This window comes from Chrysemys picta, chromosome 2, assembly GCF_011386835.1.
Source record: "Chrysemys picta bellii isolate R12L10 chromosome 2, ASM1138683v2, whole genome shotgun sequence".
In the NCBI taxonomy this organism is placed as follows: Eukaryota; Metazoa; Chordata; order Testudines; family Emydidae; genus Chrysemys; species Chrysemys picta.
This window is the reverse complement of record NC_088792.1, coordinates 95,008,730-95,152,908: the sequence shown is the minus strand read 5'-3', so window position 1 is coordinate 95,152,908 and position 144,179 is coordinate 95,008,730. Positions and strand designations below refer to the sequence as shown.

Genomic DNA, 144,179 nt, shown 5'->3' with positions numbered 1-144,179 from the left:
TATTAGATCAGAATTAGTTTCTACAGATGAAGGCTTTGATAGCGAAAAGTTTAAAGCTGATAATTATGTTTCTGCGTCCACCTCAAAGCTCACAGTGCACCGACTAACCAGTGAGGATGCTGCTATCTATTATTGTGCCACCTGGGTTCGCACAGTACTAGAAAGCCATAGACAGCCTGTCCAAAAACCCGCTCTGCATTCTGAGCCAAGTGTATGAAACCAGAAACATCCTTTATCCTTCCTCTCTACTTGGAACCAACAGCAGAAACTCCTGACTGGTTTCTTCAATATGAAAGGAAGAACAGCAGCACAGAACTGCAGTTTTGAATTACATTTTGTTACAAATCACCACGACACCTTTTAGAGCTGGCCAGAGTTGTTTTGACATATAGTTTATGTGATGGGTTGGATCACAGAAACCCCCTTGGGAGCTGCCACCTAATGTACCAAGACTACTTTTATTCCTGTTTTCCCTGCCAGCTCAGGACTCCAGCACCCTGTCTTGCTGAGCCAGACACTCCCGTCTGCTCCAGCACAGACCCAGGGTCTGAATCACTTGTCCCAAAGCTGCAAGTTTACCTGAAAACAGTTCACAAATGTGTACTTGTCATTAGCACTCAGATGCCCAACTCCCAATGGGGTCTAAACTCAAATAAATCCGTTTTACCCTGCATAAAGCTTATGCAGGGCAAACTCATAAATTGTTCGCCCTCTATAACACTGATAGAGAGATATGCACAGTTGTTTGCTCCCCCAAGTATTAATACATACTTTGAGTTAATTAATAAGGAAAAAAGTGATTTTATTAAATACAGAAAATAGTATTTAAGTGGTTCCAAGTAGTAACAGACAGAACAAAGTAAGTCACCAAATAAAATAAAATAAAATGCGCAAATCTATGTCTAATCAAACTAAATACAGTTACATTCCTCACCAGTTCCAGAATGCTCCCTTTTACAGGCTAATCTCCTTTTAGCCTGGGTCCAGCAATCACTCACACCCCCTGTAGTTACTGTCCTTTGTTCCAGTTTCCTTCAAGTATCCTGGGGGGGGGGGTGGAGAGGCTCCTTCCTCAGCCAGCTGAAGTCCCAAATGGAGGGGTCTCCCATGGGTTTAAACAGACTTTCTCTTGTGGGTGGAGACCCCCCTCCTCACTCCTATGCAAAGTCCAGCTCCAAGATGGAGTTCTGGAGTCACCTGGGCAAGTCACATGTCCCTGCATGACTCAGTCTTTACAGGCCGAAGCCATTGTCCACGTGGTATCTTGTATGTCTCCAGGAAGACTTCTTATGTGGATTGGAGCATTCCACGGTGCACTGTTCCGCAAGTGTTTCCTGATCAGGTACTTAACCTTGCAAATTCCTTCCTAAAGAAGCTGACCAAATGCCTCACAAAGCTTACTTAGAAACCAAGCAAGCATACAGCCCATATTCTTAACCTCAAGTAGAAAATGATATATATGTACAAATAGGATGAATAGATATAGTAAACCATAATCTTTACAGAGATATGTTACATGGCACAGGCAGCACAAAACATATTCCAGCTATGTCATACATACATTTATAAGCACACACACACCCATAAAGCCTTATGGGGTACACTGTCACAGTTTATTCCCCCCAAAAAATGCAATTTCAATTTGACCGGAACTATTTTCAAATTTGGGTTGAATTTACAAATAGTTTAGCTGGGAAAAAAATGATTTTTTTAAAGTTGAAATTTCATTTCAACATTTTCAAAATGAAACATTTTGACTTTTCATTTTGAAACATTTCATTTTGAAATTTCGTCAAATTTATTTAAAAAAACAAACACACATTGAAAAGGTACAAACCTCCCCAAAATAAAACATAATGAAACACAAAAACAAAAAGTGCTTTGGCAAGAACAAAATGTTTAATTCAATCTGACATGAAAATATTTCAGTTTTTCATTTTGCTGAGAAAAATAAAAATAGATTTTATTTTGGGTTGAGCCAAAACAAATTTTGGAGGGGATTTTTCAGACACTTAAACACATGCTTAACTTTAAGCATCTGAATAGTCGATCATCTCTGGAGAGCAGACAGTCACCTATGGCAGCAAAACGTTACCTACGTATAATTGTTTGTGCAAATGAGTATTGGCTGGTAGAATGGCATATTTGTTTATAAAAGCCCTAGACTGAGGCTAAGCTGTCTGAGGGCTAGTCTACACTGAAAGCACTATATCAGTGCAGATGCTCTGATGCACCTGTGCCACTAGTGTGTGTCTGGTGAAGACGTTCTATGCCGATGGGAGAGAGCTCTCCCGTTGGCATAATTATTCCACCTCTGCGAGAGGCGAAAGTGAGGTTGGTGGTAGAGCGTCTCCTGCTGACACAGCACTGGTGTGGACAGCGTTTAGGTTGCTGTAACTTGCGTCGCTCTGGGGCTGGCTTTCTCTCAACTCAAGCGACATAACTTAGAACGTCTTAAGCAGTAGTGTAGACCTGCCCCCAGTCTTGACAATATTCACCCCAAAACAGGAAGGACGTGAAAGTAAAACTAGGTTGCAGAAGCCAACATGCTGGTGATATGAAATAGATGCTTGCCTCTTCTTGGTATTATGATAGTCTTTACTTACATGATCACATGATATTTTTGCATAGGACTCCTCCCTCATTCAGTGAATCAGTAGTTATTCAGTATTTATTTTTATTCTCCACATCCATTATGTGGCCCCAAGTCTTATTTAACGCAGACCATCCAAACATGGGCATTTCTATGGCAGTCACAGTAGTTTTTGGGTACTTAAACATTAATGAATTTCTTTCCACAACAGCCCTATTAAATAAAATGGTGTTGTTATTAACCCCATTTTACAGTGGGGGAACTCAGGCACAGAAGAATTATGGCCAAAATTGTCAAAAGTGTCCACTAATTTTGGGTGCTCAACCTGAGACATCTACTGCCTGATTTTCCACTGTACTTCACATTTTTATAGCACTTTATATGTTCAAAGCACTGCTCCAACAAACTTCAGTTGCAGTCATGAGCGCTCAGAGCTTCTGCAAATCAGGACCCAGGAGGACACCCAGAAAAGGAGGCGCACATAATGTGTGGCCAGCTGTGAATATTTTGATTTAAGTGACTTGCCCAGCATCACACAGGAACTCTGAGGCAAAGGCAGGGATAGAATCTAGTTATCCCTGTTGGCAACCAACTGCCTTTACCATGAGACCAGCCTTTCCTTTCCTGCAACCCCTCCCTCATCCACTAGAAACCTTCCAAATTCTAAAGCAAATGAGTCCAGGGTCCTACATACAACAGCATCCTTCATTACACACCCGTGATTCAACCCCAAAACACCAACCACCCTGTGCACAAAATGAAACAGGAGTCCTGCGGGAGAAAAAGTTTGTGATCATGTAACTAAAGACTGTATCATAACACATATACATATACATATACATAAGTGGGCCAAATTAAGGTTACCTGGGCAACATTAAGTCTGGCATTTGCTAACTTCTGAGTGCTTGATTTTGTTAATATTCTATTAAAGTAGTCTTTTTTTATACAGTGTCCTAATTTAAAAAACAAAACAAAGGTTCCATTCATAGACCTCTGTCTCTTCAACTAACAGAGTAACTGGTATCACTACTAGGCTGTTATCCTCCATGTGGATCCGGCACTAAAGGGGGATGATACACACATTTTGCCAATGGGTTTCACAGGTATTTGGTGAAAGAAAAGAAATACTGAAACTCAGGATTCCTGGGTTTAATTCTAGGAACTGCAAGGGGGGATTAGGGTTTTTGGTTTCCACTATAATAGTAACATGATTATGTTCATGATTTAGGGCCTACAGGCCCCAATTGAAAGAGAGGAGTCCCACTGTGCTAGATGCTCTAGATCACAGTGAGAGATGGTCCCCGCCTCAAAGAGGTTACAGTCTAAATAGACAAGATATAAAAAGAAACAATAATCGCCCGTCCTCCAGCTGTAAAATTAGAACTATGGGCCAGATTATCAAGAAGAGCTGAGCACTTCTCCATCCAGCAGAACTCGCCAGAAGCAGCGGGTACTCTGCACCTCTGAAAATCAAGCTCTTGGTAACTTGCCGATGGTCATGCATGGCATTTGTGGCATTGCTGTGAATTGAGTTCAGAACTCCGGAGTCCTAGTTTAGTGCCTTAACATGGGGCATTAATGGTAGGAGAGTGCACTACAATTCGCTACATGGATCATTCTTTCTATGGAAGGAGGATGCACTAAGGCCGAAATTCTCAGAGGTATTTAGTCTCCTAACTTCCATTGAAATCATCCTAATCTATGAATTAGGATGTGGGCCTAAGAACCTAAAGTGGTTTGTGGCGCTCTCTCTCTCTCTCTCACACACACACATACGCACACACTCCCTCTTCCTCCCCACCCCAACCCAACAGAAAATCAGCCAGTACAGTAAGAACAGCAGCAATATCCTCATTTCTTGCTTTCTTCAGTCAGGACTGGGTAACAATATTTTTTATTTATTTATTTATTTATTTTTGACAAAATTGAGCACCATTAACTTCAATAACTTTCCTTCCTGAAAAGGTGCAGCAAGTTAAGAAGATATGGTGGGATGTCTGGAAGCCCTCTTTGCTCTCTTCTTCCCTGGTAAGTTTACTGGACACTTTAACTGTAGTTAGTGACTGTCATAACTATAAAGGGAAGGGTAACAGCCCTCCTGTGTACAATACTATAAAATCCCTCCTGGCCAGAGACTCCTAAATCCTTTTACCTGTAAAGGGTTAAGAAGCTCAGGTAACCTGGCTGACACCTGACCCAAAGGACCAATAAGGGGACAAGATACTTTCAAATCTTGGTGGGGGGAAGGTTTTTGTTTGTGCTTTTTGTTTTGGGGGGAGTTCGCTCTTGGGACTGAGAGGGACCATACATCAATCCATGCTCTCCAAATCTTTCTGAACAAGTCTCTCATATTTCAGACTTGTAAGTAAACAGCCAGGCAAGGCGTGTTAGTTTTATCTTTGTTTTCTCAACTTGTAAATGTACCTTTTACTAAGATGTTTACCTCTGTTTGCTGTAACTTTGAACCTAAGGCTAGAGGGGGGTTCCTCTGGGCTCTTTAAGTTTGATTACCCTGTAAAGTTATTTTCCATCCTGATTTTACAGAGATGATTGTTACCTTTTTCTTTAATTAAAGGCCTTCTTTTTAAGAATCTGATTGATTTTTCCTTGTTTTTAGATCCAAGGGGGTTGGATCTTGATCCACCAGGAGTTGGTGGGAGAAAGGAGGGGAGATGGTTAATTTCTCCTGGTTTTAAGATCCAAGGGGTTTGAATCTGTATTCATCAGGGAATTGGTGAAGAGTCTCTCAAGGCTACCCAGGGAAGGGAATTAGCACACTGGGAGTGGTGGCAGCGGACCAGATCTATGCTGGTAGTTAAGCTTAGAAGTTTTCATGCAGGCCCCCAAATCTGTACCATAAAGTTCAGAGTGGGGAAGGAGCCTTGACAGTGACTTTATTCTGTAATTATTGTTAACAAAAAAAATACAACATGGGCCTGAATCTCGAGTCCAATGTAACCACTTGATGCTGGTGCAATCCCAATGAAGCCAATGGCATTGCACTGAAATCAAACTGGTGTATAGAAATGGGGAAATCAGGATCCATAATCCTGGATGGTTCCTCACAGATAAAGGGTCTGATTCTCCACTGCCCTGTACCTTGAGTAATTGTTCACACCATCTTTGCCCATGTACCTTCCTCAAGAACTTACAGGTTGCAAGGCCATGTACATGTTACTGCTCTCTGAAGAGGGAAATGTGTCTAGGTGCTGTCTCCTCATGGCTGCTTTCTCTCTTTTTGCCTTCCAGCTGCTCTGTGGGCCATTCACCTGGAGCAGGAGCAGATCTCTGTCACAAAGCAGCCACTTCAAGGCAGCTCTGCCACATTCACTTGCAAGGTGTTTGATGGATCGGACTCTACCTACATCCACTGGTACTGAGCCCCAGCTGGAGAGGCCCTACAGAGGCTGCTGTACCTCACTCTCTCTGGGTCGGAGTTAAAGTGAAAGGCAGGCTTCTCCATTGAAGTTCTCAGCCTATGGGACACAAAGCACCTCTAACTTGTTGGTGCACAAGCTGGAAAAGACAGACAGCGGCCGCTATTACTGTGCCACATGGGATTTTACACAGTGCCACAAGCTTCCTACAACCCTGCACAAAAACCACCACAGCTCTGTGTGTTGGGCTCAACTCTCATATTACCGCTGCAGCAGAGCAGGGAGCCCTGCCCCCGGCCCAGGCACACCAGCCTACAGAACAGGCATAGCCTCAGTCCTACAAACCACGGCCAGTGTGAACTCCCGTTCGGCCAGCCTAAGTCGTGTAGGGATTTGCCTGAGCAAGGGAAGTGGGAGTTTACCTAGTGGGTGGCACAAAGCTGACATCCAGTGACTGGCTACCAGTGCTGGCTCCATCTCTAAAGGCAGAACAAGTGATTGCACAGTCACTTCCCATTTGACTTCACAAAGCAATGGGTGACCAGAGACACTGGGGAGTGAGAGAATGAGGGAGAATGGGGTGGGGACAATAAGTAACTGGGGATGGCGGGCGGGGCCTAAAGTGAATAGGGAAGGTGAGGGGAAGACATTTTCTAGGTGGGAACAAACAGCAGTTTCCATCTCCACTGGGAATTTTCAGCACATGTCCATGTCTGGAGCTGTCATGTACACAGAATAGAGGCGTTTTCTACTCAGTTTCAGTGGCTGTATGTAAAATAATGACCTTGGTTCCTCTGAGTGCATGTGTGCCATGCTCAAGGAGTTAAGACAACAACAGCAGCAAAATGTATAGCTTACAAGCTCTTCATTCTAAATTTGAGAAGGGCACAAGGAAATCTTGAGGGGATTCATCTGCACTGCACTTGGTGCAAGACTGAGCTTGTTGACAAAGGTGACTGGCTGCCATCTCTGTGCCTCCATAATGCTGGGGTCAGCTAGTGGCTTGTTTTGCTCCCACTACACCTTAGCACATTTAGTTGTGCCCTGCTAGGTATGGCCCTAAGGAGATCACAGTAATGCAGTACCTCCCTCTAGCCATGTCCGTTACAGCAGAGTGGAAATGGAATACCTTATCCTAGGTTCTAGGAATTCCAGCCTCTCCTGAGAATGGATAGGTTTTGGTTCACACTTATGTCCTCTGATTGATGGTGAAATGAGCTATCAGCTTGACTGAGAACTTTTAATCATCATTACAAATAAACAAATGAAACTGGTATTGTATTATTGATAGACATGTGGGGCTCCTGTTAATGTCAATGGATTATATATGGTACTCACTCACATATAATTTAGAGTCATACATGTGCATGTCACTTACAGACACTGTTCAGAATGTCCAATATAGATTAATATCCATTCAAGCTCTTGGCATGTATGTTAAGGAAACCATTTGGTCCACAACAAATTATGAAGATGGGTCATTTACAGAAGTGTGGTACTTACACATAAATTTCCAAAGAATTCATTAACATATAGTTAAGGTTCATAAAATCATAGAGGTTCAAAATGGAAAAGGCCTATTACACCATCCAGTCCATCTTCCTGCCAATGCAGAACTATTCCCTACAAAGTATTTTATAGTGTTTTGTCAAGTCTAGTTTTAAAGATCTCCAAAATGGGGCTTCCATCATCTTCTTTGGGAGATGATTCCATGCCTGATTGAGATCAATGTCAGTAAGTTTTCTTGATATTCTAAGTTTTCCATATTTTCTCTTTCCTCGCTGGTGTGTGCAACTCAACCCAATTTTGAATCCTATGCAAGTTTTGTAAGTGTATTGTTCATGCCATCCTCTGCATCAATAAGGAAGATATTTGGCCTTTCTATTTTCCTGCATTAAAGATTGATTAAAGCACTTTGAAATCTCCAAAGGAAAGGTTCTCTATCCTGCAAGATACTGAGCTATTTCCAAAAGGTAGTGGGTGTTCTCATCATCATCATCTGTAGGCACTAATGAGAGGTGAGAGATCTCAGCACTTCCAGGGTTAGTTAGCTCTTTACATGGATAAACTGTCTGAGCAAAGTGCTCAGTTTATTTTTAGTAGTTCTTAGACTTAGGTACAGAATTCAGTCAAGTCATAATAAGATTTCATACTTGAGTTGGGTGACTGTTTTCCTTTTAGTCTCTTGATCATTGTGCCGGCAATTCTATAATGTATATTTTAAAAAGTTATGACCCAGTCCTCAATGCAAAGTTATCCCATTGTGTTCCTCAAAAAAACCTAAAAAACCAAACAAAAAAACCCCCTGAATTTTCAAAGGGCTATAGCAAGATCTGGAACATAGACCTGGGCATTAGCAGCTGAAATTTCTCAAGTCTACCTTTTTCAGAATGTGTTCCTTTCTTTAACATGGAGCAAATGGTGAAGGGAGAAAACGATATAGTGACACAAAAAAATTAACTGAATTAATATTGAACCATTAACACCTTATTTTGTGAAGCTATATGATGTCTCGAGAATAAGAAGTTTATACAGCAAACCCCCTCCACCCCCATACCACAAACATCCTTTTAACATCAAGACAGGAAACCAACAAATTGCTGTTTAAACATCTAGCAGGTTTGGATTCCAATTACTTCACCATTATTGTAATGAGTTTTTCTGTAAACAACAACAATAACAAAACCAAAACAAACAAAAAATCCCAAGTACACTCAGAAGAATCTCTTCCCACATTTTAGTATTAGCAATGGGATTTTCATTTTACTTTTGGTGGGATTTAAAGCCATAAGGCCCTGGCCTTGTGAGTTCCTGTTGCCTGTAATGGGAGCTGAAGATAGGCCTTTTCAAGTTTCATCCAGAGCCCAGTGAAGTCAGTGGAAGAACTCCCAGCCACTTCAGTGAGCTTTGCATCAGGCCCCCAGCCATCCACAACACCAACACCCCCCCACCCCCGCCCCGGAGACTTTCACTCACCCTTTTGCAGTGGAACTACTGAACTACAACTTCTGTAAAGGGGCTCTCTCCAGATGCCAAGAAAAGGGCTGATGTTGATTCTTCAGAGGCAAGATTGTTTGAGCAGGAATATTGTATATTTACAGCATTTCCATCTTAGGACTGCATGTTTCTATATAAACTAATCAGTAAAATTAAAATCAGAGATCCCTATAGATTTTTATCACAAAAGCCATTTAACAGGATATAAATGTGTATGGAAATATTTCTTATAATTGAATTTTCTTGTTTCAATATAACTGAGCTAGAGGAAGATGGAGTACTATCAGACTACCTGAGGAGTCAATTTTGAAAACAACCGTCTATCCTGAATAAACCCACTTCAGTCAATGAGACTGTTAATGTGAGTCAACTTACTCAAAACCTTCCTCTCCCTTGTACATCCCCATAACAGTCACAGATGCGTCTGATAAAGTGGGCATTCACCCACGAAAGCTTATGCTCCAATACTTCTGTTAGTCTTAAAGGTGCCACAGGACCCTCTGTTGATTTTTACAGATTCAGACTAACACGGCTACCCCTCTGATACTTGACAGATTTTAAGGAGTTCTCAGAATAGTTTATCATAAAGTTTAATGGGTTAAATTCACCCCTTTCTGGAGGGCCAATGATGAGGCTTATATTACAGTTACTTCTTTCTCACTTAAACTCTCAAAATAGGACTTAAGTGGAGTTAAAACAGTGTTCTGTTTGGCTCTGCACAGAGATGAATGTCACCCAATAAAAGTTGCATACTCTTGTGGAGTGGCGGGGATTAGACACCAACAGATACCCAAAGTGAATCTCACAGACAGGGTGTAGATAGCAACAGAATTCACAAACAGCATATGAAACCTCTTGTGAAACATTGGGAATCTATTGATTTAGGTGAAAATACAGAGTTAATTCTTGAGGCAACTCTGAGTTTGCATGACACAAGAGCCAGATTTTAGTGCAAGGAAAATGAGTTTTCGGAGATTAATTTGTTTTCCTTGACAACAATTCTTTCATATCTATAAACTTGGTTGGACTCTGAGTTAAAACAGGATAAAAAATTCCTGAGGAAATTCTCCCTAGGATTTGGGGCCTATTCCAAAACTCATTGAAATCAATTGAAGAACTTCCCATTGACTTCAATGGACTTTGCATCAGATCCTTAGTGATCTATTTTCATCACTGCGTGGAAGAGTTATATTAGTTGGCTTTTTCATGCTGAGAACATTATTCCTTGATCAAATTTGCTGATATTTATGTTAAAAAAAAGAAGGGAGTGCTGAGAACCTCAGTACCTGTAATCATTGTTATAAAAATCTCATACTCTTTTTGAAAAAGTTCTAAACAAGGCAGCAGTCAGAAGAGTTGCTGGATAGCATGAGGGAAGGTTAGTAGATGTTCATATCTCAAAGTGTAGCCTTATGAACTTTTATAGAAGGCAAACGCAAATCTGTATTGCCTTGTAATAGCTTATCTGCAGATGAGAAATATCCAGTCACGATTTGTCTATCAGTCACTTCCTCTACTCAAGTGACCCCACCCTGTTCCTGAGATCACATTCATATTCCTTTGTTTTTAAGCAGCAGGTTCATCATAACCTAGTGAGAATGTTACTATTGCAGGTTTTTCTTGTTGCTTCAGTAGTTTGGTCTTTTAAGTTGCTTTTTCCACCCTAGGCTTCTACATGCAGGCACATTACTGAGTAATAATTGGAGGTCCTCCATGGTCATTCAATTTCAGATTAAATGGTATTTGTCTGTTTTCTCTGTAGATAGAGAAACCCAAGTACTGGTACAATCTCAACTATCCATCACTAGGCCAGAAGATATGACAGTCAATTCGTGCAGTTCTGTTACGGGTATAAACTCTAATAGTGCTTATATACACTGGTATCTACAGAGACCTGATGCAGCTCTGGAACGGATTCTCTATTTTTTCATCAGGAAAACTGGTCTTTGACCAGGATTCTGAGAAGGGAAAGTTTGAGGCAGAGAAGCAGCTCTCCAAGTCGATCTGAGTCCTGACAGTAAAGAAAATAACGAAGAGTGATGCGGCTGCCTATTACTGTGCTGCTTGGGATCACACAGTATTACAAAATCATTCACATTCTGTACAAAAATCTACTTTGTATTCTCAGCAGCAGCCTTTCTAATGCAATAAACAACAGCTACCTCATAATCCTACCCCCATGAGGGAACCAGATGTAGAAAGACCTTACCTTTTAGCTCGTGTTGCAGAAACCAGTAACTGAACTGTTGCTCTCACAAGTTTTGCAGACAGTAAGATCCCACCTGTCTCTGCCAAACAACAAGACAAAGTAGTTGCACAGGGCAGCTAAATAGTCAGGGCAGCTAAATTTTCAGTTGCTCTCTGTGGGTGACCAAGGTTTGATACGGGTGCACATTTACCAGTTTGCAAAAAGAAGCTGACACTACGATTGAATTAGATCAAGATTGGACAGTCCTTGAAACAGCAAGGACAGGAAAGTCAATCCAGGGCGTTCAATCCAATATGCAGATCTAATGAAAAACCTGCTGGTTACTCACAGTATGAAGAATTAGATAGCCTATCACCTGGTCCATAAACTCATTTTAATACTGTCTATATAGTCCAGTAATCTTTATGCAGTTCGTTACTCAAGTGCACTGGAAACTAGACTGCTAATGTAAAATAAGTTGTAACATTGCTAGAGTAGAAACAGAAAAAAGATTCAAGCTATTTAATTAACATTTTACCTGTGAAGAGCTCGTTAGTCCAGCAGATGCCTGCTCATAAAATCACAAAATTCAGTTCTAAAGAAAGGTTTCATATTTAGTCTGCGATACCAGTTTGTTAGATGAGATGTCATATAAAAGTTACACTCTCCTGGAGCAGATATTTCTATCTAGCCATACACGTGAATGCACCTTACGAGAAAATAGATGATCAAAGTCCCTGCCCCACAGAGCTGATACCCTAAACTGAGAGGAGTTACTAGAGAAATGTGGCTTAATGCTTGGATGGATAATGAAGGAAGGAAAACAAGGACTGCAGTGATGTGACATCCCCTTCAAAAAAAAAAAAAAAAAAAAGCACCAAGAGGAATTAGGTTTTGAAGGCCCATGGGAAGGGTGCATTTGGACAGAAATTTGAAGGAGGGGAGATGGTGAAAACATGACAGACTGGATTAGTGTATAATGGTATAAATGTAAACTAGTAGTGCTATAGTGTAGAATGTTAAAAGCAATTGTCATATGCTTTAATGAACTGGAGGGTGTGGAGGTGTGTGTGTGTGTGTGTGCATGCATACTACCCTCTAGTGGAGGGTTCCAGATTTGCTCACCTATGTGACAGGCCTTCTACAGAAATACAAATTCCTTTGTGGGGGATCGTGCTGTTTTAGTCTGTGTTTAATAGAGAAATTAATTCTCTGTTCACAAAAATGGCTCTTGAAATATACAGAACATCACCTTCTTGGTGGCCCTTTGATCACTAAATGAGAGCTGAACAGAGTTCTTCTCTAGTTCAAGTAGAGTTCTCTGCAGTGGATTAGTCCTCATTGCAAGACAAGAAAAGCTAATATTGAAAAAAAGAAAGAGGTTGCTTGTAAACTAATTGTATACGACACTTTCAGATATAAATTGTCGCTTTTTCGGAGCTGGAATGAAACTAAGTGTCCATGAACAGGACCATCCTAATTCAGTAGAGGACATTAGCACACAGATGTATTAGCACTGTTACAAGTAGCGAGATGTAAAATGGCCAATTATCACAATTAACTAGGAGAAAAACTAAAGAATTTAAGACTGAAAAATACACTACAGCTCAATTCTGCCAGATGCTCAGTGTCTCCGGAAATGTTGTGAACACCATCAACTTCCACTGGTATCCATGCGATCTCAGGGCACGGACTCATTCTCTCCATCAGGAAAGGGTCAGCAGCTTCCTTGGGCAAGTGATAAGTGAATGAAGGAGAGAGACAACTACAGTTTTAATTGCATTGTCAGCAGCTCTTGTCCTCCCCCCTCTTGTCCACCACCTGCCTATTCAATTCTCCAACAAATTCATTCATTCTTTCTTCCATACTGTCACATACACATGGAACAGGCCCCTCGTCTCATGGGCACATCACTATCTTCTCCTCTGCAAGATTTCTAATCCACAGGATGTACAATAAATGTGCTAACACACGACCGAGCTTTAGAGTGAGCAAGGAGAAAACAAAAACTAGTTTGTTTGTGCATAAATAATGAAATGGTAAAAAAATATACAGAAAAAATAAAAATGAAGGGATTTTGATGTTTCCCTTTCCCACAAGCTTGAGAGGTCGCTCCTTTTTTTAGTCTGTCAGCAGCGTGAGGCAGGACTTTGCCTCTTTGTTTTCACCCCGCGGCCCAGATCCAGCACAGTATCTCAGGTGGCTACTGTAATATAAGTAATACACAACAGTAATAATAATCAACGCTGATCCTGAAACACACCCCAGGAATCTATTTGACCCCAGTGCTCGGGTTGACACTCACCCAAGGTCAAAGTTGTCATACTGAGTAGCAGTAACTATCTCACCTTACAATAAATCTTCTACAGCCAGTACCACTTAGTTGGAGGTTACCTAAATGAGTCATTTCCTCTCCCCATCTACACGTCTCTCTCCATTCAAGACCATCATTTACATTCCTTGGCTGGAGTTTAACAAGAGCAGCAAGAATGTTGTTGTTAGAGACTTTTGTTCTGGCTATGGTTTGCTCCTGTAAGAGTGTTCCTTGCACTTAGGGTGACAAGAGAGCAAGTGAGAAAAATTGAGACAGGGTTGGGGGGGGATAATAGGCACCTATATAAGACAAAGCCCTGAATATCAAGGCTGTCCCTATAAAAAAATCAGGAAATCTGGTCACTCTACTCACACTGCTCTCCATATACATTGCCGCATGACAGCAGCAGCTGGAGAGCCTTAACATTATTTCAGTTTTATGTTGATATTTTTTCATTGTTTCTCCACAGATGGTTCCTCACAATTGCGTCTGACCCAACCAGAACTGCCCATCACCAGGGAAGGAAGTAAAACCATACAAATTGGCTGTCATGTTTCTCTATCAGAGGATTTTGGCAAGGCTCCTATATACTGATATAGACAGAGACCTGGTGCAGCTCCAGAGCAGATTCTGTTCATCTCAACGCAATCTGTCTTGGACAGAGACTCGGATAAAGGAAAGTTTAATGCTGAAAAGAAGATTATGGTCAGGGTATTGGTAGACTGGCCAAACAAAATAACGTCCAGTGACGTTGCTACTTACTATTGTGCCTATTGGGATCGCACAGTGTTGGAAAACTGTAGACAGCCTGTACAAAAACCTACTCTGTATTCTGAGCCACAGCCTCTTGAGTGTAGGAGGCCACTGTCACCTCTCTCAAAATTTCTCTCAGCCTGGAGCCAGCTGCAGAAACTCTTTATTGGCTTCTGCAACTAGATATGAACAGCAACTGCTGATTTAGTGTGTAATTTCCACATAAATTACTAAGACCAGGTCAGGTCTAGCAGAACAGGAGGTCACCTAGGGCACAAAAGGGAGTTAGGCACCCAATCCTGTTACAGGTCAATGGGAGTTGTGTGATTAACTGCCCCATGCCCTTTAAAAAAAATCTTCCTCATGTTAGTGTTTAGAGATTCCAGTTGTGGATCTCAGTTGGCATTGGGTGAAGCCCTAAGTGTCTTTCCATTGACTTCAATGGGCTTTGGATCAGACCCCAGGTCATCTAATGGCATTGCAAACCAGCCTGGCCAATTTACATTTTCATATTACTCCCATGGAAACAGGAGTACATTTATTTTGGTTGTTTTTCTGCTGTTTAATTAGCCCTGAACCACAAAGAGTTTATTGTTCACTTTATAAAAACCACAGAGTTCTGTTCTGAAGGACCAGCCTATCTTTAGTCTCTGATGCCAGTTCAGCAGAAAACACATGGTGTGACAGCAGGTTACACTCTGCTTGAACTGATATTATGCTGTATAATTTCAATCTTAGCATGAATGTTCAGGGAACTTTACAGAATAAGAGTCCCAGCCGCAATGGTTTTATAGTTCAAGGTGGGTTACTAGAGCAATGAAGATAAATGGAGTCAGGTTCTTCAGAACCTGTGGGAAAAGCCTGTGATTGCAAATGATACTTGAAAGAAGGGCAGAAGTGGAAGCATAGCTTATTGAATGATGCTAGAAAAACACAAGAACAGTAATGGAGCTACAATATTGAAAAGACATCATGGATTGGATTAGCTGTCATCACAAGGAAACAAAGAAGTGTTTAAGAAAAAATGAGGTTACTCGTAAATTAATTCGACAAAAACATCATTGTAGAGTGGGCCCTTTTTCAGAAGTAGGACAAGATTGACTGCAAATATACAATTGCAGATCCATCCTATATCAGTAGAGGGCATTAGCACACAGATATAATATCCACTGTACAACACTATTTATAGAACAGAGGGTTAGTCTCACACTGAAGTAGGAAGCAATATTCCAATACTTCATATCTGGGGAACTCAGCGAGAGCAGGATCCTGGAAAGTGCTTAATATCTTTAGAAGGGTTCTGAGTGCTCTACTGGCAACAGCACCTCTCAGGGCAGCACCTCCCATGTTCAATAGGTAAAGAAAATAACCCCCAAGAAAATTAGTCTTCACTGTGCCATCAACATGGCTCTGACTATCCCTTCATCTTTGTATTAGTTACAGACATAGCTAGGAATCTCAGTCCCAGATCTGGTCCACACTGCACAGGGCACTGTACAAACAAACAAGCAAAGTTTGCATCCCTGCCCACAAACATCTTGGTGCTTTCTTCCACCACTTGTGTGGAGAATGCCCCACCCCCTCCACACACACAAATCCCTAAACCATAGCCTCGTCTCCTTCAAATCCCACTTAAGACCTACTCCTGCTGCGACTCCAACAAGAAATCTGCTGGCAAATAATGACTCTGGTTGGGGAGGGCAGGGGATATGGTATATATAAACGTGAAGTACCAAAAATTCTCTGTTGGTGCAAATACCCTTGTAGACTGAAGATCTTTGGGACAGTCACTCCATATACTGCTATGTATAGTACCTCACACAATGGGAACACCATCCACACAGAGGCCTCCGGAAACCGCTGTAATATAAATAATTAAAAGACCAATCCTTCATTACCCAGACTTCCATGATGCAATCTACACCAGTCTAAAGAGAGTGGAAGAATTCCCTTCATGCCAGATAATGCTCTTTGATAAAAGTAACATTGGATGAGATTCAGCCATAACTCTAACTTATCATAAATTAGCATATGCAGCCCGCAAAACTCATCCCGTGTTAACTAAATGAGTCACTTCCTGTCCCCAAATGTATCTCTCTGTCCAACCCAACACAACAGTCACATTTCTCATAGATGCAGGATCAAGCAAAACCTGTAAAATGTTCCTACTTCAGGTTGTTATTCTGGCTTTGGTTTTGTCTTGTAAGTTTCTTTTTTACCCTTTTTCTACACATTACTGAGTCATAACTCACCATGCCCCAGATTCATGTTAATTTCTGGTTTTCTTTTCTTGCTCTTTTTCTAGACGGATATGCACAAATACACCTGAGACAATCTCAGTTGTCCATTACCAGGGCAAAAGATAAAACTGCACGTATAGACTGTGAAGCTTCGGGCATTCAGAACTTCGAGAGTGCTGTTATACACTGGTATCGACACAGAGCTGGTGAAGCTCCGGAGTGGATACTCTACTTTAAGACACAAAGCGATCAATCAAGTATTGACAGGAAAAAGTTTAGGGTTGAGAAGACAACTGAGAAGTCCACCTGTACCCTAAGAGTAGACAAACTAACCTACAATGACATGGCTACCTATTACTGTGCCTGTTGGGATCGCACAATGTTAGAAAGCCATAGACAGGCTGTACAAAAACCTCACTTTGTATTTTGAGCCACAGACTTTCAAAAGTGTACAAAAAAAACAGAACACCATACACATAGTTGCCTTCTTAATCTTAATCATCTGAAAGCATGAGTAGATACTCATTTACTCTGAGCTAGATATAAGACCATCACATACAACGTTTTTTAAGTATGGCAGGTATAGATTTAAAAGGGTATAATAAAAGATAACTTTTATAGGTACACCATAGCAGGTCATTGACCATATCCTCCAGATAGTTATAGTAGAAGTCAGATATCCAGTTCCTCCTTCATTTCTGGTTAATAATCTTTAGAAAGTCATTCTTATCAAGTCCCTCCTTGAATGTTCCATATGATTTTGCTACCATTTTTTGGGCTCGATACATGGGTCGGGACATGCAGACCAGGGGGCTGTTAGCAATATTGGTTTAAACACTATTACAGGCAGGGACAACCTTTGCAGGATGTTAGTCTGCTGAAGATCCCTGATTGGAAGAGAAAGCAAGTTTTCCAGACCTGTGACAGACATTTATGAAGACAACGACATTTTGCCCCCTGCTGACTGAACAGCAAATCAATGAATGGAGAGGGCTAGTAAGCTAGTGGAGTGGTCATAGGTGCTGGAACTAGGGATGCTGCTGCACCCCTTGGCTTGAAATGGTTTCCATTATATGCAGGCTTTACAGTTTGGTTCAGTGGCTCTCAGCACCCCCACTATATACAAATTATCAGAGGGGTATCCGTGTTAGTCTGTATCCACAAAAACAACGAGGAGTCTGGTGACTAACAGGTTTATTTGGGCATAAGCTTTCGAGGGTAAAAAAACCCACTTCTTCATATGCATGGAGTGAAAATTACAATACAGGCATAAATATATATATTGGCATATGAAGAGAAGGGAGTTACCTTACAAGTGTCAAGTATCAGGGGGTAGCCGTGTTAGTCTGTATCTATAAAAACAACAAGGAGTCTGGTGGCACCTTAAAGACTAACAGATTTATTTGGGCATAAACTTTCGTGGGTAAAAACCTCACTTCTTCGTTGCATCCGAAGAAGTGAGGTTTTTACCCACGAAAGCTTATGCCCAAATAAATCTGTTAGTCTTTAAGGTGCCACCAGACTCTTTGTTGACCTTACAAGTGGAGAGCCAAGGTAGAAGGCCAATTCAGTCAGGGTGGATGTGGTCCACTCCCAATAACTGATGAGGAGGTGTCAATATCAAGAGAGGGAAAATTGCTTTTGTAGTGAGCCAGCCACTCCTAGTCCCTATTCAAGCCCGAAGTTTCTTTTTGAAGTCTGTTTTTGAAGTTTTTTTGCTGAAGAATAGTTACTTTTAAATCTCTTATAGAATGTCCAGGGATATTGAAGTATTCTCCTACCGGCTTTTGTATGTTACCATTCCTGATGTCATTTATCCTTTTATGTAGAGACTGTCAGGTTTAGCCAATGTACATGGCAGAGGGGCATTGCTGGCACATGATGGCATATATCACATTAGTAGATTTGCAGGTGAATGAGCTTCTGATGGTGTGGCTGGGTCCTATGATGGTGTCGCTAGAGTAGATACGAGGACAGAGAACGCAATGAGGTTTGCTACAGGGATTGGTTCGTGGGTAAGTGTTTCTCTGATGTGGTGTGTAGTTGCTAGTGAGTATTTGCTTCAGGTTGGGGGCTGTCTGTAAGCAAGGACTGGCCTGCCTCCCAAGGTCTGTGAGAGTCAAGGATCATTTTCCAGGATAGGTTGTAGATCATTGATAATGCGCTGGAGAGGTTTTAGCTGGGGGCTGTACGTGATGGCCAGTGGTGTTCTGTTATTTTCCTTGTTGGGTCTGTCCTGTAGTAGGGAACTTCCTCTGTCAATCTGTTTCCTCACTTCCCCAGGTGGGTACTGTAGTTTTAAGAATGCTTGATAAAGATCTTGTAGGTGTTTGTCTTGGTCTGAGGGATTGGAGCAAATGCGGTTTTATCTTAGGGCTTGGATGTAGACAATGGATCGTGTGATGTGTCCTGGAGGGAAGCTGGAGGCATGTAGGTAAGTATTGCGGTCCGTAGGTTTCCAGTATAGGGTGATGTTTAGGTGACCATCACTTATTTGCACTGTAGTGTCCAGGAAGTGGATTTCTTGTGTGGACTGGTCCAGGCTGAAGTTGATGGGGGTGGTGGAAATTGTTGAAATCCAGGTGGAATTCTTCAAGGGCTTCCTTCCCGTTGGTCTATATGATGAAGATGTCATCAACGTAGCGTAAGTAGAGGAGGCGCACTAGGGGACGAGAGCTGAGGAAGCGTTGTTCTAAGTCAGCCATAAAAGTGTTGGCACACTGTGGGGCCATGTGGGTACCCATAGCAGTGCCACTGACTTGAAGGTATATGTTGTCCCCAAATCTGAAATGGTTGTGGGTGAGGATAAAGTCACAAAGCTCAGCCACCAGGTGTGCTGTGGCTTCATCAGCGATACTGTTCCCGACAGCTCGCATTCCATCCTCATGTGGAATACTGGTGTAAAGAGCTTCTATATCCATGGTGGCCAGGATGGTGTTTTCAGGAAGATCACCAATACATTGTAGTTTACTCAGGAAGTCAATGGTGTCTCGAAGATACAAGGAGTGTTGGTAGCATAAGGTCTGTGGAGAGAGTCCATATAGCCAGATAATCCTGCTGTAAGAGTGCCAATGCCTGAGATGATGGGGAATCCAGGATTTCAAGGTTAATGGATCTTGGGTAGCAGATAGAATACCCCTGGTTGGGCCTCTAGGTGTGTATCTGTGTAGATTTATTCTCGTGCTGTAGCATGGAGTTTCTTGAGCAGATGATTTAGTTTCTTTTGGTACTCCTCAGTGGGATTGGAGGATAGCGGCCAGTAGAATGTGGTGTTGGAGAGTTGCCTGGCAGCCCTGTTCATAATCCAACCTGTTCACAATGACTACAGCACCTCCTTTGTCAGCCCCTTTGATTATAATGTCAGAGTTGTTTCTGAGGCTGTGGATGGCATTGCATTCTGTACGGCTGAAGTTATGGGGCAAGTGATGCTGTTTGTTCACAATTTCAGCCTGTGCACGTCTGCAGAAGCACTCTATGTAGAGGTCCAGTCTGTCATTTCGACCGTCAGGAGGAGTCCACGCAGAATTCTTCTTCTTGTAGTGTTTGTAGGAGAGTTCCTGTAGGTCAGTGCTCTGTTCAGTGGTGTGTTGAAAATATTCCTTGAGTCAGAGACAGCGAAAGTAGGCTTCCAGATCACTGCAGAACTGTATCGTGCCTGGAGGTGGTGGGGCAGAAAGAGTCCCCACGCTAAGTGAGTAGTTGGATAGATTAACAATATTGTGGGGTGAGTTAAGGGTACCACTGTTGTAGCCCCCGTGGCATGTAGGAGTTTAGAGAGTTTACTGTCCTTTTTCCTCTGTAGAGAAGTAAAGTGTGCATTGTAAATGGCTTGTTTTTGTAAAGTCCAGCCACGTGGAAGTTTGTGTGGAAGGTTGGTTTTGTATGAGTGTCTCTAGTTTTGAGAGATCATTTTTGATCTTCTCCTGTTTGCTGTACAGGAAGTTGATCAGGTGGCTCCTCAGTTTCTTTGAGAGTGTGTGGCACAATCTCTCACCATAGTCAGTGTAGTATGTCGATTGCAATGAATTTTTTACTTTTGGGTTTTTTACCACGAAAGCTTATGCCCAAATAAATCTGTTAGTCTTTAACTGACTCCTCGTTATATACAAATTGTTCCAGCCCCCTGGGGGTGATTGCTGGAAGTTTGCACTGCCCAGGAATAGCCCTGACCGTCTTGATGCTTAAGAATTTTTTATAGAGGAGAAAAATCACTAACCAGGAGTGGGGAAAAATTCAGACAAATATTACCAGACTTCTGAACTAGGGTGCAGAAACTTGCTGACAATTGAACTGCCTCCACCCCCTCTCCAACCCCACAGACATTGTCCCACACATGCACAACACCAAGATGCCATTGTCACCAGGAGACGTTGTCTTCCTGCAATAGCACTGTAATACTAGTATTTGAATAACTGTACTACAGTGTGACACTATAGAAAGAAGAATATGTGGAAATACGTACTTAAGCTTGCTAAGCCTGTAGTCCCAGATCAGATTCCCTCCCACCATCAATGCAACAGTAGCTAGAACAAATCAATAGTTGCACATTTAAATTGCTCCCACCCCCCGCTTGGATCATAAATGGTGGGGAGGTTGGAGGAAGGGGAACCAGAGGACTGGCATGGCTTCCACATGCAACTGAAGTTAAGGCCACCCTATAGCACATAAATATCCTCCATAACAATAGTTTTATTGATTGTAACCCAGAAATCTCTCCCACTTATGCTGCAATTTTCCCCCTTAGTAACAACAAAGGTGGCAGCAGTGGCCTCTTCCCAGCTGCAGCTCTGGCTCCATTGGTGCTTCCTCTCCAGCAAATTCCCTGGCCCAAACAGATCCTCAGAACATGGACCTAGGACATTCCCCAGCCCAGCTGGCCACAGAGTCTGTCCAGGATCTAGTCCAGGACTAGGCTCTTTTCCTGCTCCTCTGCCACCAGAGAACCCTGTGGTGCTACCATCATCCCCTCTACACAAGTCTAGAACTCAGACTGTCCCAGCTCAAAAAGCCTGTCATGCAAGAAGGGAGGGATCCATACTCATGGTGGTGGTGAACACCCAGTTAATCTCCTTGGAGTAAGGGCAGGTAGATGGGCAACTGCTGGAATTTTGCTCAGCACCCTTTGCCTTTTGATAGGCACCCTGAAGGGTTTTGATTCCCTCCCAACATTGGAGAGCCATCTGCTGGATCCCTTCCTCTTCCAGCCTCTTGGAGATGCTCCCACAGATGCTGGTTTCAGGTGCACCTCCCGGCAGCATTCCCATACTTACTTCCACCAGTGGAACTGACCCAGGGGTAGCAACTGAGACAAATTTTAGGGAAAAAGGTTTAGTGTAGACAGATAAGGCTAATTGTTATTTGGAAAGTGTCCCGGGCAGAGCCGAGTGGAGGTTCCATTCCATTATTTCATGAAAAGAAAGAAATCCATGACCACTGAAATTGTTGCTATCCTACTCACTGTGGCCTTGGAACTCCCCGGCACCCGCAGGGATACATTTCAGATCCTTCTACTCCCAAAAAGCAATGCCCCTGCTCCAAAAAGCATAGTCCCCTTCACTTGGACTGAGGAAGAGTTTTCTTTAGCTGCTAACAGGACTGGGTTTATGCCACATAGCTGAGGATTTGTGGTACCATCCTTGTTCTTTGCACATATACACTAATCAGGTTATCACAATATCTATCAAGGGCTTTTAAGATCATTTGGAGGAATACAGAGAAGGAAAATACTGACTCTCATACCACAGTCTGGTGGCCCAGTAGCACCAGTCAATAATTTGTGCAAGTGCAATCAAGCAGAATTAAAGGTCACGGGGATCCAGAGATGACACTTTCCAAAACAGGCTGTTTAAATACAGAAACTGTTACCCAGTCCCTGCGCAGTTTCTTTGTAACTCATTAGTAGATAAAGGAGTTTCTTGGGGTAAGCTATTTTGCATTTGGAGGCTCATAAGAGAGGGTGTAAGGATTAGAGGGTGGGTTTGAGTTGGTTAGGAGAATACTGAGAGATTAAAGTAATTCAGTGTATATTAGCCACCCTACCTAGGAGGAATAGCTCCAAACCTATCCCCACAGTCTCCTCCACTACCACCCCTGATCAGTTCTATACTCAATCTCCAGAACCCCCTTCCTAACACCTCTTTGTTGGATAGGGAAAGGAGTTCATATTGGTTTTTCAGCTACAAAGGCTGAAAAGAGTACAGTGATTCTTCAGATGATCCCTGGCCATTGTTCAGGGCCGGCTCCAGGCACCAGCCAACCAAGCACGTGCTTGGGGTGGCACCTTGTAAGGGGCGGCCAATCTTGGTTCGGCGGGGCAGCGCTCATTTTTTTTGTTTGTTTGGTTTTTGGTTTGGCAAGGTGGCGCTCTGGGTTTTTTTGTTGTTGTTGTTTTTGGGTCAGCGGGGTGGCGCTCGGGGTGGGGGGTTGTTTTTGGTTCGGCGGGGCTGCGGTTTTTTTTTTGCTTGGGGCAGCAGAAAAGTTAGAGTCGGCCCTACCACTGTTTTACAATAATTTACACAATCTCCAAAGTGCAATGTATACATATGTCTTAACATTAATAACAATTAAAAATGCTGTTAAAATGCCCCCATGTGGCTGGCAAAGTCTTCTCCTCTGTTTCCTCCTGCCAACAGCCACTCCAGCCCTGATATGGTCTACTCCTTGTGCCTCAGCCCTCCACCAGGTCACATTCACTCCCGCCCCTTCCAGGGTTACAGAGAGTCACACAAAACAACAATCCTATGACTATATGACAGATCTTCAGCCCACCTTGGGGCTCAGTAACCCTTATACCCCTTATCTCAGGGGGATTTTATGCCACCTTCCCTGGCAGCCAGTAGGGGATCATGGGCAAGCAGGAAGGCCTGCCCGCTAATCTGCGTTTCAATACAAGAACCCTGTAGCAAGCAACTACAAACAGCCTGTTCCTCCCAGCTAGCATTCATCCTTAATTCACCCACCCAGGCCTACCCAGATGAGCATAATTCTAAGTTAGGCCTGGCCCACCCTCCAGATGCAACTGCATGCACTAATTGCTGTCTGGCAGTGGCTCAGGTTAACTTTTTCTTTGCCAGTGTGTGGTATACACTCCATCACATATGCTATTTAATATCTCATAGGTATGTGCTTATATTATATCTTTAAAATGAAAACTGTGGCAACATTTTACCTACACATTTGAAGCAAAATTATATACCAGTAATTAAGTGTATAAATGGCCTTTTTTGGAAGACAAGGTAAGGTCAGCTATTAATGTACACAAGCATGTGATATATCTCATAGAGGGCAGCAATAGCACACAGTTCCACTGACAATGACGGGTTTGCATCCTAGTGACTATGTGTACAACTGAGAGAAGACGGCAGACTCAGATTTGTAATGGGAGGGAGAGTGCTCCCGCACAGCCACCATGGACATCGGTGCTGGCCCACATGAGCAACTGAGCACAGATACAGGCACCACTAGCAGCAATGAAGCGTGCTAATAACCAAATTACATATTCTCCTAATATGCCTGTGCTCAAGGGCATGCACAAGCAGGGCATGCTCCCCTTCTCCCCCACCCTTAAGTATTCTTCTAAAACAATATGCATTTCTGCTCTAGCTCTGGCCCCTACTCCTGCCGCTACTCCAGCCCTGGTGACTAACCACTGTTCACTGTCCCAGCCCTGGCCATGCACTGCTCCAGCCCCAGCCCCTGCTCTAATGTGCCATCCAAAAGCGGCCAAATTTAAATTCCTGTGCATGCCCCTGCTTGCTGTGCCTGTAAAATAAACCAAAAATAAAGCACCTGACACATGGAAATCAGAGGGGATTCTATTCAAACTACTACACAAGATTTACTGTACTTGTGTTCACTTCTGCTTTAGTATATGTGGCTGCATTATCTGGAGGACACAATCCTTGATTTGCAAACATTTTTAGCCCTCCAGTTAGTTTATGAAAACAGATGAGACTTCAGCCCCCTCCCCTCTCCTGGGATTTTAGCTTCTGACCACCTGACAACATACATAGTTTGACTCTTCTGAAAACTTACCCCACACATCTGCAGGCAGGAGACCTATCATTGGATCCTGCTTAAACAACACATTTCCTCTCCCCAGCTGCACCTCTCTCCCTGTCTCTCCATCTGAGGGGTTATTTCAGAGTCCTCTGTTTCAAGGTCAACCCAAACAGTGAGAATGTTACTGCTGCAGGCTCTTATTGTGACTTCAACATGGTCTTGTAAGTCATATTTATATTCTGTTCTTTTTAATATGTACACATTCCTTCAGCAACAAGACATGTTCCAAATTCCTTTGGCTTCAGTTTTATAGTATAATTAATCCTTTTTTCTTTTTAGGTGGATATTCGCAAATAACTCTGACACAAACTCCATTGTCTGTCACCAGAGCGGTATCTAAAAGTGCATATATGTGGTGTAGAATTTCTGGCGAAAATTTTAATTTTAACAGTGCTTATATACACTGGTATCGACAGAGCCCCGGGGCAGCTCCAAAGAGGATTCTGTATATTCAATCACAATCAGTTACTACGGATCCAGGCTTTGATGGAAAAAAGTTTATAGCTGAAAATTATGTTTCTGCATCCACCTGTAAGTTCACAGTACACCAACTAACCAGTGAGGATGCTGCTACCTATTATTGTGCCACCTGGGATATCACAGTACTAGAAAGCCATAGTCAACCCGTACAAAAACCCACTCTGCATTCTGAGCCAAGTGTATGAAACAAGACAAATCCCTTATCCTTCCTCTCTACTTGGTACCAGCTGCAAAAACTCATGACTGGGTTCGGCAATATGACAGGAAGAACAGTATAGAATTGCAGTATTGAACTACATTTTGTTACAAATCACCACGACAGCTTTTAGAGCTGGCCAGAGTTGTTTTGACATATTGTTTATTCCCCCCCAAAAATGCAATTTCAGTTTGACCAAAACTATTTGCAAATTTGGGTTGAATTTACAAATAGTTTCACTGAAAAAAAAATGATGTTTTTAAAGTTGAAATTTCATTTCAACATTTTCAAAATGAAACATTTTGACTTTTCATTTTGAAACAGTTTAAAAAAAACACCAAAAAGGTACATCCCTCCCCAAAATAAAACCTAATGAAACACAAACAAAAAATGCTTTGCCGAGTACAAAATGTTTCATTCAATCTGAAATGAAAATATTTCAGTTTTTCATTTTGGTGAGAAAAATTAAAATAGGTTTTATTTTGGGTTGAGCCAAAACAAATTTTGGATGGGATTTTTCAGACACTTACACACACGCTTAACTTTGAGCACCCGGATAGTCTATGATCTCTGGACAGCAGACAATCACCTATGGCAGCAAAAAGTTGTATATGTATAACTGTTTGTGCAAATGAGTATTGGCTGGTAGAACAGCATATTTGTTTATAAAAGCCCTAGACTGAGGCTAAGCTCTCTGAGGGCTAGTCTACACTAGAAGCACATCAGCGCAGATGCTCCGATGCACCTGTGCCACTAGCGTGTGTCTGGTGAAGACGCTCTATGCCGATGGGAGAGAGCTCTCCCGTGGGCATAATTACTCCACCTCTGCAAGAGGCGAAAGTGATGTCGGCAGTAGAGCGTCTCCTGCTGACATAGCGCTAGTGTGGACAGCGTGGATGTTGATGTAACTTGCATTGCTCGGGGGGTGGCTTTTTCTAACTTATGGCGCTCGGGGTGTGATGGACTTAAGCGGTACTGTAGACCTGCCCCCAGTCTTGACAATATTCACCCCAAAACAGGAAGGACGTGAAAGTAAAACTAGGTTGCAGAAGCCAACATGCTGGTGATATGAAATAGATGCTTGCCTCTTCTTGGTATTATGATAGGCTTTACTTACATGATCACATGATATTTTTGCATAGGACCCCTCCCTCATTCAGTGAATCAGTAGTTATTCAGTATTTATTTTTATTCTCCACATCGATTATGTGGCCCCAAGCCTTATTTAACGCAGACCATCCAAACATGGGCATTTCTATGGTGCAGTCACAGTAGTTTTTGGGTACTTAAACATTAATGAATTTCTTTTCACAACAGCCCTATTAAATTAAATGGTGTTATTAACCCCATTTTACAGTGGGGGAACTGAGGCACAGAAGGATTATGGACAAAATTGTCAAAAATGTCCACTAATTTTGGGTGCTCAACCTGAGACATCTACTGCCTGATTTTCCACTGTACTTCACATTTTTATAGCACTTTATATGTTCAAAGCACTGCTCCAACAAACTTCAGTTGCAGTCATGAGCGCTCAGAGCTTCTGCAAATCAGAACCCAGGAGGACACCCAGAAAAGGAGGCGCACATAATGTGTGGCCAGTTGTGAATATTTTGATTTAAGTGACTTGCCCAGCATCACACAGGAACTCTTGAGGCACAGGCAGGGATATAATCCAATTATCCCTGTTGGCACCCAACTGCCTTTACCATGAGACCAGCCTTTCCTTTCCTGTAACTCCCTCCCTCATCCACTAGACACCTTCCAAATTCTAAAGCAAATGAGTCCAGGGTCCTACATACAACAGCCTCCTTCATTACACACCCATGATTCAACCCCAGAGCACCAACCACCCTGTACACAAAATGAAACAGGAGTCCTGCGGGAGAAAAAGTGTGTGATCATGTAACTAAAGACTGTATCATAACACATATACATAAGGGGACCAAATTAAGGTTACCTGGGCAACATTAAGTCTGGCATTTGCTAACTTCTGAGTTCTTGATTTTGCAACCTTAATATTCTATTAAAGTAGTCTTTTTTATACAGTGTCCTAATTTAAAAAACAAAAACAAAGGTTCCATTCATAGACCTCGGTCTCTTCAACTAACAGAGTAACTGGTATCACTACTAGGCTGTTATCCTCCATGTGGATCCGGCACTAAAGGGGGATGATACACACATTTTGCCAATGGGTTTCACAGGTATTTGGTGAAAGAAGAGAAATACTGAAACTCAGGATTCCTGGGTTTAATTCTAGGAACTGCAAGGGGGGATTAGGGCCTTTGGTTTCCACTATAATAGTAACATGATTATGTTCATGATTTAGGGCCTACAGGCCCCAATTGAAAGAGAGGAGTCCCACTGTGCTAGATGCTCTAGATCACAGTGAGAGATGGTCCCCGCCTCAAAGAGGTTACAGTCTAAATAGACAAGATATAAAAAGAAACAATAATCTCCCGTCCTCCAGCTGTAAAATTAGAACTATGGGCCAGATTATCAAGAAGAGCTGAGCACTTCTCCATCCAGCAGAACTCGCCAGAAGCAGCGGGTACTCTGCACCTCTGAAAATCAGGCTCTTGGTAACTTGCCGATGGTCATGCATGGCATTTGTGGCATTGCTGTGAATTGAGTTCAGACCTCCCGAGTCCTAGTTTAGTGCCTTAACATGGGGCATTAATGGTAGGAGAGTGCACTACAATTCGCTACATGGATCATTCTTTCCATGGAAGGAGGATGCACTAAGGCCGAAATTCTCAGAGGTATTTATTCTCCTAACTTCCACTGAAATCATCCTAATCACTGAATTAGGATGTGGACTTAAGAACCTAAAATGGTTATTGTCTCTCTCTCTCTCACACACACACACACACACACGCTCCCTCTTCCTCCCCACCCCCAACCCAACAGAAAATCAGCCAGTACAGTAAGAACAGCAGCAATATCCTCATTTCTTGCTTTCTTTAGTCAGAACTGGGTAACCGATTTTTGTTTTGTTTTGTTTTTGACAAAATTGAGCACCACTAACTTCAATAACTTTCCTTCCTGAAAAGGTGCAGCAAGTTCAGGAGACATGATGGGATGTCTGGAAGCCCTCTTTGCTTGCTTCTTCCCTGGTAAGTTTACTGGACACATTAACTGCAGTTAGTGATTTTATTCTGTATTTACTGTTAACCAAAAAATCCCCAACATGGGTCTGAATCTCGAGTCCAATGTAACAATTTGATGTTGGTGCAATCCCAATGAAGCCAATGGCATTGCTCTGAAATCAAACTGGTGTACAGAAATGGGGAAATCAGGATCCATAATCCTGGATGGTTCCTCACAGATAAAGGGTCTAATTCTTCACTGCCCTGTACCTTGAGTAATTGTTCACACCATCTTTGCCCAGGTGTAAACAGAAATGGATCGTTCCCTCACACTGGAGATAGGGGCTTTACCCATTTTGCCCTCACATTTACAGAGACAAAAATGACTATACAAGCTGCAAGGCAATGGATAATTAAACCCATGTACCTTCCTCAAGAACTTACAGGTTGCAAGGCCATGTCCATGTTACTGCTCTCTGAAGAGGGAAATGTGTCTAGGTGCTGTCTCCTCATGGCTGCTTTCTCTCTTTTTGCCTTCCAGCTGTTCTGTGGGCCATTCACCTGGAGCAGGAGCAGATCTCTGTCACAAAGCAGCCACTTCAAGGCAGCCCTGCCACATTCACTTGCAAGGTGTTTGGTGGATTGGACTCTACCTACATTCACTGGTACCAAGCCCCAGCTGGAGAGGGAATTTTCTGGGATGGGAAGTGGTACCTGGGGGGGGGGGGGGGTGTTAGGATTGGCTGGTGCATCCTGCTTAGCCTTTGCTACTTCCAGTTCATGCTTCCTTTCTTTTTCTCTCTCCTCCATCTCTTTTTCTTTCAGCTCCATCTCTCTCTTGTGGGCCTCCTCTTTGGCTTTTTCTTCTCTTGCTCTCTGCTCTGTCTCGAGTTTTGTTAATTGAAGCAGTCTCTGATGTTTTCTTTCATTTTCTTCTGCTTCTAGTTTGGCCAGTTCTATTTTTTTAGCTACTTCTTTGGTAGTCATTTTCCTGTTTTCTTGTGCTGGGTCACCCCCTCTGCAGTTGACTGAAACTAGGAAGCTCTCAGCTCTGGCTGCTGCTACTCCCGAGGATGTAAAAAGAAAAAAAACAATTCAACTTGTAAATTCCTTTTACCAGTCATTTGCTAATTGAACCCTTCTCTTAACAAAGGACCTTGTTAAAAAAACTTAACACCTCTGCCTTCAGGCAAGGAGAGATAAGATATGCATCTATCTACCTCCAGCTCGGCTTTTCAAGCAGCTAGAAGGAAAAAAAAAATCTCACTGGCTTTTGGGTTTAAAATGATCCCACCGCTCTGCCACCATGTCAAGGCTGTATCCCCACTTTGAACTTTAGGGTACAAATGTAGGGGCCTGCATGAAAACTTCTAAGCTTAACTACCAGCTTAGCTCTGGTCCCGCTGCCACCATTTCCCAATTGGATTCCCTCCCTGGGAAGCCTTGGGAAACCTTTCACCAATTCCCTGGTGAATACAGATCCAAACCCCTTGGATCTTAAAACAAGGAGAAATTAACCATTCCCCTCCTTCCTTTCACCAACTCCTGGTGAATACAGATCCAACCCCCTTGGATCTAAAACAAGGAGAGATTAACCATTCCCGCTCCTTCCTTTCACCAACTCCTGGTGAATACAGATCCAACCCCCTTGGATCTAAAAACAAGGAAAAATCAATCAGGTTCTTAAAAAGAAGGCTTTTAATTAAAGAAAAAGGTAAAAATCATCTCTGTAAAATCAGTATGGAAATTAACCTTACAGGGTAATCAAACTTAAAGAGCTCAGAGGACTCCCCTCTAGTCTTAGGTTCAAAGTACAGCAAACAAAGAAACACTCTAGTAAAAGGTACATTTACAAGTTGAGAAAACAAAGGAAAACTAACACGCCTTGCCTGGCTATTTACTTACAAGTTTGAAATAGGAGAGACTTGTTTAGGAAGATGTGGAGAACCTGGATTGATGTCTGGTCCCTCTCAGTCCAGAGAGCGAACACACTCCCAAACAAAGAACACAAACAAAAGCCTGCCCCCACCCCAAGATTTGAAAGTATCTTGTCCCCTTATTGGTCCTTTAGGTCAGATGCCAGCCAGGTTACCTGAGCTTCTTAACCCTTTGCAGGGAAAAGGATTTTGGAGTCTCTGGCCAGGAGGGATTTTATAGTACTGTACACAGGACAGCTGTTACCCTTCCCTTTATAGTTATGACAACACCTTAGCACATTTAGTTGTGCCCTGCTAGGTATGGCCCTAAGGAGATCACAGTAATGCAGTACCTCCCTCTAGCTATGTCCGTTACAGCAGAGTGGAAATGGAATACCTTATCCTAGGTTCTAGGAATTCCAGCCTCTCCTGAGAATGGATAGGTTTTGGTTCACACTTATGTCCTCTGATTGATGGTGAAATGAGCTATCAGCTTGACTGAGAACTTTTAATCATCATTACAAATAAACAAATGAAACTGGTATTGTATTATTGATAGACATGTGGGGCTCCTGTTAATGTCAATGGATTATATATGGTACTCACTCACATATAATTTAGAGTCATACATGTGCATGTCACTTACAGACACTGTTCAGAATGTCCAATATAGATTAATATCCATTCAAGTTCTTGGCATGTATGTTAAGGAAACCATTTGGTCCACAACAAATTATGAAGATGGGTCATTTACAGAAGTGTGGTACTTACACATACATTTCCAAATAATTCATTAACATATAGTTACCTCCTAATCCTGCTTCTACTGGTTTCTGCAACAAGAGAGAAATGTAACAGAACTGTTGCTCGCACAAGTTTTGCGAACAGTAAGATCCCACCTATCTCTGGCAAACAACAAGACCAAGTAGTTGCATAGGGCAGCTAAATTTTCAGTTGCTCTCAGTGGGTGACTAAGGTTTGATACAGGTGCACATTTACCAATTTGCAAAAGGAACCTGACACTACGATTGAATTAGGTCAAGATTGGACAGTCCTTGAAACTGGAAGGACAGGAAAGTCAGTCCAGGGTGTTCAATCCAATATGCAGATCTAATGAAAAATCACTCACAGTACTCACAGTATGAAGAATTAGTTAGCCTATCACCTGGTCCATAAACTCATTTTATTACTGCCTATATATTCCAGTAATCTTTATGCAGTTCGTTACTCAAGTGCACTGGAAACTAAACTGCTAATGTAAAATAAGTTGTAACATTGCTAGAGTAGAAACAGAAAAAAGATTCAAGCTATTTAATTAACCTGTGACGAGCTTGTTAGTCCAGTAAATGCCTGCTCATAAAACCACAAAATTCAGTTCTAAAGAACGGTTTCATATTTAGTTTGCAATACCAGTTTGTTAGATGAGATGTCATATAAAAGTTACACTCTCCTGGAGCAGATATTTCTATCTAGCCATACATGTGAATGCACCTTACGAGCAAATAGATGATCAAAGACCCTGCCCCACAGAGCGGATATCCTAAACTGAGAGGAGTTACTAGAGAAATGTGGTTTAATGCTTGGATGGATAATGAAGGAAGGAAAGCAAGGACTGCAGTGATGTGACATCCCCTTAAAAAAAAAAAAAAAGCACCAAGAGGAATTAGGTTTTGAAGGCCCATGGGAAGGGTGCATTTGGACAGAAATTTGAAGGAGGGGAGATGGTGAAAACATGACAGACTGGATTAGTGTATAATGGTATAAATGTAAACTAGTAGTGCTATAGTGTAGAATGCTAAAAGCAATTGTCATATGCTTTAATGAACTGGAGGGTGTGGAGGTGCAGGGCCGGCTCCAGGCACCAGGCACCCAAGCACATGCTTGGGGCGGCACCTGGTAAGGGGCGGCGGGGGGAGCGCGGCATGGCATTCTGCGGGGGGGGGGGGGCGCTCTGGCGGCGCAGCCCGGCGCTCGGCGGGGGGGGGCGGGCTCCGGGGGCCCGGCGCTCAGTGGGGGGGGGGCACGGGGGCGGCGCTCCGGGGGGGGTTCCGGCGGCGCTCGGTGGGGGGCGGGGGCAGGCTCCGGCGGAGCGGAGCTCGGCGGGGGGGGCAGCACGGGGCTCGGCGCTCGGAGGGGGGTTCCAGCGGCGCGGCGCTCGGCGGGGGGGGCGGCGCGGGGCTCGGCGTTCGGGGGGGGGGGCCTCGGGGGGTGGCGCTTTTTTTGCTGCTTGGGGCAGCAAAAAAGCTAGAGCCGGCCCTGTGGAGGTGTGTGTGTGCGCAGGCACACTACCTTCTAGTGGAGGGTTCCAGATTTGCTCACCTATGTGACAGGCATTATACAGATTTTAAACAAATTCCTTTGTGGGGGATCATGCTGTTTTAGTCTGCGTTTAATAGAGAAATGAATTGTCTGTTCACAAAAATGGCTCTTGAAATATACAGAACATCACCTTCTTGGTGGCCCTTTGATCACTAAATGAGAGCTGAACAGAGTTCTTCTCTAGTTCAAGTAGAGTTCTCTGCAGTGGATTAGTCCTCATTGCAAGACAAGAAAAGCTAATATTGAAAAAAAGAAAGAGGTTGCTTGTAAACTAATTGTATACGACACCTTCAGGTATAAATTGTCCCTTTTTCGGAGCATGGACACTAAGTGTCCATGAACAGGACCATCCTAATTCAGTAGAAGACATTAGCACACAGATGTATTAGCACTGTTACAAGTAGCGAGATGTAAAATGGCCAAGTATCACAATTAAGTAGGAGAAAAACTAAAGAATTTAAGACTGAAAAATACACTACAGCTCAATTCTGCCAGATGCTCGGTGTCTACAGAAATGTTGTGAACACCATCAACTTCCACTGGTATCCATGCGATCTGAGGGCACTGACTCATTCTCTCCATTAGGAAAGGCTCAGCAGCTTCCCTGGGCAAGAGATAAGTGAATGACAGAAATACAACTACAGTTTTAACTGCACAGTCAGCAGCTCTTGTCCTCCCCCCTCTTGTCCTCCACCTGCCCATTCAAATTCATTCATTCTCCAACAAATCCGTTCATGGTTTCTTCCATATTGTCACATACACATGGAACAGGCCCCTCGTCTCATGGGCAGAGCACTATCCTCTCTTCTGCAAGATTTCTATTCCACAGGATGTACAAGAAATCTGCTAACACACAATGACTGAGCTTTAGGGTGAGCGAGGAGAAAACAAAAACTAGTGTCTTTGTGCATAAACAATGACATGGTAAAAAAATATATAGAAAAAATAAAAATGAAGGGGTTCTGACGTTTCCCTTTCCCACAGGCTTGAGAATATCACTCCTTTCTTTAGGCTGTCAGCAGCATGAGGCAGGACTTTGCCTCTTCGTTTTCACCCTGGGGCCCAGATCCAGCACAGTATCTCAGGTTGCTGCTGTAATATAAGTAATACACAACAGTAATAATCATCAATGCTGATCCTGAAACACACCCAAGGAATCTATTTGACCCTAGTGCTAGGATTGACACTCACTCAAGGTCAAAGTTGTCATACTGAGCAGCAGTAACTATCTCACCTGGCAATAAGTCTTCTACAGCCAGTACCACTTAACTGGAGGTTACCTAAATGAGTCACTTCCTCTCCCCATCTACACGTCTCTCTCCATTCAATACCATCATTTACATTCCTTGGCTGGGGTCTAACAAGAGCAGCAAGAATGTTGCTGTTAGAGACTTTTGTTCTGGCTCTGGTTTGCTCCTGTAAGTGTGTTGCTCACACTTAGGGTGACAAGACAGCAATTTTAAAAATATATATATAAATAGGCACCTATATAAGACAAAGTCCTGAATATCAGAACTGTCCCTGTAAAAATAATAATAATAATAAAAAAAAACCCACAGTAAATCTGGTCACTCTACTCACACTGCTCTCCGCATACATTGGCACATGACAGCAGCAGCTGGAGAGCCTTCACATCATTTCAGTTTTATGTTGATATTTTTTCTTTGTTTCTCCACAGATGGCTCCTCACAAGTGCGTCTGACCCAGCCTCAACTGTCCATCACCAGGGAAGAAAATAAAACCTTACGAATTGACTGTCATGTTTCTCTATCAGAGGATTTTGGCAAGACTCCTATACACTGGTATAGACAGAGACCCGGTGCAGCTCCAGAGCGGATTCTGCCCATCTCAACGCAGTTGGTCTTTGACGGAGTCTCAGATAAAGGAAAGTTTAATGCTGAAAAGAAGATTGGCCAGTCTATGTGTACACTGACCATAAACAAAATAACCTCCAGTGACATTGCTACTTACTATTGTGCCTATTGGGATCACACAGTGTTAAAAAAACTGTAGACAGCCTGTACAAAAACCCATTCTGCATTCTGAGACACAGCCTAAAAATTCCTCTCAGCCTAGAGCCAGCTGCAGAAACTCTTCATTGGCTTCTGAAACTAGATAGAAACAGCAATTGCTGATTTAGTGTGTATTTTCCACGTAAATCACTAAGACTAGGTCAGGTCTAGCAGAACAGGAGGTCACCTAGGGCACAAAGGGGAGTTAGGCATCCAATCCCGTTGCAAGTCAATGGGAGTTGTGTGTTTAGCTGCCCCTTGGTCTTTACATTAAAAAAAAAATCTTCCTGCTGAATATTAGGTGAAGCCAATAGTCAGTAGTTGTCTGTATGGGTTATCATGGGCTGACTGGGTGGAGATTTGTCATCAGTCTAGAGGAGCATAACACTTGGGGTGAAAAATCTGGCTCTAGAGAAGGAAATGGGGCCAGGCTCTCACCCCCATAACTGCCTGACATGACAATCTCCCAATCCAGACATCATTTATCTGCTCAAACAGGAAGCAAGTGAAAGTAAAACAGGAGCATTGGACCCAGTGTGCAGGTGCAATAATGTACCTCCTTATAACTCCCTAGTCACTGGGGCTCATCCTGCATAGTATCCTCCTCAGGGACAGAGCCTCGTGTTAGTGTCTAGAGATTCCAGTTGTGGATCTCAGTGGGCATTGGGTCAAGGCCTAAGTGTCTTTCCATTGACTTCAATGGGCTTTGGATCCGACCACAGGTCACCTAATGGCACTGCAAACCAGCCTGGCCACTTTACATTTTGATATAACTGTGATGGAAACAGGAGTACGTTTAATGTGGTTGCTTTTCTGCTGTTTAATTAGCCCTGACCTACAAAGAGCTTATTGTTCACTTTATAAAAAACACAGAGTTCTGTTCTGATGGACCAGCCTATCTTTAGTCTCCGAAGCCGGTGTGACGGGTTGGATCACAGAAACCCCCTTGGGAGCTGCCACCCGATGTGCAAAGACTACCCCTGCTCCTGTTTTCCCTGCCAGCTCAGGACTCCAGCACCCTGTCTTGCTGAGCCAGACACTCCCGTCTGGCTCCAGACACAGATCCAGGGTCTGAATCTCCTGTCCCAAAGCTGCAAGTTACCTGAAAACAGCGTACAGAAGTGCGCTTGTCTTTAGCACTCAGATGCTCAACTCCCAATGGGGTCTAAACCCAAATAAATCTGTTTTACCCTGTATAAAGCTTATGCAGGGCAAACTCATAAATTGTTCGCCCTCTATAACACTGATAGAGAGATATGCACAGTTGTTTGCTCCCCCAAGTATTAATACATACTCTGAGTGAATTACTAAATAGAAAGTGATTTTATTAAATACAGACAGTAGGATTTAAGTGGTTCAAAGTAGTAACAGACAGAACAAAGTAAGTCACCAAGCAAAATAAAATAAAATGCGCAAATCTATGCCTAATCAAACTGAATACAGATAATTTCCTCACCAGTTCCAGAGTGCTCCCTTTTACAGGCTAATCTCCTTTTAGCCTGGGTCCAGCAATCACTCACACCCCCTGCAGTTACTGTCCTTTGTTTCAGTCTCCTTCAAGTATCCTGGGGGGGGGGGGTGGAGAGGCTCCTTCTTTAGCCAGCTGAAGACCCAAATGGAGGGGTCTCCCCTGGGTTTAAATAGACTCTCTCTTGTGGGTGGAGACCCCCCTCCTCCCTCCTCTGCAAAGTCCAGCTCCAAGATGGAGTTTTGGAGTCACCTGGGCAAGTCACATGCCCCTGCATGACTCAGTCTTTGCAGGCCGACGCCATTGTCCACATGGCATCTTGCATGTCTCCAGGAAGACTTCTCATGTGGATTGGAGCATTCCAAGATGCATTGTTCCCCAAGTGTTTCCTGATCAGGTACTTAACCTGGTGAATTCCTTCCTAAAGAAGCTGACCAAATGCCTCACAGAGCTTACTTAGAAATCAAGCAAGCATACAGCCAGTTATATCATACATACATTTATAAACGTCCCCCCATAAAGCCTTATGGGGTACGCTGTCACAGCCGGTTCAGCAGAAAACACATGGTGTGACAGCAGGTAACACTCTGCTTGAACTGATATTATCCTGTATAATTTCAATCTTAACATGAATGTTCAGGGAACGTCACAGAATAAGAGTCCCTGCCCCAGTTATTTGATAGTCTAAGGTGGGTTACTAGAGCAATGAGGTTAAATGGAGTTGGGTTCTGAAGAACCCGTGGGGAAAGCATGTGATTGCAGATGATACTTGAAAGAAGGGCAGAAATGGAAGTATAGCTTATTGAATAATGCTATGCAGACACAAGAACTCTAATGGAGCTACAGTATAGAAAAGACATCATGGATTGGATTAGCTCTTATCACAAGGAAACAAAAGTATTTAAGAAAAAATGAGTCGTAACTTCAGAATTAGGACAAAATTGACTGCAAATATACAATTGCAGATGCATCCTATCTCAGTAGAGGGCATTAGCACACAGATAGAATAGCCAGTGTACACCACTCTACTTAAAGAGCAGAGAGCTAGTGTCATACTGAAGCAGGAACCGATATTTCACTACTTCACATCTGGGAAACTCAGCGAGAGCAGGATCCTGGGAAGTGCTTAATATCTTCAGAAGGGTTCCGAATGCTGTACTGGCAACAGCACCCTTCAGGGCAACATCTCCCATGTTCAACAGGTAAACAAAATAACCCCCAAGAAAATTAGTTTTCACTGTTTCATCAACATGACTCTCCCTGTCTCTTCATCTTTGTATTAGTTACACTCATAGCTAGGAACCCCAGTCACAGATCTGGTCCACACTGCACAGGGCACTGTACAAACAAGCAACAAAGTTTGCATCCCTGACCACAAACATCTTGGGGCTTTCTTCTGCCACTTGTGTGGAATGCCCACTCCCCCTCCCCCCACACACACACAAATCCCTAAACCACTAGCCTCTTCTCCTTCAAATCCCTCTTAAGACCCACTCCTGCTGAGACTCCTACAATAAATCTGCTGGCTAATAATGAATCTGGTTGGGACGGGCAGGGGATATGGTATATTTAAACATTAAGTACCAAAAATTATCTGCTGGTGCAAATACCCTTTTAGACTGAAGATCTTTGGGACAGTCACTCCATGTATTGCTATGTATAGTACCTCACACAATGGGGACACCATCCGGACAGAGGCTTCTTGGAACCACTGTAATATAAAGAATTATGAGACCACTCCTTCATTACCCAGACTTCCATGATACAATCTACACTGGTCTAAAGATAGTGGAAGAATTTGCTTCATACCAGATAATGCTCTTTGATAAAAGTAACTTTGGATGAGTTTCAGCCATAACGCTACCTTATCTTAAATTAGCATATGCAGCCAGCAAAACCTCATCCCGTGTTAACTAAATGAGTCACTTCCGATCCCCAAATGTATTTCTCTGTCCATTCCAAGAGTCACATTTCTCATAGATGCAGGTCCAAGCAAAACCTATAAAATGTTACTACTTCAGGTCATTATTCTATCTTTGTTTTTGTCTTGTAAGTTTCTTTTTTACCCTTTTCTACATAGTTGTACATTACTGAGTCACAACTCACCATGCTCCAGATTCATGTTAATTTTTGGTTTTCTTTTCTTGTTCTCTTTCTAGATGGATGTGCACAAATACATCTGAAACAAGCTCAGTTGTCCATTACCAGGGCACAAGATAAAACTGCACGTATAGACTGTGAGGCTTCTGGCATTGAGAACTTCGGGAGTGCTATTATACACTGGTATCGACACAGACCTGGTGAAGCTCCAGAGCGGATTCTGTACATCTCATCCGCACAACCTGTCTTTGACAAAGACTCCGATAAGAAAAAGTTTAATTGTGATAAGAAGCTTAACCAGCTCATCTCTACCCTAACAGTAAATGGAATAGCACCTAACGATGGAGCTACCTACTATTGTGCCTATTGGGATGGCACAGTGTTAGAAAGCCATAGACAGCCTGTACAAAAACCTCACTCTGACTACTGAGCCATATCCCATCAAATGTATGAACCTACAGCTACCTGCCTGATTTTGCCATCAGCAGTAGAAACCCCTCACTAGCTTACTTTAAAAGGGTTTTTTTGTTAGTTTTTAAATAAATAGATGCAGGTCCAAGCAAAACCTGTAAAATGTTACTACTTTAGGTCATTATTCTGGCTTTGGTTTTGTCTTGTACGTTTCTTTTTTTACCCTTTTTCTACACAGTTGTACATTACTGAGTCAGAACTCACCATGCTCCAGATTCATGTTAATTTTTGGTTTTCTTTTCTTGTTCTCTTTCAAGACGGATGTGCACAAACACATCTGAGACAAGCTCAGTTGTCTGTTACCAGGGTAGAAAATAAAACTGCATGTATAGACTTAAAAAAAAAAAGCAACATGATTAATAAAAATCTTTATTGTGAAGTAGTTAAGGTCACCATACATATAACATACCTGATTCAATGCCAGAAAAACCAAGTACCCTGACCACAGCTCCTGTAATACCACTGGTAGGGGGTGGAGGTAAGTGTTCAGTGATCACTCAGAGTTAAGGAGCTTGCAGAAGATCTGCTTTTCTCTGTATCAGATTCCAACTGGCTATTCCTAGCAGCAAACACTTCAATGCCCCACCCAGATTGTGTCTGGGAATCTCAGCCCTTACAGGCACAGTCCCCTTTACCACACAGGGAATACTGCTGAAAGCTTTTATTCTAGGAAAAGAATAATCATTAACATAGAAACAGGCAGTGATTTGTCTTCAATGGGAAGGCAGCAAAGCACTTAAGATTAAGCCTGGGCTTAAGGCAGATGCTTTCCTGACTAAAGGCTTAAATAAGAAAGTTGGGAGTTTACTGCACCAATCAACATGAACCCTTCATTGTCCATCCTCTTAAGAAACAATGGTGTGTTCGTTCCTGAGTTCACTGGAGCATCTGCTTCATACTAGACTTATTGCTGAAACTCATGATGGCTCACTTTTGTCTTAATGACTATCAGTCAAATTAACCTCACATGGAACTGACATACCTACAACCCACAGAACTCTTCTCAGCTGCTACTTAACTGAGTCACTTCCTCTCCCCAGAGGCACTCGGCTCTCCATCCAAGATCCTAACTTACAGCCTTCTGTTTCTGAGACGCAGGCTCAACTGAAGCCAGTGAGAATGTTACTGGTGCAGGTTCTTATTGTGGCTTCAATTTGGTCGTGTAAGTTGGTTTTCACTCAAGTTTTCTACAAATATCCAGATTACTGAGCAACAACCAGAGAGCCTCCAAATTAATGCTTATGGTATTTTTTTCTTCCTTTCTTTATAGATGGAGCTGCACAAGTACAACTGACACAAGATCAGTTATCCATCACAAGGAATCTGATGAAAACAGTAAGATTGACTGTAAAGTTTCTGGCATCAATGTTGGGGATGCTTATATACACTGGTATCGACAGAGACCTGGAGAAGCTCCGGAGTGGATACTCTACTTTAAGTCACACGCACAAAATGAACAATCAAATTTTGACAAGGACAAATTTAGCGTTGACAAGACAACTGAAAAATCCACCTGTACCCTAAGAGTAGACAAACTAACCTACAATGACATGGCTACCTATTACTGTGCCTACTGGGATCGCACAGAGTAGAACGCCATAGACAGGCTGTACAAAACCTCACTCTGTATTCTGAGCCACAGACTTTCAAAAGTGTACAAACAGATGAAAAAAAACCCAAAACCCACACGCATAGTTGCCTTTTTAATCTTAATCAGCTGAAAGCACAAGTAGATACTCATTTTCTCTGAGCTAGATATAAGACTATCACATACAACTGATGTTTTTAAGTATGGCAGGTATAGATTTAAAAGGGGGTAATAAAAGCTAACTTTTATAGGTACAGCATAGCATGTCATTGACCACATCTTGCAGATACTTATATTACAAGTCAGATATCCAGTTCCTCCTTCATTTCTGGTTAATCATCTTCAGAAAGCCATTCCTATCAAGTCCCTCCTAGAACGTTCTATATGCTTTCTACCATTTTTGGGGCCTGATACAGGGGTCGGGACACTCAGACCAGGGGGCTGTAAGCTTGCCAAGTCTGTAGTCTCAGATCGGATTCCCTCCCACCATCAATTCAACAGTTGCTAGAACAAATCAATAACTGCACAATCCCCCCCCACACACACACACACACCCTCCCACTTGGATCACACATGTTGGGGAGGGTGGAGGAAGGAGGATCAGGGAACTGGCATGGCTTCCACCCACAACTGAAGATAAGGCCACCCTATAGCACATAAATATCCTCCATATCAATAGTTCTATTGGTTTTAACCCAGAAATCTCTCCCACTTATGCTGCAATTTCCCCCCATAGTAACAACAAAGGTGGCAGCAGTGGCCACTTCCCATCTGCAGCTCTGGCTCCACTGTTGTGCTTCTTCTCCAGCACGTTCCCTGGGCTCAAACAGATCCTCAGAACGTGGACCTAGGACATTCCCCAGCCCAGCTGGCCACAAAGTCTGTTCCAGGATCTAGTCCAGACCTGGGCTCTGTTCCTGCTCCTCTGCTCCCTCTGCCAGCAGAGTATCCTGTGGTTCTGCCCTCAGCCCTTCTACACCAGTCTAGAACTTGGACTGTCCCAGCTCAAAAAGCCTGTCATGTAAGAAGGGAGGGATCCATACTCAGGGTGGTGGTTAACACCCAGTTAATCTCCTTGGAGTAAGGGCAGGTAGATGCGCCACTGCTGGACTTTTGCTTGTGATAGGCACCCAGAAGGGTTCTGATTCCCTCCCAACATTGGAGAGCCATCTGCTGGATCACCTCCTCTGCCAGCCTCTTGGAGATGCTCTTGCACAGATGCTGGTTTCAGGTGCACCTCCCAAAAATCATGCTCTCTGGTGTGAGCATGGCAAAGAACAACGAGACCCCGGATGCTTTGACCAGCTAGGACATGCTGGGACAGAATCTTCTCAAGCTGTTCCACTGAGGTGAGCAGAGCAGAGGTGGAGCAGGCTGGATGAAATGAGCAGTTAAATGCTGACTGGGTATATAAGCCAGTAGAGGTGAATGGGTAGTACTGTAGGTAGAAGGCCAGAAAATACAGCCCCAGGGAATTGTGGGATGGCATTAGAGGACTATCAAAACCTGAGCTCCACAACCTGGGATTCAGCTGCAACCCCACTGCAAAGTAGGCAGCTTTGGTCCTACTTTAGAGCAAAATCCAGGCTGTAAACGTACACTCCCAGCCAGACAAGCAAGCCCAGGTTCAAAACACATATAAGCCTGGGCATAAGGGTTTTGTGTGAGGAGGAGAGAAGGGTTTTGACGAAAACCAGGGTAAGAGCCAAGGTAAATCTAGAGAGACAACACACCCTGAAAGACGTAAATCTGCTGGCAGCCCCAGGCACCTTTCTACAGCAGCGTTCCCATACTTCCACCAGTGGAACTGACCCAGGGGTAGCAACTGAGAGAAATTTAAGGGAAAAAGTCTAGTGTAGACAGATAAGGCTAATTAACATTTGGAAAGTGACCCGGGCAGAGTTGAGTTCCATTCCATCATTTCATGAAAGGTAAGAAATCCATGACCACTGAAGTTGTCACTATGCTACTCACTGTGGCCTTGGAACTCCCTGGCTGCAGCAGGGATACACTTCAGATCCTTCTACTGCCAAGAAGCACAGCCCCCACTCCAAAAAGCACAGTCCCCTTCACCTGGGCTGAAGAAGAGTCTTTTTTAGCTGCTAGCAGGACTGGGTTTATGCCACATAGCTGAGCATTTGTGTTACCATCCTTGTTCTTTGCACATATACACTAATCACGTTATCACAGTATCTATCAAGGGCTCTTAAGATCATTTGGAGGAACACAGAGAAGAAAAATCCTGACTCTCATACCACAGTCTGGTGGCCCAGTAGCACCAGTCAATAATTTGTGCAAGTGCAATCAAGCAGAATTAAAGGTCACGGGGATCCAGAGATGACACTTTCCAAGACAGGCTGTTTAAATACTGAAACTGCTACCCAGTCCCTGCACAGGTTTTTTGTAACTCATTAGTAGATAAAGGAGTTTCTTGGGGTAAAGCTATTGTGCATTTGGAGTTTTATAAGAGAGGGTGTAAGGATTTGAAGGTGGGTTTGAGTTGCTTAGGACAATACTGAGAGATTAAAGTAATTCACTATATATTAGCCAGCCTAACCAGGAGTAATACGTTCCCTTACCAGCTTCCCCTCCACTACCAAGCCTGATTAGTTCTATACTCAGTCTCCGGAACTCCCTTCCCAACACCTCTTTGTGGGGTAGGGAAAGAAGTTCTTATTGGTTTTCAGCCACAAAGGCTGAAAAGAGTACAGTGACTCTTCAGATGATCTGTGGCCACTGTATGACAATAATTTACACATTCTCCAAAGTGCAACATATACATATGTCTTAACATTAATAACAATTAAATATGCTGTCAAAGGGTAGCACCAAAATGCCCCCATGTGGCTGGCAAAGTCTTTTCCTCTGGTGCCTCCTGCCAACAGCCACTCCAGCCCTGCTGTGGTCTCCTCCTTGTGCCTCAGCCCTCCACCAGGTCACATTCAGTCCCACCCCTTCCAGGGTTACAGAGAATCACACAAAACAACAGTCCAATGACGTTATGACAGATCTTCAACCCAACTCGGGACTCAGTTACCCTTATACCCCTTATCTCAGGGGGATTTTATGGCACCTTCTTTGGCAGCCAGTAGGGGAAGATGGGCAGCCTGGCTGGCCTACCCTCTACTCTGGGTTTCAATACAAGAACCCTGTAACAAGTAGCTACAAACAGCCGACTCCTCCCAGCCAGCATTCATCCTTAATTCACCCACCCAGTCCTACCCAGCTAAGCATAATTCTAAGTTAGGCCTGGCCCCGCTCCAGATGCAACTGGATGCACTAATTGCTGTCTGGCAAATCAGGTTAACTCTTTCTTTGCCAATGTGTGGTATACACTCCATCACATACGCTATTTAATATCTCATAGGTATGTGCTTATATTATAGCTTTAAAGTGAAACCTTGTGGTGACTTTTTACCTGCACATTTGAAGCAAAATTTAAATTCCTGTGCATGCCCCTGCTTGCTGTGCCTGTAAAACAAACCAAAAATAAAGCACCTGACAGATGGAAATCACATGGGATTCTGTGCAAACAATTACACAAGTTTTACTGTACTTGAGTTCACTTCTGTTTTAGTATATGTGGTTGCATTATCTGGAGGACACAATCCTTGATTTGTGAACATTTTTACCCCTCCAGTTTGTTTATGGAAACAGATGAGACTTCAGCTCCCTCCCCACTCCTGGGATTTTAGCTTCTGACCACCTGACAACATACATAGTTTGACTCTTCTGAAAACTTACCCCACACATCTGCAGGCAGGAGACCTATCATTGGATCCTGCTTAAACAACCCATTTCCTCTCCCCAGCTGCACCTCGCTCCCTGTCTCTCCGTCTGAGGGGTTATTTCATAGTCCTCTGTTTCAAGTTCAACCCAACCAGTGAGAATGTTACTGCTGCAGGTTCTTATTGTGACTTCAACATGGTCTTGTAAGTCATTTTTCCATTCTGTTCTTTTCTACATGTACCCATTCCTTCAGCAACAAGACACGTTCCAAATTCCTTCAGCTTCAGGTTTCTAGTATCATTTCTCCTTTTTTCTTTCTAGATGGATATACGCAAATAACTCTGATCCAAACTCCATTGTCTGTCACCAGAGCGGTAACTAAAACTGCACGTATGGCGTGTAGAATTTCTGGCCAAGGTTTTAATCTTAACAGTGCTTATATACACTGGTATCGACAGAGACCTGGGGAAGCTCCAAAGAGGATTCTGTATATTGGATCAGGAACAATTTCTAAGGATGAAGGCTTCAATAGCGAAAAGTTTACTGCTAGTAATGATGTTTCGGCATCCACCGCTAATCTCAGAGTAGACCAACTAACCCTAGAGGATGCTGCTACCTATTATTGTGCCACCTGGGATCGCACAGTACTAGAAAGCCATAGACAACCCGTACAAAAACCCACTCTGCATTCTGAGCCACAGCCTTTCAAGTGTATGAAACCAGAACCATCCCTTATCCTTCCTGTCAACTTGGAACCAACAGCAGAAACTCCTGACTGTTTTCTGCAATATGACAGGATGAACAACAGCATAGAACTGCAGTTTTGAATTACATTTTGTTACAAATCACTGCCACACCTTTTAGAGCAGGTCCACATTGTTTTGACATATAGTTTATTCCCTCCCAAAAATGCAATTTCAATTTGACCGAAAGTATTTACAAATTTGGTTGGATTTACAAATAGTTTTGCTGAAAAAATGATTTTTTTTAAAGTTGAAATTTCACTTCAACATTTTCAAAATGAAACATTTTGACTTTTCATTTTGAAACATTTTGTTTTGAAATTTTGTCAAATTTATTTAAAAAAACAAACACACACTGAAAAGGTGCAACCGTCCCCGAAATAAAACAATGAAAAACAAACTAACAAAAAATGCTTTGGCGAGAACAAAATGTTTCATTTAATCTGAAATGAAAATATTTCGTTTTTTCATTTTGGTATGAAAAATCAAAATAGGTTTTATTTTGGGTTGAGCCAAAACAAATTTGGAGGGGATTTTTCAGACACTTACACACATGCTTAGCTTTAAGCATCTGGATAGGCAACCGTCTCTGGAGAGCAGACAATCACATATGGCAGCAAAATGTTGCATATGTATAACAGTTTGTGCAAATGAGTATTTGCTGGTAGAACAGCATATTTGTTTATAAAAGCCCTAGACTGAGACTAAGCTGTCTGAGGGCTAGTCTACACTAGAGCACTACATCAGCGCAGATGCTCCAGTGCACCTGTGCCGCTAGAGTGTGACTGGTGAAGACACTCTATACTGATGGGAGAGAGCTCTCCCGTTTTGCATAATCACTCCACTTCTGCGAGAGGTGAAAGCGATGTCGGTGGTAGAGCGTCTCCAGCTGACATAGCGCTGGTGTGGACATCATTTAGGTTGCTGTCACTTGCATTACTCAGGGGGATGACTTTTTCACACCCCAACGACGTAAGTTAGATCGACTTAAGCGATAGTGTAGACCTGCCCCCAGTCTTGACAATATTCACCCCAAAACAGGAAGGACGTGAAAGTAAAATTAGGTTGCAGAAGCCAACATGCTGGTGAAATGAAATATATGCTTGACTCTTCCTGGTATTATGATAGACTGAGGAGATGGTCAATGTTATTGTGAATGGGACACTGTAGTCTATGGCACAATCTCTTTTTTAATATATGGACCACACAATGAAAATGTTTGAGAACCGCCTGATCCAAGGGTCTATTAAAACCATTATCAAATAGAAGATGTCATCTAATTTCCATTTTAAAGGATGAGGATTCATTTAAGCAATGAGGATCCATTTGCAAGAACATGCAAATAGAATCACTGTGAAGAGAATTTATGTATCAGCTTTATGATGTCACAAAAATGTGAAATTAATTAAATTCTCCAAGCAATCAAGAAACTAGGAATACTTCATTAGATGTTTCTTCCCAGCTACTGGTTAGCAAAGACACAGCAGCATAAGTAAAGTACCACAGCTTATTGTAAAACGAAAAGTCAATGTGATACCTCAAGCAGGATCAAGTTCTTTGGCACAGGAACTAAGCTAGTTGTTTCTGGTAAGTATTTTTATTTTTGACTGATTCTTTTTAGCAAAAGAAAAACAAAGGACAAAAAAAATTGTACCGAATAAATGAATTTTAGACAAAAGCCGTGTATTGCTCTTGATCTGAACTGGAAGTCCCAAGGACACCAATGGATTCACTGAGGGGAGTAATTGGTCCTAATGAGTAAAGTGAATACAAGAGTAAAAGGCTGGAATATTTACTGAATAGCTGCTAAGAATCAAGAAGGAGAGAAATGGAGAGTGATGTATGTCAAGGAGCAGAAAACATTTTTGGTAGAAAAAGGCACAGGAATTCACAAAGTGCATAAACTCAGTTTAATACTCACATAACATCCTGGCCTATAGCAAGTCTTGTTTAGATTGTTGACTTTGTATTTAAAATATAACTTCAGAATTTGAATTCAGGGAAATTCATACCTTGACGATTCATTAGTTTTTGTAGAAGATTTCAATGATGGAATAAAGTATTTTGTCTCCGGCACCAAACTGGTGGTTTCAAGTAAGTTTCTCAAAATGTTTTCAAAGCATACATTTACTATGCTTGTTATCCAGGACAAAAGCAAGCTATTCATAAATATACTGGGTGAAATCCTGATTCCACTGAAGTCAAAGGTAAAACTCCAATTGACTTCATTGGGGTCAGGATTTCACCCATAGTAGTCTCTCTAAATCAGAAAGAACCAGAAACACTTCACTGAGAACAATGTAAAGTGTTTGGAGATCTTGTTTAGCACTGTAAGACTGTGAGATCATGCAAAACTATTCAGAAGTGGAACTAAGCCCATTGTTAGCAGTAAATGTGAAAGGTAGAATTTATGTTTTTTATACAATAAACTATATTTAGCACCCAGTCCTATGAGGTGTTGAGCTACTTCAATGCTCATTCATTTAAATGGGAGTTGAGGATGCTCAGCACTTGCAGGATGTGGCCCTTAGATAGCATTAAGGGGTGCATTTATAGTAACAATAAATTTATGCAATTGTGGTTTTTTCCTAATAAAGACTCCAGTTCAGTAAGGCACTTAAGCATGTTTCTATTCCTATTCAGAGAAGAATTTGAGCATGTGTTTAACTTTAAGGCAAAAATGCAGTAAAATCTTCTTGATTCGATCCAGTAATGGGGAATAAAGAGGTTTGCTTATCTGTTACATAAAGACCAGGTACGTGATAGAGATAGAAAGATATTTTAAAAGACATTTTCAATTGTTCAAATGTTTTAGTCATGTTTAGATTTAAGGAGGTTCAGAGTATTCTGTGTCTTTAAGCATATTCTTCCCTCTAGATCCTGCTAAATCATCCTTGCTGGGTGCCTAATCTCTGTGTTGCACAAATATTGCTAAAGAGCAAATGTTTTCTGTTGGTCATATTCCTGATTACACCAAATGACAGGAATTAGCCAGAATTTTCACCATTAATATACCCATTTTAAAGGCTATCGTCTACCCTCTATCTATTGTTATCATTGGGAGATCCATTATGTAATGATGGCAGTGTACAGGCTTAATTTTATAACCTCAGCCTGTGTACCAAAAATTACAATGTTATTTGTTCTTTTTCACAAAATATTCAACACCCTTAATCTAACCCATTTTATCATTGCATTTATGTGCCCAATGCCCATTGAAGCTCAATGATAGTTAGACACCATAATGCCTTTTGTGCCTTTGAAAATCTCCCCCACAGTTTTCACATTATTTTACGTGTACTCTCCTTATTTACTATTTTATTGTAATATCTGAAAGCAATTTAAATAGCAAATCAGATTTATTTTAAAGCAACAGCTACTGGTTCATTAACAAAAAGATACCCGCGCTAGATTTTTGCAAAGGATTTGCTCACTGTGATACTTACTACTAGTGGTGTTCTCATCAAAGTATTTGGCTCTGGTACCAAGCTCATTGTAACAGGTAAGTTATGTTGTAATTACAATAATGCAAAGATAAAGAGGCTTATTGTGATAATAATAGAAAACTTTTTATAACAAGTAAGGTCAACAATTGTAAGCTTGATCTTGTGAAGTACTGAGCACTTTATGTGACGTGCTGAGCACCATCAATTCCTGTAGACTTCGATGGCAGTTAAAGGCTGTTAGCATCTTGTAGGATCTGACCCTGAGAACGCCAACTTTTCAATCCCAGAGCAAACCTGCAATTTTTACTGATAGATCAGCTGTTTAATGACATTTTTCAGGGGATGTGCCACCATAAGCATGCGGGTCCTTGGTCCAATTGCAAAAATTTGTCTTAGATTTGATATTACTCGAATTCTTTAACTAAAATTCATAAACATGCATAAAATTAAACAACTTTGAAATAAGTAACAACATCATGCTTCTTAATTAAAACAAAAGAAGCAATCTCTGAAGTAGTCAGTATCTTCATAGCTGAATTCCTGCACTTACACCAGTGTAAGTGAAAGAATTCGGTCCTAGAGATTGCCGTCTTGTATGAAGTACCTTGGCATTGCAGGCAAACTAGTGGTTGCATGTATTCTTAATAGTGTTTAATAATATATACTTGGGCCTGAGTCTTCTTTGCCCTGCTCTTGTGAAGCCATTTATGCTTATGGAAAGTTAATGGGAAATGTTACCATTCTGATTAAGTAGCATGTTACACCCAGTTTGCATTGGTATAACTGACTGCACAAACACAGCACAATGGAAAATCAGGTCCTTACTCTCTCAGAATCACACTCTGCACATTTATATAAATCAACTAGAATGGTCAGTCTATTTTAAACCTTAATTCACAATCAAGTTTATTTTAGTATATTATAGCTCTCAGCTAAAGGTAATTTTTTGTAATGCTGCCTATTAAAATGAATACACTATCATAATTAATTCTAAACATATCAGATCAGGATCAGCATGTTGCTGTAAGTGAATATTCTGTGATATTAACAATGTGGATACAATTTACTTAGCATTACATTTTACAATTGACAATTTTCCTAAGTTGTCTTACCTGTATAAGATCCTCCACCCTTTGCACATGCAAAACTCCCATACATTTACCAGGTATTTTGACTGTGTAAAGAATGGAGAAGCAAATCTATTATATGTGTAGACTATTTATTACAGCACGAATATCCCGAGATTGCTTGATTGATTTATTAAGTATTAAAGCTATAGGATACAATAATAGGCTTTAGTAATAAAATTTCTTCTCAAAGAGAAATATCAAATATTGGCTAAGTAAGTTCCTCCTAAGAAAAAAATACCTAAGATCATGGAGAAATTCAGATCTTGTAACAAGTACTTCCACACTGGAAACCATTATTTGCTTAGAAATGAAGGTCTGATCTTCCCAAAGTGTGTTATCCAAAGCCCATTGAAGCCAAAGGAAAGAATCCTATTGTCCTGAATGAGTTTCAGTTCTGGCCTAAAGTGAAGCCAGAAATGTAAATCTGATTTTGCTCATGTATCAACACATCCACTTCTGCACACACACTTGCTGATTATGTACACGATTCAGAATTTATATTGGACAGACACTCATTCCATCTTGCAGTCTATGTGCATATACAATAATCCCCAATCTGGACATGTGCTTGCAAATGACAGCATGTAAATGTGATTCCAATTTCTTAAAAAAAAAAAAAAGGGCTCTTAACATCTAAGAGAAATCTGAGAAATAATCATTCGTTTTTGCAAAGCACAACATCACTGGACTGGAAGCTATGTAAAAGTCTTTTAAATACCTACGAGACTTGATTGAATAAATCATTTGGTAAACCTACTCTTCAGCCCAGTCCTGCATTCCTGGGTGTTTTCAGTGCATATGGAATGTAAGATTGAGCCCCAAATATTGAACTAATTAGTGCTGGAGCATGAGGATCTGAATTTTAAAGAACAAAAAAAATCAAATCGCCTTTATTTGGTGACAATCTCCAAAATGAGGGAAAGTTCTTTAATGAAGGGATTTTTCTTGGTTAGGTAGTCTTACATCTCAGCTGTCTTTATTTGCTTCTAAACTCAAAATATTTTAAATACTTTTGAACACAACCCTAGTTACAGAGTTATAGTTTGGTTCAGTTCAAAATAGTTTCAGAAAACTCTAGGATATCCAGACCGCACAGAAACAAGCTGAAACCATTTTAGAAAAGGAACCTTCACAAGCTTTGACATCAGTGGGACAACTCACAATGCATAAAGTTAAGCACATGTGTAAGACTTTGTGGGAATAGGGCCTTAATATTTATTAATCTATTTGTGTCTCAGTTGACTAAAGACAATGGGTGACATTATCAAAGGATCCTGAATTTCAAAGGGATTTGGGCACCTAAATCCCTTCTTACTGCGTTTAAAAATTCAAACCAATATGTTTTGTGGAGTACAGGCCAAATATATTGTTAAATGGCCTCTAATTTTTCACCTGCAATTAAATGTTGGAACAAATTGAGAATACACAGGATACATGGTGCCCAATTGGGGACCTTCTACACTACTGAAATATCGACAACCTTCTGTTTCTTCTTTGTGATGCACATTTATAACATGAGAATGTTGCCTCATTCTGTAGAAAATACTTCTTTGGCAGTTAGCAGGGTTGGGAACCTTATTCTCTTGGTTGTATCCCACAGTGACAAACAGGGGACAGAGATTAGCGGCAGTAAAAGTGTTTGAACCTGCTCACTTCTTGTGATAACTAGTAAATTCAATATACTGTTTTTAAAAAATGCATCACTTGCAGTCAGCATTGTGACACAAGCAGATGAATAATGATTTTGGTATAGAATTATTTTTCAACCTGATTTACTGTTTATTATTTCATGCACTTACAGAAACTCAGTGATGAAATGAGGATATTTTCATCTTTTCTAATTCAAACTTTTAATAAAAAAATTTGTGGTTGTGTTTTATCCAACTCTATAGCATGTGATAATTTTTAAACATTGCATAAAGTGAAAAAGATATTTTTAGATCAGTTCAATTCTAGAGTGACAAAATTAATACTGTGGAAGAATTATTTAAAAATAATTCAGGAGATACAGCAGAAGTTCACTAATTGGCACTTTGCTAATCCACTTTGGGATTTGGACACAACATTCCCTCTATTCCTCAGCAAAGATTTGATGGCTGAGTTGTGTTGAGAGCTCCATTGTTAGTAATGCTTCATAATCGAGATTTTCAGAAGTGGTTGACTATAGTTAGGCTCCTAAATACTTAATTGGGTATTTAAATGGGCTTGATTTTCAGAAGTGATGACTGTTATGCATAACACTGCATTACATTTGTCAAATAAATGAACAAAGTCATTTCAGGGTGTATCATCCTTGCTAATTTCGTAATTAATATTTGTCATTGAGTGATACATGTTAATGTATTTACTGTAATTTCTCAAAATGGCATTCAGCAACAGTTCCCCCTGAAGTGATATTAACTGGTTCATCAATAGAACATAGGTCATTCCTTATATCATTTTAAGGTGAATCATTGAAGAAAAATATTGTCATCAATGGTTAAGTTTCTCATTGTGGACAAGGCTTAAAGATTGCTTTTCTAACTCTCTTTTTAAAGGTGCTAACCAAGGTTCATAAATAGTATACACAGGGCAAATTTATCTCCTGATAAAATATACTGGTGATTTTTAAAGAGAAGCCTTATTAAAGGGTATCTGGAACCTTTATTTCTCTTCCCTTTGGGTACGGCTACACTGCATTAAAAATCCCATGGCACCTAGTCTCAGACTCTGCATCCATTGGCTTGGGCTCGTGGGGCTCAGGTCGCAGAGCTAAAAACTGCAGTGTAGGCATTCAGGCTCAGGCTGGGGCCTGGGCTCTGAGACCCACCGCCTCGCTGGGTTTCAGAGCCCACACTCCAGCTCACGCCCAAACGTCTACACTGCAATTTCAGCCCCAGCCCTACAAGCCTGTGTTGGGAGACCTGGACCAGCTGGGGTCTTTTATTGCAGTGTAGACATACCCTTCCTCACATTATCATAGTGTTTTTTAATATGCAAGTTTTGGTTAACTATAGGGGAGATTTTAAAAGTAGGTGTTTACCTACCATATGTGCCTTTCAAAATCTCCCCTAGTTTATCTCACTGGTAAGGTAAGTGAATGGAGAGTGGTTTGGATGTTAAGGTTGCCTTAACTGTGATTTCCTTGATATGTATTGATTAGACAGTCAGGAAATGCACCCTTATTTACATTAGTGAAGTGCTTTTGTATGGGATAGCATCAGAGTTTAAACTGATTATTCTCAAGACTGAAAAAGCATCTCTGTAACCCAGCAATTAGAGGTAAACAACTTTGGAAAATTTGAGCTAAAACCATTTGGCTGGTTTTGAATTTTGAGTGTGCCAAAACAAAACATCATATCTTAGCTCTCTTAAAAAAGAGAAAATATTGTCTCCATACTCCATTTCTGACTATTCTAGAGATTCCTGGAATAGTTTTGAAATGAACCAGAATGTAAACCTGTACTTAGGATCGATTCAAAAAGTATAAGGCTCTGCCCCCTGCATCACCACACCTCTGGGGCACAGCACCCAGAGTGAGGTGGAGGGTCTGGGGCTCTCCGTAGCCACCTGGGCTCCCTGGTGGCTCTTATTACTGCCCAGCTCCTGGTTAAAGTACAGGATTGGGCCTCAGGAGATCTGGATTCTAAGCCTGGCTCTCTTTTACACACTTCCTGCCTGACCAAGTCACCTGTCCTCTCTGGGTTTCAGTTTCTCCTGCTGTGAATAATACCTGCCTCACATAGACATTGACGTTTAATACATTAAAGTACATTGACATTCTTGGATGGAAAGTGCAACACCAGTGCAAGTTATTATGTATGATGATTAGACTATGGCTAAAATTCAGTTTTGCTCTGTCCATACTGGCAGGACCAAATCATATTACAACTACCATGTTATTATGATAGAATCTTTACTTACATTATCACATGCTATTTTTGCATAGGACCCCTACCTCATTCAGTGAAACAGTAGTTATTCAGTATTTCTCTATCCTTCACATCCATTATGTGGCCCAAAGCCTTATTTAATGCAGAACCTCCAAACATGGGCATTTCTATGGTGCTATCACTGTAGTATCTGGGTACTTAACAAACATTAATGAATTTCTTTTCACAACAGCTCTGTGAGATTAAATGGTGTTATTAACCCCATTTTATTCTGGGGGAACTCAGACACAAAAGGATTATGGCCAAAATTGTCAAAGGTGTCCACTAATTTTCGGTGTTCAACCTGAGACATCTACTGCCTGATTTTCCACTGTACTTCATTTTTATAGCACTTTATATGTTCAAAGCACTGCTCCGACCTACTTCAGTTGCAGTCATGAGCGCTCAGAGCTTCTGTAGATCAGGACCCAGGAGGACACCCAGAAAAGGAGGCGCACATAATGTGTGGCCAGCTGTTAATATTTTGGTTTAAGTGACTTGCCCAGCATCACACAGGAACTCTGAGGCACAGGCAGGGATAGAATCTAATTATCCCTGTTGGCACCCAACTGCCTTTACCATGAGACCAGCCTTTCCTTTCCTGCAACCCCCTCCCTCATCCACCAGACACCTTCCAAATTCTGCCACAAATGAGTCCAGGGTCCTACATACAACAGCCTCCTTCATTACACACCCGTGATTCAACCCCAGAGCACCAATCACCCTGTGCACAAAATGAAACAGGAGTCCTGCGGGAGAAAAAGTGTGTGATCATGTAATTAAAGACTGTATCATAACACATATACATAAGGGGACCAAATTAAGGTTGCCTGGGCAACATTAAGTCTGGCATTTGCTAACTTCTGAATGCTTGATTTTGCAACCTTAATATTCTATTAAAGTAGTCTTTTTTATACAGTGTCCTAATTTAAAAAACAAAAACAAAGGTTCCATTCATAGACCTCTGTCTCTTCAACTAACAGAGTAACTGGTATCACTATTAGGTTGTTATCCTCTGTGTAGATCAGGCACTAAAGGGGGATGATATACATATTTTGCCAATGGATTTCACAGGTATTTGCTGAAAGAAGGGAAATACTGAAACTCAGGATTCCTGGGTTTAATTCTAGGAACTCCAAGGGGGGATTTGCTAGTGGTTAGAGACCCTTCTGTTTCATCCCCCGCACTCAACCATCTAAGTTATCCCAGTATCTGAACACTTCACAATCTCTAATGCATTTATCCTCCCAACACAGCTGTGAGGTAAGGAAGTATTCTTACCCCCATTTTACAGATGGGGAACTGAGGTACATAGAAAGCCTATTGCAAAAGACAGAATTAAACCCAGGTCTCCCAAGTCCAAGGCTAGCACTAAGCATTAGACCATGCCTTCTTCCCTCCTCCCCAACACTCTCTCTGTCCCCCGCCCCATCTTCACCTCTCCCTTCTGCTCCTATCATCCCTCATCCTCCATCTTCTGTCCCCTTCCCTTTTGCTCCTATCGTCCCCTGTATCCATGCCTATACACACCCAAATGTCACCCCTTCCCCTCCCTCTATTCCTAGCCACCACCCGTTACTTCTAGTCCCTTTCCTCCTCCGTTGTCTCCACCTAACCACTGTTTCCTGTCTTACACAGCTTCCCCCCCATGCACACCCCCACTTCTGGCAACCATCTCCCTTCCCACTCTGCTTCTGCTGACTAAAGCTGCCAGACTCAAACAAGTTACTACTGACCTGTGCAAAGTGAGATTTTTTAAAGGCTCATAACTTTGGCCAAATTTGGGCATTCTTTCCACAGGAATAGTAAACAACACATCCCTGACATAATGGCCACCTTGTTCACAAATTTCAAGTCCCTGCTGCAAATATGTGACTGCTAGAGATTCTCAAAGAAACAGTTGTAAAAATGTAATATGGGCAAAAATAGGTATTTTCCTGAAATCTAGTTCTCACCAAAGGCTGAACCACTGTTGCTAAAACTTTTTTTTTTTTAATCAGCCTAGAGCAGAAAACTGGCATGGAAAGTTTGAGTCACAACAGTTAAATTTGGTAAAGATAAAAACAACTGAAAAGAGTGTCTTATAATGGGAAGATTCAGGCAACCTTAACTTACAGGCATCTATAACTAAAGTGTGGCACCTATAATTAAAATGTTGGTCTATACCATGCACCTTGAAATCCTGCCAGTATCTCTCTCTTATCACTTCATCCACCTACCATAAATCCATTTTTATTAAATCTAAATTCCCTATGTTAATGTATAAATATGGTTGCACATTTAAAATAGACATAGTTACCCACAGGAGAAGGAGAGAAGATCATTCTTCTATTGCCCTTCTATTCACTGTTCCTGGGGCCTAGAAGTGGGGAGATTTTGGCCAGTCCTTACAACCTAACCCAGATTCCGCCGGTAGTCTGTAGCCTTCCATGTCTGTTTTATATTGTTATTTGTCACTCATCACTGCAGTGTCTGAGTGGTGATGCATTAAGGTGATCCCAGTTGGTATGAGCCAGGGTTACCCAAGTTGCTACAAAAGGAATGACGTTAAACAGTTCCCTTCCTCATGGTTCTTGAATGACAAATCCTTCTTAGCCACTGGCTAGAACAGTAGCCTGTGGATTCCTCTAGACAGCATATGTCCATCTACAGGAATAAGTTTCCAATCCTGTTTCCTTAGGGTAAAGATGAGGAAGGGTTATTCCGGTTGGTCAAATGCTTTTCAGCAGAGTCAGAGCAGTTTGAAGTGGTGTTTTTGTGAATGAAGGCAAACTAGATCACATTAAAGTTCCTGCAGATATCAGGTTAAATTTTCAAAAGTACTTAAAATGAATTAGGCGTCCAACAATCATGAAATTTAATGGGATTGGATTCCTAATTCATTTAGGTGCTTTTGAATTTACCTATTATTTGCTCTCTTTTTGTTGATGATAAATTGTACTAGCTCTACACAGATGCACGTCAGGAGATAGAACTCTAGATGTCATTGGCAAAGATTTCTATATCTCAGTTCAAAAGGGAGACCAGGCTGTATGAAACGCAGTCCTCTCTGATTTACCTCTTCTTTTGTCACTTATTGAGATCAGCAACATAGCCTAGAGAGTCTTCATTTGGGGAACTTACTTCTTCTTAGAAAACAAATTCTTCTTGAGAGACTGGATCATCCATTCTTTCTGATCTCAGTCGCTTTTCCAGTCTTAGGAAGGTGTGTGCCTGCATTGTGTGTGAAGAAAGATGGTCTTATGGTTAAAGGACAGGATAAGGCCTCAGGAGATCTGGATTTGATGCCTGGCTCTCTTTCACACATTTCTTGCATTACCAAGTCACTTAACCTCCCTGGATTTCAGTTTCCCCTTCTGGGAATAATACCTATTTCACATAGGCATTGAAGCTTAATGCATTAAAGTACTTTGGAATTCTTGGATGGAAAGTGCTACAAGAGTGCAAATTATGGCTAAACTCTGTTTTGTTTTCTCTATATCTGCAAGACCAATAATATTAATACAACTATAATGTACAATTGTGAGTTGGTATATTTGCTTAGAAGAGGGGCAACAACGGACTTATTTTGTGAAATCTCCCACTGTTGTGCTAATATCAGTACAAACCCGCCAATGAGAGCACAGCAGCAGTGCTAGTGCTGGCATTTTTATGATGGTGTCACTTAACCCTGCTCACAGCATGTCTAGAAGACATGGTGATAAAATGCCAGTGAACACCATTGTTCTCTCTACACCAGTTCCCTCAGTGCTCACCTGTGAAGATTCACCAGCACGATTGCAGTGCTGGGGGATATTCCCCAAAAAGTCTTGGGTAGACAAACTCTTTGACACAACCACCTGTACATTTTTGAGAAGCTTCTCTATATATGTTCCTTTTCAATTTTTCATACACAGTCAGTGATTTCCCAGAATTATTCTTCATGGGAATGGGGTGTGGGTGTCTGTGAGATGGAGTAGAGAGAGACAGAAAAAAATATATTCTCGTTAGTTTCCTTAAACTTGCTAAATCATCTTCCAGGTGGGTTTCCTCAGATGTTATCTCTGTTCTGTTTTAAAGCGACTGTGTATGCAGAGAAAAATATTTTTCCCCTCCCCAGCAGCCATATAAAAAGATAGCAGTAAATTGGTAATACAGAATCTAGAACAATATACAGTCGGGTAGCAAAATATGTATCTAGGATATAGGTTCCCAGCAGCAGTTCATGGAGCTCTTTGTGCTGGTCTGTAGAGAGCTGGCTGATCACATAATGCTGGATCCTCCTCATTTCCATCTATTAAATTTCAGTAATACAGCTAAGAATGAAATACTTTCCAGGTATTATTTTTCCATGTAAGCAATTGCTACAGTTGCCACGGGAATGTGATGTGATTACAGGGTGAGGAGGTGGTCAATCTTATTGTGAATGGGATACTGTAGGCTATGACGCAATATCTTTTTTAATATATGGACCACACAATGAAAATGTTTGAGAACCACCTGTTCCAAGGTTCTATTTAAACCATTATCAAATAGAAGCTGTCATCTAATTTCCATTTAAAGGAGTGAGGATTCATTTAAGCAATGAGGATTCATTTTCAAGAACATGCAAATAGAATCACTGTGAAGAGAATTTATGTATCAACTTTATGATGTCACAAAAATGTGAAATTACTTAAGTTCTCCAAGCAGTCAAGAAAATAAGAATACTTCATTAGAAGCTTTTTCCCAGCTACTGGTTAGAGTGCCTGGTTATTTGAGCAAAGACACAGCAGCATAAGTAAAGTACCACAGCTTATTGTAAAACGAAAAGTCGATGTGATACTTCAAGCGGGATCAAGTACTTTGGCACAGGAACCAAATTAGTTGTTTCTGGTAAGTATGTTTATTCTTGATTATTTACCAAAAGAAAAATAGAATTAAAGGACAAAAAAAATGTACTGAATAAATGAATATAAGACAAGGAATTTGCACAAAAGCCATGTATTGCTCTTGAACTGAATTGGAACTCCGAAAGATACCAATGGATTGACTGTGGGGGGTATTGGGTCCTAATGAGTAAAGTGAGTACAAGTGTAAAAGTCTGGAATATTTACTGAATAACTGTTAAGAATCAGGAAGGAGAGAAATGGAGAGCTTTACATTTAAAATATTGGGCCAACTTCATCTCTTGTGCAACTCCATTGAAAGAGTCCAAATGCCAGCAAGTGTAAAATTCATAGCACAGGTTTCAATTTAGCAGGTGTGAGATTATTAAAAAGCTTGTTATTGTTAGGGCTATATCAGTGTTTGATGACTAATGAAGGAAAATTGTCTGAGATGAAACAGTGTTCAGGCTCTCAGTAATTGGTTTTATGAACGTAATTTTTCCCTTTTATGTAGAATATTCTTTTATAGTATTAAAGCCACAGAAACAGTCCAATCAATAATATAAGTGTGAGTTAACAATGTTGAGTACATTTAAAAAAATGTATAATACATTGCCAAGAAATGTCTTATATTTTCTAGACAATACATTAAGAGCATGTTAAAATGTAAAGTGAAGCACAGAGGTTGTGATTTGCCCAAGATCACACAGGGAGCCAAATCTTCTCAGTTCCACTCTGGTGCTTTAACCACAAGACCATTCTTCCTATCCAGGCACATTGGAGATCATTGGACTAAATCCTGCTCATCCACTGAACTTGATGGAATTGCATGGTGACCAGCAATTCACCCCAATCAATTTGCCATGCAGTGACATATGTCAAAGAGCAGATAACATTTTTCGTAGAAGAAGGCAGAGGAATTCACAAAGTGCATAAACTCAGTTTAATCCTCACATAACATCCTGGCCTATAGCAAGTCTTGTTTAGATTGTGGACTTTGTATTTAAAATATGAACTTCAGAATTTCAATTCAGGGAAATTCATACCTTGATGATTCATTAGTTTTTGTAGAGGATTTCAATGATGTGAGTATGGAGTAAAGTACTTTGGCTCGGGCACCAAACTGGTGGTTTCAAGTAAGTTTCTCAAAATGTTTTCAAAGCATACATTTACTCTGGGCATTTACTATGCTTGATATCCGGGACAAAATCAAGCTATTCATAAATATACTGGGTGAAATCCTGATTCCACTGAAGTCAAAGGCAAAATGCCAATTGACTTCATTGGGGTCAGGATTTCACCCATACTAGTCTCTCTAAATCAGAAAGAACCAGAAACACTTCACTGAGAACAATGTAAAGTGTTTGGAGATCTTGTTTAGCATTGTAAGATTGTGAGATGATTATGCAAAACTATTCAGAAGTGGAACTAAGCCCATTGTTAGCAGTAAATGTGAAATATAGAATTTATCTTTTTTATACAAGAGTATATTTAGCACCCAGTCCTATGAGGTGTTGAGCTACTTCAATGCTCATTAATTTAAATGGGAGTTGAGGATGGTCAGCACTTGCGGAATGTGGCCCTTAGATAGAATTAAGGAGTACATTTATAGTAACAATAAATTTATGCAATTGTGGTTTTTTTCCTAATAAAGACTCCAGTTCAGTAAGGCACTTAAGCATGTTTCTATTCCTATTCAGCAATGAATTTTAGCATGTGTTTAACTTTAGGGCAAAAATGCAGTAACATTTTTTTGATTCGATCCAGTAATGGGGTATAAAGAGGTTTGCTTATTTTTTACATAAAGACCAGGTATGCGATAGAGCTAGACAGATATTTTTAAAGATATTTTCAATTGTTCAAATGTTTTAGTCATGTTTGGATTTAAGGAGGATCAGAGTATTCTGTGTCTTTAAGCATATTCTTCCCTGTAGATCCTGCTAAATCATCCTTGCTGGGTGCGTAATCCCTGTGTTGTACAAATATTGCTGAGGAGTAAATGTTTTCTGTTGATAATATTCCAGATTACACCAAATGGCAGGAATTAGCCAGAATTTTCCCCATGAATATACCAATTTTAAAGGCTATATTCTACCCTCAATCTATTATCATTGGGAGATCCATTATGGAATGACAGCAGTGTACAGGCTTAATTTTATAACCTCAGCCTGTGCATCACATTTTTAAAATAATTTGTTCCGTTCCACAAAATATTCAACACCCTTAATCTAACCCACATTATATGATATGGAGATTTTATCAATGGCATTTATGTGCCAAATGCCCATTGAAACTCAATGATAGTTAGACACCACAATGCCTTTTGTGCAAATCTCCCCCACAGTTTTCACATCATTTTACGTGTACTCTCCTTATTTACTATTTTATTGTAATGTCTGAAAGTAATTTATATAGCAAATCAGATTTATTTTAAAGCAACAACTACTTGTTCATCAACAACAAGATACCCACTCTGTGTAGATTTTTTGCAACGGATTTGCTCACTGTGATACTTACTACTAGTAGTGGTGGTGTTCTCATCAAAGTATTTGGCTCCGGTACCAAGCTCATTGTAACAGGTAAGTTATGTGGTAATTACAGTAATGCAAAGATAAAGAGGCTAATTGTGATCATAGAAAAGCTTTTTATCACAGGTAAGGTCAACAATTGTAAGCTCTATCTTGTGAAGTACTGAGCACTTTATGTGACGTGCTGAAAACCGACAGTTCCTGTAGACTTCAATGGCAGTTAAGGGCTGTCAGCCCCTTGTAGAATCTGACCCTGAAAACACCAACTTTTCAGTCTCCGAGCAAACCTGTAATTTTTACTGGTAGATGTAAAGTAGATTTTTTCAAGTTAATGAATACTTATAAAGGTCAGAGGATGTGCCGCCATAAACTTGTGGGTCCTTGGTCCAGTTGCAAAAATTTATGTTAGCTTTGATATTCAAATTCTTTCACTAAAATTAATTAACTTGCATAAAACTAAACTGTGAAACAAGTAACAACATCACGCTTCTCAATTAAAACAAAGGAAGCAATCTCTGAAGTAGTCAGTATCTTCATAGCTGAATTCCTGCACTTACACCAGTGTAAGTGAAAGAATTCGGCCCTAGAGATTGTCGTCCTGTATGAAGTACCTTGGAATTGCCAAAAACTGACACTTGCAAGTATTCTTAATAGTGTTTAACGATATATACTTGGGGCCTGAGTCTTCTTTGCCCTGCTCTTGTGAAGCCATTTACGCTTATGGAAAGTCAATGGGAAATGTTACCATTCTGATTAAGTAGCATGTTACACCCAGTTTGCATTGGTATAGCTGACTGCACAAACACAGCACAATGGAAAATCAGGTCCTAACTCTCTCGGAATCACGCTTTGGACATTTATATAAATCAGCTAGAACGGTTAGTCTATTTTAAACCTTAATTCACAATTAAGTTTATCTTAGTATATTATAGCTCTCAGCTAAAGGTAATTTTTTGTAATCCTGCCTATTAAAATGAATACACTATCATAATTAATTCTAAACAGATCAGATCAGGATCAGAGTGTTGCTGTAAGTGAATATTCTATGGTACCTGAAAAGAATGGGAAAGTTTACAATTGACAATTTTCCTAAGTTGTTTTACCTGTATAGAATCCTCCACTCTTTGTTTTTCTAACTCTCTTTTTAATGATGCTAACCACAGTTCTTAAATAGTATACGCAGTTAGTTCAGGGCAAATTTATCTCCTGATAAAATATACTGGTGATTTTTAAAGAGAAGCCTTATTAAAAGATATCTGGAACCTTTATTTCCCTTCCCTTTGGGTTCAGCTACACTGCATTAAAAATCCCATGGCACCTAGTCTCAGACTCTGCATCCATTGGCTTGGGCTTGTGGGGCTTGGACTGTGGAGCTAAAATCTGCAGTGTAGGCATTCAGGCTCGGGCTGGGGCCTGGGCTCTGAGACCCACTGCCTCACTAGGTTTCAGAGCCCGTGCTCCAGCTCCAGCCCAAATGTCTACACTGCAATTTTAGCCCTTCAGCCCCAGCCCTGCAAACCTGACTCAGGAGACCTGGACCAGCCAGGTTCTTTCATTGCAGCGTATGTAGGATCGATTCAAAAAGTACAAGGCTCTGCCCCCTACACCTGTCACCCAGGGTGAGGTGGAGGGTCTGGGGCTCCCCATAGCCACCTGGGCTCCCTGGTGGCTCTTATTACTGCCCTGTCACTTATCCTCTCTGGGTTTCAGTTTCTCCTGCTGTGAATAATACCTGCCTCACATAGACACTGAAACTTAATGCACTAAAGTACATTGACATTCTTGGATGGAAAGTGCAACAACAGTGCAAGTTATTAAGCATGATGATTACCCTATGGCTAAAATTCAGTTTTGCTCTCTCCATACTGACAGGACCAAATCATATTACTACCACCATGTTAGATAATGTATGATTATGACTTAGTATATTTGCTAGGTAGAGGGGCAACAACATCAGTACAGCCCCACCAAGGACACCAAATGCAGTAGTGCTAGTGTCACTTAATCCTGCTCAGAGCAGGTCTAGAAGACATGGTGGTAACATGCCAGTGAATGCTATTGGCCTCACTACACCAGTTCTCCCAGGGCTCACCAGTGAAGATTCACCAGCACTATTGCAATGTTGGGAGATATTCCCAATAAAGTCCTGGGTAGTAGACAAGCCCTTTGAAACAATCACCTGCACATTTGGGAGGAACCTCTCTCTGTATGTTCCTTTTCAATTTTTCTTACCCACTGTCAGTTATTTCCCAGAATTATTCTGCAGATGAGTGAAGCGGGGGTGGGGTGGGGGTTTCTGTGTCTCTGAGAGTGATCAAATACTCTGGTTAATTCCCTTCCAATTGCTAGATTGTCATCCACACCTAGTCTGAAATGAGGTGGGCTTTCTCAGATGTTATCTCTGTTCTGTTTTAAAACGTCTGTGTATGTAGAGGAAAATATTTTTCCCTTCCCCAGCCACCATGAAAAAGATACCAGTAAATTTTCCATGTAAGCAATTGCTACAGGGATGTTATGTGATTGCGGAGGGGAAGAGGAGGTGGTCAATGCTATTGGGAATAGGAAAGGGGCTGTAGTCTATGAGATAATCTCTCTTTTAATATGTGGACCACACGATGAAAATGTTTGAGAACCACCTGATCCAACAGTCTATTTCCAATATTAAAATCAAATAGAAGCCGTCATCTAGTTTCCATTTTAAGGAGTGACCATTTGATAACAGAAAAGTTGCAAGGACATGCAAATAGAATCACTGGGAAGAGAATTTATGTATCAGCTTTATGGTGGCACAGAAATGTGAAATTTGTTAAATTCTCCAAGCAGTCAAGAAATCAGGAATATTTCATTAGAAGTATTTTCCCAGCTACTGGTTAGAGTACCTGGTTATTTGAGCAAGGACACAGCAGCATAAGTAAAGTACCACAGCTTATTGTAAAACGAAAAGTCAACGTGATACTTCAAGCTGGATCAAGTACTTTGGCACAGGAACCAAGCTAGTTGTTTCTGGTAAGTATGTTTGTTCTTGATTAATTCTATTTACCAAAAGAAAAACAAAGTACAGAAAAATTGAACTGAATAATTTAACATAAAAAAAGGAATTTGCACATAAGCCGTGTATTGCTCTTGATCTGTATGTGGAACTGCCAAGGACACGAATGGATTGAATGAGGGGAGTTTTGGTCCTAATGAGTAAAGTGAGTACAAATGTAAAAGGCTGGAATATTTGCTGACTGGCTGTTAAGAATCAGGAAAGAGGGAAATTGAGAGTTTTACATTTAAAATATTGGGCCAAATTCATCTCTTGTGCAACTCCATTGAAAGAGTCCAAATGCCAGCAAGTGTAAAATTCACAGCACAGGTTTCAATTTAGCAAGTGTGAGTTTGTTATTGTCAGTGCTATATCAGTGTACGTTGAGTAATGAAGTAAAAATGCATGAGGTGCAACAGTCTTCAGATTCTGAGTATGTTTTTTACTGAAAGTATCTTCTCTTTTGTGTATAGTATTCTTTATCGGATTAAAGCTACAGAAACAATCAATAATATAAGTGCTAGTTAATGTTGAGTATGTAACAGTATTTACAATACATTGTCTAGTAAATGTCATTTTCTAAACTATACATTAAGAGCAGGTTAAAATATAAAGTGAAGCACAAAGGTTGTGATTTGACAAAGGGCAAAGAGGGAGAGCCAGAAAAAAGGCAAATCTCCCTGAGTCCCACTCTCGTGCTTTAACCACAAGAACATCTTTCCTATCTAGGCACTTTGGAAATCAGAGGACTAAATCCTGCTCATTCACTAAAATTGATGGAACTGAAGTAATTCACTCCACTCAATTTGCCATGCACTGATGTATGTGAAGGAGCAAAAAACATTTTTGGTAGCAAAAAGGAACAAGAATTCACAAAGTGCATAAACATGGTTTAGTACTCACACCATTAAGTGGCCGATAGCAAGTCTTGTTCAGATTGTGGACTTTGTATTTAAAATATGAACTTCAGAATTTTAGTCTGATGAAATTCATAACTTGATAATTCATTAGTTTTTGTAGAGGATTTCAATGATGTGAGTCTGGAGTAGTAAAGTACTTTGGCTCGGGCACCAAACTAGTGGTTTCAAGTAAGTTTCTCAAAATGTTTTCAAAGCATACATTTACTCTAGGCATTTACTATATTTGTTATCCAGGACAAAATCAAGCTAATCATAAATATATAAGGTAAAATCCTGATTCCACTGAAGTAAAAGGCAAAATTCAACTGATTTCAATGGGGTCAAGATTTCACCCATCCTAGTCTCTCTAATTCAGAAAAAACAGTTACACTTGTGCAATCAATGAGAATGATGTAAATTGTTTGGAGATCTTGTTTAGCAGTGTAACACTGAGACGATTATGCAAAAATATTCAGAAGTGGAACCACTTATTGTTAGCTATAAATGTAAAATATAGAACTTATGTTTTTTTATACAATACTGTATATTTAGCAGCCCATCATATGAGTTGTTGAGCTTCTTCAATGCTCATTAATTTAAATAAAAATTGAGGATGATCAGCACTTAGAGGATCTGGCCCTCTAAGGTAGCATTAAAGGGTAAATTTATAGTAACAATAATGCTAATGTGTTTTCTTTTCTAAAAAAGGCTCCACTTTAGGAAGGCACTTAAGCATGTGTCCATTCCTATTCAGCAAGGTATTTAAGCATGTGCTTAACTTTAAGGCCAAAACAAGGCCAAAATGCAGTAAATCTTCTGGTTTCCATACAATAATGAGAAAGAAAGGTTTGCTTATTTTTACATAAACATAAGGTATATATAATAGATATAATCCTTTTAAAAAAATATGATAATTGATCCAATAATATGATTCTCCATTTTATTTTTAAAGATGATTTCCAATTGTTAAAATGTTTTAGCCATGTTTGGATTTAAGGGGATTGAGAGAATTCTGTGTCTTTAATTAGGCTTCCCTCTATATACAGCTAAATGGTTCTTGCTGGGTGCCTAGTCCCTGAGACAAACAAATATTTCTGAAGAGAAAATGTTTTCTGTTGGGGAATATTTCTGATTACAGTAAATGGCAGAAATTAGCCAAACTAATTCTCATGAACATACACAATTTAAGAGCTATATTCTACCCTCAATCTATTGTTATCATTTGGAGCACTATCATGGAATGATGGCACTATGCAGGCTTAATTTTATAACCTCAGCCTGTGGACCCTAATTTAAAAAGTAATTTGTTCCTTTCCACAAGTTATTAGACACATCTAATATAAACCATATTAAATCAGATTAATTTCAGGGACAGATTTTCAATGACAAGTAGGTACCCAGGAATGATAGTTAGATGTCTAAATGTCTTTTGCCCCTTTGAAAATTTTCCCCACCGTATTCACATTATTTTACATGCATTCTCCCTTTTTACTATTTTATTGCAAAGCCAGAAAGCAATTTAAATAGCAAATCAGATTTTTTTTAAAGCAACAACTTCTGGTTCATCAATATACTGATACTAGATCTGTACAGTATTTTGCAAAGGATTTGTTCACTGTGATACTTCTAGTGGCTACTACATCAAAGTATTTGGCTCCGGTACCAAGCTCATAGTATCAGGTAAGTTATATGGTAATTACAGTAATGCAAAGATAAAGAGGCTTATTGTGATCATAGAAAAGCTTTTTATCACAGGTAAGGTCAACAATTGTAAGCTCAATATTGTGAAGTACTGAGCACTTAGTGTTTAACAATATATACTTGGGGCCTGAGTCTTCTTTGCCCTGCTCTTGTGAAGCCATTTACACTATGGAAAGTCAATGGGAAATGTTACCATTCTGATTAAGTAGCATGTTACACCCAGTTTGCATTGGTATAACTGACTGCACAAACACAGCACAATGGAAAATCAGGTCCTTACTCTCTCGGAATCACACTTTGGACATTTATATAAATCAACAAGAACGGTCAGTCTAGTTTAAACCTTAATTCACAATCAAGTTTACCTTAGTATATTATAGCTCTAGTGATCATAGAAAAGCTTTTTATCACAGGTAAGGTCAACAATTGTAAGCTCAATATTGTGAAGTACTGAGCACTTAATGTGAGGTGCTGAAAAATGACAATTCCTGTAGACTTCAATGGCAGTTAAGGGCTGTCAGCCCCGCATAGAATCTGACCCTGAAAACACCAACTTTTCAGTCCCCGAGCAAACCTGTAATTTTTACTGATAGATGTAAAATAGATTTTTTCAAGTTAATGAATATTTCTAAAGATCAGCTGTTTAATGACATTTTTCAGAGGACGTGCCGCCATAAGCAGGCTGGTCCTTTGTCCAGAGGCAAAAATGTATCTTAGCTTTGATATTACTCCAATTCTTTCACTAAAATTAATAAACATGCATAAAACTAAATTGTGAAATAAGTAACGTCACGCTTCTCAATTAAAACAAAAGACGCAATCTCTGAAGTAGTCAACAACTTCATAGCTGAATTCCTGTTGCTATATCAGTGTAAGTGAAAGAATTTGGCCCTAGAGATTGTCGTCTTGTGTGAAGTACCTTGGCATTGCCGCAAACACACACTTGCAAGTGTTCTTAATACTGTTTAACAATATATACTTGGGGCCTGAGACTTCTTTGCCTTGCTCTTGGAAGCCATTTACGCTCATGAAAAGTCAATGGGAATGCTACCATTTTGATTAAGTTGCATGTTACACCTAGTTTGCATTGGTATACCTGACAGCAGAAACACAGGACAAAGGAAAAATCAGGTCCTTATCCTTCAGAATCATGCTCTGCACATTTATATAAATAAACAAGAAAGGTCAATCTATTTTAAACCTTAATTCAAAATCAGGTTTACCTCAGTACCCCTATAGCTCTCAACTAAAGGTAAATTTTTGTAATACTGCCAATTAAAATGAATACGTTATCATACTTAATTCTAAGCATATCTGATCAGGGTCAGCATGTTGTTTTAAGTGAATATTCTATAGACAAAACTCCCATAGATTTACCAGATGTTTTGACTGTGTAAGGAATGGAGAAGCAAGTCTGTAATATGTTCAGATTGTTGATTACATCATGAAGACCTAAGATTGCTCACTTGATTTATTAGTGTATTAAAACTGTAGGATACAATGAAATATTTTAGCAACAAAATATCTTCTCAAAGAGAAATATCAAATATTGTCTAAGTAAATTCCTCCTAAGAAAAAAATAACCCTAAAATCATGGAGAAATTCAGACCCTTGCACAATTCTAAGTAAAATCAAAAGAAATTGTGGCGGTTTGTGCTAGGGCTGAATTTGACTCCAGAATTATAGTAGTCGCAGCTTTTCGGTTCTAAGAACATGAGGTAAAATCCTGATTCCAGAGAACTTAATGGCAATGACTTTTGGGCCAGGATTTTACCTATGTTGTGTAAGCGTACTTCTTAGCAGGGACAATATTATTCACAAGTATATTGAACAAGCAGAAATTGCTTGTAAAGACATATATAGTGAGCAGTTTTGATTTTGCTCTCACACTCGTCATTCCTCTTTTTAAACTGACTTCCCTCCATTCATTTAAAATGGAGTTACTCCAGATTTACACCAGTGTAAGTGAGAGCAGGATCAGGACCTACCAGAATTCTTGCTTAGTGGAATAGATGAGTAAAAAGATATGCAAACAGAACCATGCTTGGTGCTGTCAACGAGCATGACATGGGAATAATGGTGCTTCTCTTATTGTATCCATTAAAGTGCATCTAGTCATCATTAAAGAAGTTTACTTTAAAACGGTATAACTAGATTCTTCTGAACACAATATTCTAGAAAAAACCTGGCAGGCTCTGTGCAGAAACCAAAGATTGAATTGAATGTGGAGACTGAAGTATCCCCTCTCGTCTCTAAAGGTTGTCCTTTCAGGACAAAATTGACATGGCTTGGTGGGAAGGTGTAAAGAAGCTTCCTCTGTCCCTGCCTGTGTTGTATCTATCCTGTGTAGAAAGGGATTTAGTCTACAATGCTATCTATATGGCAACTTGCAGAAGCACTTGGTTATTTTATTTTAAAATAAGAAAAATAACATTTTACATTAAGTTTCATACCAGAAATGAATGCAAAAATATTTGGCATGCTTATTAAAAGATAGACCCAAAGATCATATTTCACATGATATGATGGAAGTTACTTGCATTTTTATATAACAATGTGCATTAAGAACAGAATGATCAGTGTAGATCATTAATTATCAAGTACAAAGGAACTACTATTACTGATAATTATATTGATGATAAGATTCTCAAGTAGTCTAGGGTTGGTTTAAATCGGTTTGCTGCATTTTGAAACAGTTCTAGCTATAGATTTTTGACATTACCGACTAAATATAACAAACTAAAGAAAAAATATATAAGTATCTGATCCAAACCCATTGGCCCTAAAAGACCAAATCCAAATTTATGGCAGACAGTGAAGTGCAGTTGTGAACAAAGAATCTTCAAAGGACAGGTGTCCACCTTAAAAAACTTCATCATGATAGACACTGTCGCTGGCACTTTTAGCAGAAATACCAAGAACTTAAGGGATATTAAGAATAATTTACCATCTCATCCTTTAAAGGTGACCTTTGCAAATAGATTTCAAATACACTGTTAGGACCTGGTGAGAAATCCAGCACTAAATAAAATAGATTCTCCAGCAATAGTCAAAAATCACTCATCACAACTTACAATAGCATTACTAAGCACTGGACCACTGTTGTAGAATGCTGAAATATTTTCAATTTTGCCTATCTGCTTCTAGAGTACTGCAAACATCCAATGCAATCTATTGGAGCTTGGGGTGTCAGAGGAATACAGGATCAAACATTTGCCATTTTGTAAGGAAAAGCCATTTAAATCAGAAGTCTAGTATATTAAAAAAACAACACCGAGTCTGGTGGCAAATCTGAAGCATCCGAAGAAGTGAGGTTTTTACCCACGAAAGCTTATGCCCAAATAAATCTGTTAGTCTAAGGTGCTACCAGATTCCTTGCTGTTTTTGTAGACTAACAGACTAACACGGCTACCCCCTGATATTTAGTATATTAAAGTTATTCTATCAACTTCTGTTCACAATTGCACATCAAAAAATATGAAGCTATATTGGACTATATTGAAGCTATATGGGCCAGACCCTCAATAGAGCTCCTTTGATTTCCAGTAGCTGAAGATCTGGCCCATGAGTTTTTGCAAAGCACATGAACACAGTGAGAACTATGATATCAAAGTCTTCGGCTCTGGCACAAAACTCATTGTTTCAAGTAAGTTCTATAGTAGCATAGAGAAAAAGTTACTTGTGATAATATAAATTTAGCAACTGCAGAGCACAATTTATTCAAAAAGGATAACAGACAATTGAAATGTGATATGCGATCTACAGTAAAATAATCAATGTCTTTACTATCTAAATGTTAGGTTAATGTACAGAATTCAAAGTAAAACGAATTAGTGATCACATTGACTATTAATTATTGAAATAGAATTTTTTTTTGCTCACCCCAAGTCAAAGCTGGGTTGTTCTCTTGTGTAGGGGTCAATACCCCAGACCAGGAGAACATCCATAGTTCCATCCTGTGTGGGGGGCAAGCCAAAGAGGCAATACTAGGGTACCCTGTGCACCAAAGAACAGTGGGGATCGGGGGTAGATGAGTGGTTTGGGCATGGAATGGCCAGTGGGTCTGTGACTAGGGAGATCAACTGGTTAAAACTCCTACTTAGTGGGTGAGCAACTGTATTGACATTATTAAAGCTCCCAGACTATGATGCTCTAGCTAGGTTGGGGGGAAAGATTTCATCTTCCCGTCCATCATGTAGCTCTCCTAGAGAAACCCCCTTTACTCTCTTTAGTGCGGTAACTAGGATTTAGCCTCTTGTATTTCAAGTATGTATTAATCAGGAGATGGAAGACGTTAGGAGTGAAATCCTGGCCCCATTGATGTCAATGAGAGTTTTGACATTGGTTTGGATGGAGCCTGGATTTTATCCTACTTTTTTCTCTCTTGTTAAGGGCATAGGAGCAGGTGAAAGATCTGGGAGAAAGGATGTGCACTGGAACCAAGAGAGACAATATTTGTGAATATTGTATATGTGATTAGTATGGTAATTTTCTATTGAACAAAATCAATTCAAATTTATACTAAAACATAAATGCCTTCACATAAGAGTGGAAGGGTGCAGGAATAAAAGGGACTGATCCAGCATCAAAATTACCCATATTTTTAATAACTATAGGACAGATCCTGTAACATGCAGGACCAAGTACTGATTTTGCCCCAGATCCCTAAGTGGCCCCCTCTGTTGAGAATTTGGACTAACATATTTTGTAGCCTTGTCTATATCAGCAAGACTCTATGCAACATGTGCTATAGAAAGTCGAACTAGAATTTGGCCCTTGTTGCATAATGTTCCATAGGGCAAGCTACATTTAGGTAGCTAAAATATGCATCTCAAAGTATCTCTCTCCTTTGTCACTGAGACTTCAATAATAATATAACCAATCCCCAAGCCTGCTGGCCTGTTACGATTCCTTTTAATTATACTGCACAGGAAAGCAAAATTGTATTAGACAGTTTTACTATTGAAAAAATTCAGGAAAGCAGTTAAAATAGTGTTTGGTGGGTGGAAAGATGTCGTGAAACACCTTGAGAAAAGGGGATAGGTCATACTGTACTTAAAAATGAGTATTTTTCTAATTATATGTTTACTTATACTGGTATTTTAAAAATGCACCCATTCGACTACTCTGACAGTAAAGGGACAAAAAACACTGAGCATCGGGCAAAATTTAACTGAAATATCCTTTTCCATCAATCCACTAGGTAAGAGAAAATAGTACAAGTCCAGCATTAGGTCTCAAATGTCAAACAGATCTTCTCTGTCAGTGAAATGAATGATTTTCTTTTAAACAGAATTTAAAAGCTACCAAATATTAATGTACAGTATTTGAAAAGACCAATGTAAGGTCACCCTGAAAAATACATTGAAATTTCCACCATTTCTTTGGCTGAATTAACTGGCTCTCAGTTGTGCCTATTTAGCTATGCTTGTTCAGATCTGATCCCTCTAAATAGAAATGTCTTGGGCAGTTTTTGTAGTAAGTTGCAACACTGTGGGAGCTGCGAAAATCTTTGGAACTGGCACAAAACTTGTCGTAACTAGTAAGTTTTCAGACAAACTATTTTAAATGTTTCATAATGGCAAAAATCTATCAAATTAAGCTCAATAATTTATCTCAATGCAAGAAATGTACCCTGACTAAAATTTTATTACGAGTGTAATAATTTATTAACAACACTAATGTCAATGAAATCATAAGTCACTGGCCAGCAACAGAGAAATGCCGTAACAATCTTTTTCTCTTTTTGTTGTAAATAACACTAGGTGCTCAGTACCCTCAATGTCCGTTGGTTTCAGTGGGAAATGAGATGCATTCAGAACTTCACAGGCTCATTCAGCATTTTGCTGAACCAAGCACATAATGCAAAATTTAAATTACAAGGATACCATTTACTTATTTTTAAATAAATTCTGACGGCATAACGGACTTTGTTCTCAACTAGTACATCAGCATTATTTACGTATGAGAGTTTATCTATAAGTGGCATGCAGATTGCAACACACACAAAAATAATTAGCAGTCAGTCAATTACAATTTAACTGTGCAATCCTCACCTTAGAAAACCTCCTATTGAAACTAATAAGAATTTCTTCTGAGCAAGGAGTGAAACCAAAGGGCCCAGAGTCAATTGCCGCCTTAAAGAGAGGTGACGCTTAAAATAATAAAAATATATCAAGTATATTCTCTTACAACACACCTTCCTTGTTAAAAGTTCCATTTAAATAAATTAGACAAGCGAGGTGTTTTGAAAGGTTAAGTTGGACCAAAACAACAAGTAGCTCCACACTGGTAACTATAATTGACTTGGAAATTAAGGGTCTGATCTTCTTAAAGTGTCATACGCAAAGCCCACTGAAGCCAAAGGAGAAAAATCCCATTGGCCTCAAGGGATTTTAGAGCAGACCTGAAGTGAGGCCAGAAATTTAAAATCGACTTTGCTCATGCATCTGCACATCCACTTATGCAAACACACATGCTGCTTATACATGTACAAAATTCAGATTTTATATTGGATAGACACCCATCTAACCACGTGCAAATACAAAAAACTACATGTATTTGCAAAAGTGTCGACATGTAAATGTAACTCCAATTTCTAAAAACATCTAATGAGAAATGCCAGAAATAATCATTAGTTTTTGCAAAGCACAACATCACTGGGCAGGAAGCTATGTAAAGGTTTTTTGAATACATACAAGACTTGAGTGAGTAAATCGTTTGGTAAACCTACTGTTGAAGCCCAATCCTGTATTCCTGGGTGGTTTTGGTGCATATGGAATGTAAGATTGAGCTCCAAATGTCGAACAAATTAGTGCCGGAGCATGAGGATTGAAATCGAAAAGAACAGAAAAATCAATTTCCTACATTGGTGATAATTTCCAAAATGAGGGAAAGTTCTTTAATGAAGGAATTTTTCTTGGTTAGGCAGTCTTAGGTCTCAGCTGTCTTCATTTGCTTCTAAATTTAAGATATTTTAAATACTTTTTGACACAACCCTAGTTCCAGGGTTATAGTTTGGTTCAGTTCCAAATAGTTTAGAAAATGTATCATTTACTGTCAGCCATATGAAACAAGCAGACAGACAGTGATTTTAGTATGGAAGTCTTTTTTGGTCTAGTTCAGTATTTATTATTTCATTCACTTATACAAACTCAAGGATCAAATAATATTTTTATCCTTTCTAGTTCAGACTTTTAATAAAAATATATTTGGTTGTGGTTTATCCAATTCATAGCAGGCAGCAATTTTTAAAAATTTTATGAAGTGGCAAAACATTGGTTTTTTTTGTAATTTTCTTTTTGATCAGCTCTATTCCTAGAGTGACAATATTAATAAGAATTATTTAATAGGAAGAATTATTTAAAAATAATTCAGGAGATACAGCAGAAATTCACTAATTGGCACTTCGCTAACCCGCTTCAGGATTTGGACAAAACATTCCCTCTATTCCTCAGCAAAGATGTGATAGCTGAGTTCTGTTGAGCTCCATTATTAGTAATGCTTCATAATCAAGATTTTTCAGAAGTGATTCACTATAGTTAGGCTCCTAAATACTTAATTGGGTATTTAAGTGGCTTGATTTTCAGAAGTGCTGATTGTTATGCATAACACTGCATTACATTTGTCAAAAAATGAACAAAGTCATTTCAGGGTGTATCATCCTTGCTAATTTCTTAATTAATATTTGTCACTGAGTGATACATGTTAATGTATTTTCTGTAATTTCTCAAAATGGCTTTCAGCAAAAGTTCCCCCGAAGTGATATTAACTGGTTCCTCAGTAGAACATAGGTCATTCCTTATATCATTTTAAGGTGAATCATTGAAGAAAAATATTATCAGCAATGGTTAAATTTCTTGTTGTGGACAAGGCTTAAAGATTGCTTGTCTAACTCTTTTTAAAGGTGCTAACCAAGGTTCATAAATAGTATACTTGGTTAGTTCAGGGCAAATTTATCTCCTGATAAAATATACTGGTGATTTTTAAAGAGAAGCCTTATTAAAAGGTATCTGGAACATTTATTTCCCAACCCTTTGGGTCAGCTACACTGCATTAAAATCCCATGGCACCTAGTCTCAGACCCTGCGTCCATTGGCTTGGGCTCGTGGGGCTCGGGCTGCGGAGCTAAAAACTGCAGTGTAGGCATTCAGGCTCGGGCTGGAGCCTGGGCTCTGAAACCCACTGCCTCGCTGGGTTTCAGAGCCTGCACTCCAGCTCATGTCCAAATGTCTACACTGCAATTTCAGCCCCAGCCCTACAAGCCTGTGTCGGGAGACCTGGACCAGCTGGGGTCTTTTATTGCAGTGTAGACATACTTTTCCTCACATTATCATAGTTTAATATGCAAGTTTTGGTTAACTAAAGGAGAGATTTTCAAAGTAGGTGTTTACCTACCATATGTGCCTTTCAAAATCTCCTCTAATTTATTAAATGCTCACTGATAAGGGAAGTGAATGGAGAGTGGTTTGGATGTTAAGGTTGCCTTCACTTTGATTTCCTTGATATTTATTGATTACACTATAAATGTTGATTATTTACATTAGTGAAGTACTTTTGTATAGGATAGCATCAGAGTTTAAACTGATTATTCTCAAGACTGTGTAACCGAGAAATTCAAGATAAACAATTTTGGAAAATTTGAGCTAAATCCATTTGGCTGGTTTTGAATTTTGAGAGTATGCCAAAGCAAAACACCATATCTTAGCTCTCTTAAAAAAGAGAAAATATTGTCTCCACTCTCCATTTCTGACTATTCTAGAGTTCCTGGAATGGATTTGAAATGAACCAGAATGTAAACCTGTACTTAGGATCAATTAAAAAGTACAAGGCTCTGCTCCTACACCCCCACAACTCTGGGGCACACCACCCTGCGTGAGGTGGAGGGTCCAGGGCTCCCCATAGCAGCCTGGGCTCCCTGGTGGCTCTTATTACTGCCCAGCTCCTGGTTAAAGTACAGGATTGGGCCTCAGAAGATCTGGAGTCAATGCCTGGCTCTCTTTTACACACTCCCTGCATAACCAAGTCACCTGTCCTCTCTGGGTTTAAATTTCTCCTGCTGTGAATAATACCTGCCTCACATAGACATTGAAGCTTAATGCATTAAAGTACATTGACATTCTTGGATGGAAAGTGCAACACCAGTGCAACTACCACGTTATATAATGTATGACTCTGACTTGGTATATTTGTTTGGTAGTGGAGCGACAATGCATTTATTTTGTGAAATCTGCCACTGTTGCACTAACATCAGTTCAGTCCCACCAAGGACACCAAGTGCAGCAGTGCTAGTGATGGCGTTTTTATCATGTTGTCACTTAATCCTGCTCAGAGCAGGTCTAGAAGACATGGTGGTAACATGCCAGTGAATGCTATTGTCCTCACTACACCAGTTCTCCCAGTACTCACCAGTGAAGATTCACCAGCACTATTGCAATGCTGGGAGATATTCCCAATAAACTCTTGGGTAGTAAGCAAGCCCTTTGACACAACCACCTGTACATTTTGGAGGAACCTCTCTCTGTATGTTCCTTTTCAATTTTTTGTACCCACTGTCAGTTATTTCCCAGAATTACTCTGCAGGTGAGTGAGGTGGAGGTGACAGTGTCTGTCTGTGAGAGAGATCAAATCCTCTGGTAAATTCCCTAACAACTGCTAGATTATCATCCACACCTTTTGTCTGAAATGAGGTGGGCTTTCTCAGATGTTATCTCTGTTCTGTTTTAAAACGTCTGTGTATGCAGAGGAAAATGTTTTTCCCCTCCCCAGTAACCATATAAAAAGATACCAGTAAATTGGTAACCCACAAACAAAAACAATCCCAACATACAGCAAAATATATATCTAGGGTACAGGCTCCCAGCTGCAGCTGGCTGATCACATAATGCTGGTTCCCCTTCATTACCATCTATTAAATTTCAGTAATACAGCTAAGAACGAAATTCTCTCCAGGTATCATTTTTCCATGTAAGCAATTGCTACAGGGATGTTATGTCATTGCGGATGGGAAGAGGAGGTGGTCAATGCTCTTGGGAATAGGAAAGGGGTTGTAGTCTATGAGATAATCTCTCTTTTAATATGTGGACCACACGATGAAAATGTTTGAGAACCGCCTGATCCAACAGTCTATTTCCAATATTAAAATCAAATAGAAGCCATCATCTAGTTTCCATTTTAAGGAGTGACCATTAGTTAACAGAAAAGTTGCAAGGACATGCAAATAGAATCACTGGGAAGAGCATTTATGTATCAGCTTTATGGTGGCACAGAAATGTGAAATTTGTTAAATTCTCCAAGCAGTCAAGAAACTAGGATTACTTCATTAGAAGTATTTTCCCAGCTACTGATAGGAGTGCCTGGTTATTTGAGCAAGGACACAGCAGCATAAGTAAAGTACCACAGCTTATTGTAAAACGAAAAGTCAACATGATACTTCAAGCTGGATCAAGTACTTTGGCACAGGAACCAAACTAGTTGTTTATGGTAAGTATGTTTATTCTTGATTGATTCTATTTACCAAAAGAAAAACAAAGGACAGAAAAATTGTACCGAATAATTTAATATAAAAAAAGGAATTTGCACATAAGCCATGTATTGCTCTCGATCTGAATGTGGAACTGCCAAGGACAACAATGGATTGAATGAGGGGAGTTTTGGTCCTAATTAGTAAAGTGAGTACAAGTGTAAAAGTCTGGAATATTTACTGAATAGATGTTAAGAATCAGGAAGGAGGGAAATGGAGAGCTTTACATTTAAAATATTGTGCCAAATTCATCTCTCATGCAACTCCATTAAAAGAGTCCAAATGCCAGCAAGTGTAAAATTCACAGCACAGGTTTCAATTTAGCAAGTGTGAGTTTGTTATTGTTAGTGCTATATCAGTGTACGTTGAGTAATGAAGGAAAATTGCCTGAGGTGCAACAATCTTCATGTTCTGAGTACGTGTTTTTAACTGAAAGTATCTTTTCCCTTTTGTGTATATTTCTGCACTTTTTGCAGAAATACCAAGAATTTAAGAGCTATTAAGAATAATTCACCATCTCATCCTTTAAAGGTGACCTTTGCAAACAGGTTTCAAATACACTGTTAGGACCAGGTGAGAAATCCAGTATTAAATAAAATAGATTATCCTGAACTGGTCAAAAATCACCCATCACAATTTACAATGGCATTACTAAGCACTGGACCACTATTGTAGAATGCTGAAGTATTTTCAATACCGGTAGTTTCCAATGCTGTTAATTTGGCATGTTTCACAAATTCTAAATTCACTTTAAAAGAAAAATAGATTTAAAAGATTTAACTGGGATTTGGCCCTTGTTCCATAATGTTCCCTAGGGAAAACTACATTTAGGCTGCTAAAATATGCATCTCAAATTATCTCTCTCCTTTGTCATTGAGACTTCAATAGGAATATAACCAATCCCCAAGCCTACTGGCCTTTTAGGATTCCTTTTAATTATACTGCACAGGAAAGCAAAATTGTATTAGACAGTTTTACATTTGAAACAGTTCAGGAAACCACTCAAAATAGTGTTTGGTGGGTGGAAAGATGTCATGAAACATCCTGAGAAAAGGGGATAGGTCACAGTATACTGTAGAATGAGTATTTTTTTCTAATTATATGTTTATTTATATTTATATTTTTAATATGCAGCCATTTGACCACTCTGACAGTACAGGATAAAAAACACTGAAATTTAACTGTAATATCCATTTCCATCAATCCACTAAATAAGAGAAAATAGTACAAGGGATAGTTCAGGGGTTTGAGCATTGGTCTGCTAAACCCAGGGTTGTGAGTTCAATCCCTGAGAGGGTTACTTAGGGATCTGGGGCAAAATCAGTATTTGGTCCTGCCAGTGAAGACAGGGGGCTGGACATGATGACCTGTTGGGGTCCCTTCCAGCTCTATGAGATTGGTATAACATTAGGTCTCAACTGTGAAACAGATCTTCTCTGTCAGTGAAATGAATGATTTTCTTTCAAACAGAATTTAAAACCTACCAAATTAATATTAATATATAGTATTTGAAAAGACCAATGTAAGCTTACCCTGAAAAATACATTGAATTCTTTGGTTGAATTAACTGGCTCTCAGTTGTGCCTATTTAGCAATCTTTGTTCAGATCTGATCCCTCTGAATAGAAATGTCTTGGGCAGATTTTTTAGTAAGTTGCAACACTGTGGGAACTGTGAAAATCTTTGGAACTGGCACAAAACTTGTTGTAACTAGTAAGTTTTCAGACAAACTACTTTAAATGTTTCATAATGGCAAAAATCTATCAAATTAAGCTCAATAATTTATCTCAATGCAAGAAATGTATCCCGACTAAAATTTTATTACGGGTGTAATAATTAGCAACACTAATGTTAATGAAATCATAAGTCACTGGCCAGCAACAGAGAAATGTCATAACAATCCTTTGCTCTTTTGGGTGTAAATAATACCAGGTGCTGAGCACCCGCAATATCCAGTGGTTTCAGTGGGAAATGAGAAGCGTTCAGAACTTCACAGGCACATTCGGCACTTTGCTGGACCAAGCACATAATACAAAATTTAAATTACAAGCATACCATTTACTTATTTTTAAATAAATTCTGATGGCATAACGGACTTTGTTCTCAAATAGAACATCAGCATTATTTACGTATGAGAGTTTACCTATACGTGGCATGCAGATTGCAACACACAAAAATAGTTAGCAGTGAGTCAATTACAACATAAATCTGCAATCTTCCCTTTAGAAAACCTTCCATTGAAACTAATAGGAATTTCTTCTGAGCAACGAGTGAAACCAAAGGGCCCAAAATCAATTGCCATCTTAAAAAAGAGAAGTGATACATAAATTAATAAAAATATATCACGTATATTCTTTTACATCATGCCTTCCTTGTTAAAAGTTCAACTTAAATAAATTAGACAAGTAAGGTGTTTTGAAAAGTTAAGTTGGACCAAAACAACAAGTAGCTCCACATTGGAAACTATAATTGACTTGGAAATTAAGGGTCTGATCTTCTTAAAGTATCACACGCAAAGCCCATTGAAGCCAAATGAGTAAAATCCCATTGGCCTCAAGGGATTGTAGAGCAGACCTAAAGTGAGGCCAGGATTTTGCTCATGCAGCTCCACATTCACTTATGCAAACACGCATGCTGCTCATATATGTACAAAATTCAGATTTTATATTGGCTAGACACCCATCTAACCATGTGCAAATATAAAATACTACATGTGCTTGCAGAAGTGTCAACATATAAATGTGACTCCAATTTCTAAAAACATCTAATGAGAAATGCCAGAAATAATCATTAGTTTTTGCAAAGCACAACATCACTGGGCAGGAAGCTAGGTAAAGGTGTTTTGAATACATATAAGACTTGAGTGAATAAATCATTTGGTAAACCTACTGTTCAAGCCCAATCCTGTATTCCTGGGTGGTTTTCAGAAAACTCTAGAATAGCCGGACAGCAGAAAAATAAGCTGAAATCATTTTAGAAAAGGAACCTTCACAAGCTTTGACATCAGTGGGACTACTCACAATGCATAAAATTAAGCACATGTGTAAGACTTTGTGGGAACAGGGCCTTAGTATTTATTAATCTATTTGTGTCTCAGTTGACTAAAGACAATGGGTGACATTATCAAAAGAGCCTGAATTTCAAAGGGATTTGGGCACCTAAATCACTTCTTGCTAGCTTTAAAAATTCCAACCAATATATTTTGTGGGGTAAAGGCCAACTATTTTGTTAAATGGCCTCTAATTTTTCACTTCAAATTAAGTGTTAGAACAAATAGAGAATGCACATGATACATGGTGCCCATTTGGGAACCTTCGAAACTACTGAAATATCAACAACCTTCCGTTTCTTCTTTGTGATGCACGTTTATAACATGAGAATGTTGCCTCGTTCTGTAGAGAATATTTCTTTGGCAGTTAGCTGGGTTGGGAACCTTATTCTCTTGGTTGTATCCCACAGTGACAAACAGGAGACAGAAATTAGCAGCAGTAAAAGTGTTTTGAACCTGCTCACTTCTTGTGGGAACTAGTACATTCAATATACTGTTTTAAAAAAAATGTATTATTTAATGTCAGCCATATGAAATGAGCAGACAGTGATTTTAATGGGGAAGTCTTCTTTGGTCTAGTTAGGTATTTATTATTTCATGCACTTACACAAACACAGGGATCAAATAATATTTTTATCCTTTCTAGTTCAGACTTAAAAATATTTTGGTTGTGTTTTATCCAATTTATAACAGGCAACAATTTTTAAAAATTTTATGAAGTGACAAAAATTTGGGTTTTTTTGCAATTTTTTTGTGATCAGCTCTATTCCTAGAGTGACAAAATAAATACAGAGGCAGAATTATTTAAAAATAATTCAGGAGACACAGCAGACGTTAACTAATTGGCACTTCGCTAATCCACTCCAGGATTTGGACACAAGCAGCAACATCCCCTCTATTCCTCAGCAAAGATTTGATAGCTGAGTTCCGTTCAGGGCTGGCTCCAGGCACCAGCTCAGCAAGCAGGTGCTTGGGTTGGCCAAGGGGAAAGGTCAGCACGTCGGGCTCTTCGGCGGCGAGTCCCTCGGTTCCTCTTGGAGGGAAGGACCTGCAGCGGAATTGCCGCCGAAGGAGAAAGTAGCGCCGCGGCGCTGCCGCCGATCGCGGCTTTTTTTTTTTCCCGCCACTTGGGGCGGCAAAAACCGTGGATCCGGCCCTGGTTCTGTTGAGAGCTCCATTATTAGAAATGCTTCATAATCAAGATTTTCAGAAGTGATTGACTAAAGTTAGGCTCCTAAATACTTTTTGCGGCATTTAAGTGACTTGATTTTCAGAAGTGTTGAGCATTATGCATAACACTGCATTACATTTGCCAAATACATGACCAACGCATTTTAGGATGCATCATCCTTGCTAATTTCTTAATTGATATTTGTCATTGAGGGATACATGTTAATGTATTTACTGTAATTTCCCAAAATGGCGTTCAGCAACAGTTTCCCCAAAGTTGTATCAGCTGAATCTGCAATAGAACATATCTTGTATGTTTTTATATCATTTTAAGGTGATGTAGCAGAGCGACAACTCACCAGTACAGCACCTCCTCCTGGCTGTCTCAGGAATTAGCTCTTTCCAGCCCAGAGCGCCCTCTGCAGGCCGGTGTCTCACCTGCCACTGGCCCTGTGTCCCTCCCAGACCCCGGTGCCCTTTCCCCAGGGGTTCTGCCCACCACAGTACCCCCTTGCTCTAGGTCTCCCCTCCCAGGGGAACCCCCAACCCTCTAAACCCACCTTGTCTCAGTTGCTACTGCCAGTCATCATCTAGCCCCCGCTCCTTGGGGCTGACTGCTGTCTGTAAACCACTCATTGGCAAGGGGGTTAGGATCTGCTACCTTTGCCTATCTCTAGGCTGCCCCTCTGCAGCCCCAGTGCCTATTTGGCCCTTTTAGCAAGGCCAGCAGCCTGCAGTTTTTGCTGGCTGGAGCTCCTCAGCTCCCTCTGCCCTTCCCCAGCACTACTCCAACTCCCAGGCAGGCAGGTCCTTCTCTCTCAAGAAGCTAGAGAGAGTGTGCTAGCTTTTGGCCCACTGCCCTCTTATAAGGGCCAGCTGGACCCTGATTCGCAGGCCACAGCTGTGGCTGCTTTCCCCATCAGCCTACCTTTTCCAACTGCAGCCCTCTCCAGGGCTGCTTTAACCCCTTCAGAGCCAGAACGGGGTGACCACCCCACTACAGGTGAATAACTGATTAAAAAAATTCAAAATGGTTCAGTTTTTTAGTGTGGAAAAGGCTTAACGATTACTTTTCTAACTCTCTTTTTAAAGGTGTTAAACAAGGTTCTTAAATAGTATATACAGTTAGTTCAGGGCACGTTTATCTCCTGATAAAATAGTCTAGTGATATTTAACAAGAGGTCATATTAAAAGGTTTGTGGAATCTTTAATACCCTTCCCTTCAGGTACATCTAAATTGTAATAAAAATCCTGTGGCACCAAGTCTCAGAGCCTGGGTCAATTAGCTTGGGCTCCTGGTCTCGGGCTTTGGTGCTAAAAACTGCAGTGTAGACATTCAGGCTCTGACTGGAGCCTGGGCTTTTAGACCACCTCCGTCACTGGGTTTCAGAACTTGTGCTCCAGCTCAAGCCTAAACACCTATACTGCAATTTTTAGTCGCGCCACCCCAGCCCTGCAAGTCAGAGTCAGGAGATTTGGGCCAGTCGTGGTCGTGCCGCAGGGCTTTTATTGCAGTGTAGATGTACCCTTCCTCTCACTATCACGGTGTCTTTTATACACAAATTTTGGGTAAATAAAGGGGAGATTTTCAAAGTCACAAATGTTTTGAAATGAACCAGAACATAAAGCTGTACTCAGCATTCATTCAAAAAGTGTTTAATATGTTTGGAGTCTGGAAGCTAAGTTAGTGGGCACTCTCAGATTCTTCTGTTCCACAAAAACCTGCATTCAATTTAAGCATGTAAACTTCTGCAAATCCAACTCCCTAAAGCTGTAACTCATAAGTCGTCAATTTACTCCTATCTTCAGAATTTAATAGGCAGTAACAATATATTATAGACTTAAAGTCGTTAAAATACATTTGGCAATGAGATATCGTTCTCATGCTGACCTCAGAGTTAAGATTGTGTGCTTGTGTGCAATTTGGAGGAATTGGATGCAAGGAATGAAATTGCCTCTCTTCACTTTCAAATCTGTGAATTCTTTCTTTATTGTTTCAAAAGTAAAGCATGATACATATGATGCAATTCTGAATTTACTTAATTCCTAACAAATTCATTTCTCTCTCTAAAATGAATCCAGATATACCAGCAAAACTTGATTACACCAAGTTTCAGGTCGTGCCTCCCTATACTGAACAAGATGGGAAAGTATCATACATGTGCCTCATTCAGGATTTTTACCCAGATGTTATTAAGGTGACTTGGGAAGATGAGGAGAAGAAGAATGCAGAGAACAATGCAGTGCACGAGGAAATTTGGTCCCCTGGTAACAATAACCAATCATACTCAATAAGCAGCTGGCTGACCATAGATAAAAATAGCAACAAGAATTATCGCTGCCACTATCAACATGAAAGCAAAGAGGATTTTGTCCCCACCGCATCTCCAGGTATATACTATATTATTAAAACTAGTTCTATATATATTTAGAGAGTTCATTGTTTCTTTACAATAAAATGTATTACTGTTCCTAAAAGGGTTTGTGCTCTCCAGGCCAATATTACTTTCCATCTCTCCATAAGTGGGCTATCACTGAAGCTTGCTTCTCCATCAAAAGCTCAGTTTTGGCTCCTCTCCCCCCGTTGAAAATCTTTCTGTAATGAAAGAAAATGTTGGCTGAGCTCCTCAGCTAGTGTAAATCAGCGTAACTCCACTGAAGTCAATGGAGCTCTGTAGATTTACACCTGCCAGAGACCTGGGCTAGAGTGTTTGGTTTTGAACAAGTGCTATATACTGCAACAAACGTAATAACACACACAGCATCTAGCTTATTAAAACAGACCAGAAGAATTACACAAAACAAAATCAAAAAGATAATGCAAGAGAAATGAGCTTCAGAGAAGTAATTTCTGTTTGGTTCTTATCTGAGATACAATAAATTAATAACAGCAGATACAAATTTATCTCTTTCAAATGCAATGGAAAAGAAGGGTTTATTGACCTTCCCCCTCTTGCACATCAAAAATACCTAAGAGATGGGCCTTAGACTCTTCTCCTCATCAGGACTATTTTCTTCTGTCTCTTGTACAGCTATTAAATAACATTACCACTACCCGGAATGCCAACAATCTCAGGCTCCCTGAGGCTAGAGACAAAATTAGGCAGTCAGGTTTTTTCTGCCAAATATATGTACACATTGCAAAGGGGCAAACACAACTGGGTAATTTGGTGGGACAAAATGCATCTGGCTCTAAATGACCAGAAGCTTGCATACACAGAAGTTCCGACGTCCAGAACCTGAAATCAGATCTGCTAGTTCCGACACTGGTGCTCAAGCAAATGCCAAAGACTTCAAGTGAGGTCGTTACAGACACAGAGGTCTGCACTGCCTGAGCATATATTAACTTTCCATATTTGAATCACTGTAGTTATAATACTTTTACCATCTTTCTCTTTGAACGTCTATCAGGAAAAGTATGACTTAATTTTCAACAAGAATCCCATTTGACAATTAAAGCCCTCTTTACGTGATATGCTTTTATCCTTTCAGACAAACATGTAGTGTCTCAAACCATAGGAAGTTGTATCAACAAACCTGAAAATGGCACCACGCTTTCCACAGGTAATTGTTTCTCAGTTCTCATTTTCTATACAATACAGTTAAGAATTAAGCACTATTTGATATGGTTAAGACAAAACTGAAAATATTTTCTCTTTCGAAAAGGTCCAAACACAACTACTGTAGATGTGGAACATTGCTGTAAGCATAGGCCCCAACTCTGTGGGGGCTCCAGGGCTAGAGTACTCATGGAAAAAAATAGTAGATGCTGAGTACCCACCAACCACCTGCCGATCAGCTGTTTGGTCCGTCCAGCCGATCAGCTGCTCGGCAGGAGGCATTGGGGGGAAGGGCCAGAGCAGGGGTGGGGAAAGAGGTGGAGCGAGGGCAGGACGCGCTCGGGGGATGGGGCAGAGCGTGGGTGGGAAGAGGTGGGGTGGGTGCAGGGCCACAGGGAAGGGGGCAGAGCAGAGATGAGAAGAGGCAGAGCAAGGGTGGGACCTTAGGGGAAGGAGTGGAGTGGGGTGGAGCACCCACCCGGAAAGAAGAAAGTCTGCACCTGTTGCTGTAAGTTAACGTCTGCTGTGCGTTACCAAAAGGGTCCAAAACCTAATGCCCATGGGCAGCTCAGGTTAAACATTCTAGAAGTCCTGCTGAAATACATGTTTGGTGGTATTTGTTGTGCTTTGTTAACATGCCACATGGGTCATTGTTCTTTAACCTGCATGTGCTACTGTTCCTTAATCTAACATTTAACATGTTAAATTATCAAAAGTATTCAAAGCCAAAATTTTCAAATGGTGCGTAAAGGTGCTGAAAGCTTGAAGACCCAACAGATTTCAGTGTAATTTCAGTACTTCTGAAAATCAGACCATTTGATTGATCAGCTACTTGGACACAGATTCAGAATAAACTTAGGCACCCAGGCCTGACAATCTGGGCCTAAAATCATGGCACCAGCCTATTATAAGAAGCACTAGCATTCTGCTTACTCCTTAGCAGACACCAGCGATACCAGCACTGAGAGTGCCTCTTTGTTTCTCTCAGTGCTGCTGGATGGGAAGGTATGAGCAGAATGTAGACCTGTTTAGACAGAGTCAGATATTGATTTATGCATAATCAGATTAGGTGGTATAATTACTGCAATCAAATACAGGGGCGGCTCTATGTATTTTGCCACCCCAAGCACGGCAGCCAATCGGCTTTTGGCGGCATGCCTGCGGGAGGTCCGCCAGTCCCGCGCCTTCAGCGTACCCACCACCGAAACCGTGGGACCGGCGGACCTCCCGCAGGCATGCCGCCGAAGGGAGCCTGACTGCCACCCTCACGGTGACCGGCAGGCCGCTCCCCACGCGCTTGCTGTGCTGGTGCCTGGAGCCAGGCCTGATCAAATACCATGTATACCTTACGCCATCACACACGGTTTTATATTTATTTTTCTTTGCAGCTAGAAGTTATGCAACGTTAACCACTTGTTGTTGTTCTATTTTGTGTAGATATTACAGAGCATTTCATGCACAGGACCGCCTCTTTAATATACATTGTCCTACTCCTGAAAAGCAGCATGTACTACGTCATCGTACTCTTCTTCATATACAGGATGCAAAGTCCAATCAAACATCGGGGGAAAAAACCTTAAACTTCTCCTTATACCTTCCAATGTCAGCATTTGTGTCTCAAGTTTACTTTGCTTTGCTATAAGCCTGCTCATATGAAACACCTTGCTCTAAGACATGCATTTCAATTTGATTTTTTTGTTTATTTTTCTAATTAGCACAGATGGTTTCTTCTGCTTAAGAGCGAACAGTTTTATGTGACCATTTTTCCTATTTCATTATTTTAATTTTGTAACTGTGGAACTTCAAGGGCTGAGGCTACACTCCTTGATTTCAATAGGAATTTTACATCACAAAGCAGTGCAGGATGATTCTCTTAGTCTCTTAGCCTGCAAAAACACTTGTGCACACAAAGAACTTTTTCGATGTGGATAGGCCAATTTGCAGGGGTAGAGTCCTAATCTGTAATTTAAAATGATTTGTCATTTCATTTCTACTAAATAAATTTATTTTCTTTATAAAACAAAAACAGGCTTCTGAAATATGACTAATTTTTTTAATTGACATATTAATGGATTTTAAATAAAATTCAGCATTGCAGAATTCTGTCCAGTTTATTTATTTAAAGGAAATCAATTCTAGGAACTGTAAGAGAGGGTTCTCTAGTGGTCAGAGACCCATTTGTTTCATCCCCTGCACCCAACCATGTAACATATTTATATGGCTTTTACCACGGTAGTATTTGAATGCCTCACAATCACTAATGCATTTATTCACACAACACTGCTGTGAGATAAGGAAGTATTATTATGCCCATATTACAGATGGGGAACTGAGGTCTGAAGAGACTAAGTGACATGCCCAAAGCTACATGGAAAGCCTGTGGCAGAAGAGAGAATTAAACCCGGGTTTCCCAACTCCCAGATTAGCACTAAGCACTAGACCAGGCCTCCTCCCTTTAGCTCCAACTCTATCTGTGTCCCCCTCTCTCATATCCACCCCTCCCCTTCAGCTCCTATCCTCCTGCACATCCATGCCTATACACACCGATATTCTTCCCCTGCCACTCCCTCTAGTCCTATCCACCACCCGTTACTGACAGTCCATTTCCTCCTCTGCTGTCTCACCTGTCCTCTCCTCCCCGCACTGCTTCCTGTATCTCACTGCTTCCCCCCACTTCTGGCAACCATCCCCCCTTCCACTTTGCTTTTTCTCACACTCTGGCTCCTGCACCTATCTCTCCCTGTATTTCACCCCCGTCCCCATCTTTCCCCCACTCTTCACCCCTCTGCATTCTCAGTCAGGCTGCTTCCTATTCCTCCTCACCGCCTGGGTGCTAGCAGCGGGGGTGAAGAGGCATTGATCACACAGAAGAGAGCGGGTCCTTGCTCTCAGATCTGGTGCTAAAGTGGCCTGCAGCAGCAACAGTGTTGTCAGCCTCAGAACTTGAGCTTTTGGCAAACACATGTGAAAAGTAGCCCCCAAAATCACGGAGGTTGGTGACACTGCTCCTTCCACACTTCCCCTCCCCCGGCAGTAACATTGTTCCCTTCCTCCCCGCAGCGCTCTAGTGCATATGTCCCAACCTTTCAAGTGGCTAAAGTGGGCTACGGAGGGGCAGATGAGCCAAACCTAAGTGGTGCCATGACCCCATGTGCTAGGTCACAATGCCACTTGGTGGGAGGTCTGGGGCAAACAGAAGATTGTGGGTGTCTAAGGACAATCCCACAAAATCCAGGACTTTGGGTAATTTTGGTAATATAGTCACTTCCCCTCCTCGCAGTAACCCCCAAGGGGTGTACACACACAGGCTGCTGTTGGCCCTTGCTCCTCCTCGTACCTGTGGCTGCAGCATCCCTTTCTCACACTGCTCTCTCCACTGCCTGCCTGGCCCTTTGTTTCCTGGTCCCCACCTCCCGCCTCCTCCTCTTCCTCACACGTATTGAAAGCAAACAAGCGTGATGGCTAAGGATACAGCTATGTCACGCTTGTCACCACTCTCACGGCCCGGGAACTTTACTCGTTACATGGCCTCTGCTGCCACACGGTATCAGAGAGTTAGGTCACTTTGATCAGCTGCCACACATTAACAGTTCGTGACTTCACTTTGATCCAGTGGGTCCAAACGTTCCCATGACCATGGAATGACTTGATCTGTTTTTACCATGACTGTGTTTGGCAAAGGTATAAGCAATTGAAAACAGGGTCTTCTAATGGGAAGTTTCAGGCAATGTTAACTTACAGTCATCTATACCTAAAGTGTGCCATCTATAATTAAAATGTTTGTCTATATCATGCACCTTGAAATTCAGGCCCTGCCAGTATCTGTCTCTTACCCCTTCATCCACCTGCAACAACGCCATTTTTATTAAATGTAAACACCGATGTTAATTGTGTTTAAGTTCCTCCTCTATCTTGGTGGGTCCTACGCTTATTGGCGGATTTTCTTGTCTCAGAGATTCACCATGTGGGTTGGGGAACAGCCCAGAGACCTTCCCCTCTGGAAGAACCCACAGTCCAGGTCAATTGGGAGGTTTGGAGGGAACCTGGGCCTGCCCTCTACTCCAGGTTCCAGCCCAGGGCCCTGTGGACTGCAGCTGTCTATAGTGCCTCCTGTAACAGCTGCATGACAGCTACAACTCCCTGGGCTACTTCCCCATGGCCTCCTCCAAACACCTTCCTTATTCTCACCACAGGACCTTCCTCCTGGTGTCTGATAACGCTTGTGCTCCTCAGTCCTCCAGCAGCACACCCTCTCACTCTCAGCTCCTTGCGCCTCTTGCTCCCAGCTCCTCACACTCGCACCACAAACTGAAGTGAGCTCCTTTTTAAAACCCAGGTGCCCTGATTAGCCTGCCTTAATTGATTCTAGCAGCTTCTTCTTAATTGGCTCCAGGTGTCCTAATTAGCCTGCCTGCCTTAATTGGTTCTAGCAGGTTCCTGATTCCTCTAGTGCAGCCCCTGCTCTGGTCACTCAGGGAACAGAAAACTACTCATCCAGTGACCAGTATATTTGCCCTCTACCAGACTCCTGTACCCCACTGGTCTGGGTCTGTCACATAATGTATAATTATGGTTGCGCATTTAAAATAGAAAAACGAGGAGGCGAGAGGATGATTATTCTATTTCTCTTTTATTCACTCTCCTGGGTTCTAGAAGTGGGGAGATTTTGACCAGTCCTTACAACCTATCGCAGAAACCATTGTTAGTCTATAGCCTTCCATGTCCTATTTTATATTGTTATTTATCGCTCATCACTGAAGTGTCTGAATGGTGATGCGTTAGGGTGATCCCAGTTGGCATGAGACAGGGTTATCTAAGCTGCTATAAAAGAGATGGGGTTAAACAGCTTCCCTTCCTGCTGTTGCAAGTGCTTTGGAGGATAGGATTAAAATTCAGAATGATCTGGACAAACTGGAAAAATGATCTGAAGTAAATAGGATGAAATTCAATACAGACAAATGCAAAGTACTCCACTTAAGAAGGAACAATCAATTGCACACATACAAAAAGGGAAATAACTGCCTAGGAAGGAGTACTGTGAAAAGGGATCTGAGAGTCATAGTGAATCTCAAGTTAAATACAAGTCAACAATGTAACACTGTTGCAAGAAAAGTGAACGTCATTCTTGGATGTATTAGTAGTAGTATGGTAAGCAAGACATGACACATAATTCTTCTGCTCTACTCAGTAGTGGATTAATGCATGGGCCCATGGAACCCATGCCCAGGGTCCTGGCCAATTTGGGAGCCCCCACAGGGGTGTTGAAACCTGTGTAGAAGTGGGGGGCAAAAAACACCAGGACTGTGACCCCACCCCCTGCTCCTCCTCTTTCTCCCAAGTCTCTGCCCCCTGCAACTCCACACCCTTTCTTGCATGACCAAGTCACTTATCCTCTCCGAGTTTCAGTTTCTCCAGCTGTGAATAATACCTGCCTCACATAGACATTGAAGCTTAATTCATTAAAGTACATTGAAATACTTGGATGGAAAGTGCAACACCAGTGCAAGTTATTATGCATCATGATTAGACTATGGCTAAAATTCAGTTTTGCTCTCTCCATACTGGCAAGACCAAATCATATTATAACTACCATATTATATAATATATGACTATGACTTGGTATATTTGCTAGGTAAAAAGACAACGATGGATGTAATTTGTGAAATCTCCCGCTGTTGCACTAACATCAGTACAGCCCCACCAAGGACACCAAGTGCAGCAGTGCTAGTGCTGGCATTTTTATGATGGTGTCACTTAATCCTGCTCAGAGCAGGTCTAGAAGAAATAGTGGTAACAAGAGAGTGAATGCTATTGCCCTCACTACACCAGTTCTCCCAGGGCTCACCAGTGAAGATTCACCAGCACTATTGCAATGCTGGGAGATATTCCCAATAAAGTCCTGGGTAGTAGACAAGCCCTTTGACACAACCACCTGCACATGTGGGAGGAACCTCTCTCTGTATGTTCCTTTTCAATTTTTCTTACCCACTGTCAGTTATTTCCCAGAATTATTCTGCAGGTGAGTGAGGTCGGGGTGTCTGTGTCTGTGAGAGAAATCAAATACTCTGGTTAGTTCCATTCCAGTTGCTAAATTCTCATCCACACCTAGTCTGAAATGAGGTGGGCTTTCTCAGATGTTATCTCTGTTCTGTTTTAAAATGTCTGTGTATGCAGAGGAAAATATTTTTCCCCTCCCCAGCAGCTATATAAAAAGATACCAGTAAATTGGTAACCCACAAACAAAAACAATCCCAACATACAGCAAAATATATATCTAGGGTACAGGCTCCCAGCTGCAGTCTATGGAGCTCTTTGTGCCAGTTGCTAGAGAGCTGGCTGATCACATAATGCTGGTTCCTCCTCATTACCATCTATTAAATTTCAGTAATACAGCTAAGAACGAAATTCTTTCCAGGTATCATTTTTGCAGGTAAGCAATTGCTATAGGGATGTTATGTGATTGCGGATGGGAGAAGGAGGAGTTGGTCAATGCTATTGGGAATGGGACAGGGTTTGTATTCCATGAGATAATCTCTCTTTTCATATATGGACCACACGATGAAAATGTTTGAGAACCGTCTGATCCAACAGTCTATTTACAACATTAAAATCAAATAGAAGCCATCATCTAGTTTCCATTTTAAGGAGTGAGGATTCGTTAACAGAAAAGTTGCAAGGACATGCAAATAGAGTCACTGGGAAGAGAATTAATATATCAGCTGTACGCTGGCACACAAATGTGAAATTTGTTAAATTCTCCAAGCAGTCAAGAGACCAGGAATACTTCATTAGGAGTATTTTCCCAGCTACTGGTTAGAGTACCTGGTTATTTGAGCAAGGACACAGCAGCATAAGTACCACAGCTTATTGTAAAACGAAAAGTCAACGTGATACTTCCAGCTGGATCAAGGACTTTGGCACAGGAAACAAACTAGTTGTTTTGAGTAAGTATTTTTATTCTTGATTGTTTTTCTTTTGGTAAATAGAATCAAGGGACAAAAAAACTGTACCGAATAAATGAATATTATAAAAGGAATTTGCACATAGTCCATATATTGCTTTTGACCGGTGTATGGAACTCCCAAGGACACCAATGGGTTCACAGAGGGCAGTATATAATCCTAATGAGTAAAGTGAATACAAGAGTAAAAGTCTGGAATATTTACTGAATAACTGTTAAGAATCAGGAAGGAGGGAAATGGAGAGCTTTACATTTAAAATATTGGCCCAAGTTAATCTCTTGTGCAACTCCATTGAAAGAGTCCAAATGCCAGCAAGTGTAAAATTCACAGCACAGGTTTCAATTTAGCAGGTATGAGATTATTAAAAAGTTTGTTATTGCTAGGACCATATCAATGTACAATGATTAACGAAGGAAAATTGCCTGAGGTGCAACAGTCTTCAGGTTCTCAGTAAGTGTTTTTACTGAAAGTATCTTTTCCCTTTTGTGTATAATATTCTTTATTAGATTAAAGCTACAGAAACAGTCCAATCAATAATATAAGTGCTAGTTTAATTTTGAGTACATTATAGTATTTATAATACATTGTCTAGTAAATGTCATTTTCTAAACTATACATTAAGAGCAGGTTAAAATGTAAAGTGAAGCACAGAGGTTGTGATTTGCCCAAGGTCACACAGGGAGAGCCAGAAAAAAGGCAAATCTCCTGAGTCCCACTCTGCTGCTTTAACCACAAGATCATCCTTCCCATCCAGGCACATTGGAGATCACAGGACTAAATCCTGCTCATCCACTGAAATTAATGGAATCAGGTGGTGACCAGGAATTCACTCCACTCAATTTGCCATGCAGTGATGTATGTCAAGGAGCAAAACACATTTTTGGTAGCAAAAAGGCACAGGAATTCACAAAGTGCATAAACATGGTTTAGTACTCACACCATTAAGTGGCCAATAGCAAGTCTTGTTCAGATTGTGGACTTTGTATTTAAAATATGAACTTCAGAATTTTAGTCTGATGAAATTCATAACTTGATAATTCATTAGTTTTTGTAGAGGATTTCAATGATGTGAGTATGGAATAAAGTACTTTGGCTTGGGCACCAAACTGGTGGTTTCAAGTAAGTTTCTCAAGATGTTTTCAAAGCATACATTTACTCTCTGAATTTACTATGCTTGTTATCCAGGACAAAATCAAGTTATTCATAAATATACTGGGTGAAATCCTGATTCCACTGAACTCAAAGGCAAAACTCCAATTGACTTCATTGGGGTCAGGATTTCACCGGTAGTAGTCTCTCTATTTCAGAATGAACCAGTTACACTTGTGTAATCAATGAGAATAATGTAAATTGCTTGGAGAGCTTGTTTAGTATTGTCACACTGTGAGATGATTATGCAAAAGTATTCAGAAGTGGAACCAATTATTGTTAGCAGTAAATGTGAAATATTGAACTTATGTTTTTTCTACAATACCATATATTTAGCACCCTGTGATAGGAGTTGTTGAGCTTCTTTAAGGCTCATTCATTTAAATAGGAGGTAAGGATGATCACTGCTTGGATGATCTGGCCATTAGGTAGCATTAAAAGGTACATTTCTATTAGTAATATCTTACTGCAATTGTGTTTTCTTTCCTAAAAAAAGCTCCAGTTCAGGAAGGCACTTAAGCATGTTTCCATTCGTATTCATCAACGTATTTAAGCATGCGCTTAATTAAAGGCCAAATCAAGGCCAAAATGCAGTAAATTTGTTGATTCCATATAGTAATGGGGAATAAAGAGGTGTGCTTTTTTCCATAAACACGAGGTATATGTGCTAGAGTAATCCTTTTAATAAAATACGATAATTGATCCAATAATATGATTCTCAATTTTATTTTTAAAGATGATTTCCAACTGTTAAAATGTGTTAGCCATGTTTGGATTTCATGGGATTGAGAGAATTATATGACTTTAATTAAGCTTATTCTTCCCTCCAGATACTGCTAAATCGTCTTCCTGGGTGCCTAGTCCATGAGACAAACAAATATTTCTGAAGAGCAAATGTTTTCTGTTAGGGAATATTTCTGATTACACCAAATGGCAGAAATTAGCCAAATTTTTTCTCATGAATATACCCAATTTAAGAGCTATATTCTACCCTCAATCTGTCGTTATCATTAGGAGCACCATCATGGAATGATGGCACTATGCAGGCTTAATTTTATAACCTCAGCCTATGGACCCTAATTTAAAAAGTAATTTGTTCCTTTCCACAAATTATTTGACATGCCCAAACATAACCATGTTTTATCAGATTTATTTTAGGGGCAGATTTTCAATGGCACGTAGGTGCCCAGGAATGATAGTTAGATGTCTAAGTGTCTTTTGCCCCTTTGAAATCGCCTCCACAGTTTTCACATTATTTTACAAGCACTCTCCTTATTTACTATTTTATTGCAAGGCCAGAAAGCAATTTAAATAGCAAATCAATTTTTTTTAAACCAACAACTACTTGTTCATCAATATAAAGATACTAGAACTGTACAGTATTTTGCAAAGGATTTGCTCACTGTGATACTTCTAGGGGCTATAGTATTTGGCTCTGGTACCAAGCTCTTTGTAACAGGTAAGTTATGTGGTAATTACAGTAATGCAAAGATAAAGAGACTTATTGTGATCATAGAAAAGCTTTTTATCACAGGAAAGGTCAACAATTGTAAGCTCGATCTTGTGAAGTACTAAGCACTTAATGTGAGGTTCTGAACACCATGAATTCCGGTAGATTTCAGTGCAACTTAGGGCTGTCAGCACCTCATAGGATCTGATCTCAAACACATCAACTTTTTAATTCCAGAACAAACCTGCAATTTTTACTGGTAGATTTAAAGTAGATTTTTTCAAGTTAATGATGAATATTTCTAAAGATCAGCTGTTAAATGTAATTTTTCAAAGGACGTGCCGCATGCAGGTCCTCGGGGTCCAGTTGCAAAAATTTATCTTAGCTTTGATATTACTCAAATTCTTTCACTAAAATTCATAAACATGCATAAAATTAAACTGTAAAATAAGTAACGTCATGCTTCTCAATTAAAACAAAAGAAGCAATCTATGAAGTAGTCAGCAACTTCCTATCTGAATACTTGTAGTTACACTAGTGTAAGTGAAAGAATTTGGCCCTAGAGATTGTCATCTTGTGTGAAGTACCTTGGCATTGCAGGCAAACTGACACTTGCAAATATTCTTAATAGTGTCTAACGATATATACTTGGGGCCTGAGTCTTCTTTGCCTTGCTCTTAGAAGCCATTTATGGTCACGAAAAGTCGATGGGAAATGCTATCATTCTGATTGAGTTGCATATTACACCCAGTTTGCATTGGTATAACTGACTGCACAAACACAGGACAAAGGAAAATCAGGTCCTTACTCTCTCAGAATTATGCTCTGCACATTTATATAAATCAACTAGAACAGTCAGTCTATTTTAAAGCTCAATTCACAATCAAGTTTACCTTAGTACCCCTATAGCTCTGAACTAAAGATAAATTGTTGTAATGCTGCCAATTAAAATGAATACACGATCATAATTAATTCTAAAAATATCAGATCAGGATCAGCATGTTAAGTGAATAATCTATGGTATTAAGAATGTAGATACAATTTAGTTAGAATTTTAGTTTACAATGGACAATTTTCCTAAATTGTCTTCCCTGTATAAGATCCTGCACTCTTTGACAGACAAAACTCCCATAGATTTACCAGGTGTTTTGACTATGTAAGGAATGGAGAACCATGTCTGTGATATGTATAGATTATTTATTACTGCATGAAAACCTACAATTCCTCACTTAATTTATTAGTATATTAAACCCGTAGGATACAATAAAATGTTTTAGTAACAAAATATCTTCTCAAAGAGAAATATTAAATATTGGCAAAAACAACAAGGAATCAGGTGGCACCTTAAAGACTAGCAGATTTATTTGGGCATAAGCTTTCATGGATAAAAAACCCACTTCTTCAGATGCATGTATCTGAAGAAGTGGGTTTTTACCCACGAAAGCTTATGCCCAAATAAATCTGTTAGTCTTTAAGGTGCCACCACACTCTTTGTTGTTTTTGTGAATATAGACTAACACGGATACCCCTGATATCAAATATTGGCTAAGTAAGTTCCTCCTAAGAAAAGAAAAACACCAAAAATCATGGAGAAATTCAGATCCTGGCACAATTTTAAATAAAATCAAAAGAAATTGTGGCTGTTTGTGCCAGTGCTGAATTTGATTCCAGAATTATAATAGTCGGGGCTTTTCCGTTCAAAGAACATGAGGTGAAATCCCAACTCCACAGAACTCAATAGCAATGACTTTGGGGCCAGGATTTTACCCATATTGTATAACCGTACTTTGATTTCCAGCAGCTGAAGATCTGGCCCAGGAGTTTTTGTAAAACACAAGAACACAGTCAGAACAATTATATCAAAGTCTTTGGGTCTGGCACAAAGCTCATGGTTTCAAGTAAGTTCTATAGTAGCATAGAGAAAAAGTTACTTGTGATAATATAAATTTAGCAACTGCCGAGCACAATTTATTAAAAAAGGATAACAGACAATTGAAATGTGATATACAATCTACAGTAGAAGAATGAATGTCTTTACTATCTAAATGTGAGGTTAATGTACAGAATTCAAAGTAAAACGAATTAGTGATCACATTGACTATTAATTATTGACATAGAATGTTTTTGATCACCCTGTGTCAAAGCTGGGTTGTTCTCCTGTGTTGGGTCAATGCAATCTACAGTAGAAGAATGAATGTCTTTACTATCTAAATGTGAGGATAATGTACAGAATACAGAGTACAGAGTAAAACAGATGAGTGATCACATTGACAATTATTGATATAGAGGGTTGTTCTCTTGTGTAGGGGTCAATACCCCAGACCAGGAGAACATCCATAGTTCCATCCTGTGGGGGGGGCAAGCCAAAGAGGCAATTCTAGGATACCCTGTGCATCAAAGAACAATGGGGATCAGGAGGAGGGGAGTGGTGAGGGCATGGAATGGGCAGTGGGTCTGTAACTTGTGAGATCAACTGGTTAAAACTCCAGCTAAGTGGGTGGGCAACTGCATGGATATTACAAAAGCTCCTGGGCTATGATGTTCTAGCTAGGTTGGGAGAAAGATTTCATCTTCCGGTCCATCATATAGCTTCCTAGAGAAACCCCCTTTACTCTGCTTAGTGCGGTGACAAGAATTTAGCCTCTCGTATCACAAGTACGTATTTGTCAGGAGATGTAAGAGGTTAGGGATGAAATCTCAGCCCCGTTGATGTCAATGGAAGTTTTGACATTGACTTGGATGGAGCCTGGATTTCATACTAATTTTTTTTCTCTCTTGTTAAGGGCATAGGGACAGGTGGAAGGTCTGGGAGAAAGGATGTGCACTGGAACCAAGAGAGCCAAGATTTGTGAATATTGTATATTTCATTACTGACATGAGCATTTTAGATTAGTATGGTAATTTTCTATTGCACAAAATCAGTTCAAATTCATACTAAAACATAAATGCCATCACATAAGAGTGGACAGGTGCAGGAATAAAAGGGCCTGATTCAGCATCAAATTCCCCATATTTTTAATAAGCATAGTATTGAGCCTGTAACATACATTGTGAGCCCAGTCCTGAGAGCTTATGATCTGCCATTGACTTTGATGGGAGTTGAGGCTCCTCAGTACCTCAGGATCAGAGTCGGGTTTCTTCTCTGACATATTGAAATACTATTTTCATAAGACAAGGAATTTTCCAAATTATGCAATAATTAGATGAGTGATTGTTCTCAAACACAAGCAATATGAAGGAAGATATTCTATCTGAATCAAATGCTTCTCTTGTTACATCAGTACAACTCTATCTCTGCTGTGTTGAGAATTTGGCCCAACATGTTTTGTAGCCTGTCTATATCAGCCAGAGACTCTATGCAACATTTGCTATAAAAAGTTGAACTAGGATTTGGGCCTTCTTTCATAATGTTCAACAGAGCCATCTAGATTTACATTGCTAAAATATGCATCTTAAAATATCTCTCTCCTTTGTCACTGAGACTTCATTCAGAATATAACCAATCCCCAAGCCTACTGGACTTTTACGATTATACTGCACAGGAAAGCAAAATTGTATTAGACAGTTTTACATTTGAAACCATTCAGGAAACCATTCAAAATAGTGTTTAATGGGTGGAAAGATGTCATGAAACATCTTCAGAAAAGGGGATAGGTCACAGTGTACTGTAAAATTAGTATTTTTTTCTAATTATATGTTTATTTATGTTGGTATTTTAAAAATGCACCCATTCGACCAATCTGACAGTACAGGGACAAAACCACTGAGCATCCAGCAGAATTTAACTGAAGTAGCCATTTCCATCAAACCACTAGGAAAGAGAAAATAGAACGAGTCCAACATTAAGTCTCAAACGTCAACCAGATCCTCTCTGTCAGTGAAATGAATGATTTTCTTTTGAACAGAATTGAAAAGCTACCAAACTACAGTATGTGAAAATACCAATACCAATACCAATGTAAGCTCACCCTGAAAAATACATTGAAATTTCCACCAGTTCTTTGGTTGAAATAACTGGCTCGCAGTTGTGCCTATTTATGCTATGTTTCTTCAAATCTGGTCTCTCTGAATAGAAATGTCTTGGGGAGTTTCAACACGGTGGGAGCTGTGAAAATCTTTGGAACTGGCATAAAACTTGTCGTAACTAGTAAGTTTTTAGACAAACTATTTTAAATGTTTCATAAAGGCAAAATCTATCAAATTAAGCTCAATAATTTATCTCAATGCAAGAATGTACACAGGCTAAAATTTTGAGTTTAATAATTTATTAACAACACTAATGTTAATGAAATCAAAAGTCAGTTACTAGCAACAGAGAAATGTCATTACAATCCTTTTCTCATTTGGATGTAAATAATACCAGGTGCTGAGCACCCTCAAGGTCAGTTGTTTCGATGGGAAATCAGAACTTCTCAGGAGCATTCAGCACTTTGCTGGATCAAGTACATAATGCAAAATTAAAATTACAAGCATACCATTTACTTATTTTTAAATAAATTCTGATGGCATAACGGACTTTGTTCTCAAATAGAACATCAGCATTATTTCCGTATGATAGTTTACCTATAAGTGGCATGCAGATTGCAACACACAAAAATAGTTAGCAGTGAGTCAATCACAACTTAACCCTGCAATCCTCCCTTTACGAAACCTCCCATTGAAACTAATAGGAATTTCTTTTGAGCAAGGAGTGAAGCCAAAGGGCCCAAAGTCAACTGCTGTCTTAAAAAAGAGAAGCGATACTTAAAGTAATAAGAATATATCACATATATTCTTTTACAATATACCTTCCTTGTTAAAAAGTCCACTTAAATAAATTAGACAAGTGAGGTGTTTTGAAAGGTTAAGTTGGACCAAAACAACAAGTAGTTCTACACTGGAAACTATAATAGACTTGGAAATTAAGGTCTTAAAGTGTCTTATGCAAAGCCCATTGTAGCCAAATGAAAAAATCCAATTGGTCTTAAGGGGTTTTAGATCAGGCCTAAAATGAGGTGACAAATTTAAAACTGATTTTGCTCATGCAGCTGCACATCCACTTATACAAACACGCATGCTGCTTATATATGTACAAAATTCAGATTTTATATTGGCTAGACACCCATCTAACCATGTGCAAATACAAAATACTATATGTGCTTGCAGAAGTGTCAACATATAAATGTGACTCCAATTTCTAAAAACATCTAATGAGAAATGCCAGAAATAAGCATTAGTTTTTGCAAAGCACAACATCACTGGGCAGGAAGCTATGTAAAGATTTTTTGAATACATGCAAGATTTGAGTGAGTAAATCATTTGGTAAACCTACTGTTCAAGCCAAATCCTGAATTCCTGCGTGCTTATGGTGCATATGGAATGTAAGATTGAGCCCCAAATGTTGAACTAATTAGTGCTGGAGCATGAGGATCTAAATTGGAAAGAACAGAAAAATCAATTCCCTTTTTGGTGACAATTTCCAAAATGAGGGAATGTTCTTTAATGAATGATTTTTTCTTAGTTAGGTGGTCTTATGTCTCAGCTGTGTTTATTTGCTCCTAAATTCAAGATATTTAAAACACTTTTTGACAGAGCCCTAATTAAAGCATTATAGTTTGGTTCAGTTCCAAATAGTTCCAGAAAACTCTAGAATAGGCGGACAGCACAAAAATAAGCTGAAGTGTTGGAACAAATAGAGAATGCACAAGATACATGGTGCCCATTTGGGGACCTTCAAAACTACTGAAATATCGACAAACTTCCGTTTCTTCTTTGTGATGCACATTTATAACATGAGAATGTTGCCTCATTCTGTAGAGAATACTTCTTTGGCAGTTAGCTGGGTTGGGAACTTTATTCTCTTGGTTGTATCCCTCAGTGACAACAGGAGACAGAAATTAGTGGCAGTAAAAGTGATGAGAACCTGCTCACTTCTTGTGATAACGTATAAATTCAATATGCTGTTTAAAAAAATTTATCATTTACTGTCAGCCATATGAAATGAGCAGATGGATAATGATTTTAGTAGGGAAGTCTTTTTTGGTCTGGTTCAGTATTTATTATTTCATGCACTTACACAAACTCAAGGATCAAATAATATTTCTATCCTTTCTAGTTCAGACTTTTAATACAAATATTTTTGGTTGTGTTTTATCCAATTTATAGCAGGCAGCAATTTTTAAAGATTTGATGAAGTGACAAAAGATTGGATTTGGACACAAGCAGCAACATTCCCTCTATTCCTCAGCAAAGATTTGATAGCTGAGTTCTGTTGAGAGCTCCACTATTAGTAATACTTCAAAATCAAAATTTTCAGAAGTGATTGACTAAAGTTAGGCTCCTTAATACTTATTGGGGCATTTAAGTGACTTGATTTTCAGAAGCGTTGAGCATTATGCATAACACTCCTTTACATTTGCCAAAAACATGGACCAAGTCATTTCAGGATGCATCATCCTTGCTAATTTCGTTATTGATATTTGTCATTGAGGGATACATGTTAATGTATTTACTGTAATTTCCCAAAATGACATTCAGCAACAGTTCCCCCGAAGTTGTATAGTCTGGGTCTGCTAAAGAACATATCTTGTATGTTCTTATATCATTTTAAAGTGAATAATTAATAAAAAAAATATTTACAAAATGGTTCAATTTCTTAGTGTAGAAAAGGTTTAAAGATTACTTTTCTAACTCTCTTTTTAAAAGTGCTAACCAAGGTTCTTAAATTGTATACGCAGTTAGTTCAGGGCAAATTTATTTCCTGATAAAATATTCTAGTGATTTTTAAAGAGAGGCCTCATTAAAAGGTTTGTGGATTCTTTAATACCCTTCCCTTCAGGTACATCTACACTGTAATAAAAATCCTGTGGCACCAAGTCTCAGAGTCTGAGTCAACTGACTTGACTCATCGAACTCGGGGTGTGGAGCTAAAAACTGCAGTGTAGACATTCAGGCTCTGACTGATGGGATCTTAGACCACCTCTATCACTGGGTTTCAGAGCTTGCGCTCCAGCTCAAGCCTAAACATCTACAATGCAAATTTTAGCTGCACATCCCCAGCCCTGCAAGTCAGAATAAGGAAAATTGCGCCAGTGGTGTCATGCTGCGGGTCTTTTATTGCAGTGTAGATGTACCCTTCCTCTCACTATCACTGTGTCTTTTATACACAAATTTTGGGTAAATAAAGGGGAGATATTCAAAGTCACAAATGTTTTGAAATGAACCAGAACATAAAGCTGTACTCAGCATTCATTCAAAAAGTGTTTAATATATTTTGAGTTTGGAAGCTAAGTTAGTGGGCACTCTCATAGATTCTTCTGTTCCACAAAAACCTGCCTTCAATTCAAGCACGTAAACTTCTGCAATTCCAACTCCCTAAAGCTGTAACTCATAAGTGGACAATTTACTCCCATCTTCCAGAATTTAATAGGCAGTAACAATATATTATAGACTTAAAGTAGATAAAATACATTTGGCAATGAGATATCGTTCTCATGCTGAACTCAGAGTTAAGATTGTGTGCTTGCGTGCAATTTGGATGAATTGGATGCAAGAAATGAAATTGCCTCTCTCTTTACTTTCAAATCTGTGAATTCTTTCTTTATTGTTTCAAAAGCAAAGCATGATACGTATGATGCAATTCTGAATTTACTTAATTCCTAACAAATTCATTTCTCTCTCCAAAATGAATCCAGATATACAAGCAAAACTTGATTCCACCAAGATTCAGGTCCTACCTCTTTCTACTGAACACGATGGGAAAGTAGCATATTGTGGATTTTCACCCAAACGTTATTAAGGTGACTTGGGAAGACGACAAGAAGAATACAGAAAAAAATGCAATCCACAAAGAAATTTGGCCCCCAATGACAATGAACAATCATACTCAATGAGCAGCTGGCTGACTGTAGATAAAAATAGCAACAAGAATTATTGCTTCAAATATCAACATGAAAGCAAAGAAGGTTTTGTCCCCACCAAATCTCCAGGTATATACTATATTATTAAAACTAGTTCTATATATATTTAGAGAGTTCACTGTTTCTTTACAATAAAATGTATTACTGTTCCTAAAAGGGTTTGCGCTCTCCAGGCCAATATTACTTTCCATTTCTCCATAAGTGGGTTATCACTGAAGCTTGTTTCTCCATCAAAAGCTCAGTTTTGGCTCCTCTCCCCCAGTTGAAAATCTTTCTATAATGAAAGAAAATGTTGGCTGAGATCCTCAGCTAGTGTAAATCAATGTAACTCCACTGAAGTCAATGGAGCTCTGTAGATTTACACCCGCCAGAGACCTGGGCTAGAGTGTTTGGTTTTGAACAAGTGCTATATACTGCAACAAACGTAATAACACACACAGCACCTAGCTTATTAAAACAGACTAGAAGAATTACACAAAACAAAATCAAAAAGATAATGCAAGAGAAAAGAGCTTCAGAGAAGTAATTTCTGTTTGGTTCTTATCTGAGATACAATAAATTAATAACAGCAGATACAAATGTATCTCTTTCAAATGCAATGGAAAAAAGGGGTTTTTTGACCATCCCCCTCATGCACATCAAAAATACCTAAGAGATGGGCCTTAGACTGTCTCATCATCAGGACTATTTTCTTCTGTGTCTTCTACAGCTATTAAACAACATTACCACTACCATGAATGCCAACAGTCTCAGGCTCCCTGAGGCTAGAGACAAAATCAGGCGTCCAGGTTTTTATCTGCCGAGTATACATACATATTGCAAAGGGGCAAATTCAACTGAGTAATTTGGTGGGACAAAATGTATCTGGTTTTACATGAACAGAAACTTGCATACACAGAAGGGCCAACGTCCAGACCCTGCAATCAGATCTGCTAGTCCAGACACCGGCACCCATGCAAATGCCAAAGACTTCAAGTGAGCTCATTACAGGCACAGGGCTCTGCACTGCCTGAGCGTAGGCATTTTTCCCAGTTTTATCTCTACTTAGTTTTGCACATCTATTATGTGCTGCTGAACATTTTTTCTGTGGATGGAATCTAAATGCTTATTTTTTAAAACATGAACTTTCCATATTTGAGTCGCTGTAGCTGTAATACTTTTACCATCTTTCTCTTTGAACGTCTATTTGGAAAGTTTGCCTTAATTTTCAACAAGAATCCCATTTGACAATTAAAGCCCACTTTACATGTTATGCTTCTATCCTTTCAGACAAACCTGTAGTGTTAGGTTGTAGCCTAAAACTTGAAAACGGCACCACACTTTCCACAGGTAATTGTGTCCCAATTCTCATTTTCTATACAATACAGTTAAGAATTAAGCACTATGTGATATGGTTAAAACAAAACTGAAAATATTCTCTCTTTCTAAAAGGTCCAAACATAATTACTGTAGATGTGGAACACTGCTGTAAGCACAGGCCCCAACTCTGTGGGTGCTCTGGGGCTGGAGCACCCATGGAAGAAAAATAGTGGGTGCTGAATACCCACCAGCCACATGCCAATCAGCTTCTCGGCACCAGGTGGGAGGCACTGGGGGGAGGCGCCGGAGCAGGGGGGGAGAGGTGGAGCGAGGGCAGGGCACGTTAGGGGCAGGGAGCAGAGCATGGGTGGGAAGAGGTGGAGCAGGTGCAGGGCCACAGGGAAGGGGGCAGAGCAGAGATGAGAAGAGGGAGAGCAAGGGTGGGACCTTAGGGGAAGGAGTGGAGTGGGGTGGAGCACCCACCCGGAAAGAAGAAAGTCGGCATCTGTCTCTGTACGTTAACATCTGCTGTGGGTTACCAAAAGGGTCCGAAACCTAATGCCCATGGGCAGCTCAGATTAAACATTCTAGAAGTCCTGCTGAAATACATGTTTGGTGGTATTTGTTGTGCTTTGTTAACATGCCACATGGGTCATTGTTCTTTAACCTGCATGTGCCACTGTTCCTTAATCTAACATTTAACATGTTAAATTATAAAAAGTATTCAAAGCCAGAATTTTCAAATGGTGCATAAAGGTGCTGAAAGCTTGAATATCCAACTGATTTCAGTGTAATTTCAGTACTTCTGAAAATCAGATCACTTCATTGATCAGCTGCTTGGACCCAGATTCAGATTGGATAACAAACTTAGGCACCAAGGTCTGAAAATTTTGGCCTAAAATCATGGCAACAGCCTATTATAAGAAGCACTAGCATTCTGCCTACTCCTTAGCAGACCCCAGAGATACCAGCACTGAGAATGCCCCTTTGTTTCTCTCAGCTCAGCTGGATGGGAAGGTATGAGCAGAATGTAGACCTGTTTAGAGGACACAATCAAATATTGATTTATGCATAGTCTGATTAGGTGGTATAATTACTGCAATCAAATACCATGTATACCTTGCACTATCATACATGGTTTTATATTTATTTTTCTTTGCGGCTATAGAATTAACCACTTGTTGTTGTTGTTGTATTTTGTGTAGATATTACAGACAGTTTCATGCACAGGACCGCCTCTTTAATATACATTGTACATTGTCCTTCTCCTGAAAAGCACCATGTACTACGTCATCGTACACTTTTCTTCGTGTTCAGAATGCAAAGTTCAATCAAGCGCCAGGGAAAGAAACCTTAAACTTCTCCGTACACCTTCCAAAGTCAGCATTTCTGTCTGAAATTTACTTTGCTTTGCTGTAAGCCTGTTCATATGAAACTAGGGTGACCAGATAGCAAGTGTGAAAAATCGAGACAGGGATGGTGGGGAACAGGCGTCTATACAAGGAAAAATCCCCAAATATCGGGACTGTCCCTATCAAATCGGGACATCCGGTCACCCTCTTTGAAACACCTTGCTCTAAATATTAAGACATGCATTTCGATTTGATTTTGTTGGTTAATTTTTTCAAATTTACTTTGCTTTGCTATAAGCCTGCTCATATGAAACACCTTGCTATAAGACATGCATTTCAATTTGATTTTGTTGGTTAATTTTCTAATTAGCACAGGTGTCTTCTTCTGCTTGAGAGCGAACAGTTTTATATGTGACCATTTTTCCTATTTTATTATTTTAATTTTGTAACTGTGGAACTTCAAGGGCTGAGGCTACACTCCTCGATGGGAATTTTACATCGCAAAGTAGTGCAGAATCAGTCTCTCAGGCTCTTATCCTGCAAAAACACTTTTTGGATGTGTTTAGGCCAACTGCATTCAGTTAAGTCAATGGGAAAACTCGTCCCATAAATATTTGCAGGGGTGGAGTCCTAATCTGTAACTTACAATGATTTGTCATTTCATTTCCACTAAATACATTTATTTGCTTTATAAAACAAAAACAGGCTTTTTAATTGAAAGATTAATGTATTTTAAGTAAAATTCAGCATTGCAGATTTCTGTCCAGTTTATTTATTTAAAGGAAATCAATTATAGGAACTGCAAGGGAGGGTTCTCTCGTGGTCAGAGACCCGTTTGGTTCATCCCCTGCACCCAACCATGTAACATATATGGCCTTTACCACAATAGTATCTGAATGCCTCACAATCTCTAGTGCATTTATCCACACAACACCACTGTGAGATAAGGAAGTACTATTATGCCCATATTACAGATGGGGTACTGAGGTTTGTAGAGACTAAGTAATTTGCCCAAAGCCACATTGAAAATCTGTGGCAGAAGAGAGAATTAAAGTCTGGTCTCTAAGTGCTAGACCATGCCTCCTCCCTCCTCCCCAACCCTGTCTCTCTCCCCCCCTCTCATATCCACCCCTCCCCTTCTGCTCCTATTCTCCCCCACATCCATCTCCTGCCCCATCCCTTTCTGCTCCTATCCTCCCCCACCTGCTATATCCTCCCCCATGCCTATACACACCAATATGCCTCCCATTCCACTCCTTCTAGTCCTATCCACCACCCGTTACCTCCAGTCCCGGGGTCTGGCCTTCCCAGCTCCAAGATGGACCTGACTTAGGTGTCCGGTTTCTGTACCTACAAACTCTGTTTTGGACTGTGTTCCTGTCATCTAATAAACCTTCTGTTTTACTGGCCGGCTGAGAGTCATGTCTGACTGCGGAGGTGGGGCGCAGGGCCCTCTGACTTCCCCCGGAGCCCCGCCGGTGTGGGCTCACTGTGGGAAGCACACGGTGTGAGAAGGCGATACTGAATACTCCAAGGTCAGACCCAGGAAGGTCAAAGCTGTGTAAGCATCTTGCCCTGGAGACAGTATGCTCACAGAGAGGAGTTATGCTCCCCCAGAGTCCTGACTGGCTTTGTATGAAGGAGTTCCAGAGCATTGCCCGGTGACTCCGTGACAATCACGCACCTTGAAATCCAGGCCCTGCCAGTATCTGTTTCTTACCCCTTTATCCACCTACAACAAACCCATTTTATAAACTGTTAACACCTATGTTAATGTATAATTATGGTTGCACATTTAAAATAGAAAAAGTCAGCAACAGGAGGAGGAGAGCGGATGATTCTTCTATTTCTCTTTTATTCACTCTCCTGGATTCTAGAAGTGGGGAGATTTTGACCAGTTCTTACAACCTATCACAGAAACCATTGGTAGTCTATAGCCTTCCATGTCCTATTTTATATTGTTATTTATCGCTCATCACTGAAGTGTCTGAGTGGTGATGCATTAGGGTGATCCAAGTTGGTATGAGCCAGGGTTATCTAAGCTGCTACAAAAGGAATGAGGTTAAACAGCTTCCCTTCCTGCTGTTGCAAGTGCTTTGGAGGATAGGATTAAAATTCAAAATGATCTGGACAAACTGGAAACATGGTCTAAAGTAAATAGGATGAAATTCAATAAAGACAAATGCAAAGTACTTCACTTAGGAAGGAACAATCAATTGCACACATACAAAATGGGAAATAACTGCCTAAGAAGGAAAGGGATCTGGGGGTCATAGTGAATCTCAAGTTAAAAACGAGTCAACAATGTAACACTGTTGCAAGAAAAGTGAACGTCATTCTTGGGTGTATTAGCAGGCGTGTGGTAAGCAAAACATGAGATGTAATTCTTCCACTCTACTCAGTAGTGGATTAACACATGGGCCCCATCGGACCCGGGCACAGTGCCCTGACTGATCTGGGGCCCTCCCAGGGGTGCTGGAACCTGTGTAGAAGTGGGGGGCGACCAGCACCAGGACTGTGACCCCGCCCCCTGCTCCTCCTCTTTCTCCCAAGTCTCTCCCCCTGCATCTCCGCACCCTTTCTTGCATGAGCAAGTCACTTATCCTCTCTGGGTTTCAGTTTTTCCAGATGTGAATAATACCTGCCTCACATAGACATTGAAGCTTAATGAATTAAAGTACATTGACATTCTTGGATGGAAAGTGCAACACCAGTGCAAGTTATTATGCATGATGGCTAAAATTCAGTTTTGCTCTCTCCATACTGGCAGGACCAAATCATATTACAATTACCATGTTATATAATGTATGACGATGACTTGGTATATTTGCTAGGTAGAGGGGCGACAATGGGTTTATTTTGTGAAATCTCCTGCTGTTGCACTAACATCAGTACAGCCCCACCGAGGACACCAAGTGCAGCAGTGCTAGTGCTGGTGTTTTTATGATGGTGTCACTGTAGTGGGGCAGCTGCCTCACTCCTGAAGAACAGGGGTTAAAAGCAGCCCTGGAGAGGGCTGCAGCTCTGGAAGGCTAGTCTGATTGGGGAAGCAGCCGCATCTGGGGCCACATCCCAATCAAGCCACAGCTTGCCCTATAAAAGGGCTGTGCGGCAGGTGCTGAGAGAGTCTCTCTCTAGCTGTAGAGACTGAAGGACCAGGCTGCCTGGAAGCTGAGCAGGGTACCTAGAGTGGAGCAGGGCTGGGGGAAGGCCAGAGGAGCTGGGGGAATGCCAGAGGAGCTGGGGAGCTCCAGCTTGGAAAACCCCCAGGCTGCAGGCCCTGGTGAAGGGCTACACAGGTACCGGGGCTACAGAGGTGCAGCCTGGGGATAGGCAAAGGCAGCAAGTCCTAACCCCTTGCCAATGATGAGTGGCCTTTATAGACTGCAATTTGCCCCAGTGATGGGGGGTACAGGATGACTGTCAGTAGCCTCTGAGGCAAGGTGGGGATAGAGGGTTGGGTGTTCCCTGGGAGGGGAGACCCAGACTGTGGGTTACTGCTGGGAGCAGAACCCAAAGGTAAAGGGCACTGGGGTCTGGGAGGGACACGGGGCCTGAGACAAGCGAGACATCGGCCATCAGAGGGCGCTCTGGAGCTGGTGAACAGCTAATTCCCAAGATGACCAGCAGGAGGCACCATGCCAGTGAGTCGTCATTCACTACAGTCACTTAATCCTGCTCAGAGCAGGTCTAGAAGACATGGTGGTAACATGCTAGTGAATGCTATTTCCCTCACTACACAAGTTCTCCTAGTGCTAACCAGTGAAGATTCACCAGCACTATTGCAATGCTGGGAGATATTCCTAATAAACTCTTGGGTAGTAGACAAGCCTTTTGACACAACCACCTATACATTTTGGAGGAACCTCACTCTCTGTGTTCCTTTCCAAATTTTCTTACCCATTGTCAGTTATTTCCCAGAATTATTCTGCAGATGAGTGAGGTGGGGGTGGCTGTGGCTGTGAGAGAGATCAAATATTCTGGTTAGTTCCCTTCCAACTGCTAGATTGTCATCCACACCTAGTCTGAAATGAGGTGGGCTTTCTCAGATGTTATCTCTGTTCTGTTTTAAAATGTCTGTGTATGCAGAGGAAAATATTTTTCCCCTCCCCAGCAGCCATGTAAAAAGATACCAGTAAATTGGTAACACACAAACTACAACAATCCCAACATACATTACAGCAAAATATACATCTAGGGTACAGGGTCCCACTACAGCCAATGGAGCTCTTTGTACTAGTCGCTAGAGAGCTGTCTGATCACATAATGCTGGTTCCTCCTCCTTACCATCTATTAAATTTCAGTAATACAGCTAAGAATGAAATTCTTTCCAGGTATCATTTTTCCATGTAAGCAATTGGTACAGAGATGTGATGTGATTGCGGATTGGAGAAGGAGGAGTTGGTCAATGCTATTGGGAATGGGAGAGGGGTTGTAGTCCATGAGACAATCTCTCTTTTCATATATGGACCACAAGATAAAAATGTTTGAGAACCGTCTGATCCAACAGTCTATTCAGAACATTAAAATCAATAGAAGCCATCATCTAGTTTCCATTTTAAGGAATGAGGATTCATTAACAGAAAAGTTGCAAGGACATGCAAATAGAATCACTGAGAAGAGAATTTATGTATCAGTTTATGAGGGCACAAAAATGTGAATTTGTTAATTTCTCCAAACAGTCAAGAAACCGGAAATACTCCATTAGATGTATTTTCCCAGCTACTGGTTAGAGTGGCTAGTTATATGAGTAAGGACACAGCAGCATAAGTAAAGTACAGCAGCTTATTAAAATGAAAAGTTAACGTGATACTTCAAGTTGGATCAAGTACTTTCGCACAGGAACCAAACTAGTTGTTTCCGGTAAGTATTTTTATTCTTGATTGATTCTATTTACCAAAAGAAAAACAAAGGACAAAAAAATTGGACCGAATAATTGAATATAAAAAACGGAATTTGCACATGAACCGTGTATTGCTTTTGATCTGAATGTGGAACTGCCAAGGACACCAATGGATTGACTGAGGGGAGTATATGGTCCTAATGAGTAAAGTGAGTACAAGTGTAAAAGTCTGGAATATTTACTGAATAGCTGTTAAGAATCAGGAAGGAGGGAATTTGAGAGTTTTATATTTAAAATAGTGGGCCAACTTCATCTCTTGTGCAACTCGATTGAAAGAGTCCAAATGTCAGCAAGTGTAAAATTCACAGCACAGGTTTCAATTGAGCAAGTGTGAGTTTGTTATTGTCAGTGCTATATCAGTGTACGTTGATTAATGAAGGAACATTGCCTGAGGTGCAACAGTCTTTAGGTTCTCAGTAAGTGTTTTTACTGGAAGTACCTTTTCCCTTTTGTGTATAATGTTCTTTATCGGATTAAAGCTACAGAAATGGTTGAATCAATAATATAAGTGCTAGTTAATGTTGAGTACATAACAGTATTTATAATACATTTTCTAGGAAATGTCATTTTCTAAACTATATTTTAAGAACATGTTAAAACGTGAAGTGAAGCACAGAGGTAAAGTGAAGCCCAAGGTCACACGTGGAAAGCGAGAAACAAAGACAAATCTCCCAAGTCCCACTCTGGTGCTTTAACCACAAGACCATCCTTCCTATCTAGGCACATTGGAGATCGTAGGATTAAATCCTGCTCATCCACTAAAATTAATGGAACTGCTTGCTTACCAGCAATTCACTCCACTCTATTTGCCATGCACTGACGTATGTGAAGGAGCAAAACATATTTTTGGTAGCAAAAAGGCACAGGAATTCACAAAGTGCATAAACATGGTTTAGTACTCACACCATTAAGTGGCCGATAGCAAGTCTTGTTCAGATTGTGGACTTTGTATTTAAAATATGAACTTCAGAATTTTAGTCTGATGAAATTCATAACTTGATAATTCATTAGTTTTTGTAGAGGATTTCAATGATGTGAGTATGGAATAGTCAAGTACTTTGGCTCGGGTACCAAACTGGTGATTTCAAGTAAGTTTCTCAAAATGTTTTCAAAGCATACATTTACTCTGGGCATTTACTATGTTTGTTATCCAGGACAAAATCAAGCTAATCATAAGTATATAAGGTAAAATCCTGATTCCACTGAAGTAAAAGGCAAAACTCCAATTGATTTCAATGGGGTCAGGATTTCACCCATAATAGTCTCTCTAATTCAGAACAAACCAGTTACCAGGGCCGGCTCCAGGCACCAGCCCACCAAGCTTGTGCTTGGGGCGGCACCTGGAGGGGGGCGGCGCGATGCAGCACTCCGGCTCCGGGGAGAGCGGGGCCATGGCCGGGCTCGCTGCCCTCCCCCCCGGCGCTCAGGCTTAATTTTATAAACTCAGCCTGTGGACCCTAATTTAAAAAGCAATTTGTTTCTTTCCACAAATTATTAGAAACATCTAATGTAAACCATATTGAATCAGATTAATTTTAGGGACAGAATTTCAATGGCACGCAGGTGTCCAGGAATGATAGTTAGATGTCTAAGTGTCTTTTGCCCCTTTGAAAATCTTCCCCACCATTTTCACATTATTTTACATGCATTCTCCCTTTTTACTATTTTATTGCAAGGCCAGAAAGCAATTTAAAAAGCAAATCAGATTTTTTTTAAAGCAACAACTTCTGGTTCATCAATATAATGATACTAGATCTGTACAGTATTTTGTAAAGGATTTACTCACTGTGATACTTCTAGGAATTATTACATCAAAGTATTTGGCTCCGGTACCAAGCTCATTGTAACAGGTAAGTTATGTGGTAATTACAGTAATGAAAATATAAAGACACTTATTGTGATAGTTGCAAATCTTTTTATCACAGGTTAGGTTAACAATTGTAAGCTCGATCTTGTGAATTACTGAGCACTTACTGTGAGGTGCTGAAAACTGACAATTCCTGTAGACTTCAGTGCAAGTCAGGGTTGTTACCACCTCATAGGATCTGATCCCAAATACATCAACTTTTGAATCCCAGAGCAAACCTGCAATATTTACTCATAGATTTAAAGTAGATTTTTTTCAAGTTAATGAATATTTCTAAAGATCAGCTATTTAATGACATTTTTCAGAGGATGTGCCACCATAAGCAGGCTGGTCCTTGGTCCAGAGACAAAAATGTATGTTAACTTTGATATTACCCAAATTCTTTCACTAAAATTCATAAACATGCATAAAATTAAACAACTGTGAAATAAGTAATGTTATGCATTTCAATTAAAACAAAAGACGCAATCTCTGAAGTAGTCAGCAACTTCATAGCTGAATTCTTGCAGCTATCAGTGTAAGTGAAAGAATTTGGCCCTAGAGATTGTCGTCTTGTGTGAAGTACCTTGGCATTGCAGGCAAACTGACACTTGCAAGTGTTCTTAATAGTGTTTAACAATATATACTTGGGGCCTGAGTCTTCTTTGCCTGGCTCTTGGGAGCCATTTACGCTCATGAAAAGTCAATGGGAAATGCTACCATTTTGATTAAGTTGCATGTTACACCTAGTTTGCACTGGTATACCTGACTGCACAAACAAAGGACAAAGAAAAATCAGGTCCTTACTCTCTCAGAATCATTATCTGCACAATTATGTAAACCATCTAGAACGGTCAGTCTATTTTAAACCTTAATTCACAATCAAGTTTACCTCAATACTCCTATAGCTCTCAACTAAAAGTAAATTTTTGTAATGCTGCCGATTAAAATGAATATGTTATCATAATTAATTCTAAGCATATCAGATCAGGGTCAGCATGTTGCTGTAAGTGAATATTCTATGGACAAAACTCCCATAGATTTACCAGGTGTTTTGACCGTGTAAGGAATGGAGAAGCAAGTCTGTAATATGTGCAGATTGTTTATTACAGCATGAAGACCTAAGATTGCTCACTTGATTTATTAGTGTATTAAAACTGTAGGATACAATAAAATGTTTTAATAACAAAATATCTTCTCAAAGAGAAATATTAAATATTGGCTAAGTAAATTCCTCCTAAGAAAAAAATAACCCTAAGATCATGGAGAAATTCAGCCCTTGGCACAATTCTAAATAAAATCAAAAGAAATTGTGGCTGTTTGTGCCAGGGCTAAAGTTGACTACAGAATTATGAGAGTCGGGGCTTTTCTGTTCTAAGAAGATGAGGTGAAATCCCGACTCCACAGAACTCAATGGCAATGACTTTTGGGCCAGGATTTTACCTATGTTGTGTAAGCGTACTTCTTAGCAGGGACAACATTATTCACAAGTATATTGAACAAGCAGAAATTGCTTGTAAAGTCATATATAGTTAGCAGTTCTGATTTTGCTCTCACACTCGTCATTCCTCTTTTTAAACTGACTTCCCTCCATTCATTTAAAATGGAGTTACTCCAGATTTACACCAGTGTAAGTGAGAGCAGGATTTTCAATATAGTAGTTTCCAGTGCTGTCAATTTGGCACCTTTCACAAGTACTACATTCACTTTAAAAGAAAAATGGAAATTTCAAGTGATGCTGAGGGATCCCAGTCCAAGGAAATCCTAAGCCTTTGGTAGGTAGAATGCATTTGAAGTTTTTGACTTATTTTGCATGTCTGCTCCTAAACTACTCCAAACATCCAATGCAATCTATTGGAGTTTGGGGTGCCAGCAGAATACAGGATCAAGCATTTGCCATTTTGTAAGGAAAAGCCATTTAAATCAGAAGTCTAGTATATTAAAGTGATTCTTTCAACTTCTGTTCACAATTGCACATTGAATAATATGAATCTATATTGGACAACATGGAAGCTATATGGGCCAGATCCTCAGTGGAGCTCCTTTGATTTCCAGCAGCTGAAGATCTGGCCCAGGAGTTTTTACAAAGCATGTGAACACAGTGAGAACAATGATATCAAAGTCTTCGGCTCTGGCACAAAGCTCATTGTTTCAAGTAAGTTCTATAGTAGCATAGAGAAAAAATTACTTGTTATAATATAAATTTAGCAACTGCCAAGCACAATTTATTCAAAAAGGATAACAGACTATGGAAACGTGATATGCAATCTACAGTAGAAGAATGAATGTCTTTACTATCTGAATGTGAGGTTAATGTACAGAATTCAAAGTAAAACGGATTAGTGATCACATTGACTATTAATTATTAACATAGAATGTTTTTTGATCACCCTGTGTCAAAGTTGGGTTGTTCTCCTGTGTTGGGGTCAATGCCCCAGACCTGGAGAACATCCACAGTTCCATCCAGTGCGGGGGGCAAACCAAAAAGGCAATTCTAGGGGACCCCTGTGCACCAAAGAACATCGGGGATCAGGGGTAGGGGAGTGGTGAGGGCATGGAATGGCCAGTGGGTCTGTGACTAGGGAGATCAACTGGTCAAAATCCATGCTCAGTGTGGGGGCAACTGTATGGAGATTATTAAAGCTCACAACCTATGATGCACTAGCTAGGTTGGGGGAAAGATTTCATCTTCCCGTCCATCATGTAGCTCTCCTAGAGAAACCCCCTTTACTCTCCTTAGTGCGGTGACCAGGATTTATCCTCTCGTATCACAAGTATGTATTAGTCAGGAGTTGTAAGATGTTAGGGATGAAATCTCAGCCCCATTGATGTCAATGGGAGTTTTGACATTGACTTGGATGGAGCCCGGATTTCATCCTAATTTTTTTTCCCTTTTGTTAAGAGCGTAGGTCTGGGAGAAAGGATGTGCACTGGAACCAAGAGAGCCAAGATTTGTGAATATTGTATATTTCATTACTGACATGAGCATTTTAGATTAGTATTGTAATTTTCTATTGCACAAAATCAATTCAAATTCATACTAAAACATAAATGCCTTCACATAAGAGTGGACGGGTGCAGGAATAAAAGGGCCTGATTCAGCATCAAAATTTCCCATATTTTTAATAAGCATAGTATTGAGCCTGTAACATGCATTGTGAGCCCAGTGCTGAAAGCTTCTGGTCTTCCATTGACTCTGATGGGAGTTGAGGCTCCTCGATACTTCACGATCAGAGTCCCTGTCAGTTCTTGACAAATTTAGTCACACTGCATGGGAGAGAGTGTTTCTTCCCTGACATATTGAAATACTGTTGTCATAAGGAATTTTCCAAATTATGCAACAATTAAATGAGTGATTGTTCTCAAACACAAGCAATATGAAGGAAGATATTCTATCTGAATTAAATTATCCTCTGGTTACATCAGTACAACTCTATCTCTGCCGTGTCGAGAATTTGGCCCCACATATTTTTTAGCCTGTCTATATCAGCGAGACTCTACACAACACATGCTATAGAAAGTCGAACTACGATTTGGCCCTTGTTTCATAATGTTCAATTGAACCGGTTAGTTTTAGGTAGCTAAAATATGCATCTCAAAGTATCTCTCTCCTTTGTCATTGAGACTTCAATAGGAATACAACCAATCCCAAAGCTTAATGGCCTTTTATGATTCCTTTTAATTATACTGCACAGGAAAGCAAAATTGTATTAGATAGCTTTACATGTGAAACCATTCAGGAAACCATTCAAAATAGTGTTTGGTGGGTGGAAAAATGTCATGAAGCATCTTGAAAAAAGGGAATAGGTCACAGTATAATGTAAAATTAGTATTTTTTTCTAATTATGTCTTTATTTATATTGGTATTTTAAAAATGCACCCATTCGACCACTGAGCATCCAGCAGAATTTAACTGAAATAGCCATTTCAATCCACTAAGCAAGAGAAAATAGTACAAGTCCAACATTACGTTTCAACTGTCAACCAGATCCTCTCTGTCACTGAGATGAATGATTTTCTGTTAAACAGAATTTAAAAGCTACCAAATTAATATTAATATACAGTATTTGAAAAGACCAATGTAAGCTCACCTTGAAAAATACATTGAAAATTCCACCATTTCTTTGCTTGAACTAACTGGCTCTCAGTTGTGCCTATTTAGAAATATTTGTTCAGATCTGATTCCTCTGAATAGACATGTCTTGGGCAGATTTTGTAGTAAGTTGCAACACTGTGGGAGCTGTGAAAATCTTTGGAACTGGCACAAAACTTGTCGTAACTAGTAAGTTTTTAAAGAAACTATTTTAAATGTTTAATGGCATAATCTATCAAATTAAGCTCAATAATTGATCTCAATGCAAGAATGTACACTGGCAATAATTTATTAACAACACTAATATTAATGAAATCATAAGACACTGGCTAGCAACAGAGAAATGTCGTAACAATCCTTTTCTTTTTTGGATGTAAATAATACCAGGTGCTGAGCACCCTCAATGTCTGTTGGTTTCAATGGGAAATAAGAAGCATTCAGAACTTCAGAGGAGCATTTGGCACTTTGCTGGACCATTTACTTATTTTTTAATAAGTGGCATGCAGATTGCAAACACACACAAAAATTAGTTAGCAGTGAGTCACTTACAACTTAGCCCTGGAATCCTCCCTTTAGAAAACCTCCCATTGAAATTAATAGGAATTTCTTTTGAGCAAAGAGTGAAGCCAAAGGGCCCAAAGTCAACTGCCGTTTTAAAAAAGAGAAGAGATACTTAAAGTAATAAGAATATATCACATATATTCTTTTACAACACACCTTCCTTGTTAAAAATTCTACTTAAATAAATTAGACAAGCAAGGTGTTTTGAAAAGTTAGGTTGGGACTGATCTTCTTAAAGTGTCTTATCCAAAGCCCATTGATGCCAAGGGAGAAAATCCCATTGGCCTTAAGGGGTTTTAGATCAGGCATAAAATTAGGTGACAAATTTAAAACTGATTTTGCTCATGCAGCTGCAAATCCACTTATGCAAATACACATGCTGCTTATATATGTACAAAATTCAGATTTTATATTGGATAGACACCCATCTAACCATGGGCAAATACAAAATACTACATGTACTTACAATATGATTCTAATTTCTAAAAAACATCTAGAGAGAAATGTCAGAAATAATCATTAGATTTTGCAAAGCACAGCATCACTGGGCAGGAAGCTATGTAAAGATTTTTTGAATACATACAAGACTTGAGTGAGTAATATATTTCGTGGAGTATAGGCCAACTATTTTGTTAAATGGCCTCTAATTTTTCACCTCTATATAAGTGTTGGAACAAACAGAGAATGACATGATACCTGATGCCCATTTGGGAACCTTCAACACTACTGAAATATTGACAACCTTCTGTTTCTTCTTTGTGATGCACATTTATAACATGAGAATGTTGCCTCGTTCTGTAGAAAATACTTCCTTGGCAGTTAGCTGGGTTGGGAACCTTATTCTCTTGGTAGTATCCCACAGTGACAAACAGGAGACTGAGATTAACGGTACTAAATGTGTTTTGAACCTGCTCACTTCTTGTGATAACTAGTAAATTCAATATACTGTTTAAAAAAATGTATCATTTACTGTCAGCCATATGAAATGAGCAGACGGATAGTGATTTTAGTAGGGGAGTCTTTTTGGGACCAGTTCAGTATTTATTATTTCATGCACTTAACAAACTCAGGGATCAAATAATATTTTTATCATTTCTAGTTCAGACTTTTAATAAAAATATTTTGATTTTTTTATCCAATTTATAGCAGGTAGCAATTTTAAAAAATGTTATGAAGTGACAAGAAATTGATTTTTTTTTTTTTTTTTTTTTGATCAACTCTATTCCTAGAGTGACAAAATGAATACTGTGGCAGAATTATTTAAAAATAACTCAGGAGATACAGCAGAAATTCACTAATTGGCACTTTGCTAATCCACTCCAGGATTTTGACACAAACAGTAACATTCCCTCTATTCCTCAGCAAAGATTTGATAATTGCGTTCTCTTGAGAGCTCCATTATTATTAATGCTTCATAATCAAGATTTTCAGAAGTGGTTAGCTAAAGTTAGGTTCCTAAATACTTATTGGGGCATTTAAGTGACTTAATTTTCAGAAGTGTTGAGCATTATGCATAACACTCCATTACATTTACCAAATACATGACCAACGCATTTTAGGATGCATCATCCTTGCTAATTTCGTAATTGATATTTGTCACTGAGAGATACATGTTAATGTATTTACTGTAATATCCCAAAATGGTGTTCAGCAACAGTTTCCCCAAAGTTGTATTGCCTGGGTCTGCAATAGAACATATCTTGTATGTTCTTATATCATTTTAAGGTGAATAATTGATTAAAAAAAACCATTTCAAAATGGTTCAGTTCCTTAGTGTGGAAAAGGCTTAAAAATTACTTTTCTGACTCTCTTTTTAAAGGTGTTAATCAAGGTTCTTAAATAGTATATACAGTTGGTTCAGGGCAAATTTATCTCCTGATAAAATATTCTAATGATATTTAAAGAGAGGCCTTATTAAAACGATTGTGGAATCTTTAATACCCTTCCAGTCAGGTACATCTACACTGTAATAAAAATCCTGTGGCACCAAGCCTGGGTCAATTGACTCGGGCTCATGTGGCTCAGGCTTTGATGCTAAAAACAGTGTAAACATTCAGGCTCTGACTGGAGCCTGGGCTCTTAGACCACCTCCATCACTGGGTTTCAGCGCTTGCGCTCCAGCTAAAGCCTAAATATCTACACTGCAATTTTTAGCCGCACCACCCCATCCCTGCAAGTCAGAATCAGGAGATTTGGGCCAGTGGTGGTCATGCCGCAGGGCTTTTATTGCAGTGTAGATGTACCCTTCCTCTCACTATCACAGTGTCTTTTATATACAAATTTTGGGTAAATAAAGGGCAGATTTTCAAAGTCACAAATGTTTTGAAATGAACCAGAACATAAAGCTGTACTCAGCATTCATTCAAAAAGTGTTTAATATATTTTGAGTTTGAAACTAAGTTAGTGGGCACTCTCACAGATTCTTCTGTTCCACAAAAACCTGCCTTCAATTTAAGTACGTAAACTTCTGCAATTCCAACTCCCTAAAGCTGTAACTCATAAGTGGGTAATTTACTCCCATCTTCAGAGTTTAATAGGCAGCTACAATATATTATAGACTTGAAGCAGTTAAAATACGTTTGGCAATGAGATATCGTTCTCATGCTGAATTCAAAGTTAAGATTGACTGCTTTGGAGGAATTGGATGCAAAAAATGAAATTGTCTCTGTCTTCCACTTTCAAATCTGTGAATTCTGTCCATATTGCTTCAAAAGTAAAGCATGATACATATAATGTAATTCTGAATTTACTTAATTCCTAACAAATTCATTTCTCTCTCCAAAATGAATCCAGATATACAAGCAAAACTTGATTCCACCAAGATTCAGGTCCTACCTCTTTCTACTGAACAAGATGGGAAAGTATCATACATGTGCCTCATTCAGGATTTTTACCCAAATGTTATTAAAGTCACTTGGGAAGATGAGAAGAAGAATGCAGAGAAAAAAGCAGTGCACGAGGAAATTTGGCCCCCTGGTGACAATCAACAATCATACTCAATGAGCAGCTGGCTGACCGTAGATAAAAATAGCAACAAGAATTATCACTGCCACTATCAACATGAAAAAGATACTGGTTCTGTCCCTATCAAATCTCCAGGTATATACTATATTATTAAAACTAGTTCTACATATATTTAGAGAGTTCATTGTTTCTTTACAATAAAATGTATTACTGTTCCTAAAAGGGTTTGCGCTCTCCAGGCCAATATTACTTTCCATCTCTCCATAAGTGGGTTATCACTGAAGCTTGCTTCTCCATCAAAAGCTCAGTTTTGGCTCCTCTCCCCCCATTGAAAATCTTTCTATAATGAAAGAAAATGTTGGCTGAGATCCTCAGCTAGTGTAAATCAGCGTAACTCCACTGAAGTCAATGGAGCTCTAGATTTACACCCGCCAGAGACCTGGGCTAGAATGTTTGGTTTTGAAGAAGTGCTATATACTGCAACAAAAATAATAACATACACATCCCCCTCTTGCACATCAAAAATACCTAAGATATGGGCCTTAGACTGTCTCCTCATCAGAACTATTTTCTTCTGTGTCTTGTACAGCTATTAAACAACATTACCACGATCCTGAATGCCAACAGTCTCAAGCTCCCTCAGGCTAGAGACCAAAGCAAGCGGCCAGGTTTTCATCTGCAGAGTATACATACACATTCCAAAAGGCCAAATTCAACTGAGTAATTTGGTGGGACAAAATGCATTTGGCTCTACATTAACAAAAACTTGCATACACAGAAGGGCCAATGTCCAGACCCTGCAATCAGATCTGCTAGTCCAGACACCGGCACCCATGCAAATGCCAAAGACTTCAAGTGAGCTTGTTACAGGCACAGGGCTGTGCACTGCCTGAGCATATGCATTTTTCCCAGTTTTATCTCTACTTGGTTTTGCACATCAATTATGTGCTACAGAGCATTTATTCTGTGAATGGAATCTAGGTGTTCATTTTTTTAAATATTAACTTTCCATATTTGAGTCACTGTAGTTATAATACTTTTCCCATCTTTCTCTTTGAATTCTATCAAGAAAAGTATGCCTTAATATTCAACAAGAATCCCATTTGACAATTAAAGCCCTTTTTACATGTTATGCTTTTATCAGACACCTTTTCAGACACAACTGTAATGCCTCAAACCACGGGAGGTTGTATCAAGAATGCTGAGAATGGCACCATGCTTTCCACAGGTAATTGTGTCTCAATTCTCATTTTCTATACAATATAATTAAGAATTAAGCACTATTTGATACGGTTAAGATAAAAGTGAAAATATTTTCTCTTTCTAGATGTGGAATACTGCTGTAAGGATAGACCCCGACTCTGTTGGTGCTCCGGGGCTGGAGCACCCATGGAAAAAAAATAGTGGGTGCTGCGTACCCCCCAGCCACCTGCCAATCAGCTGTTTGGTGGACCTAGCCAGTCAGCTGCTCGGTGGCAGGTGGGAGGCATTGGGGGTGGGGCCGGAGCAGAGGGGAAGAGGTGGAGTGAGGGCAGGGTGCACTCGGGGAAGGAGGCAGAGCATGGGTGGAAAGAGGTGGGGCGGGTGCAGGCCCACAGGGAATGGGGCAGAGCGGGGAGGAGAAGAGGCGGAGCGAGGTTGGGACCTTAGAGGAAGGAGTGGAGTTGGGTGGAGAACCCACCCAGAAGGAAGAAAGTCGGCACCTGTCTCTGTACGTTAACATCTGCTGTGCGTTACCAAAAGGGTCCAAAACCTAATGGCCATGGGCAGCTCAGATTAAACATTCTAGGAGTCCTGCTGAAATACATGTTTGGTGGTATTTGTTGTGCTTTGTTAACATGCCACATGGGTCATTGTTCTTTAACCTGCATGTGCCACTGTTCCTTAATCTAACATTTAACATGTTAAATTATCAAAAGTATTCAAAGCCAAAAGTTTCAAATGGTGCGTAAAGGTGCTGACAGCTTGAAGATCCAGCTGATTTCAGTGTAATTTCAGTACTTCTGAAAATCAGACCATTTGATTGATCAGCTGCTTGGATACCAAACTTAGGCACCCAGGTCTGAAAATTTTGGCCTAAAATCATGGCACCAGCCTATTATAAGAAGCACTAGCATTCTGCTTACTCCTTAGCAGACCCCAGCTAAGAGTGCCTCTTTGTTTCTCTCAGCTCAGCTGGATGGGAAGGTATGAGCAGAATATAGACCTGTTTAGAGGACACAATCAGATATCTGATTAGGTGGTATAATTACTGCAATCAAATACCATGTATACCTTACGCTATCACACATGGTTTTATATATATATATATATAATATATATATATATATATATATATTTGCGGTTATAGTATATGCAACATTAACCACTTCTTCTTCTTGTATTTTGTGTAGATATTACAGACAGTTTCATACACAGGACGGCATATTTTATATACATTGTCCTTCTCCTGAAAAGCAGCATGTACTACGTCATCGTACTCTTCTTCATATACAGGATGCAAAGTCCAATCAAGCGCCAGGGAAAGAAACCTTAAACTTCTCCGTACACCTTCCAAAGTCAGCATTTGTGTCTGCAATTTACTTTGCTTTGCCATAAGCCTGTTCATATGAAACTAAGGTCACCAGATAGCAAGTGTGAAAAATTGGGATGGAGATGGGGGGTAACAGGCGTCTATATAAGGGAAAAAACCCAAATATCGGGACTGTTCCTATAAAATCGGGACATCCGGTCACCCTCTTTAAAACACCTTGCTCTAAATATTAAGACATGCATTTCTATTTGATTTTGTTGGCTATTTCTCTAATTAGCACAGATGGCTTCTTCTGCTTGAGAGCGAACAGTTTTATATGTGACCATATTTCCTATTATATTATTTTAGTTTTGTAACTGTGGAACTTCAAGGGCTGAGGCTACACTCCTTGATTTCAATGGGAATTTTGCATCACAAAGTAGTGCAGAATCAGTCTCTTAGGCTCTTGTCCTGCAAAAACACTTGTGCACACAAGCAACTTTTTGGATGTGGATAGGCCAACTGCATTCAATGAAGTCAATGGGAAAACTCGTCCCATAAATATTTGCAGGGGTGGAGTCCTAATCTGTAACTTACAATGATTTGTCATTTCATTTCTACTAATTACACTTATTTGCCTTATAAAATAAAAACAGGCTTCTGAAATATGACGAATTTTTTTTAATTGAAAGATTAATGGATTTTAAATAAAATTCAACATTGCAGAATTCTGTCCAGTTTATTTATTTAAAGGAAATCAATTCTAGGAACTACAAGGGAGGGTTCTCTAGTGGTCAGAGACCCGTTTGTTTCATCCCCTGCACCCAACCATGTAACATATTTATATGGTTTTTACCATGGTAGTATCTGAATGCCTCACAATCTCTAATGCCTCACAATCTCACTGCTGTGAGATAAGGAAGTATTCTTATGCCCATATTACAGATGGGAAACTGAGGTCTGTCACTTACCCAAAGCCACATGGAAAGCCTGTGGAAGAAAAGAGAATTAAACCCAGGTCTCCCAACTCCCAGGCTAGCACTAAGCACTAGACCAGGCCTCCTCCCTTCGGCCCCAACCCTGTCTCTGTCCCCCTCTCTCATATCCACCCCTCCCCTTCAGCTCCTATCCTCTGCACATCCATGCCTATACACACCGATATTCCTCCCCTGCCACTCCCTCTAGTCCGATCCACCACCCATTACCTCTAGTCCATTTCCTCCTCTGCTGTCCCACCTGTCCCCTCTTCCCCGCACTGCTTCCTGTATGCCACTGCTTCCCCCCACTTCTGGCAATCATCCCCCCTCCCACTCTGCTTCTTCTCACACTCCGGCTCCTGCACCTGTCTCTTCACCCCTCTGCATTCTCAGTCAGTCTGCTTCCTCCTTCTCACCGCCTGGGTGCTAGCAGCAGGGGTGTGGAGGCACTGATCACACCGAAGTGAGCGGGTCCTTCCTGTCACATTTGGTGCTAAAGTGGCTTGCAGCAGCAAAAGTGTTTTCAGCCTCAAAACTGGATGTTTTGGCAAACACATGTGAAAAGTAGTCCCCAAAATCGCCGAGGTTGGTGACACTGCTCCTTCCACACTCCCCCTCCCCCAGCAGTAACACTCTTCCCCTCCTCCTTGCAGCACCCTAGTGCATACGTCCTAACCTTTCAAGTGGCTAAAGTGGGCTACGGAGATGGAGGGCCAGATGAGCCAAAGCTAACTGGGGCCATGACCCCATGCGCTAGGTCACAATGCCACTCGGTTTCGGGGGGCCAGGGGTAAACAGGGGATTGTCGGGGTCAAAGGACAGTCCCACAAAATCCAGGACTTTGGGGAGTTCTGGTAATATAGTCACTTCCCCCGCCACAGTAACCCCCAAGGGGTGTACACACACAGGCTGCTGTTGGCCCTTCCTCCTCCCCGTACCTGTGGCTGCAGCATCCCCTTCTCACACTCTTCTCTCCACTGCCTGCCTGGCTCTTTGTTTCCTGGTACCTCCACCTCCCACCTCCTCCTCTTCCTCACAGGTATTGAAAGCAAACAAGCGTGATGGCTAAGGATACAGCTATGTCACGCTTGTCACCATCGTCACGGGCCGGGAACTTTGCCCATTACATGGCCACTGCTGCCACGCGGTATCAGAGAGTTAGATCACTTTGATCAGCTGACTCACATTAACAGTTTGTGACTTTGCTTTGAGCCAGTGGGTCCAAAGGTGGCCATGACCATGGAGTGACTTGATCTGTTTTTACCATGACTGTGTTGTGAATTATGCATAATTTTACCAGGATAAAATCATATCTAGAATCATGGTGGTGGCTATGGTCAGGCCACCTCTCTGTTCCCTGGCTCTGCCCCCTGAGAATCCACGCCACACACCATTGCCTGTGCAAAATGGACCTCACAATGAGGTCTCAACTCACTGCACCTGTGCCGGCTCAGGCCCGGCTGCTTTCTGTGAGCCAGCTGCAAACACCAGGCCTGGTCCCTCCCTGGGCTCTACCTGCAGCCATTCCCCCCATACCACAGAGCGGAGGCAACTTTGGAGCTGGGGGCTGCGGCTACTTAGCCTCTCCCCCCTCTCACTGGTGCTGTGCTGTATGGGGAGAGGGGCACAAAGCAGCACAGGAAGTACCTCCAGGTGGGAGGAAGGAAAAGGTGCCCCCACCCGCTGGATGAAACAGGCACTGGGAACTGTTGCCCCGTGCGCTCCATGGAGGTGTCATGGCAGCAGCCATGGCTCACTTGCACATGGGACAATGCTGGGTCTATACCTCGCCCCCACTTCACCATTGGCTGCCTCCCCACCCAGCTGTGCACACGTGGTGGTGGCTGCTCATTCACAAAGGCCACCCGTGGCAGCAGAGACAGGGCCCATCTGAATCACCCAGAGAGCACCCAAAGGGTCACCTGTCGCCAACTAAAGGGTTATTGGGTTGTGGTGGGGAGATTTGCTCCGAAGGCCTTTCAAAAGGAGGCAAGTCAGCGAAAAATTGCCGAGGTTGGCAACACTGAGCAGCAATTACAAGGAAAGTCCTTCTCAGCCCCTGAAGCACCAGGTCGCAGCATGCTCAGTAGCTTTGTGGGGATGCCACATGGGCACACATCTGAACCGGGAGGGCGCTATAGCGTGCTTATTGCAGATGGAATCTTCATGGACTGGAGCTGCCAAACTTGAAAGTCAGAAGGGATAGCTCAGTGGTTTGAGCATTGGCCTGCTAAACCCAGGGTTATGAGTTCAATCCTTGAGGGGGCCACTTGGGGATCTGGGGCAAAATCAGCACTTGGTCCTGCTAGTGAAGGCAGGGGGCTGGACTCGATGACCTTTCAAGGTCCCTTCCAGTTCTAGGAGATGGGATATCTCCATTAATTTCTTAACAGGAGGAGAGGATAGGATGATCCTTCTATTTCTCTTTTATTCACTGCTCTGGGGACCTAGAAATGAGGCGATTTTGACCACTCCTTACAATCTATCACAGAAACCATTGGTGGTCTATAGACTTCCATGTCCTATTTTATATTGCTATTTATCGCTCATCACTGAAGTGTCTGAGTGGTGATGCATTAGGGTGATCCCAGTTGATATGAGCCAGGGTTATCTAGGCTACTACAAAAGGATTGGGTTAAACAGCTGCCCTTCCTGGTGTTGCAAGTGTTTTGGAGGATAGGATTAAAATTCAAAATGATCTGGACAAATTGGAGAAATGATCTGAAGTAAATAGGATGAAATTCAATAAAGACAAATGCAAAGTACTCCACTTAGGAAGGAACAATCAATTGCACACACACAAAAAGGGAAATAACTGCCTGGGAAGGAGTACTGTGGAAAGGGATCTGGGGGTCATAATGAATCTCAAGTTAAATACGAGTCAACAGTGTAACACTGTTGCAAGAAAACTGAACGTCATTCTTGGGTGTATTAGCAGGAGTGTGGTAACCAAACATGAGATGTAATTCTTCTGCTCTACTCAGTAGTGGATTAATGCATGGGCCCATGGGATCCATTTTGGGGTCCACCACAGGGGTGCTGGAACTTATGTAGAAGTGGGGGGCAACCAGCACCGGGACTGTCACCCCGCCCCAGCTCTCTTCTGAGTATCTCCCCCCTGCACCTCCGCACCCTTTCTTGCATGACAAAGTCACTTATACTCTCTGCGTTTCAGTTTCTCCTGCTGTGAATAATACCTACCTCACATAGACATTGAAACTTAATGCATTAAAGTACATTGAAATTCTTGGATGGAAAGTGCAACACCAGTGCAAGTTATTATGCATCATGATTAGACTATGGCACAATCCAATGAGCAGTTTATATGCCAAAGGGTGCGTGTGAACACTCCAGGAGTAGGGGTTCTCACAGCAGAGCAAGGTAAGGCTGGCTCCCAGAATCAAGGATTGGAGTGACCTAGCAGTTCACTTGTCCAGAGCACACAAGAGTGGATCGTCACAACCTCCTGCTGTACAGCCCCACCAAGGACACCAAGTGCAGCAGTACTAGTGCTGGCGTTTTTATGATGGTGTCACTAGAGCAGGTCTAGAAGACTTGGTGGTAACATGCCATTGAATGCTATTGGCCTCACTACACCAGTTCTACCAGGCCTCATCAGTGAAGATTCACCAGCACTATTGCAATGCTGGGAGATATTCCTAATAAACTCTTGGGTAGATAAGCACTTTGACACAACCACCTGTACATCTGGGAGGAATCTCTCTCTGTATGTTCCTTTTCAATGTTTCTTACCCCCTGACAGTTATTTCCCAGAATTATTCTGCAGGTGAGTGAGGTGGGATTTGCGGTGTCTGTGTCTCTGAGAGTGATCAAATACTCTGGTTAGTTCCCTTACAATTGCTAGATTCTCATCCACACCTTTTGTCTGTAATGAGGTGGGCTTTCTCAGATGTTATCTCTGTTTGTTTTAAAACGTCTGTGTATGTAGAGGAAAATATTTTTCTCCTCCCCAGCAGCCATGTGAAAAGATACCAGTAAATTGGTAACACACAAACTACAACAATCCCAACATACAGCAGAATAAGTATCTGGGTACAGGGTCCCAGCTGCAGTCTATGGAGCTCTTTGTGCTAGTCTCTGGAGAGCTGGCTGATCACATAATGCTGGTTCCTCCTCATTACCATCTATTCAATTTCAGTAATATAGCTAAGAATGAAATACTTTCCAGGTATCATTTTTCAATGTAAGCAATTGCTACAGAGATGTGATGTGATTGCGGATGGGAGGAGGAGGAGGTAGTCAATACTATTGGGAATGTGAGAGGGGTTGTAGTCCATGAGATAATCTCTCTTTTAATATGAAAATGTTTGAGAACCGTCTGATCCAACAGTCTATTTACAACATTAAAATCAATAGAAGCCATCATCTAGTTTCCATTTTAAGGAGTGAGGACTCGTTAACAGAAAAGCTGCAAGGACATGCAAATGGAGTCACTGGGATGAGAATTTGTGTATCAGCTTTATGGGGGGACAAAAATGTGAATTCATTAAATTCTCCAAACAGTCAAGAAACCGGAAATACTTAATTAGAAGTATTTTCCCAGCTACTGGTTAGAGTGCCTGGTTATTTGAGCAAGGACACAGCAGCATAAGTAAAGTACCACAGCTTATTGTAAAATGAAAAGTCAATGTGATACTTCAAGCTGGATCAAGTACTTTGGCACAGGAACCAAATTAGTTGTTTCTGGTAAGTATTTTTATTCTTGATTGTTTTTCTTTTGGTAAATAGAATCAAGGGACAAAAAAACTGTACCGAATAAATGAATATTAAAAAAGGAATTTGCACATAATCCGTGTATTGCTCTTGACCTGTGTATGGAACTCCCAAGGACACCAAGGGGTCCACGGAGGGCAATATATGATCCAAATGAGTAAAGTGAATACAAGAGTAAAAGTCTGGAATATTTACTGAATAACTGTTAAGAATCAGGAAGGAGGGAAATGGAGAGCTTTACATTTAAAATATTGGCCCAAGTTCATCTCTCGTGCAACTCCATTGAAAGAGTCCAAATGCCAGCAAGTGTAATATTCACAGCACAGGTTTCAATTTAGCAGGTATGAGATTATTAAAAAGTTTGTTATGGTTAGGACTATATCAGTGTATGATGATTAACGAAGGAAAATTGCCTGAGGTGTAACAGTCTTCAGGTTCTCAGTAAGTGCATCTTTTCCCTTTTGTGTACTGTATAAAATCCTTTATTGGATTAAAGCTACAGAAACAGGACAATCAATAATATAACTGCTAGGTAACGTTGAGTACATAACAGTATTTATAATACATTGTCTAGCAAATGTCATTTTCTAAACTATATTTTAAGAGTATGTTAAAATGTGAAGTGAAGCACAGAGACTGTGATTTGCCCAAGGGCAGAGAGGGAGAGCCAGAAAAAAAGGCAAATCTCCTGAGTACCACTCTGGTTTTTTAACCACAAGATCATCCTTCCTATCTAAGCACATTGGAGATCACAGGACTAAATCCTGCTCATCCAATGAAATTAATGGAATTGGGTGGTGACCAGGAATTCACCCTACTCAATTTGCCATGCAGTGATGTATGTCAAGGAGCAAAACACATTTTTGGTAGCAAAAAGGCACAGGAATTCACAAAGTGCATAAACTCAGTTGAATACTCACACAATTAAGTGGCTGACAGCAAGCCTAGTTTAGATTGTGACCTTTGCATGAAAAATATGAACTTCAGAATTTTAGTCTGATGAAATTCATAACTTGATAATTCATTAGTTTTTGTAGAGGATTTCAATGATGTGAGTATGGAATAAAGTACTTTGGCTCGGGCACCAAACTGGTGGTTTCAAGTAAGTTTCTCAAGATGTTTTCGAAGCATATATTTACTTTCTGTATTTACTATGCTTGTTATCCAGGACAAAATCAAGTTATTCATAAATATACTGGGTGAAATCCTGATTCCACTGAAGTTAAAGGTAAAACTCCAATTGACTTCACTAGGGTCAGGATTTCACCCATAGTAGTCTCTCTAATTCAGAATGAACCAGTTACACTTGTGTAATCAATGAGAATGATGTAAATTGTTTGGAGAGCTTGTTTAGTATTGTCACACTGTGAGATGATTGTGCAAAAATATTCAGAAGTGGAACCACTTATTGTTAGCAGTAAATGTGAAATGTAGAACTTATGATTTTTATACAATACCGCATATTTAGCACCCCAGAGTTGTTGAGCTTCTTTAATGCTCATACATTTAAATAGGAAGTAAGGATGATCACTGCTTGGAGGATCTGGCCATTAGGTAGCATTAAAAAGTACATTTATAATAGTAATATCTTAATGCAATTGTGTTTTCTTTCCCAAAAAAAGCTCCAGTTCAGGAAGGCACTTAAGCATGTTTCCATTCATATTCATCAATGTATTTAAGTATATGCTTAATTAAAGGCCAAAAGAAGGCCAAAATGCAGTAAATCTTGTTGATTCCATATAGTAATAGGGAATAAAAAGGTGTGCTTCTTTTTTACATAAACACAAGGTATATGTGCTAGAGTAATCCTTTTAATAAAATATGATAATTGATCCAATAATATGATTCTCAATTTTATTTTTAAAGATGATTTCCAATTGTTAAAATTGTTTAGCCATGTTTGGATTTAATGGAATTGAGAGAACTCTGGGTCTTTAATTAAGCTTATTCTTCCTTCCAGATACTGCTAAATCGTCCTTGTTGGGTGCCTAGTCCGTGAGACAAACAAAATATTTCTGTAAAGCAAATGTTTTCTATTGGGGAATATTTCTGATTACACCAAATGGTAGAAGTTAGCCAAAATAATTCTCATGAATATACCCAATTTAAGAGCTATATTCTACCCTCAATCTATCGTTATCATTAGGAGCACCATTGTGGAATGATGGCACTATGCAGGCTTAATTTTATAACCAGAGCATGTGGACCCTAATTTAAAAAGTAATTTCTCCTTTCCACAAATTATTTGACATGCCCCATCTTAAACATGTTTTATCAGATTTATTTTAGGGGCAGATTTTCAGTGGCATGCAGGTGCCCAGGAATGATAGATGTCTAATTTCAGAGTAGCAGCCGTGTTAGTCTGTATCCACAAAAAGAACAGGAGTACTTGTGAGTCTCTAAGGTGCCACAAGTACTCCTGTTCTTTTTTTAGATGTCTAAGTGTCTTTTACCCCTTTGAAAATCACCTCCACAGTTTTCACATTATTTTACATGCACTCTCCTTATTTACTATTTTATTGGAAGGCCAGAAAACAATTTAAATAGCAAATCAGATTTTTTTTAAAGCAACAGCTACTAGTTCGTCAATATAAAGATACTAAATCTGTACAGTATTTTGTAAAGGATTTGCTCACTGTGATACTTCTAGGGGCTATAGCTTCAAAGTATTTGGCTCTGGTACCAAGCTCATTGTAACAGGTAAGTTATGTGGTAATTACAGTAATGAAAATATAAAGACACTTATTGTGATAGTTGCAAATCTTTTTATCACAGGTTAGGTTAACAATTGTAAGCTCGATCTTGTGAATTACTGAGCACTTAATGTGAGGTGCTGAACACCATCAATTCCTGTAGACTTCAGTGCAGGTCGGGGTTATTAGACCTCGTAGGATCTGATCCCAAATACTTCAACTTTTCAATCCCAGAGCAAACCTGCAATATTTACCGATAGATTTAAAGTAGATTTTTTCAAGGTAATGAATAGTTCTAATATTTCAGCTGTTAAGTGTCATTTTTCAGAGGATGTGCTGCCAGAAGCATGCTGGTCCTTGGTCCAGTTGCAAAAATTTATCTTAGCTTTGATTTTATTCAAATTCTTTAACTAAAATTCATAAACATGCATAAAATTAAACAACTCTGAAAGAAGTAACAACATCATACTTCTCAATTAAAACAAAAGAAGCAATCTCTGTAGTAGTCAGTATCTTCATAGCTGAATTCTTGTAGTTACACCAGTTCAAGTGAAAGAATTTGGCCTAGAGATTGTCATCTTGTGTTAAGTACCTTGGCATTTCAGGCAAACTGACACTTGCAATTATTCTTAATAGTGTTTAACAATATACACTTGGGGTCTGAGTCTTCTTTGCCTTTCTCTCGGAAGTCACTTACGCTAATGAAATGTCAATGGGAAATGCTATCATTCTGATTAAGTAGCATGTTAAACCCAGTTGCATTGGTATAACTGACTGCACAAACACAGGACAAAGGAAAATCAGGTTGTTACTCTCACAGAATCACGCTCTGCACATTTATATAAATCAGCTAGAACAGTCAGTCTATTTTTAAGCTCAATTCACAATCAAGTTTACCTTAGTACCCCTATAGCTCTCTTCTAAAGGTAAATTGTTGTAATGCTGCCAATTAAAATAAATACACAATCATATTAATTCTAAAAATATCAGGTCAGGATCAGCATGTTGCTTTTAGTGAATATTCTATGGTATTAAGAATGTAGATACAATTTAGTTAGCATTACAGTTTACAATGGACAGTTTTCCTAAATCCTCTTACCTGTATAAGATCCTGCACTCTTTGACAGGCAAAACTCCCATAGCTTTACCAGCTATTTTGACTGTGTAAGGAATAGAGAACTATGTCTGTGATATGTGTAGATTATTTAACACAGCATGAAAACCTAAGATTGCTCACTTGATTTATTAGTGTATTAAACCTGTAGGACACAATAAAATATTTTAGTAACAAAACATCTTCTCAAAGAGAAATATCAAATATTGGCTAAGTAAGTTCCTCCTAAGAGAAAAATAACACTAAGATCATGGAGAAATTCAGACCCTGGCACAATTCTAAGTAAAATAAAAAGAAAATGTGGCGGTTTGTGCCTAGGAGTGAATTTGACTCACTATAACTGATATTTATTTTGATGATAAGATTCTCAAGTAGTCTAGGGTTGGTTTAAATTGGTTTGCTGCCTTTTGAAACAGTTCTAGGTATTGATTGTTGACATTACCAATTGAATATAACAAACTCTTTATAGAAAAAAATATATAAGTATCTGATCCAAACCCCATTGGTCCTAAAAGACCAAATACAAATTTATGGCAGAAAGTGATGTGCACTTGTGACCAAAGAATCTTCAGAGGACAGGTGTCCGCCTTAAAAATTTTCATCATGATAGGCACTATTGCTGGCACTTTTACCAGAAATACCAAGAATTTAGGGGATATTAAGCATAATTTACCGTCTCATCCTTTAAAGGTGATCTTTGCAAATAGATTTCAAATACATTGTTAAGACCAGGTGAGAAAGCCAGCATTAAATAAAAGAGATTCTCCAGCAATAGTCCAACATCACTCATCACATTTTACAATAGCATTATTAAGCACTGGACCACTGTTGTAGAATTCTGAAGTATTTTCAATATAGGTAGTTTCCAGTGCTGTCAATTTGGCACCATTCACAAACCCTAAATTCACTCTAAGAGAAAAATAGAAATTTCAAGTGATGCTGAGGGATCCAAGCATGAGAAAATTCTAAGCCTTTGGTATGTAGAACGCATTTGACGTTTTTGACTCATTTTGCATGTCTGCTCCTAAACCACTCCAAACATCCAATGCAATCTATTGGAATTTGGGGTGTCAGCGGAATACAGAATTAAGCATTTGCCATTTTGTAAGGGAAAGCCATTTTAGTCACATATCTAGCATATTAAAGTGATTCTGTCAACTTCTGTTCACAATTGCACATCAAAAAATTGGGCCATATGGAAGCTATATGGGCCAGATCCTCAATGAAGCACTTTTAATTTCCAGCAGCTGAAGACCTGGCCCATGAGTTTTTGCAAAGCACATGAACACAGTGAGAACAATTATATCAAAGTCTTCGGCTCTGGCACAAAGCTCATTGTTTCAAGTAAGTTCTATAGTAGCATAGAGGAAAAAGTTACTTGTGATAATATAAAATTAGAGACTGCAGAGCACAATTTATTCAAAAAGGATAACTGACAATGGAAATGTGATATGCAATCTACAGTAACGGAATGAATGTCTTTACTGTCTAAATGTGAGGCTAATGTACAGAATTCAGAGTAAAACAGATGAGTGATCATATTGACAATTATTGATAGAGGTTTTTTTACTCATCCTGAGTCAAAGCTGGGTTGATCTATTGTGTAGCGGTCATTAGCCCAGACCAGGAGAACATCCATAGTTCCATCCAGTGCGGGGGGGCAATTCTAGGGTACCCCTGTGCACCAAAGAACAGTGGGGATCGGGGGTAGGGGAGTGGTGAGGGCATGGAATGGCCATTGGGTCTGTGACTAGTGAGATCAACTGGCCAAAACACCTGCTCAGTGGGTGAGCAACTGCATGGACTTTACTAAAGCTCCTGGCTATGATGCTCTAGCTAGGTTGGGGGAAAGATTTCTTCTTCCCATCCATCATGTAGCTCTCCTAGAGAAACCCCCTTTACTCAGGTTAGTGCGGTGACAAGAATTTAGCATCTTGTATCAGAAGTATGTACTATTCCGGAGATGTAAGAAATTAGTGGGTGCAAAGATGTGATGAAACATCTTGAGAAAAGGGGATAGGTCACAGTGTACTGTAAAATAAGTATTTTTTTCCAATTATGTCTTTATTTTTATGGCAGAATTTTAACTGAAATACCCTTTTCCATCAATCCACTAGGCAAGAGAAAATACAAGTCCAACATTAGGTCTCAAATGTCAACCAGATCCTCTCTGTTACTGAGATGAATGATTTTCTGTTAAACAGAATTTAAAAGCTACCAAATTAATATTAATATACAGTATTTGAAAAGACCAATGTAAGCTCACCCTGAAAAATACACTGAAATTTCCACCATTTCTTTGCTTGAATTAACTGGCTCTCCGTTGTGCCTATTTAGAAATATTTGTTCGGATCTGATCCCTCTGAATAGAAATGTCATGGCAGAACTGGCACAAAACTTGTCGTAACCAGTAAGTTTTTAGACAAACTACTTTAAATGTTTCATAATGGCAAAATCTATCAAAATAAGCTCAATAATTGATCTCAATGCAAGAATGTGCACTGGCTAAAATTTTATTATGAGTGTAATAATTTATTAACAACACTAATGTCAATGAAATCATAAGTCACTGGTCAGCAACAGAGAAATGTCATAACAATCCTTTGCTCTTTTGGGTATAAATAATACACTCAGTAAATAATACTGAGCACCCTCAATGTCCGTTGGTTTCAATGGGAAATGAGAAGCGTTCAGAACTTCACAGGCACATTCAGCACTTTGCTGGACCAAGCACATAATGCAAAATTAAAATTACAAACATACCATTTACTTATTTTTTAAATAAATTCTGACAGCATAATGGACTTTGTCCTCAAATAGTACATCAGCATTATTTATGTATGATAGTTTACCTATAAGTGGCATGCAGATTGTGCGGTGACCAGGATTTAGCCTCTTGTATCACAAGTATGTATTAGTCATGAGATGTAAGACGTTACGGGTGAAATCCCAGCCCTGTTGATGTCAATGGGAGTTTTGACATTGACTGGAATGGAGCCCGGATTTCATCCTACTTTTTTTTCTCTCTTGTTAAGGGTGTAGGGGCAGGTGAAAGGTCTGGGAGAAAGGATGTGCACTGGAACCAAGAGAGCCAATGTTTGTGAATATTGTATATGTCATTACTGACACAAGCATTTTAGATAAGTATTGTAATTTTCTATTGCACAAAATCAATTCAAATTCATACTAAAACATAAATACCATCACATAAGAGTGGAGGGGTGCAGGAATAAAAGGGCCTGATCCAGCATCAAAAATTCCCATATTTTTAATAAGTATAGGGTTGAGCCTGTAACCTGCATTGTGAGCCCAGTCCTGAAAGGTTCTGATCCGCCATTGACTCTGATGGGAGTTGAGGCTCCTCAGTACCTCAGGATCAGAGTCCCTGTCAGTTCTTGACTAATTTAGTCACACTGCATGGTGGAGCGGGTTTCTTCCCTGATATATTTAAATACTGTTGTCATAAGACAAGGAATTTTCCAAATTTTGCAACAATTAAATGAGTGATTGTTCTCAAAAACAAACACAAGCAATATGAACGAAGATACTCTATCTGAATCAAATTCTCTTCTCGTTACATCAGTACAACTCTATCTCTGCTGTGTTGAGAATTTGGCCCCACATATTTTGTAGCCTGTCTATATCAACGAGACTATGCAACACATGCTATAGAAAGTCAAACTAAGATTTGGCCCTTGTTTTGTAATGGTCCATAGGGCCAGTTAGATTTAGGTAGCTAAAATATGCATCTCAAAGTATCTCTCTCCTTTGTCATTGAGACTTCAATAGGAATATAACCAATCCCCAAGCCTACTGGCCTTTTATGATTCCTTTTAATTATACTGCACAGGAAAGCAAAATTGTATTAGATAGCTTTACATGTGAAACCATTTAGGAAACCATTCAAAACAGTGTTTGGTGGGTGGAAAGATGTCATGAAACATCTTGAGAAAAGGGGAAAGGTCACAGTGTACTGTAAAATGAGTATTTTTTCCAATTATTTCTTTATTTTTATGGGTATTTTTAAAATGCACCAACATGACCACTCTGACAGTACAGGGACAAAAACACTGAGCATCCAGCAGAATTTTAACTGAAATACCCTTTTCCATCAATCCACTAGGCAAGAGAAAATACAAGTCCAACATTAGGTCTCAAATGTCAACCAGATCCTCTCTGTCACAGAGATGAATGATTTTCTGTTAAACAGAATTTAAAAGCTACCAAATTAATATTAATATACAGTATTTGAAAAGACCAATGTAAGCTCACCCTGAAAAATACATTGAAAATTCCACCATTTCTTTGCTTGAACTAACTGGCTCTCAGTTGTGCCTATTTAGAAATATTTGTTCAGATCTGATTCCTCTGAATAGACATGTCTTGGGCAGATTTTGTAGTAAGTTGCAACACTGTGGGAGCTGTGAAAATCTTTGGAACTGGCACAAAACTTGTCGTAACTAGTAAGTTTTTAGAAAAACTACTTTAAATGTTTCATAATGGCAAAATCGCAAAATCTATCAAAATAAGCTCAATAATTTATCTCAATGCAAGAATGTACACTGGCTAAAATTTTATTACGAGTGTAATGATTTATTAACAACACTAATGTTAATTAAATCATCATTCACTGGCTAGCAACAGTTGTTGTAACAATCCTTTTCTCTTGCGGGTGTAAATAACACCAGGTGCTTCCGTTGGTTTCAGTGGGAAATGAGAAGCGTTCAGAAATTCACAGGGACATTCGGCACTTTGCTGGACCAGGCACATAATGCAAAATTAAAATCACAAGCAAAACATTAGCTTATTTTTAAAATATAGTCTGATGGTATAACGGACTTTGTTCTCAAATAGTACATCAGCATTATTTGCATATGAGAGTTTACCTGTAAGTGGCATGCAGATTGCAAACACACACAAAAATAGTTGAGTCACTTACAACTTAACTCTGCAATCCTCACTATAGAAAACCTCCCATTGAAACTAATAGGAATTTCTTTTGAGCAAGGAGTGAGACCAAAGGGCCCAGAGTCAATTGCCATCTTAAAAAAGAGAAGTGATACATAAATTAATAAAAATATATCACATATATTATTTTACAACACGCCTTCCTTGTTAAGAGTTCCATTTAAATAAATTAGACAAGCGAGGTGTTTTGAAAGGTTTAGTTGGACCAAAACAACAAGTAGCTCCACACTGGAAACTATAATTGACTTGGAAATTAAGGGTCTGATCTTCTTAAAATGTCTTATGCAAAGACCATTGAAGCCAAAGGAGAAAAATCTCATTGACCTCAAGGGATTTTAGAACAGACCTAAAGTGAGGCCAGAAATTTAAAACTGATTTTGTTAATGCATCTTCACATCCACTTATGCAAACACAAAAGCTGCTTATATATGTACAAAATTCAGATTTTATATGGGATAGACACCCATCTAACCATGTGCAAATACAAAAAACTACATGTATTTGCAGAAATGTCAACATGTAAATGTGACTCCAATTTCTAAAAACATCTAAGGAGAAATGCCAGAAATAATCATTAGTTTTTGCTAAGCACAACATCACTGGGCAGAAATCTATGTAAAGGTTTTTTGAATACATACAAGACTTGAGTAAGTAAATCATTTGGTAAACGTATTATTCAAGTCCAATCCTGTATTCCTGGGTGTTTTTGGTGCATATGGAATGTAAGATTGAGCTCCAAATGTTGAACTAATTAGTGCCGGAGCATGAGGATCTAAACTGAAAAGAAGAGAAAAATCAATTCCCTTAATTGGTGACAATTTCCAAAATGAGAGAAAGTTCTTTAATGAAGGATTTTTTCTTGGTTAGGTGGTCTTACATCTCAGCTATGTTCATTTGCTTTTAAATTTAAGATATTTTAAATACTTTTTGACATAACACTAGTTACAGGGTTATAGTTTGGATCAGTTCCAAGTAGTTTCAGAAAACTCTAGAATAGCCACACAGCACAAAAATAAGCTGAAATCATTTTAGAAAGGAACCTTCACAAGCTTTGATATCAGTGACACTATTCACAGTGCATAAAAGTAAGACTTTGTGGGAGCAGGGTCTTATTATGTATTAATCTATTTGTGTCTCAGTTGACTAAAGACAATGGCTGACATTATCAAAGGAGCCTGAATTTCAAAGGGATTTGGGCACCTAAATCCCTTCTTACTGCCTTTAAAAATTCCAATCAAAATATTTTGTGGAGCATAGGCCAACTATTTTGTTAAATGGCTTCTAATTTTTCACCTTAAATTAAGTGTTGGAACAAATAGAGAATGCACAGAATACATGGTGCCCATTTGGGGACCTTCGACACTACCGAAATATCAACAACCTTCCGTTTCTTCTTTGTGATGCACATTTATAACATGAGAATGTTGCCTCATTCTGTAGAGAATACTTCTTTGGCAGTTAGCTGGGTTGGGAACCTTATTCTCTTGGTAGTATCCCACAGTAACAAACAGGAGACGGATATTAGCGGTACTAAATGTGTTTTGAACCTGCTCACTTCTTGTGATAACTAGTAAATTCAATATACCGTTTAAAAAATGTATTGTTTACTGTCAGCCATATGAAATGAGCAAATGGATAATTATTTTAGTAGGGAAGTCTTCTTTGGTCTAGTTCAGTATTTATTATTTCATGCACTTACACAAACTCAGGGATCAAATAAGATTTTTATCCTTTCTAGTTCAGAATTTTGATAAAAATATTTTTGGTTGTGCTTTATCCAATTGCTGGCAGGCAGCAATTTTTAAAAATTTAATGAAGTGACAAAAGAAAATTTTGCAATTATTTTTGATCAGCTCTATTCCGAGTGACAAAATTAATACTGTGGCAGAAGTTCACTAATTGGCACTTTGCTAATCCACTCCAGGCTTTGGACACAAGCAGCAAAATTCCCTCTATTCCTCAGCAAAGATTTGATAGCTGAGTTCTGTTGAGGGCTCCATTATTAGTAATGCTTCATAATCAAGATTTTCAGAAGTGGTTGACTAAACTTAAGCTCCTAAATACTTATTGGTGCATTTAAGTGACTTCATTTTCAGAAGTGTTGAGCATTATGCATAACACTGCATTACATTTGCCAAATACATGAACAAAGGCATTTCAGGATGCATCATCCTTGATAATTTCTTAAGGGATATTTGTCACTGAGGAATACATGTTAATGTATTTACTGTAATTTCCCAAAATGGCGTTCAGCAACAGTTCCCCCAAAGTTGTATCGACTGGGTCTGCAATAAACATATCTGGCATGTTGTTATATCATTTTAAGGTGAATAATTGATAAAAAAAAATCAAAATGGTTCAGTTTCTTAGTGTGGAAAAGGCTTAAAGATTACTTTTCCAATTCTCTTTTTAAAGGTGCTAACCTAGGTTCTTAAATAGTATGCACAGTTAGTTACGGGCAAATTAATATCCTGATAGAATATTCTAGAGATTTTTAAAGAGAGGCCTTATTAAAAGGTTTGTGGAATCTTTAATACCCTTCCCTTCAAGTACATCTACACTGTAATAAAAATCCCATAGCACCAAGTCTCAGAGCCTGGGTCAATTAGCTTGGGCTCCTAGTCTCGGGCTTTGGTGATAAAAACTGCAGTGTAGACATTCAGGCTCTGACTGGAGCCTGGGCTCTTAGACCACCTCCGTCACTGGGTTTCAGAACTTGTGCTCCAGCTCAAGCCTAAACATCTACACTGCAATTTTTAGTTTCGCCACCCCAGCCCTGCAAGTCAGAATCTGGAGACTTGGGCCAGTCATGGTCATGCCGTGGGTCTTTCATTGCAGTGTAGATGTACCCTTCCTCTCATTATCACGGTGTCTTTTATACACACATTTTGGGTAAATAAAAGGGAGATTTTCAAAGTCACAAATGTTTCGAACTGAACCAGAACATAAAGCTGTACTCAGCATTCATTCAAAAAGTGTTTAATATATTTTGAGTTTGGAAGCTAAGTTAGTGGGCACTCTCACAGATTCTTCTGTTCCACAAAAACCTGCCTTCAATTCAAGCACGTAAACTTCTGCAATTCCAACTCCCTAAAGCTGTAACTCATAAGTGGACAATTTACTCCCATCTTCAGAATTTTAATAGGCAGTAACAATATATTATAGACTTAAATAGTTAAAATATGTTTGGCAATGAGATATCGTTCTCATGCTGAACTCAGAGTTAAGATTGAGTACTTGTGTGCAATTTGGAGGAATTGGATGCAAGAAATTAAATTGCCTCTCTCTTCCACTTTCAAATCTGTGAATTCTGTCCATATTGCTTCAAAAGTAAAGCACGATACGTATAATGTAATTCTGAATTTACTTAATTCCTAACAAATTCATTTCTCTCTCCAAAAGATATACAAGCAAAACTTGATTCCACCAAGATTCAGGTCCTACCTCTTTCTACTGAACAAGATGGGAAAGTATCATACATGTGCCTCATTGAGGATTTTTACCCAAATGTCATTAAAGTGACTTGGGAAGATGAGAAGAAGAATGCAGAGAAAAATGCAGTGCACGAGGAAATTTGGCCCCCTGGTGACAATCAACAATCATACTCAATGAGCAGCTGGCTGACCGTAGATAAAAATAGCAACAAGAATTATCACTGCCACTATCAACATGAAAGCAAAGAGGATTTTGTCCGCCCCCCATCTCCAGGTATATACTATATTATTAAAACTAGTTCTATATATATTTAGAGAGTTCACTGTTTCTTTACAATAAAATGTATTACTGTTCCTAAAAGGGTTTGCGCTCTCCAGGCCAATATTACTTTCCATCTCTCCATAAGTGGGCTATCACTGAAGCTTGCTTCTCCATCAAAAGCTCAGTTTTGGCTCCTCTCCCCCCATTGAAAATCTTTCTATAATGAAAGAAAATGTTGGCTGAGCTCCTCAGCTAGTGTAAATCAATGTAACTCCACTGAAGTCAATAGAGCTCTGTAGATTTACACCCGCCAGAGACCTGGGCTAGAGTGTTTGGTTTTGAACAAGTGCTATATACTGCAACAAACGTAATAACACACACAGCATCTAGCTTATTAAAACAGACCAGAAGAATTACGAAAACCAAAATCAAAAAGATAATGCAAGAGAAAAGAGCTTCAGAGAAGTAATTTCTGTTCGGTTCTTGTCTGAGATACAATAAATTAATAACAGCAGATACAAATTTATCTCTTTCAAATGCAATGGAAAAAAGGGGTTTATTGACCATCCCTCTCTTGCACATCAAAAATACTTAAGAGATGGACCTTACACTGTGTCCTCATCAGAACTATTTTCTTCTGTGTCTTGTACAGCTATTAAACAACATTACCACTATCCTGAATGCCAACAGTCTCAGGCTCCCTCAGGCTAGAGAAAAAATCAGGTGGCCAGGTTTTCATCTGCGGAGTATACATACATATTCCAAAAGGCCAAATTCAACTGAGTAATTTGGTGGGATAAAATGCATCTGGCTCTACGTAAACAAAAACTTGCATACACAGAAGGGCCAACATCCAGACCCTGCAATCAGATCTGCTAGTCCAGACACCGGCACCCATGCAAATGCCAAAGATTTCAAGTGAGCTTGTTACAGGCACAGGGCTCTGCACCGCCTGAGCATATGCATTTTTCCCAGTTTTATCTCTACTTGGTTTTGCACATCAATTATGTGCTACTGAGCATTTATTCTGTGGATGGAATCTAGGTGTTCATTTTTTTAAATATTAACTTTCCATACTTGAGTCACTGTAGTTATAATACTTTTACCATCTTTCTCTTTGAACATCTATCAAGAAAAGTTTGCCTTAATTTTCAACTAGAATCCCATTTGACAATTAAAGCCCTTTTTTACGTGTTATGCTTTTATCAGGCACCATTTCAGACACCACTGTAGCGCCTCAAACCACGGGAGGTTGTATCAAGCATGCTGAGAATGGCACCACGCTTTCCACAGGTAATTGTGTCTCAATTCTCATTTTTTATTCAATACAGTTAAGAATTAAGCACTATTTGATATTGTTAAAACAAAACTGAAAATATTCTCTCTTTCTAAAAGGTCCAAACATAATTACTGTAGATGTGGAACACTGCTGTAAGCACAGGCCCCGACTCTGTGGGTGCTCTGGGGCTGGAGCACCCATAGAAAAAAAAATAGTGGGTGCTGAATACCCACTAGCCACCTGCCGGTCAGCTGTTTTGTCAGCCCAGCCAATTAGCTGCTCGGCGGCAGGTGGGAGGCATTGATTGGGGGGAGGGTCCAGAACAGGGGGCAGAAGTGGAGGAGCGAGGGCAGGGCACCCTTGGGGCAGGGGGCAGAGCATGGTGGGAAGAGGTGGGGCAGGTGCAGGGCCAAAGCTAAGGTGGAAGAGTGGGGAGGAGAAGAGGCAGAGCGAGGGTGGGACCTCAGGGGAATGAGTGGAGTGGGGTGGAGAACCCACGCGGAAAGAAGAAAGTTGGCACCTGTCTCTGTAAATTAACATCTGCTGTGGGTTACCAAAAGGATCAAAAACCTAGTTCCCTTGGGCGGTTTAGGTTAAATACTGTAGAAGTCCTGCTGAAATACATGTTTTGGTAGTATTTGTTGTGCTTTGCTAACATGCCACATGGGTCATTGTTCTTTAATCTGCTCGTGCCACTTAATCTTAATCCACTTAATCGTGCCATTTAATCGTTCCTTAATCTAACATTTAACATGTTAAATTATAAAAAGTATTCAAAGCCAGAATTTTCAAATGTAGCTTAAAGGTGCCGAGAGCTTGAAGACCCAACTGATTTCAGTGTAATTTCAGTACTTCTGAAAATCAGACCACTTCAGAAAGAGACCTGTTTAGAGGACAGAATCAGATATTGATTCATGCATAGTCTGATTAGGTGGTATAATTACTGCAATCAAATACCATGTATACCTTGCGCTATCATACATGGTTTTATATTTATTTTTCTTTGCAGCTATAGTATATGCAACATTAACCACTTCTTGTTATTGTTGTTATATTTTGTGTAGATATTACAGACAGTTTCATGCACAGGACGGCGTATTTAATATACATTGTCCTTCTCCTGAAAAGCACCATGTACTATGTCATCGTACTCTTCTTCATGTACAGAATGAAAAGTCCAATCAAGCACCGGGGAAAGAAACCTTAAACTTCTCTGTACACCTTCCAATGTCAGCATTTCTGTCTCAAATTTACTTTGCTTTGCCATAAGCCTGTTCATATGAAACACCTTGTTCTAAATATTAATTTGATTTTGTTGGCTATTTCTCTAATTAGCACAGATGGCTTCTTCTGCTTGAGAGCGAACAGTTTTATATGTGACCATATTTCCTATTATATTATTTTAATTTTGTAACTGTGGAACTTCGAGGGCTGAGGCTACACTTCTTGATTTTAATAGAAATTTTGCATCATAAAGTAGTGCAGAATCAGTCTCTTCGGCTCTTATCCTGTAAATACACTTGTACACACAAAGAAATTTTTGGATGTGGATAGGCCAACTGCATTCAGTGACGTCAATGGGAAAACTCGTCCCATAAATATTTGCAGGGGTGGAGTACTCATCTGTAATTTAAAATGATTTGTCATTTCATTTCTACTAATTACATTTATTTGCTTTATAAAACAAAAACAGGCTTCTGAAATATGGCTAATTTTTTAATTGGAAGATTAATGGATTTTAAATAAAATTCAGCATTGCAGAATTCTGATGAGTATTTATTTATGGGAAATCAATTCTAGGGAATTGCAAGGGAGGGTTCTCTAGTGGTCAGAATCCCATTACTTCAATCCCATTCACCCAACCATGTAACATATTTATATAGTTTTTACCACAGTAGTATCTAAACACCTCACAATCTCTAATGCATTTATCCACACAACACCGCTGTGAGATAAGGAAGTACTATTATCCCCATACTACAGAAGTCTGTAGAGACTGAGTGCTTTCCCCAAAGCCACATGGAAAGCCTGTGGCAGAAGATAGAATTGAATGCGGGTCTCCCAGGTCCCAGGCTAGCACTAAGCACTAGACCATGCATCCTCTCTTCAGCCCCAACCCTGTCTCTGTCCCCCTCTCTCATATCCACCCCTCCCCTTCAGCTCCTATCCTCCCCCATCCTCCATCTTCTGCCCCATCCCCTTCTGCGCCTATCCTCCCACACATCTTATATCCTCCTCCCATGCCTATACACACTGATATGCCTCCTCTGCCGCTCCCTTTAGTCCTATCCACCACCTGTTACCTCCAGTCCATTTCCTTCTCTGTTGTCCCACCTGTCCCCTCCTCCCCATACTGTTTCCTATACCCCACTTCTTCCCCTCACCCCCCCTGCCGACTTCTGATAACCATTCCCCCTCCCATTCTGCTGCTTCTCACACTCTGGCTCCTGCACCTGTCTCCCCCTGTGTTCCCCCCCCCACACACACACACACACATTCCTCACCCCTCTGCATTCTCAGTCAGGCTGCTTCCTCCTCCTCCTCACCGCCTGGGTGCTAGCGGAGGGGCTGGGGAGGCACTGATTACACAGAAAAGAGCAGGTCCTTGTTCTTACATCTGGTGCTAAAGTGGCCTGCAGCAGCAACAGTGTTGTCAGCCTCAAAACTTTCACTTTTGGCAAACACATGTGAAAAGTAGCCCCCAAAATCGCTGAGGTTGGTAACACTGCTCCTTCCACACTCCCCTCCCCCAGCAGGAACACTGTTCCCCTCCTCCCCGCAGGGCTCTAGTGCATACGTCCCAACCTTTCCAGTGGCTAAAGTGGGCTCTGGAGATGGAGGGGCAGATGAGCCAAACCTAAGTGGTGCCATGACCCCATGCACTAGGTCACGATGCCACTTGCGGGGGGGCCTGGGGAAACAGGGGATTGTGGGGGTCAAAGGACAGTCCCACAAAATCCAGGACTTTTGGGAGTTCTAGTAACATAGTCGCTTTCCCCCCTCCTTTCCTCCCCTCCCCCCCCCCGCAGTAACCCCCAAAGGATGTACACACACAGGCTGCTGTTGGCCCTTCCTCCTCCCTGTACCTTTGGCTGCAGCATCCCCTTCTCACACTGCTCTCTCCAGTGTCTGCCAGGGTCTGTTTCCTGGTTCCCCCACCTCCTCCCTCCTCCTCTTCCTCACATGTATTGAAAGCAAACAAGCATGATGGCTAAGGATACAGCTATGTCACAGTTGTCACCACTCTCACAGGAAGGGAACTTTGCCCATTACATGGCCCCTGCTGCCACACGGTATCAGAGAGTTAG

The 144,179-nt window shown here is 40.2% G+C and overlaps 1 protein-coding gene and 2 gene segments (V, D, J or C); all 3 read left to right on the top strand.

Moving 5' to 3' along the window:
- The first annotated feature begins 14,961 nt into the window (after nt 1-14,961).
- On the top strand, nt 14,962-16,892 carry LOC135981197 (T cell receptor gamma variable 9-like). The segment is given in 2 exon segments: nt 14,962-15,022; nt 16,528-16,892. Coding segments are annotated over 2 exon segments (426 nt in total).
- Nucleotides 16,893-43,826: 26,934 nt separating this feature from the next.
- On the top strand, nt 43,827-122,034 carry LOC101942985 (uncharacterized). The gene is made up of 11 exons (XM_065582452.1): nt 43,827-44,091; nt 44,210-44,708; nt 60,447-60,544; nt 66,026-66,100; nt 82,944-83,252; nt 84,354-84,425; nt 85,859-85,999; nt 116,601-116,822; nt 118,728-119,033; nt 120,043-120,126; nt 121,292-122,034. Exons 1-11 carry the CDS (start codon nt 44,049-44,051, stop codon nt 121,432-121,434), a joined length of 1,992 nt encoding a protein of 663 aa, XP_065438524.1. The 5' UTR covers nt 43,827-44,048; the 3' UTR covers nt 121,435-122,034.
- Nucleotides 122,035-125,686: 3,652 nt separating this feature from the next.
- On the top strand, nt 125,687-142,634 carry LOC101936968 (T cell receptor gamma constant 1-like). The segment is given in 5 exon segments: nt 125,687-125,768; nt 129,747-129,821; nt 139,299-139,604; nt 140,802-140,885; nt 141,936-142,634. Coding segments are annotated over 5 exon segments (690 nt in total).
- Nucleotides 142,635-144,179: the final 1,545 nt, after the last annotated feature.

Coding starts and splice junctions, on each gene's coding strand:
- LOC101942985 (XM_065582452.1), top strand. CDS start 44,049: ATGTTACTGCTGCAGGTTCTTATTGTGACTTCAACATGGTCTT. Junction 66,101..82,943: donor TACCAAGCTCATAGTATCAG/GTAAGTTATATG, acceptor AAATGAATCCAG/ATATACCAGCAAAACTTGAT. Junction 84,426..85,858: donor TGGCACCACGCTTTCCACAG/GTAATTGTTTCT, acceptor TATTTTGTGTAG/ATATTACAGAGCATTTCATG.